General features: G+C 44.1%; 1 protein-coding gene across 1 annotated transcript; it reads right to left on the minus strand.

The window, feature by feature from the left end:
* Positions 1 to 5,217: 5,217 nt before the first annotated feature.
* Positions 5,218 to 113,369, minus strand: LOC114204005 (putative phospholipid-transporting ATPase IIB). The gene is made up of 10 exons (XM_088023221.1): positions 113,304 to 113,369; positions 109,106 to 109,279; positions 103,488 to 103,592; positions 95,862 to 96,012; positions 93,079 to 93,192; positions 84,987 to 85,095; positions 69,912 to 69,970; positions 60,591 to 60,642; positions 49,558 to 49,652; positions 5,218 to 6,926 (listed from the first exon to the last, which is right to left on the minus strand). The coding sequence occupies exons 1-9, from the start codon at positions 113,327 to 113,329 to the stop codon at positions 49,576 to 49,578; spliced, it is 867 nt and encodes a 288-aa protein (XP_087879347.1). The 5' UTR covers positions 113,330 to 113,369; the 3' UTR covers positions 5,218 to 6,926; positions 49,558 to 49,575.
* Between the last annotated feature and the right edge of the window lie 30,810 nt (positions 113,370 to 144,179).

The following is a 144,179-nucleotide window of genomic DNA, read 5'->3' on the forward strand; positions in this document are numbered from 1 at the left end:
GACCACACTGTCCCAGGAGGATTCCACCCCCTGCTTAGCCACTGCAGCGACATCCCTCAGCGGAGCCAACTTCTAAAAGGTCCGATGTTGTGCTCTGCGGCTCTATCACTTGCCAGAAGCGGCCAGCGGAGGCCCCCCCCGCCGTCTATCCTCCCGAATATCGCCTTGGATTCACTTCTCCGCACGTCCTACCTTCCAGTAAGTGGTCGCTTCTCTGTTCAGATAGTTGTTGCTACTCTCTTCTTCGATCTACTGTTGAGTTCGTAGGTGTTCAGAATGGTTTGATCCCTATTCAGCTGAATTCCTGAGACCAGATGAAATCTAGGTCTCCTACTCCTCCGCCATCTTGCTCCGACCAACCCGTTCATTCTTAATAGGATGCTCTTTAGCCTCCATGAATTTGAGTACTTTCCCACTTTCCTCTTGTTATTGAGTTCTAGTTTCAAATCACTGTGGCCTGAAAATATGCAGGGAATAATCGCAACATTTTGGTACCAGTTGAGACCTCATTTGTGACCTAAGATATGATCTATTCTGGAGAATCTTCCATGACACTAGAGAAGAATGTGTATTCCATTCCTTTGGGATGGAATGTTCTGAATATGTCTCTGAAGTCCATTTGGTCCAGTGTGTCATTTAAAGTCTTTATTTCCTTGTTGATCATTTGCTTAGATGATCTGTCCATTTCAGTAGGGGGGTGTTAAAGACCCCACTATTATTGTATTTTTGTCAATGTGTTTCTTTGCTTTTGTTATTAATTGCCTTATATAATTGGTTGCTCCCATGTTAGGGGCATAGATATTTACAACTGTTAGATCTTCTTTTTGGATAGACCCTTTAAGGAGCATATACTGTCCTTCCTCAACTCTTATTACAGTCTCTGGTTTAAAATCTAATTTGTCTGATATAAGGATTGTCAGCCAAGCTTTCTTTTGGTGTCCATTAGCATGGTAAATGGTTTTCCACCCACTCTTTCAATCTGGGGGTGTCTTTGGGTCTAAAATGAGTCTCTTGCAGACAGCATATCGATGGGTCTTGTATTTTAATCCAATCTCATAGCCTGTGTCTTTTGATTGGGTCATTTAGCCCATTTATATTCAGCGTTATCTATTGAGATCTTTCCTGAGATTCAGTCCCAGAGGGTCAGGAAGTTGGCGAAACAGGCAGCTTTGTGCATGGTCTGGAGGAAGACTGATGCCCAAAGCAGCATCCTTCACTTGGAAAGACTGAAGAATGATGTCCAATCTGCCCTGTGGGCGGGCAACCATTGTTTTCCCGATGAGCACTAAGTTCCACAAAGCCTCTTAAGGCACTGTGGGCACTGGGCAATGGGCACACTCCCCAAAACCTAACTGATCCAAAGCACTTCAAGACACACACGTGACCTCCTCCCTGCCATCACCCTTTCCTCTGTGGCCTAGGAAACCCTGGCCATGGTAGCCAAACCATGCAAGGAGGAGAGGTCAAAGAAAGACACCTCCACATGCCTTTTCCTCCTGCAGAGTCAGAAAGTCCCATCTCCAGGAGCTGAACGTGTAGACCAAGACAGGACACTACACATTTTGACCGTGGGAGCCCAGGGTCTCGAATCCATCCTGGATGGGTAGGCTGGGAACCAGCAAAACAGGAAACAACTGCAGGGTCCCATTTCTCAGGGATCCTGTCCCAGCCAAAATCTGGAATGCCCTGGGGCCTTTGCCTGGCATCTTTGCCCCATGGAAGCCTTTCCAAAGAACACAAAATGGCAGTACAAAGGGCCACAGCCACTCTCAGCAGCCATTCCAGAAAGGGTACCACTGGGGCTCATTCCTCAAATTAGCATTTGTTTTCTCTTTAGTTGGTATGTATAGGCATGCATCTCTACCCAAAGTGTGCCTTCACTTCTCAGGAAGAAGGAAGATGTTCCCAGTCAGCCTCTCGGTGGCCTTCTGACGGCAGGGTCACCTCTCTCCCTTGCAAGGCCTAACTTGAGGAAATCCATGCTGAAATCGCAAGCTTGAGGGGACAATCCATGGGTCCAATAAACCCATTTTTGCCTCCCCAATGTGATCTCTTGGTTGTGATTTGTTCCATTTCCCTCCTGTCCTCTCATGCCTGCCAATCTTCAGAGATGTGAGATGCTTCCTGGCCCTGGGACCAGTTGTGGAAGCCATTGGTATGCCCAAGTGCAGTTCACAGCTTTGGGCACAGACAACCTCATGGGGCAGCACTAACACTGCCTGGCGGTCATCAAGCTTCGCCTGGATTGACGGTGCCTGATGGGCAAGCATTCCTCCATGGGATGTAAGTTGAACCCAAGTGGCAGACAGTCCATGCACATTGTGTCTGTCCCCACTGTTCTCAGCAGTGGCCAAATTCATACCTAAGGCTCATGCTACTATGCTGGCAATGAATCTCCCTCCCTCCCTTGCTCTTTGCCTCCCCCACCTCTCCTTGTCTCTATTTCTTCAGATCTCTGTCTCTCCATGTCTATATCTCCCACTTTATCACACTTTCTCTCACAAGTGGACACACACAGGTGTCCACACTGTCAGAGCATCATGCAACACAGAGTATGGGCACTGAACCTCCAGAAAGGATTGTGGGTCAAAACATTTGGTAGAATAAGGTGGGCACTGGCGGGTGTTTTACCTTGGGGTTTTAATCTGCCCCTACCTTTTTGCCACATGCCCTGGGAGAGAAGAGACTGTAGATTTGGTCATTTGAGCCCCACCCCCCCTGCCATGTACAAAACACATCTGTGTTCCAAGCGAGAAGGAACCAAAGAATTCCTATCTTGTTCGCTTCTATCCAAATAGATCTCTATCTCTATCCAAATTCACATATGCACAAATATATCTGTATCTCCATATCTCCATGCGTCCAGACCCATGGGTGGATCGTGTTTATCTCTCCACAGATATAGATGTGCTAGAAACCCTCCACGTTTCTCTTGCCCTAGCGTGTGATTCTTCCAGTTTGTTCTATGGACACATCTTCCTGTAGCTTCGGTAGACAGAGTGGAATGTCTGTCTCTCTCCCTGAACAGAGTGGGTTAGAATGTCTGAATGGTGGCCTTGGGACAGACGGGGCTTTTGTTCTGTCTAGAGAACCACGTGAAAGGATGGCTCACTTGCATTGGTGGCAATACTGCAGTCTGATCTGAGAGTGTCTGGGAGGTCTCTGGAGCCGTGTGGTTGGCACTGCTGCACATAGTACCAGGAGGGAAGAACAGAGCTGCAGCCACATTGGGGTCCACAGCCAGCCAGCATAAAGGAGTCTAAAGTTTGGACTTGAGCCCCGGATACTGTGCTGTCAACAGGTGGCCTGTTCCAACCATATCGGTGAGCTTTCAGGGCCCTGGCATGTTGCAACACGGAGCCACCCCTCTGGGAAATCGCCTGCCAGAGAAGGTGTCCACGTGGAAGCTGGCAGGAATGAACCAGCTAGCAGGCTGTTGTTCATGGCCTTGGAGGACAAGGCAGCAGGGGCTATGATCAGCAAGGACATCCTCACACAACTGTGCCTCCCCTGGGATACCTCAAAGTGATCCTCTCGTCCTCAGATCACCTTGGCGTGGGAATGAGGGATCACGAACAGGACACACATGTCTGCAAGATATCCTTTTGGGCCTTGCAGCCTGCTCCCAGTCTTGGTGAGTGTCAAGCGCAGGCATAGCCTGGCGACCACCTGCACTGTAGGGACAGCGAAGTCCATAAAAGCAACACAGAGCCACACAAATTATCAATTACCCTAGCAGCTCCAAACAAGATTTGGCACTTGGAGCACCTTGGGGGATTTACGCTTTCCTGAGAGGCACTGTGTTGAGGATGCTGGCCCCAGAAAAGGTGTAGGGCACCCTCTGTGGAGGTCCTCTGCCCACACCTCTCCTCATGCTACAAGCCACCACTTGCACAAGGCCAGCCAGAAACGGATATTGGAGAGACACCAACCACCTGGTCAAGGCTGCAACCCTGGGGCTTCCAGTAGATGCGTTCCCTCTCTTTCCGTAGATGCTCTTTCCTTGACCTAAAGCCCCTGGTTTCACTGTCAGAGAAACACAAGTGCACACAAGCAAACCCTCAGAACCACACACTTACCCCTACAATAAACGATTGCTATTGGACTGCCTTCACAACGTGGGACAATGAGACCATTCACCACCTATTTCTACTGGGTTCCCCTTGTCTTCCTTGTAGTACACTTGATGGAATTTCAGAGCCCTGTGGCCAAAAGGATACAGGAAGGGAATTTGGGTTTGTGTGTGCCATTTTGTTGCATTTGCTGGTGGTTGTTTGCTTCATTAGTGGTTTGGTTGGCCAGTTTCCTACCTGGCTGGCACTGGGAGTCCATTGAAACACTTGACTCGTCGCCCTTTCCCCTGGATCTTCCTTTCAAACACCCAAGGGACTTTTACCATGAAGGGGGGTTGCTTACTTTGGAAGCAAACACACAGCACCACCACCACCCTCCCAACACAACAGAAGAACCCCAGCTTTGAAGGAGATGCAAATTGGCCCTCTAGTTTCTAATTTGTTTTTAATTTCTATGATTTTCTTCATCTTCTTCTCATGTTACTGGAACTGTCATCTCCTTCTCCCAGGTCATTAAATAGGGCTCTCCTTAGAGAACTTAAGTTTCTCTTGACACACCCGGCCCAGAGCAGTAAAGAGCATGGAACTCCAGATGGAGCCAGTGGAAACCAAAAATGATGGACTCCAACAGATCACAGACTATTTTTGGGAAACCTAGGGAGGCCGGAATCTGTAACAGACTGTGCAAGCATTGCTTCCTTTGCACCAGGATCGGGTAGCCTCTCCGCTTGCCTGGAACACTGCACGTTCATGGGTCCCATGCTCTTCCCTCAAGTTTCTTCTCCCCATGTGCCCACAAGCAACTAAGATTGTTGACCAACCCTCCCCACATACATGGCAATGGCCAACGCACAATTTGCCTTTCACATGCCTCCTACCTAAGCTGTCTGATTTCAGTCTCCTGCTTGGCTCCACAAGTGTTGCTTCACAAGCTGCCTTGGTGTGCCCGGGTGTCAACGGAAAAATGGTTCCCCCCACATGCGGAGGGCATTTAGACAACAAATTAAGTGGCTATCCTTTCCCGTTTGGTGAGGGGAAGTTTGAAAACACCAAGACTCTTACAAAATCAAAATTAAAAAAAAAAACTAAAAAATAAATATAAAAATGAAGGGGAAAAATGAAAACACTCAAATGAAAAATGAAAAAAGTTCCAATAATTTAATAATAAATATATCCAAAGAAAAGAAAGAGAAAACAATGTATTGCAATACAAGAGAACTTCATTACGAGGCCCTTCTTGGGTCACCAAAGGTGACTCGAGTTCCACAACCACATTCCGGGTTTTGAAGCGATTGTGGAGGAGCCTTCACTGGGTCCGGTGTTACACAGAATCCCCAGAGTCTCAACAGCACAATTAGATGTCAGGGTTGTAATCCTGGAGAAAAGCTAGTGGGGGAGGTAAAGGCACATTGCATCAAGAGGAGAGGGTGTAGGGCACGTCCACCAGCCCAGGGCAAGCACTTAGCTCAACTGGTCCTGATGTCCTCCTGAAGACCTCTTCCACCAAAGGTCTGAACCACTGAAGACATGGCTACCACAGGAAGCTGATGGAATGATTGAGATTTGGCCATCCAGGGTGGACCATCCCAGGCATTGATAAGTCCCGTGCTGCCAGGTCCTGCCCAGTCGACCAGCCAGCATTCTGGGACCCAAAGGACACCATCGGCATGGCTCCCACCAGCACATCAAGGAATAAGTTTCTTCAGATGCCCTGCTCCCTGCTTGCATTCCCCAAAGCCCCTGATAACGTCCCAGGTTTTGGGAAAGTAAAAGGCACTATACCAATTTCACGCATAAGTGCTAGAGAGCTGTGATCTATGGAGGATTGTGGAAAGGGGATTGAGAGAGGCTTACATATGGATTCTGTCAGAATGAAAACTGAAGTGGGTGGCCAGGATTCCCACCAAGAGACCCTCTTTTGAAATTAGGCAAGCTAGATCTCAGGTGGCAGAGAACAGTTCAAGATTCAGCACCTATGTCAGTTGTCATTTATAAAATGATAACTTTCACCTCATGGACCAATACTTACTATGTGTTGTTGGAGTTTACTTTGATGTTTCTTTGGAGCAGTTGAGATCTCTTTCTTTCTCCTAAGGTGCTTTTGCCCACTAAGCCACACCACTTGTCTCCACAATTCGTTGGCATGGCATCACATGTCTTGATAGCCATTGGTATTCCCTTGATCCTTCCTAACATCCATTCCCATAGGCAGATCATGGGCTGCCTATGTCCTATTGAGCACCCACTTACTTGGATCCATGAGTGGCCAAGTCACAGGAATCCCTGGACTGAGAAGATGTCGACATGGCATAAAGTGAAGATTTGAGACCACACCACAGGTTTGCATTCATATGACAGACTTCCTAATAAGGATGCCATTTTCCCTGCAACAGGCCCACTCCCATGCAGATCCCGATGGAGGCAGCTTGTTCTGAAGCCGATGCAGCAAGTGGCTCTCCAAATATTGTTCCAGTAGAACCTGTACCCTGGCATCGCCACCAGAGAACGACTGGACCAAGTGTTACACATTCCAGAGTCCAGGAACCAGGTACGCTTGAGCTTCTTTTTCATTCTCCCTGGGGGGTCAAGGTTTGCATACGATCCTGCTCAAGCCACTGTATGCCAATGTCCATGCTCAGCTGGGGAGCTCAGAAGCTTTGGCCCCTGTTTGTGCATTCCTTGGGAGCCCATGACATTTGACGTCATTCCAAGTTATTTACTCGTCGAAAACAGGTACCATTGGAGGGTAAGGCCTCGGACATTCCAATAGGTCAACATATTTGGCTGACTTTCCCTAGAGATCATTTGTCTAGATTTATGGCATGGCCCACTCAAAACACTCTGAGACCTTACCTGTGAGGAGAAAAGAAAATATGGATTATGTACACCAGTATTTCCTGACCATAGAATCTTCTTTTGCCAATTATGTGTGGTTCCAGAACCAGCAGAGGAGACAGATAAAGCAGAGCTGATTTGGGTCTGCAAACTCCCAAGGAGAAGGGCAATCTCATGGACAAGAACAGTCTACACCTTGGACTCAAGGCGAGTCCCCAACATATCAAACATGGCTCTTCCTGATCTCCTTGACACAGGAACGGGTCTTCATGGGCTTACCAAGTGTATGGCAAGAAGTTTTAGGATAAGAACCCATGCTATCTGGTTCCAGCTCCATTTCTGTTACCCCAGATTCAGAGAGCACCTCCCTGCCTATTACTCTTCTTTCCCCTCAGATCCAGACCCTGTGCATCTGTTTGCTGACCAGACAGCTCCATCTGAGCTCACATTTTCAACTAGTAATTAATGGGAGCTTACTGTGTGCCAGTGGGGAACAAACATGGGAGCTTCCAGAACACATTTCTTTTTTATTTTATAGTTTCAGAGGTAAAATTTACTGATGCATCAGATTCATGTAACACCCTAAGCTCATTCCCAGTGCCCTTCCTAATGCCCATCACCTAATTACAACATCTCCACACCTACCTCCACACAAGCAACCGTGTTTCATCCCTATAGTTAAGAGTTCTTTATGGTTTAGCTCCCTCTCTGTTTTCATCTTATTTTGTCTTCCCTTTCCCTATGTTCATCGGTTTTGTTTCTTAATTTCCAAGTATGAGTGAAATCATATGATATTTGTCTATCTGTGACTAATTTCAAGTAGCATACTACCCTCTAGTTCTATCTACATCTTTGCAAATCACAGGGTATTGTTTTTCTTGGTAGCTGAGTATCATTCCATTTTGTATATGTAACAAATTTTCTTTCTCCAGATATGAAAAAGATCTGTATTTGCACCCTGCTGCTGATAATACTTTACGGTCACTTCCTCAAGCAGACTCCCTCATCTCCACTGTATCCTCAGCTATATCAGAGCAGATTCAAGTCTCCACATTTCCTCCCCTCCTAACAGTGGTCCCTTTTCTACTTGCAGGCTTGCAGCATTTATATTCTCAGATCTGTGATTGATTTCTCTGGTGTTCAGAATGATTTGATAAGTATGTAGTTGTATTTGAGTGATGAGACAAACTTAACACTTCCCGTCAGTACTTTCTGATTGGATGCTGGATATGAAGACTGTGAACCTGGTGACAGGCTGGATTTTCTTGCCCCACTTCTATGAGAGCTGAATGTCGTTGTGTCAAGTAGGTAAAGATTTGTGACACAGCTTCATCCTTTCCAGGTTTATGTTTATTGTGGGAAGATGTACCGAACATATATCTACCATTTTCAACAATTACATACAAGTTTGATGGGTGACTTGAGAATAGCATTTGCTCTAGTGCCATGTTGTCCAACTTACCCTCAAGTGTGACCTTCCATGGGGCCTAATGGCCCATGTCTTAATATCAGTGTCAGTGTTTGAGTGAATGTGGCTCTTTGTGACACATTTAACTTAGTACTGGTTGAGATTTTCAGCCTCACCATGAACTTCACTATAATATATCCTAAATATGATTTGTTCTTCTTGAAGGAAAGTTAACCTGTCTTCTTTAAAAGACGGTATCCAGGCAATGATGTCAGAAGGGTTACTGATAAGGCCATTGGTCATTGGCCAGTCAAGCTACAAGGTGATTGGCCCACCAAACAGTGTCAAGTGAATAACGCCATGGTGATTGGCCAGGGCATGGTTGTGACATCACAAAAAGGCACTGTGATATCCCAGGGCTGTTATAAAAGCACAGCAACAGCAGAGGCTAAACTGATGAGAGAGACGGCACTTTGGCCACAGCTCTTCCTGCTATTCCTTGAGTTCTCTACTCTGTTCTCTGCTCCTACCCGGGGCAAGCCCCCTGCCCACTCCTCCCGCCCTGGACCTCTCACCAACCCCTCTGCACACTACCATCATGTTTGCCCTTCTCTTTTTGTCCCTCTGTGGTCCTGAGAGGCCCTGAACCTGCACCCGGAGAATCCTGGATCCATTTCCCACTCTGAGGAAGGCCTGGCTGCTCAGGTACACACTTTGATTTGGCATGTGGGAGTACGATACTGGGAATCAGCGTACAGTGGATTCTCAGCAAGCTGGGCTCTACACTTCTGGGTCACAACCGGGTTTAGGATAGGAAACCTGAGTCCACAACCTGACGGAATCACATTATTAGACACAGTGGGAGTCCTTGTATCACAGGTCCTCAATGAGTTGTCTGACCCACATCAGTGGAGACAAACCAATCCCCCAGAATCCTGGCTGATCAGGATCCCATAGACCACAAACCCCCGAAAACAGCATAACATAAAGAAACTCTGCCCCCAACAGAATACCAGGAACCTGAACCCTGGGACACCTCTGAAACTATTTGTCACTGGGCAGGTGACTCACATGGATATGGGGTGGAATAGGAGCCCTCACACCACAAGCTGGCCAGGCCAGTGTGACACAACACAAGTGAGTCCAGAGAACATGAGGATTGCCATGTGCCAAGAAACCACGAGTCTTGCATCCCAGCTCAGCATTGGGAAAATGACTCAACTGGACAGCAGGCTCATCATGAGCCTTTTGACTTGGAGACCAAGAAAGGAGCTCAGGGATAGGCTAAGCAGACACCTGGACAGAGGGCTCACTACGTGTCGTTGGACGTGAAGGCTAACAACCCAGCTTAGCACGTTGCTAACAATTCACCTAGACAATGTGATCACCATGTGCAGTTGGACCTGAGCCCTGTTCCACTGCTCTGCATTCAGCCAAGAAATTAACTGGACAGTGGCCTCACCTCGTGTCCTTGGACCTGGAGAGAAACATATCACTATGCTGGCCCAAGCAGATACCTGCACAGAAAACTCACCATGTGCCATTGGACCTGGAGAACAACAGTGCAGTATATGCTATGCAAAGCAGACACCAGGTTAGCAGGCCCACCATGTGCTCTTGGACCTGGAGACAAACAACTCAGCTCTGGTCTAATCCATGTAGGCAACTTGACAGCAGGCTCACACTCTTCCCATGGACCTGGAGACCAACAGTGCAACATTGCTCTAGTCCAAGCAGTCACTTGGTCAGTGGGCTCACTCTGTCCTTGGCCAAAATGGAGAGGGGGCTCACCATGTGCTCTTAGACCTGGCAATCAACAACACATCTCTGTGCTATGGCAAGCAGGAATCTGAACAGAAGTCAGCTTCTCTGCTAGGCCATACAAGCACCTGGACTGAGGTCTCACAATGTGCCTTTGGACCTGGAGACCAAGACATCATATGTGTGCTGGGCCAAGCAACCAGGACAGAGGGATCACGATGTGTTCATGGACCTGCAGACCAAAAATGGAGCTCTGTGCTAGGTGAAGCAGGCACCTTGACAGTGATATCACTATTTGCCCTTGTACCTGGAGACCAAAACTGAAGCTCTGTGCTAGGCCAAGCACACACCTGGACAGAGGGATCAACGTGTGCTCTTGGAACAGGAGACCACCAACTCACCTCTGTGCTAGGCCAAGCAGGCACGTGGACAGCGGGCTCACCATGTACCCTAGGATGTGGATCCTTCCCCTCAGAGCACAGGGCACTCAAACACTGGGATTGCCAGGTCGTCTCAGGCTATCAGACCTCCAAAGCTGCTCAGTACTACACCTATGTCTCTACTGGTCCTTTGGCCCCATGGGTGCTTTCAAACCAAGAGCCCTCCAGTCATGCTTATTACTGCACTAAAAAGACATTGGGACAGCAGCCTGATCCAAAACCCTCTGATTGGGTGCCTTCCAACTCAACTCTGCTGGCAAGTGAGCATTCAAGTCACTTCTCACCTGGGATTTGCTCCAGGGATGTGGGTTTCAAGCTCAGGTGATGTGCAGATCCCAGTGAGCTGGTGCCCACAGGTGACTACCCCTGTGCTGGAATGGGAAGGGCCTAGATCTGTGGCTCCTGGGCTGAGCTCAGTCAAGGCAGTGTGCTCATAACACCTGGGAATAAATGGATGGAATCAGGAGGTAGCTGCCTTTGGGGGTGAGAAGTGAACTTCAGGGGCTTGAGAAGTGGGCGGCTTGCACCCTTAAGATAGATGGTGCCTAAGGTGATTTGAGGGTACTGTTTTCAGGAGCCAGTGTGGAGGCTGGTAGTGTGCAGTTCACTTAGATGTAAGGGGGAAGTGGGTCGCTTATGTGATCCCAACACTTAGAATCTCCTGTGCTTAGCTGCTCAGACCGTGCTCACAATACCTTGGCCTCCACAAACACGAGGCTCCTGGAAGGGCTGGCACCCAGAGCTGCTCACCCCTTGAATCCCTATTCCTTCATTTGTAAAATGGGGGCAACTTTTTGGGAGGTGGTTGTGTGAGCAGGAGGCAAGAGATGGCAGGTTTGGGGAGGGGATCTACAAGGGCAGGTGACAAATGCCGCCCAGAGGAGGGAGGGAAGAAGGGGGGGTGAGACTGTGAGCGTGGTCCTTGTTCTGGCCTTTCCTGCCCAAAGGCAAAACATCAGCTTTGGGAGGACCACAGTGTGGGAGTTGCCTCTGTCCCATACCTGGCCTTCTCTGCACCTAAGGATCACAGGGCATCATAGCCCAGCACCTGCCGAGTCACAGACCAGCACCAGATCCTTCCTGCCTCCTTCACTGCTGCTTGACACCCACAGGCAGGGTTCTGGGGTCTTTAGGGAAACTTGGAACTCCAGCGACCAGGGTGGGACTGCTAGTTTGAGTGACTAGTCCGAGGTGTGCTGACAGGCAGAGAACAACTACAGGTAGGTATGGAGGTAAAGCGTTAGACTTACTCAGATTCACAGGAAGCCATAAGGTAGTTCAGAAAGGTCCCTTCACAGAGGCACCATTCACTTTTTTATTGTTTCCAGTCTTTCAGCAATTACAAATAAACCCGCAGTGAAAATCGTGCTCTCATTACCTGGGACCCCAATAATACAGATCTCATTTCTCTTTATGGCATCATTGACTATCCAAGTATCCCTTTATGACCTAACAGATTTCTTTCTCTCCTCTTCTCAGCCGTCTATTTTCCATCATTTTATCTTCTATAGCACTGATTTGTACTTCTGCATCATTCATCCACTTTGTGTAGCTTCCACTTGGAGTGTACCTGAGTAATAGCATTTTCAATGTTGGCCTGAGTAGATTTTAGTTCTTTTACGTCTACAGTAAGGGATTCTCTAGTGTCTTCTATGCTAGTTTCAAGCCCAGATTCTGTCTAATCATTGTTTTCAATTCTAGTTCAGACATCGTACTTATGTCCATATTGATTAAATCCCTGGCAGTGAGTACTACATCCTGTTCTTTGTTTTGGAGTGAATTTCTCCATCTCGTCATTTTCTCCAGGAAGAAAAGAAGTAAAAAAGACAGAAAAAAACCAATAACCATGATAACAGAGAAAAACAACAACAAAAAACAAAAGAGAAAAAATTAAACCAAAAAAAAAGTATGCCCTTGTAGTGTTTTGATCTGCTTTCCAAAGAATTTAGATGTCAAAATAAGAAAATGTATAAAAGTTTGAAAGGAAATATATATGATTTACATAAAAATGGACATCAATATGAGTTAAAAAGAATTGAAAAATAAGAAAATAACTGAAAAATAATAAAATGTAAGAATAAAAATGCAACGAATGCCATATACTGTTTTCCCCAAGAGCTGACGCTTTGCAGCCCTCTATTGATCAGTTAACTTGGTGTGAGCGAGTTGTTTGTGGGAAACTTCTGGGCGAGGAGCCCGTTGAGTTGATTCTCAAGTGGACTTGTCCTAGGGGAATGGCTCTCCTCCAGTGCACACGGAGGCATGGCTGGGTGTATGCTCCCCCAGCCTCCAGTAGGTGGCACTGTTTTGCTCCCTGCAGGGTTTCAGAGCTGATGGGTAGGATGAATGTGGCAGTGACCCCCTTTCTAGCCCTGGAGCTGAAATTTCCGTCCCCCCACTCTTCAGTGAACCCTCTCATGACAGCAATCAATCAGTCTTCCCTTCCTGGTTTCCATCAGAACTCTGTGTTCACCTGCCTGTGCCTGAGCATTTTAACTCAGTCATGTGACAGAGTTTCAAAACTCCAAATGTTCAACATGGACCCCAACAATTCTCCCTGTTCAGGATCTCCTGTGCTGCTGCTATTTGCCACCCTATCCCAGGAAAGTGACCGCGTTACCATGCAGGGTTCGCAGTTTATGGCAACACAAAGCAGAAAACCGGCACCTAGTCTGACTGTTCTCAGCCTGCTTTCTCGTTCCTACAGCTGGGTCATTAGGTAGCTCTATTATTAAGTTTTTGATGTCTGGGAACTCTGCCACAATCAGGCACCGCCCATTCTTCTCGGAACCGTGGGGATGCTGGGACCACTCTGTCACAGCTGGGATCCTTCCTGTCTTCTTTTGTGCCCTTAAACAACATGGAAATAACACAACACTGAAGACATCAATCATCTCTAAAAGGGGTTGATTAAAACCTGGCATTTCTTTTCTCTGTAACACCAGGTGTCTGGAAGGAGTTATATATAATGTAGCTGACAATGACTAGAACTGGGTGAGGGCAAGTCAGCAGTAAGGCAGTCCTGAACTGTGTGTCCCTCCACACTTGGCATCTCAGTACTATCCATGGAGCAGAACAATAATGCTTCTCAGTTATGGGCTTACTAAAATATTTTCACTCCCACAATCATTAGAAGCGTGGTCACTCCCTTGTCCACATAGGCACTGATTTTATTCAACCGTCTGTTGCAGCACCTGAGGGCCCACTCAACAGCACACACTGTCCCCTCCCAGAATCATTCTAGGCATTTTCCCAGACTAAAAGGACAGAGAACCCAGTGCCAACACCTGGCATGCCACAGGTACTCAAAAATATTGTGACATGAAGCATACATGATAAATCAATGCATCATCTCTACTTTGATATACACGGACCTCAGATTTGAATCTTTGTCGCTGGGTGTGAAGTTCCTGTGAGCGGAGCCAGCATATCATCATCTGGAGCCTTGCCCTATCCCTTACCGTCAAAGCCACTACATCCTTGGCCAAAGTAGACACGATTAAATAAATGCATATGGAATGATTGAGCATAGCCTTACATTGCTGGCTTCATAATTCCCAACTGTGCAAGCATACCAAGGATTGACTATCAGTCAAACTTTGTCAGAGAGACCAGGCTCCTTCTGCTTCTGTGCTCAGATTTACAGCTTCTCCAGCAGTGGCTCTCAGGTCTCCCTCTTTTTCACAGTAATAACTGTAGGGCTTTCCACCTGCAAATCTTCCTTCACAATCAAGAGTGATCTTCCTGCCTGGGTTTTCATCACCCCATGCCTCTCTGCTCAGCAGCTGCCTGCTCCCACAGGGACTCAGCCCTGCCAGTTTCTTCTGACCATTCACTTAACCAACTGTCAAGGACCATGCCAGGCACCAGAGGTTTATTGTCATTGGGGGTGAAAAGCTACAACCACAGGGCAAAACTATTCTGAATGAAAAGGGAACCCAGGACCTGCTTCTGCCCTTAACATATGTGATTTAAAGACAGAAGCTAAGGTGTGAAAAAATGTGTAAAACTGGTTTCATGAGGACTGCAGTGAATGGTCACTATGCTCAATTATATTTTATTGTATATTTGAAGGTTGCTAGGACAAAATTCTCAAACATTCTTTTCACAAGGAAACGTGAAACTGTGGGGGAGAGATGCTAACCGGAATGAAGTGGTGATTATTTCACAATATATACAGATATCACTCTGTCATACACCCAAAAGGAATATAATGTTACCTGTTAATTATACCTCAATTAGTAAAAATAAATGAATAAAACAGGAATTGGCAAAATGTAAGTCAGGGCAACCAAAAATAACTGCTTTTACTCATGCAATTGTAGGTGAACCAGGAAAAGTGGAAGTCAATGAAAAGAATTCTGGATGTGAAAATCCGGGAAGACTTCACAGAGGAGGAATTCCACCAGATTAAGAACAGAAGCTATCCAGTTTGAGAAGGTAGGACCTGGTGGGAGAGTATGGACACCTACACGTCTCAATCTGGACACTGCAAATAATCTTCCTTCACTTTAAATGAATCATATTCATTCCTTGAGAGGGATGAAAGCCCCTTCTCCCTCCTAGGCTCCCAGTCTCTTTTTTCTTCCAGTCAATTTCTGCAAAATCCACTCCTCAATACAGCCCAGGACCCATCTCTCTCTGTGTTCTCTTCTGGTCAATCCACACCCCCGACCACTGACTGCTTCACACGGCTGGCATTTTAGTGTAGACTATTGTAGTCTCCAACCCCATTTATTATTTCCTTGTCATATCATGTTCTTCGGATTGCTTTGCTCCCTTTATCTCCCTAATGAACGGAAACCTCAAGTTTTTAGTGGTATGTCTAGGAAGGTAGGAATATACACAGTATATTTTTATTAAACAAATGACAAATTTTTTAAAAAGTAAAGATGAATTACAAGTGTAATTTAATCTACAAATCACACAGGTCTTACAATGAAATGCTTAGGGGGAAGGGCTCAACTAGGATTCTTATCATGAAGTACAAAATACACTTATTTCCCCTTAAAGTGAAAATTAAGGCATTCCTCAACTTTCCTTCATTGTGTCTTCACCAGATAATCTTCCCACCGATAACCTTTCTAAGAAAACTGATTGAGAGCTCATTGCCAAGTTAGAGCAATATTGTCAAGCAACATGCTCGCATCTCCACCTTCAAGGGCTGCATGCATTACAAGCTCTCCAATGTACCTCAAATCTGATAGAAAAGTCAATAGCAGCAGGGTTTTGTTAATTTTTTAATTAAATTCAATTTAGTTAACACATACAGCATTTTTAGTTTCAGAAGAATACAGTGATTCATCAGTGGCAAATAACACCTAGTGCTCATCCCATCAAGTGCCCTCCTTAATGCGAATCATGCATTTACCCCATCTCCCCACCAGCCCTCCAGCAACCTTCAATCTGTTCCCTACAGTGAAGAATCTTTTGTGATTTCCCTCCCTCTCTAATTTCCTCTTATTTTATTTTTCCTTCCCTTTCCATATGTACATCTGTTTTGTTTCTTAAATTCCACATATGAGTGAGATCATATGGTATTTTTCTTCCTCTGACTGACTTATTTCACTTAGCATAATACCCTCTAGTTCCATGCATGGCATTGCAAATGGCAAAATTCATTCTTTTTGATGGTGGAGTAATATTCCTTTGAGTATACACAAATGGCCAAAGACACATGAGAAGATGCTCTACATCACTCAGCATCAAAGAAATACAAATAAAAACCACAATGAGAGACCACCTCACACTGGTCAGAAAGGCTAAAATTAACAAGAAAGGAAACAACAAATGTTGGTGAGAATTGCAGAGAAAGGAGAATCCCTAACAGTGTTGGTGGGAATACAAGCTGGTACAGCCACAATGGAAAGAGTTTTGGACGTTCCTCAAAAAGTTAAAAATAGAACTACCTGGGGCATCTGGGTGGCTCAGTCGATTAAGCATCTGCCTTTAGCTCAGGTCATGGTCCCAGGGTTAGGATCGAGCCCCACAATAGGAGCCCTGCTCAGCGGGGAATCTGCTTTCCCTCTGCCCCCACCTTATGCTTGCTCTCTCAAATAAATCTTACCAATCTCAAAAATATATATATAGAACTACCTTATGACCCAGCCACTACAATACTCAGTATTTATCCAAAGGATAGAAACATTATGATTCAAAGAGGCACCTGTATCCCCAAAGATTATAGCAGAAATGTCCACAATAGCCAATAATTTGAAAGAGCCCAGGTGTCCGTGGGCACAGGAATGGAGAGAGAAGATGTGGTATATATATTTAGTAGCAATTTTAAGCTCATCTCTTTTATTTAACAGTTAACTCCACCCAAGTACAACAGAATCTCTACTCTTTCAACCCTTTCTTCTGATTCTGGGGTACCAGGAGAAACAACTGAGGTTGGCATTTTTAGCCTCTGGTGAGGGGACTAAATGCATTCATAGTCTGTATTACCAAGACCCAAGGAAAAAAACCACCCACCACCTGTTTGCCACCTTAACTTTTTTTAAGTTAAGGGAGAACTAGAAAACACTATCAGAGCCCCCTCCCCCCCCCCCACCACCACACCACTTATCTCAGCTAAAGACTAAAACTGGAAGCCGGCCTCCAGTGCTTTCTTCCACAGCTCCAACCAGAAGACAGTGGCAAACCTAGTGGAGAACAAACAACCCTGAAGTGTGAGTCCTGGGCATGGAAGTGGTCCTGTCTCCTGCACTGACCGGGTGACTGCATCTGGTTATGATAGCCAGTAGTCTCAGCAGATCTACCTTTTCTCCAGTTTCCACTTGAGGTCATAAACAGTAAGAATGTCTGCAGTGGTTAAAGGCATAGATAGGAGAAAGCAGATTCCATGAACTTTAATCAATGACTAAGGCTCTAAAAGGCAGAGGACGACTCCAGGAGAGTTTTCCCACCTCTAGCAAAGGCTTTCACCAATCAGGCAGTTAACTGTGGTGCTAGCCTCGTTGTACCCAGGTCGTCTGGCCTCTGGTTTTGCCCATCTCTCCAGAGGACAGGAAGGGAGGCTTAAGTTAGTGCATCTCAAGTGCAGTTCCTGGTGGGGATGAGCTGGTGAACCCCCCACAGATACTGGGAGGACCGCCAACCCTTGAGCACTTCCTCTGCTCAGGTCTGGGTACTGGTCAGAACTTGGGGAGCTGGATCAGGGAGGAAGAGGGGGTGAGGTGAGGACGTGCTCCTGAGGTTATTGGCAGGAGCCCTGTGCTGGCGCAAAGGACAACTGTCCCCATGGGGAGAGGCAGGAAGACAGGAGACACCTGCCCCGACAGGAAAAAAAAAACCAAATGCCCACCATCAGCGCTGGTGGCCTGAGGGCCATTCCGGACCCCCAGGAATCCAGTGCCCACTGCTCTCCCACTGCCCAAGAGCTCATGCTCATCGGTGCCCTCTGTGCTGCTTGCCAGCAGGGCTGATGGACTTGAATTTGGGAAGGACGTGGCTGCAGCTCTCCTAATATTTTCATGGTCAAACGTATATTTATTTAGGCAGGTATTGCTTTTATAGTCTAAAAGATACAGAAAAAGACTCTTTTCTTTTTTATTGTTATGTTAATCACCATATATTACATCATTAGTTTTTGATGTACTGTTCCATGATTCATTGTTTGTTCATAACACCCAGTGCTCCATGCAGAATGTGCCCTCTTTAATACCCATCACCAGGCTAACCCAACCCCCTACCCTCCTCCCCTCCAGAACCCTGTTTGTTTTTCAAAGTCCATCTCTCATGGTTCATCTCCCCCTCTGACTTACTCCCCTTCATTCTTCCTCTCCTGCTATCTTATTTTTTTTTCTTAAAATATGTTGCGTTACTTGTTTCAGAAGTACAAATCTGTGATTCAACAGTCTTACACAATTCACAGCGCTCACCGTAGCACATACCCTCCCCTATGTCTATCACCCAGCCACCCCATCCCTCCCACCCCCAACCACTCAAGAAACACTCAGTTTGTTTCCTGAGATTAAGAATTCCTCATATCAGTGAGGTCATATGATACATGTCTTTCTCTGATTGACTTATTTAACTAAGCGTAACACCCTCCAGTTCCATCCATGTCGTTGCAAATGGCAAGATCTCATTTCTTTTGATGGCTGCATAATATTCCATTGTGTATATATACCACTTCTTTATCCATTCATCCGTGGATGGACATCTTGGCTCTTTCCCCAGTTTGGTTATTGTGGACATTGCTGCTATAAACATTGGGGTGCACGTACCCCTTCGGGTCCCTACATTTGTATCTTTGTGGTAAATACCCAGTACTGCAATTGCTGGATCGAATGGTAGCTCTAATTTCAACTGTTTGAGGAACCTCCATACTGTTTTCCAGAGTAGTTGCACCAGCTTGCATTCCCACCAACAGTGTAGGAGGGTTCCCCTTTCTCCACATCCCCGCCAACATCTGTCGTTCCCTGACTTGTTAATTTTAGCCATTCTGATGGGTGTGAGGTGGTATCTCATTGAGGTTTTGATTTGGATTTCCCTGATGCCGAGCGATGTTGAGCACTTTTTCATGTGCCTGTTGGCCATTTGTATGTCTTCTTTGGAAAAATGTCTGTTCATGTCTTCTGCCCATTTCTTCATTGGATTATTTGTTCTTTGGGTGTTGAGTTTGATAAGTTCTTTATAGATTTTGGATACTAGCCCTTTATCTGATATGTCATTTGCAAATATTTTCTCCCATTCTGTCGGCTGTCTTTTGGTTTTGTGGACTGTTTTTTTGCTGTGCAAAAGCTTTTTATCTTGATGAAATCCCAATAGTTCATTTTTGCCCTGGCTTCCCATGCCTTTGGCAATGTTTCTAGGAAGAAGTTGCTGCGGCTGAGGTCGAAGAGGTTGCTGCCTGTGTTCTCCTTTAGGATTTTGATGGACTCCTGTCTCACGTTTAGGTCTTTCAACCATTTGGAGTCTATTTTTGTGTGTGGTGTAAGAAAATGGTCGTTTCATTCTTCTGCATGTGGCTGTCCAATTTTCCCAACACCATTTGTTGAAGAGACTGTCTTTTTTCCATTGGACATTCTTTCCTGCTTTGTCAAAGATAAGTTGACCATAGAGTTGAGGGTCCATTTCTGGGCTCTCGATTCTGTTCCATTGATCTATGTGTCTGTTTTTGTGCCAGTACCATACTGTCTTGATGATGACAACTTTGTAATAGTGCTGGAAGTCCGGAATTGTGATGCCGCCAGCTTTGCTTTTCTTTTTCAAGATTCCTCTGGCTATTCGGGGTCTCTTCTGGTTCCATACAAATTTTAGGATTATTTGTTCCATTTCTTTGAAAAAAGTGGATGGTGTTTTGATGGGGATTGCATTCCCGCAATAGAAAGCAGTCAGGTGCTGAGACACGCGACAGTGCGGGTGAACCTGGAAAGTGTCTGCTGAGCAAACGAAGCCAGACACAGAAGGCCACACGGTGTGAGCTTCCACTCCTGGGAGAAGTCCAGCACAGGCAGACCGGCTGAGGCATACAGTCGACCAGGGGTCACCGAGGGCTGAGCGAGGGCAGGGAAGCAAGGGGGCTGCTGCTGTGCACCAGGTGGCCTTGTGAGGGAGCTCGGACCGCACTGACAGCACACGGTGGTTGTGCCCAACGCTGGCGCGACCTGCCCCAGTGGCCTGCCGTCCGAGTCAAACGCTGCATCTGGTACCATCATCCTAGTTGCTGATAAATCACGTTTTATGGAGGTTATAACACACATATTCAAACAAATGACTATCATTTCATCAAATAAACGATGAAATTTTTGGCTGTTATTTTGCCATTTGGATGAATGCATCTGCATCTCGCTGGGTGAGAGACTGCGTTATGGATGCAGACGCTCCTTTATATAGGGGCGCATATCTTCTAACATACTACGGTGAATCCTGGAAGGATCTTTTTAACTTTCAATGATGTTTCTATTTCACAGCGGACCCTGTAAAACGCTGAGCAGGAAAGTCAGGGCGAGTTTGAGACTTTCTACACCCTCTTGTACAGCAGGGGCGTCTAAGGTTAAACCAGTTACTAAAAGAGTCAGTAATGCAAAACTGCTTTTCAAATCTTAAACAATTTTCATGATTTCAATCAATGGATAGGTCATACAATTTTTGTCATCTGAATTCAACTGTTAGTATGTCCCAAGTCTGAAGCTTCATGATAGGGATGGGCAGACGCCACCAGAAGGCTTCCCCGCGACCTGGCCGTTAGGAGAGCGCCAGGGACGGAGAATGTCTTTGGACAAAAGGCGTGTTTTGGGATTCCTGAAGAAGGAAAATGCTGTAGCTCCTTAATAAGGCAGAGTGCTCTGGAGGACGAGCAGCAAAGCAGGTAGAGGGGAACTCAATTTCTAAGGACAAAGTCCTGCAGGCACACGTCTCAGGGCGGCGACGGAGAAGATTCACAGGCAGGCAGAGGACACGTTGCTGGAGACGCAGCTGCAAAGTGTTCTGACCCAGTGTTTGGCGGGTGGCGCGGCCACACCGCAGCTCGTGCGTGGGACAGCCAGGGCGTGGCAACCACACAGAAACAAAGGGAAGTCCGCCCGCGGCACACTGGGGACAGGTCACCCACCCAACCCCATGGACTTCCAGCGCAGGATCCAGGCCGTGAGCAATGATCACGTGAGATCAACACAAAGCTACTCAGACTTTATGACGAAGCAATGAGGGATGGAAACACAACTTCTAATACCCTGCAGACTGTGGCCATATTCTTTGTTAATCTGTATTTGCTGTAAATGAGGCTTTCTCAGAAGACCGCGGTTCCCAGTACAATAGGCCTCTGTTCAACCACTGCCTGCATCAAGTACCTCACCTGGGGTGAACAGCCCAGCACATACACAAGTGCGCGCTCCGGTCATGCACAGTGCCAGACCCTGCAGGTGTGTTGGCGCCAGAGGCCCCAGCTGTCGTCTGCAGGCCAGAGAGCCTGTGCCTGGCCCCAGCTTACAGGGCCCCTGGCTTACGGGACATAACCCCCAGCTCCATGTCTCCCCGGCGAGGCACGCACGCCATGGTCCGCTGCCCCTGCCACTGTGGACACGGCGCTTCCCGCTGCACAGGATGCGGCCTTGGGAGCTGACACGAGCCGGGTGCAAACCGCACGGCCAAGCCAGGTAACGGGTGCTATCGACACGGTGCGCATCCTAAACGACCTGTCTCAGGGCGTGGTTTGGGAATGCTCTGTCATACAGGAGCATAAAGATTCCCAACAAAGTAATTCGCGGCTTGCTCTAACAGGCTGCAGCCGGAGCGAAGTTTTATGATTTCCGAGCCCTCCGCAGCACCGCTCTCAGGGGCAGCCGGCGCAGAGGTGGGGGCTCCCCAGCGGACTCGGTGCAGACGACCTGCCCTAGCATGCCAGCGCCGTCTGCTCATTTATCACGGCACGTCCACCATTTCTGGTCAGTGTCAACATGCTCTGCACCCTGGCAGCTAACAGATGTCTGCTCTTGTCGAATGAACTGCTTCATGTTTCACGCACTGCTGGCCACACGCGTCACTATGGCAACATCATTCATTTCAGATCTTACCGGAAACGTGCACCCCAATCAAACCTAATTACACCACACTGCTTTCTTGTCCACAAGAAGGAAACTGTAATGCAATTGCGGGACACTTCGTTCTCTGTTCTGCTGGGGCAAACGAGAGGCCGCGTGACGGACGCTTCTTGTCAGAAAGCGTATTGATGAGGCACAAGCCCGATCATGATCACGCCGAGGACCGCCTTATGGGCAGGTCAGCAGCGAAAGGCTCCTCACACAGCAGCTCATTCGATTAAGCAGATGATGTCTGCAAACGGTCTTACACCCCAAGTTCTCTACCCTCTGCCAAAACACCACCCCCGTCAGACCCTCTGCGATGGTGGAGCCCACCATAGTGACCACTGGGCCCCGGCCAACTGCAGAGGACCTGAATCAGTCACACGACGAGAATGCTACAACACAGAGCACAGTTACTTCAGTCCCTGCCAGATGACGCTTCCCAGTAACAACAGATACGCAGCTGCGCAGGACCCCCCGGCAGGGCAGGTGAGCGCAAGTTCGAGCCATGCAGCCCTCCCGGCAGACAACACATGGCTCTGCTCGGAGGCTTGGGGGTCCCCAGAGGCTGCACGCTGCCCAGAGGTGAGGGCCCAACCCCCGTGTGCCGGCGGCCTCCATCTGTGTGAGAAGCTGGTTTCTAGACTAGTCCTACTATGTGCTGGCAGTGTTGTGACAATTACACAACTCGTCCTCGATGTCCCTCTCCTGAGATTTGGTCCGTGTGGCCTTTAGAAGCAGCCAAGGCAAGACTCCCTCCTGAGTGCCCTCAGGGAGGAGGACCCGTGAAGGGCAAGTGCCCGCGGCCCCATGGCCCCAGGGCGAGGACAGGCACAGGGCTGGCACAGCGTGTGGCTCGCCTGATGTGCCGTGGGTGGTGTTCACCTCCCGATTACGGAGAAAGGGTCTGAAAAAGCTCAAGACCAAAAATTTCTAAAAACACTAAAAATGTTTAAAACTCCATGTGGCTCCAACACTAGGAAGTGGTGACAGGGGGTCCCTTCAGTGACTTCTGGAACAAAAAGTCCTTTTGGAAAATGAAATGTGTAAGATTCTCTCACTCACATATTTTATATAATGTTCTGTAATTCTTTTTAAATCTCAGAAGCCCAGATTATTTATTTTTGCTTTGTCAAAGCAGCAGAGTGAGACATGAGGAAAATGGGGTTTTACTTTATGACTCTGGGCAAAACCACTCATCCTTATCCTGGATGGAACTCAGAATTCAAAGACAAATGGAGGACCTATGATGAAACAAAGGAGAATGATGACCCCATCACCATTTAAAATGCATACTAAAAAGTTAGCATTTTAAGAAGAAATGATGTCACAAAATCCTTCTTCCCTTGCTGATATCACACATCCAGAGACACGGGAAGAGGAGAGAGAACCAGTCACTCCTCAAGCATACTGTGTGCACACAATATCTATGCAGTTTCTTTTCAATTCTGTAATAACAATGATGGACTTTAAACATTAAACTTTTTCTAATATTAAGAAAATTATTGTAAAAGATAGCTCTTTACCAATCTCATAGAGTACAGAATAAAGATTGGGAAGATGGGAAAGAAATTATCTCTAAGTCACTTTGTCTCTCGGTTTCCTTCTCCTTAATGTTACACAGTTTGCAAAGATGAAATTTGCTCTGGGGAGGGAGAAAGCAAAATGTCACCACGTGAAGCTGTTTTCACAATAGTGCACCCCTCTTAACAAACAACAGAGATCTGCTTTTTAGAAAGGATAGAGTATTTTGATTGGAAAAGACCTGAACAATGATGAGTGTGCTATGGTTTGCAGAAGAAATGACAGCAGAAAGTACATATAAAGAACATTAAATGGGAAGGCGATGTTAAAGGCCTAGGAACACTGATAGTATTTCAAACTGGCTACAGTTTTAAACTCTAAACTTCAGGGAGAGTTGCTAGGTCCTGAACAATAAGCAAATCAATTCTATCAATAATAACATGGATCATTTCTATCACTCGGGATGTCACGCAGTGAGCAGCTGGGGTTACCCTGACATTATAGGGTAAGCAGCGGACAGTATTCACAATGTGCATAATTAGATGCTGCTCAGGCAACAGAATACATAATACGTGAATTGCCACAGGACACCTGAATTAATTTGCTCTGATTCTTATTTAATTACTTAGGCTGATATACACTATGTTTTCTCTCCCTTGTAGTTCATACTCTAGAAAAGGAATATATGCAGATGTCACTTCTTTAAACGCTCACTTAATACTGGTGATTTCCACTTTCCAGTTAGAAAACCAGTTATTTAGCATGGTTTTTCCTTTCCTCCTTTTTGAAAGATGTACACAAAAAATAAAGCTCTTTCTCCTAAAATAATCCGGAACTCACTATGAATGTATTTAAAAGGAGTGAAATAAAATCTTGTCAGAAACACTAAATGGAGGCCACGAAAGGCCAGGACTCTTCCCATCAAGAACATGCGGTAACTCACATGAGCTAAACAGAAGTTCAGAGAACTACAAAGCCGCCATCAGATCCAAATCCTGAGAGAAAATCCTTGTGCCCTCTCCTGGCTCTGGAGGTGACTGTGCCATGTGGGGTACTTTTCCTCACCACAGAAACTGGAGCTCACAGAGTTTTCTTTCTCCCCTGTGTGCTGCGTGCACGAGCTACAGGCAGCCCGAGCTACCTGCACCTGACCCGTACGGTTTGGGGACGCAGTGCGACGGGAGCAAATTCAGGTGACTGCCTTCATCCCAAGCAAACCGGAAGTCTAGAGGACTCTTTTACGTACACCAATATTACAATCTCTCTTCTAAGCTGAAAATCCTTAAATGGCTTCTTCCTTCTTCTGACAAGACCTTCAGGAAGGAGCCTGGCTACCCTTCCCCCACATCTGCACGCTCACTCACATACAGTCTCACACGCTCGGCCATGCACACAGGTCACGCACTGTCCCATGCTCAGTCACGCACTGTGTGAACTGCGCTTTGCAGCCTGGCTGTGTTCAGCCAAACTCTTGCTCCCTCGCACGGATTTCAGGAGGATTCCACACATTGTCTAGCAGACATTTCCAACTCTTAGCAACTGATAAGCAATATAAATCTGTGAAACAGAAAGGAAGTAAGCAAATATTATTCCAAAATATTAATAGTGGCTAAGTTAATAACTTTTTTTTTTTAATTTTATCCATTTTTTTTTGACAGAAGAAAGATTTGAGAGCGCACAAGCAGGGGGAGTGGGAGAGGCAGAAGGAGAACCTGAGCAGGGAGCCTGATGTGAGGCTCAATCCCAGGACCCTGGGATCATGGCCTGAGCCAAAAGCAGACACTCAACTGACTGAGCCACCCAGGCGCCCCCTAAGTTAATAACTCTTATCGTACTAAGGAAGCCCTTTGGAAAGGCTTTTTCTCAAATAATGCTACATTGTCTTTAATTAGAAGATGCTTTCTTCATAAATATCTTTACAAAAACACATAAAGATCTCGGTATTCTCTCCAGACCTCATTATGCACTGCCTCGTCTCCCTCATCTGTTTCCATGAACACGTTGAACATACTGTTACTGAAGCACTCGTAAAAATAAAGTTACAAAGCAATGGCCAATGACTATCTCCTCCACAGGCATCCTCATTTTTACATCCCCATAATTTCCTCATTATCTGGCATTAGCAAGTGCTTTCTCAAATGATGACAACTGCTCACTAATCCTGGTACGTGAACAAGAGGGAAATGAAGCAGACTATACCAACAGAAATCTGCAGCAATTAAAAGTAAACTATAGACATATACTAAAACCCCTTAAGGATTATATATATATTTTTAAAAGATTTTATTTATTTCTTTGACAGAGAGAGACACAGCGAGAGAGAGAACATAAGCAGGGGGAGTGGGAGAGGGAGAAGCAGGCCTCCTGCTGAGCAGGGAACCCGATGTGGGGCTCGATCCCAGGACCCTGGGACCGTGACCTGAGCCTAAGGCAGACGCTTAACGACTGAGCCATCCAGGTGCCCCCACAAACCCCTTAAGTATTATGAAGCATTTATAATATCAGCTGTTAAAATCAAAAGTTACTGAGTCCTCCAAATCTGATTGGGGAGTCACTGGGGAGAAGGGACTTCAAGCTATAGCAAAACACCATGATCGTGCAAAGAATCCAATGAAGCACACACGTGTACATGAGCAGATGCACAGCCATCCAGTCAATACAAACCAGGAAACAATGTGGGTATCACAGTCTATTAAATCCTATCCAAACTCACACTGAACTAGTGAAAGTACTTCATCTTACTGGCTCGTAATATTTTCAGGGAGAAGGACTTTCTCCAGAGTAAATATGCTAAACAAAAACACTGTACTGAGTATATCCCACAGAGACTGGATGTGGGAAAATTTAAGAACTTGAAACATTCTCTACGCTTTCCCTTTTCAGTTCAAAGCTTCTGTTCTCATTTATTCAAATTTAAGGTTTGCTGTTTTTAACTTATATACACAATGAATATATTTGTATTTAACACAAGATTTAACTTACCCTGGTAAATGTGCCTTCAAAACTATGAATATCCAGTTGTGGCTTCTGGGCATACACATAAGCACTGACTGAAAAAAAATCCTGGAATACAGAATATCTGAATTCATTACATTATAATTAGACAAAATTACTTGGAAATTTTTCAATCACCAACTAATATTTTTCATATGTTATGTACCAAAAGTGATGGTTGGTTTTCCTATACTTTGTGTGCCAACACTATGTTAGGATGGAGGATAACTAAGGGAAATAATTTTTAAGCTCAACAGAGGTGTGGCAATTTCTCTTGGTTCTAAAAGACTACTACTTAATGATAGGTGTATGTCGAGCACTTGGGAGTTGCTCAAAAGCTCCATGTCGCCTGGGGCTGTCGCAGATTCCAAGTTTAAAGGTGGAAATATACTTCGTGGAGTTCTGTCATACTGTGTATGAGTACTCAGGAGTTACATGGGTACCCAAGAATTTAGTGGGATTTAAATAATCCTCACAATTTCGCATGAGTTCTATAAAACAATTTAGCAAATTCCTAAATTTACTTGCATGTTTTTCTTCTAACAGCTACTGCATTTGCCATAAACAGCTGACTTCCTTGAAGCTATGAACATATTGCATTTCTCCCATGTGCCTGAAGCACATCCCCATGATCTGTATTTATAAAATTGTATGGGAAGGCTTTAACTATTCACACATCACAGCAACTTTCCCAGAACTAGCTCTGAAGTAGAAAAAAGTCGTTTAGATTACCCGACTCACAGGCAACAGGTAAATGCTTAAACAGTAAGTCTCTGGACATGACACTGAAGCACCTTATTTTAAGACAATTTATAAAAGTACATCTGTTGATTTATAAATTTTAGTTTTTAAAACTCTATATAATTTTATTAAAATAATGTTATAATAGGTGAAAATGTATTGATAACAAATTTTACTTTTTTAATGGTGCATGATTATGTTTACCAGGAGATCACAAAGAATTTATAGTACCAAAAAGTTCCTTGCCTGTATGGACTTTAACCACCAACACCCACACAGGATTCTGACTGTACTGCCTACTAGACAGCCCAAGGGCGAGTGACTTCCCATTTCTTCTGTGTGGTGATCCCACACATCCTAACGTGACCGGCGTGTAACTGACATTAGGAGACAAAACTCCAAAGCACACAGGTAGGAAGCATACCTGAGTTCACACAGGGAGGATGCAAATGATCATGTGGATGTAGAGTGACCTACTAAATTTGTTATAATCTAAATATGCTCCTGTATTTTTCAAACTGATTCATGTGGACACAAGTAATATTCTTAGTGGGTGAGTTACATCCACAAATGGAGATGATACTGGAGCCTTTCAGAGTAAACTCTCAGAAGTCTTTTAGTTCTTGGTATTTCAGTTGTTTTAAAATATATATATCTATTCTTAATTGGCTATCAGAAAGCTGGACAAGTACAATGCTATACGGAAGTTTCAGAAATCTGTCCTTATTACAGGCCTGAAATTTAAACAAGACCCACATCAGCTAGGAGGGAAAGAACCCCAGCCCGCTGTGTCCCCATGCTCCTCGCCAGGGCTGCTGCCTGCCTGCCCTCAGGACCCTGAAGCCACAGTGCCCTGGCCCATGCGCTGCCCGCATTTCCAGTCTCTCTGCTGCCCTCTGAAGGAAGACTAGGATTCCTTTTCCGTTTCATTAATAATCTACGCGTGCATTAACAATGGGCACCACGTACACCTGAAGATACCTGAAGGTGCTCAACTGGAAAGTGAAAAGAGACTTCTAAGTTTAAGGTAAATTCTGTAATACAAATGCAGGTTTGATACAACAATCTAGTGACTATTGAAAAAACGAATGGAAAAAGAGAAAACTAGCCGCTCACACAAGAACTCGTCAGACTCAAGCTCACTGCACAGCAAGGTAAAAGCTGTGGATGGAGGGCCAAGCTGGTGTCTGAACAGGGTGGGCTTCCCAATGTGTCCTGAGAACGAGGCACCCCCCACCCCCATCTCCACCGTCCCCTCAAGCCCTCCTTGGAGCAGGGCTGATGCTGCGTCTTAGCACAGCTCTCCCAGCATGGCCTGGAAGTCCCATCATCTGGAACCCTGGACTCAACAGACCCCAAATGCCTGCACTTGACTCTAAGCTGGACCCTACGTGGTCTGCCAGGGCTGTTTCAAGCATGGCACGATCAGCGCCAAGCTGAATCGAGGAACAGGCTCGCAAACAGAGCTGGGACCTGCAACAGGTGCAAGAATTCACAAGCCCTGAAGGGAAATGAACCATTAAAACAACCCAGATGCTGGCTGGGCCCTCTGGTTTCCCTGAGCTGCCCACGCTCAAGGGCCCATGCTCTGATGGGCCATATAAAATCAAGATGCTAGGGGCACCAACTTGTGACCCCTGCCCAAAGCTGCAAGAGGGAGGTCCATCCCATGCTGGTGACCCTCCACAGCCCCATCTGTCTCGGGAGTGTCTGGCTGCTGTTAACTTGTGCTTGGCATTCCAGATCAGCTGCAGTTTGCAACAGTGGACCACGAGCCTGAATCCACTTCCCTCACCTCCCCCTGTATGCACCTGAGAGTAAGGTAGTTTGATTAGTAAGTGCCGCTGCCCCAGAAAGTACATGATCTCTGTGGGCCATTCCCCAGATAAATGACGGGGACAAAAGCGATGGTGGGGTATGTAAAGCCATTTTGAAATGGTTTGAAGATTCAGATTTCCTCTTGACCAATTCCTAAACATGTGTCTTCAGGATTAAGTTGTATAAAAGTATTTTCCTGTATGGGGAACCTGGGTGGCTCAGGCTCTTAAGAGTCTGACTCTTGATTTTGGCTCAGGTCATGATCTCAGGGTCATGAGCCTGCTTAAGATTCTCTCTCCTTCTCCCTCTGCCCCTCTGCCTCCACCCCCCCCCCACTATCTGTCTTTCTCTAAAGAAAAAAATAATTTCATATAAAAAATGCTTTGTGCTTCTTCTTCTTCTTCTTTTTTTTTTAAGATTTATTTGAGAGAGAGCAGGAGAAAGAGCGAGCGGGGGTGGGGGGGAGAGGCAGAGAAAGAATCTCAAGTGGACTCACCGCCAAGCACGGAGCCTGACGTAGGGCTCAATCTCATGACCCTGAGGTCCCTCGATCCCTCAATCTCATGACCTGAGCCAAAACCAAGAGTCAGACACTCAACCAAATGAGCCACCCAGGCTCCCCAAATGTTTTGTGTTTCTTGCATAAAACCCTTTCAGCTGAAAGTCTGGGAAGACAACATGAAGACTCCTGGTGGCACAACACTGGGGAGGAGCAGAGGAAAGAGGGCACTTTTGCTTCTCACAACTGTCGGCAGGCTCTCCAGTCCAGCAGGAAACCCTCCTGCTGCCAGTGATTGGCATCTGAGATTCAAAGGGGCTGCCAGGCCTACAGCACGTCTGGCAGCTGGGATTTCTCACTTGCACATGGTGGTAAAAGGTGAATGGTACTGTTTTAACGGGCTCTGGCCAGGGCCTATACGAGGCAGACCTGGCAGCAGGCATGCAGACTGGTCTCACCCGGCTGCGTGAGGTCCCAGAACAATACTGCTAGCACTTCTCCTGTGAAGACACCTTGGCTGAGGCAGTAGGCTGTGCAGAAAAAGGAACGCAGACTTGAGAAAGGCCTGCTCACAAGCAAGGCTGGCCCTTGGGTGAGGTCTAGAGATGTGGATTTCAGGAGCATTCCCACCATTCCCAGATAAGAAAGACTCCCTGTGCCTGAATGATTTATTCAAGCAGCGTGGTTTATACCGAACATAGGCTTCCTTCTGGGAGTCTGGCACCTTGACATGTGCCAGACAGAGGAATGCCTCCATGAGTCTCTCCTGTGTTTCCTTGGTAGGCACCATCTCACTTGTGTTCCCGTAACGTGCTGCTGGGGGTGTGCAGCACGTCCTGTGAGGGTCCACTGGGAGGCGCTCCGGAACCGTGCGCCATGCTTCCTCCAGATTCACCCCAGGGCCTTCCACTCGGCTGTCTGTGCCCTGTGTCCCGTTGCTAAAATAAATCATGGTCATGAGGAGGACTATGTGCTGAGTCCTGGGGGATTCTCCCAGGTAATCATTAAAACTGGGGGTGGTCTTGAAGGTCCCCCAAAACAGAGAGTTTACCATTTTTATAGTTCTCATTTTCATTTTTTGTTATTTGTTATATTTTGGGTTTGCCTCAGAATAAATGTTTTAGCGTGGCTTCCGCACTTAGAAAAATCACAGACTTGAAGGCATGAAGACTCAGAGGCCAAAGATGGGGGTAACCACAGCGGCTGAGGAGCGACGGGGGACGTGGAGACCTGAGGTGGGAGAGTACCTCGGAGGGGCCCTAACTCTGGCATCCTCTCACCCCGACCCCACATGACCCACATGCGGGGCGGCTTTCCAGCAGTCCAGCTGAAAGAAGTGAACAAAGACCCCCAATTGCAGGGCAGCTAGAGCTCAGAGTTCGACTTCAGCCCAGTGAAGTACCAAGTAGAACAAAACCAAATTCAAAAAACAGTACCCCTTAGAAGACCATAAGGCAATCCAGAGTGTCTATAATGTATCATTAGAAATGCTGAAGACACCATCCAAACAAACGTCTAGACGTATGAAGACAGAAGAACACAAGATCCATATTCAGGAAAGAATTCAATCAATAAAGACGAATTCTGAGATGACCAGATATCAGAATTGAGAGATGAGAATTTCAAAGCAATTTCAACATCTGAAAGAATTAAAGGAAAATCTTCTCCTAAAGCAATGGGAAACCACAGTACACAAAAAAATGTATGTTTAAGGAAAAAGAACCAAATGGAAATTCTAGCGTTAAAAAAATACAATATCTGAAGTAAACTTATTAGACGAACTTAACAGGAGATTGGAGATGAAAGAACAGAGTCAGCGAACTTGAAGAAAGATCAAGAGATAATGAATCTGAAGACACAAAGAAAAAAGATTTAGGAAAGGATATGGTTGCCAGTACCACTGACAGGGTATCAGGAGATCTAACATGCTTACAACTGGGTTCCTGGAAGGAGTGGAAAAAGAATGCGGAAGGAAAACTATTTGAAGAAATAATGACTAAAAATATGCAAAATATGTTGACAGCCCAGACAGACGTATGAAGCCTAGAAAACCCCTAGGCAGATAAATAAAATTAAAAAAAAGAGAAAGAAAGAAAGAAAAGAAAACCCAAGGTAACACCGCTAAAAAACCAAAGAGCAATCTCAAAAATACCCACAGAAAACGACATATTACACACAGGGAACAACTATCAAAATAATACTGATTTCTCATTAGAAATAATGGAAGCAGGAGACAGTGGAACAAAACAGAGTGCTACGGGGGGGGGGGGGAATATCTGTCATCCAAGAATTCAATATTCAGCAAAAATATCCTACACAAAAACAAGTGAAATAAAGGTATTTTCAGATAAATAAGAATGAGAATTCACTATAAGCAGATATACACTACAAGAAATGTTAACAGAAATTCTTTAGGCTGAAGGGAAATAGTATCCAGTACAAATTCAGTCTTTTGGAAGGAATGGTGAGGAACAAAAATAATAAATCCTGTTTGTCCACTTAATGTTTCCTTAAAATACAGATAAAACATCAGAACAGTTCATATGCAGACATAGTGCATAGAAACGTACATGCGTACAGAAAGGGCACAATACGCTTTCAGCATAAAGGACAGGCAGGGGAAATGGACCCATCCAATGACAAGGTTCTTACATTTTATGTCAAGTGACACAATTTTAACTTTCCACAGCACACTTTTAGTTAAATGCATAGTATGATCTCTAGCAACTGCGAAGAGGTATAGCTAAAAAGCTAACAGATTAAGTAAAACAGAATTCGAAATATATTCAACTAACCTAAAACTGCGAAAGGAATGTCTGAGACACTGGAGCTGTGGGCAGCAGTGGAGGAGACAGCCTGTGAGGGAGGGTCAGGAAGAGAGAGGGCAGGGGGTGGTCTTGCTGCCAAGGTCTCTAAACAGCAGTGTTAGGCCAAAGCGGTGGAAGAATTATCCTTCAACAGGAGAAGGAGCCATTCTTCATCATAACAGGTCAAAGGGAGAAAAAATAAATACCAGTACGCATAGTACTGTTCACGTACTGGCGGGAAAGAGAAGGAATTTCCACTTGCTATAATCCCTTTCCTCTGTAAGACAAGCTCCTGCGAGAAGGATCACACACCTGCCCTTCTCTCCTCACGTGACCTTACCTTGCAGGGGGAAGGGGTGATTAAGGGCAGGTATAGGAGGAGCCGCGGGAGAGCTGAGAAGACTGAAAACACTGGCCACTGGTGATAGGACCACAGGTGGTCACAGACACAAAACAAGGGCTATGGACTATCTTATCTGTGGTGATGGTGTCAGAGGTATACTGAAGTGTACAGCTTAATGATGCGCAATTCATTGACTCCAAAACTTACCTCAATGCAAGTGAAAACACACACATAAAATGATTACAGGCAGTATTAAGGACCGAGCTAGAAATGGTAGTCACACATGCATGTTTCCCACCTCTGGCCTACGTTCTCAGAGATGCAGAACAATCCATCTTCCAGTCCTATTTACGTTTTTATTTCAGCAATCATGTCTTTCTAAGAGGTCTACTTTCCATGTGATCTTTTTTTCATAGCTTCTGTTTGGGCTGTAATATCCCCTCCAATTTCTTAAAATGTATTAGAGATTTGTATTTCTTGTCTTCTATTCCTGGAAACCCCAATTTATCTAGCCTTGTCTGATCGCCTCTGTTCGTGGGAGCCTCGAATGGTGGGCTGTACATCAGGCTCTATCGCTTAAAGAAAATGTTCTTTCACAGAAAACAAGCAACAGCCTAAAAATGATAGAGCTTCCTTCATTTCTAGAAAACATGGATTTCGCGGTTTACGTTTCATTTCCTACTTTAATCTAGGTGGGTGGGGAGCACACAAATCTTCAAGCGGCTTAGACTTACTGGAAGAACAAGTGTGAAAGACCCGATTCTAATAAAAGTGGTGACCATAACAACCCCAGAGGGAGCATTCTGCTCTGAGGGCAGCCAAATCCTCCAGGAGAACTAACTGAAAAGTTTTAGTGTGCACCACCCAGGAGGAAGTACGAGAGGAAATCAAAGAAACTCACCAGAAAACAAACTGCAGAAATGGTGCCGCAGAGACACCGCACATCCCACCGTCCTCCCCAACTCTCGTTCAAAGACAGGACTCCCAGGCCTTCGACGGGCATATGGCCCCCGCTGCAAAACGCAGCCCTCGCCCCGCATTCTCTCCAGCTGGCTCGCGCTGCGTGGGGCGGAACACGACGAGACGCGCTATGGCAGGGGGGGAGCAGTCACGTGGGACACAGGGGAGAGTCACCTATCGATGATGACACAGCTGCCTTCTCAGCCTGGGACCACCCACCTCTGGGCTGTCAAGTGAGGGGAAAAAACTTCTCTCCTAATTTGTGGTGCAGCAGTTCAGGAAACAGAAACCACTCCCGATCTCAGAAGCAGAAAGGGATTTAGTATGTGGAGTGAGGTCCTTCCAAAATCACAGGAAGGAATGAGACTCATGACCGAACCTCCAAAAATTACTCTCAGAATATGACCAAAATGGCCCTCTCCATGGGAAATACCCTTGAACTACTGAGTTCAAGACACACTCATTGAGTCTGACTCCAGGGCGCAGAGGCCACTGACCACACAGCACCTGCCACTTCTGCCCGTGACACTGAGGGTGGCCCCTGCCAGCAGAGAACGCCGACAGGGCAGAAGAAGACCTCATCCCCATTCCTGCCCTAGAAATTCTTTGAGAATCTGACTTGGGAAAGCTCATTCACACACCTTCATCAGGGCCTGGAAAACACACACTGATGAATTTTCAATTTTCTAGAGAACACAGATGCTACACTGGATAAAGCATGGAGAGAGCAGCTCACCACAGCGGGTCTGCTATTGCAGTTTACAGAGTATACATTAACTAATTAAAAGTTATTTTCAAGTTAAGTCAAGCTGGTTTACACAAGAAAAAACCCACACCGTGTGGTAACTGTGGACTTAGGGAAATACAATGAGAATGTTTAATAAGCAGGCAAACGACTCCTGGGATAAGGCAGGTCTAAGAACCCTTCATCATTTAAGTATTACCCTGTCGAAGTATTTTTGAAAAAATGAACCTCTCGCATAACAGACTACCTTTTGATACATGGAAATAAAGAACAATTCTAGCAACAATCCTCATTTCTACATGCATATGAACATTCAGAGGAATGCGTTTCATTTAGTATATTAGACATCAAATGACTGAATAATGGCACAATAATGAGAATGTCATTCGAGGCTTTTCACGATAATTTAAAAATCATTCTGAAGTTTTCAAAAATGTAGGAAAGCCTCTGCTATTAGGTCAAGGGCAACATTTCTTCGCATGACTTAAAGGTCATTAAAATACATCCTTAATCATAACATGGGGTTCATTACAAATAAAATTGCCTTTCGTTCAAGAAACTAATTAAATGTAAATGGTATTGTTTACTGCTATATGGATCTTTTGAAATAAATCAGCAAGTCATGATTTATTGTGACCTCATTGTTGTTAATAAATGTGCCTGATCACAAAAGCCAGAGACACGTTTCCCAAATATCTACGGGTGCTGGAGAAGCATGCCTTCCAGCCACCTGTGTGGCAACGAGAAGCTGAGCCTGCCGTCACAGGGTCTGCAGCACAGTTATTATCAAATGGCTTGTTCCGATTTTAACGGATCGCATCGTGAGATCAGGGAATACAACAAAATCGGAGAGGGTATTCTTGGTGGTATCCTCAGTTCTTTAAAGCTCTGAGGTTTGCAGGTTTACTGCTTGGTGTCACAATGCTAAACTGATGATGCGACAAACAGGGAAGGACACCAAATATCCCCAAATCCATTACATCAGAGACAGAGAAGTCAAAGTGAGTGACAGGGGAAGAGTAAGCTATTAAATGAAAAACCAAATTGCCGTGCCTGAATCCATAATGAAATTGGAGCTTTTTTCCCTATGAAATCTATCCATATGTGCCAAATTATATGAAGCTACAAAAAAATTGATTAATGAACCAGAAATTCAGTGAAACTTCCTTTTTTCTAGAATATACTGCTTTTTGATTTTATGGTCATATCAAAACTTAAAATGTTTTCATTTACTAGTTACTTTACCTAAATGCTTATTCAAACTCTCTATCAAAGTACATCAACCATAAAATTTTTTAAAAATTAGCATTATATGAACTGTATACTATAACTCTCTGTTTTTGAAATTTATACACATCTGTCACTAATAAAAATGAAGAAAAGATCCTCATAATATTGAGCATAATAAAATGTCACTTCCTGTGGATCATGGCCAATAGGACACTCAAAGGTACAGATGATAACAGAGTGGGGTTTTAACGACTCTTCTAAGACATAACTTACATGCAGTAAAAGTGTACAACTGTGTACACCCGCACACCCACACCTGTCTATGACACCTGCACAGCCAAACTGCGGGACACTGCTGCCCCCCTCTGCAGGATGTGCCACCCGCTCTCCCAGAGTTCTGCGTTACCATCGTCACCTCAAGTACACTTACTGGTTTGTTAGCTCGGGATTTTCTTTCAGACACATTCTTTCCAATACAGTGTTTTAACTTTGCACTTTCCTTTCTACCACTCCTAGCAAACTAAAGCTACTACAAATGGTTATCCAGTGCACTCACTTCCAACTGTCCACGCCAGTGACTGGAATTCCTGCAAAGGAGACTCAGGGTGGGGCCCCCATCTGTGCATACGGCAAACAGAAATCTTTCCCAGTCCGTTATGATTAATCATCCTTATCTCCCCCACCGGTCTAAATCCTGGAGGGTTTACTGAGAATGGACGCCAGAAAAAGAGAAACAGGGCACAAAGGAGAAACACACAACTGAGAAATAGCAGCACCAACCCCCGAGTCGGCTCAAATCACATCAGGAAGCCAAGAGGCTGCAAGAGCGTCTCGTGATAAACACAAATCCATTTTCACAAATAGTATGAGAACTGTAAGCTAGATGTCCTAAGTAATACAACGACATCACAGCTTGATTTTGCCACATGAAGAAAAGCAGACAACAAACACAGGCAGTCTGAGTGAGTCTCGGGAAGAGCTGAGAAAGGGGGGGACCAGAGGGCGGATTCGCGGGCTCCAGCACCATTGGGCCTGTGTCACACGATGTGATACAAAAGAACCCACTTGACACTCACTCTTACGACAGGCTTGTAGCCACACAGATGTGGTGACGTCATGAACCTTCCTTCTCTGGGAGTCCATGTGCAAGCGACGCTTTAATAACTATAATACCAGAAATACTAATGACCAGTCTCTTATTTCCTACTGACAAACCACTTAGAGTGGTTAAAATTTTAATATTGGTAGAACAGCCTTCTGATCACAACGGAAAACCCATAAGCATAAAGGAAAACAAATAATTACCTAAATAAAATTTAAAATATTTACATGGCAAAAGATATTCTAAGGCAAGAAGTTCAGAAGCAACACACACTTGGCAAAGGCAGGGAGAGACAGGCACACTCATGCACTGATGTTGACGGTTTAAAACGGTGAGACCAATTGAGAGCAATTTTAAAGTTTTGCTAAAATAGTGAGCTATTCAGTGCGTGGTACTGCGACTGGCTAACAAGTTGTTTTCTTAAGTTTGATTTCCCACTCACAGCTTGACTCAAAATAAATGCTACATGGATAGGAGATCTTACTGTAAAGCAGGGGTTGTTTTCAAAGTAATCATTTAAAATATAATCATGGAGTGGAAACATTCTAAACATGAGACCAAAAGCAGTAACCATTTGATTTTTACAAGTTGTTTTTACTGAAACACATCTAACCTCTAACACATGCAAGTTCACGGTGCACACCAGGACGCAGCTGTGCCGAAGCATGGCCGTCACTGCAGCCAGGGGCCTGGGCACAGCCACCAGCAGGCAGACTTCCACGGGGACAAAAGAAACCATCAACGAAAACACTCAGACAAGACTTAAAGAAACGGGAGACTGATCCATGATGAACAAAGTGCACATAAAGACCTCTGAACACACACAACAGGAAAACAGGCAGACACCACAAACAGAAACTTATGAAACTAAAATACAAGAAACAGATTTTCTTAGGTAAGAGGTATCTTCAACCTCACTAAAAAATTAAGTGCCAATATAAACACAAGTTATAGTTATCGCATGGGAAAGACGGGCAGGCCACCAAGAGATGCGCATGCTGCTGCAGTGTTGGGGCGGGGTGTTTTGGCAAAAGAATCGAAATCTTTCAACTATGTCTATCTTCTGATTTCTAACACCATCTATAAAACGTCAAAACTGTTAACGTTCATATTCACTAAGAAATACCAGGCTGGTTACTGAAGTTATAATTTGTCAAGTACTAGGCAGCATACTGTTGAACAGTTAAAAAGTACGTACAGTATCATCCAGCCATGCAGGTGCGTGGTGGAAGGAAGGGTGGAGAAGGGGCACTGCCAGGAATAACTGTTACCCAAATGTGAATGGCAGCCAACGCTAACAAGTAAAATTATGACTGTTTCCCATCTTTTTTATGATGTATATATTATTTTCAATGATATTACTATTATAAGCAGGAAAAAATTAATCTCCATTTCTTTTTTGCAAGAATGAGTCCAAAGACAAAGGACTGGTTAGCTTGAAACACAGCAGAAGTGAGGCAGGAGGATGGCCAGCACACAAGTGTGCTCCGGGTCCCATATCCTCCTGGCAGGGATGTCCCTACAACAACCAAGTCCACAAGAAACAAAGACCCAGTAATTTGGTGTTTGAAATTATTATGCTCGATGAGCCACCTTTTAATTATAATTTGAAATGTCACATAGATTGCTTAGTCCACAGACATTGGTATTTCTCATTAATCAAAAGCTTCTATAAGCTATGTTGTTGTACCTGGTATAAGACTTGCCCTTCCACCAAAAACACTGGGGAAATGGACACAACATGTGAAACAGCTGTTTTCAGACATGGACACAGTGCTTCTGAGAGCATCACAGGCCGGTGACGCCTGGGAGAAGACAACACAGATAGCAGCCTGTGGGAAGCCAGCTTCTTGCAGAAGTGGATTTCCCATACCACAGGATGAGGGGGAAGCCAAGCCACAAATGGCAGTCTTTCTACATTTAGGAACAGAGATCAGAGCTCTGGGGAGCAGGACTCTGAAAGGGAAACAAAGGGGAAGGGACTGCAGGCTACCGCACCGCGCTCACAAGTCTGTCTACTGATGCCGCCACACACCTGGGTGGGAAACATGAGGTCTGGCCAGGAAGAGTACTACCAGAGAGCCCTACCCTGAACCAACCTCAGAGATGACACAGAATGGGGGACAGGTCAGGCCCGACTGGCCAGTTACAGGCACCTTTGAACGACCAAGAATTTCCAAGGCTGTGCCACAAAGATCAAGCCCTTGTACTAGGATTAGACCAGCATCACTAATAAAGGGGACTCTAGGCCCACCCCAATCAAGTGTAAGCACAAGCCTTGAAAAGATCAAGTTTATTCACAAGCTGCTAAACTAAGAAAATAAAATCAATGGTTTTGAAAAAAGAAAAAATATGGAACACTTAGAATATCCAGCATCCAATAAAATAATTACCAGACATGCAAAGAAGCAGGAAATTGTGACCTGTAACAGGAGAATAACTAAAAACTTAAAAACTGGGAACCTAGGGGGCGCCGTCAGTTAAGCATCTGACTCTGGGTTTCAGCTCAGGTTGTGATCTCAGGGTCTTGAGATTGAGTTGCATGTTGGGCTCTGTGCGCGCAGCAGGGAGTCTGCTTGAGATTCTCTCTCTTCCTCTCCCTCTGCCCCTCCCCCTGCTCATGCATGCACACTCTCTCTCAAATAAATAAATCCTAAAAAAAAAAAAAAAAAACTAGAACCATACCAAGAAATAACAGAGACAATGGAATTAACAGATGAAGAATAAGTATTATAAAATGCTGAAAGATTTAAATGAAACGATGAACATATCAAGAAGGAAAGAAAGGGATCTAAACAGTAATGAAAATGAGAGAACCACATGGCACTTCCAGATATTAAAAATATAATATTTGGAATAAAAAATTTGCTGGATGATCTTAATAGAAGACTAGATACTTCAGAAGATAAAAATCAATGAATTAAAAAAGAGAGCAACAGAAACTACCAAATCGAGTCACAGAAAGTAAAGAGCAAGGGACCTCAATGACCTGTGGAAATGAGTGGTCTAACACACGTCGTTGATGTCTCAGATGGAGGGGGTTGGGCAGAAAGGCATGAAAAATAAAGGCTAAAAGTTTTTGAAATGAGGGGGTGGAAACAAGAATCTCCAGATCCGAGAAGCCCAACAAACCCTAAGCAAGATAAATGAAGACACATACACCAATTCCTGAAAGAAGACAACACAAAGAAAATCTTCAAAATGCCCACAGAAAGACAGAGACAATAAAGAGGAGACAGCATATGCTGTAAGGCAAAGCAGAGACAAGAGAAACTGTCAAACAAAAACTTGAAAAATCTCTTCCAAAAATAAAGGTGAAATAAAGACCTTTTTCAAGCAAAAACTTTCACAGTTAATCTAGCAGACTTCTCTCCTACAAGACATACTGAAAGAAGTTCTTTGATTTGAAGGAAAACTACATTGAAAGTTAGATCCACATTCAGGAAAGAGCACTCTGGAACTGTGTAAATGTACAGGAAAAGTGGAAAAGAGGGGTTTTTTTTTTGTTCCCTTAACATGCTCGACAAGTTTATTTTTTATTGTTATGTTAATCACCATATATTACATAATTTGTTTTGGTGTACTGTTCCATGATTCATTGTTTGTTCATAACACCCAGTGCTCCATGCAGAATGTGCCCTCCTCAATACCCATCACCAGACTAACCCATCCCCCCACCCTCCTCCCCTCCAGAAACCTCAGTTTGTTTTTCAGAGTCCATCATCTCTCCTGGTTCGTCTCCCCCTCTGACTTACTCCCCTTCATTCTTCCTCTCCTGCTATCTTCTTCTTTTTCTTTTTTCTTAAAATATGTTGCGTTATTTCTTTCAGAAGTACAGATCTGTGATTCAACAGTCTTACACAATTCACAGCGCTCACCGTAGCACATATCTTCCCCAATGTCCATCACCCAGCCACCCCATCCCTCCCACCCCCGACCACTCCAGCAACCCTCAGTTTGTTCCTGAGATTAAGAATAGGTTTTTCGTAGATGGCTTTTATGATATTGAGGTATGTACCCTCTATCCCTATACTCTGAAGAGTTTTGATCAAGAAAGGATGCTGTACTTTGTCAAACGCTTTTTCTGCATCTATTGAGAGGATCATATGATTCTTGTTCTTTCTTTTGTTTATGTATTGTATCAGGTTGATTGATTTGCGGATGTTGAACCAGCCTTGCAGCCCAGGGATAAATCCCACTTGGTCGTGGTGAATAATCCTTTTAATGTACTGTTGGATCCTATTGGCTAGTATTTTGGTGAGAATTTTTGCATCCATGTTCATCAAGGATATTGGTCTGTAATTCTCCTTTTTGATGGGATCTTTGTCTGGTTTTGGGATCAAGGTAATGGTGGCCTCATAAAATGAATTTGGAAGTTTTCCTTCCATTTCTATTTTTTGGAACAGTTTCAGGAGAATAGGTATTAATTCTTCTTTAAATGTCTGATAGAATTCCCCTGGGAAGCCATCTGGCCCTGGGCTTTTGTTTCTTGGGAGATTTTTGATGACTGCTTCAATTTCCTTAGTGGTTATAGGTCTGTTCAGGTTTTCTATTTCCTCCTGGTTCAGTTTTGGTAGTTGATACATCTCTAGGAATGCACCCATTTCTTCCAGGTTATCTAATTTGCTGGCATAGAGTTGCTCATAATATGTTCTTATAATTGTTTGTATTTCTTTGGTGTTGGTTGTGATCTCTCCTCTTTCATTCATGATTTTGTTGATTTGGGTCATTTCTCTTTTCTTTTTGATCAGTCTGGCCAGGGGTTTATCAGTCTTGTTAATTCTTTCAAAGAACCAGCTCCAAGTTTCGTTGATCTGTTCTACTGTTCTTTTGGTTTCTAGTTCACTGATTTCTCCTCTGATCTTTATTATTTCTCCTCTCCTGCTGGGTTTAGGCTTTATTTGCTATTCTTTCTCCAGCTCCTTTAGGTGTAGGGTTAGATTGTGTATTTGAGACCTTTCTTGTTTCTTGAGAAAGGCTTGTATTGCTATATACTTTCCTCTCAGGACTGCCTTTGCTGTATCCCAAAGATTTTGGACAGTTGTGTTTTCATTTTTATTGGTTTCCATGAATTTTTTAAATTCTTCTTTAATTTCCTGGTTGACCCATTCATTCTTTAGTAGGATGCTCTTTAGCCTCCATGTATTTGAGTTCTTTCCGACTTTCCTCTTGTGATTGAGTTCTAGTTTCAAAGCATTGTGGTCTGAAAATATGCAGGGAATGATCCCAATCTTTTGGTACTGGTTGAGACCTGATTTGTGACCTAGGATGTGATCAATTCTGGAGAATGTTCCACGGGCACTAGAGAAGAATGTGTATTCCGTTGCTTTGGGATGGAATGTTCTGAATATGTCTGTGAAGTCCATTTGGTCCAGTGTGTCATTTAAAGTCGTTATTTCCTTGTTGATCTTTTGCTTAGAGGATCTGTCCATTTCAGTCAGGGGGGGGTGTTAAAGTCCCCCACTATTATTGTATTGTTGTCAATGTGTTTCTTTGCTTTTGTTATTAATTGCCTTATATAATTGACTGCTCCCATGTTCGGGGCATAGATATTTACAATTGTTAGATCTTCTTGTTGGATAGATCCTTTAAGTAGGATATAGTGTCCTTCCTCATCTCTTATTACAGTCTTTGTTTTAAAATCTAGTTTGTGTGATATGAGGATTGCCACCCCAGCTTTCTTTTGGTGTCCATTAGCATGGTAAATGGTTTTCCACCCCCTCACTTTCAACCTGGGGGTGTCTTTGGGTCTAAAATGAGTCTCTTGCAGACAGCATATGGATGGGTCTTGTTTTTTAATCCAATCTGATACCCTGTGTCTTTTGATTGGGGCATTGAGCCCATTTACATTCAGGGTAACTATTGAAAGGTATGAATTTAGTGCCATTGCATTGCCTGTAAGGTGACTGTTACTGTATGTTGTCTGTGTTCCTTTCTGATCTTTGCTGCTTTTAGGCTCTCTCTTTGCTTAGAGGACCCCTTTCAATATTACCTGGAGGGCTGGTTTCATGTTTGCAAATTCTTTTAGTTTTTGTTTGTACTGGAAGCTTTTTATCTCTCCTTCTATTTTCAATGACAGCCTAGCTGGATATAGTATTCTTGGCTGCATATTTTTCTCGTTTAGTGCTCTGAAGATATCTTGCCAGTCCTTTCTGGCCTGCCAGGTCTCTGTGGATAGGTCTGTTGCCAATCTAATATTTTTACCATCGTAGGTTACAGATCTCTTCTCCCGAGCTGCTTTCAGGATTTTCTCTTTGTCTCTGAGACTCGTAAGTTTTACTATTAGATGTCAGGATGTTGACCTATTTTTATTGATTTTGAGAGGGGTTCTCTGTGCCTCCTCGATTTTGATGCCTGTTTCCTTCCTCACATTAGGGAAGTTCTCTGCTATTATTTGCTCCAATATACCTTCTGCTCTTCTCTCTCTGTCTTCTTCTTCTGGGATCCCAATTATTCTAATGTTGTTTCGTCTTATCGAATCACTTATCTCTCGAATTCTGCCCTCGTGATCCTGTAGTTGTTTCTCCCTCTTTTTCTCAGCCTCTTTACTTTCCATCATTTGGTCTTCTATATCACTGATTCTCTCTTCTGCCTCATTTATCCTAGAAGTTAGTGCCCCCATTTTTGATTGCACCTCATCAATAACCTTTTTGATTTCGACTTGGTTAGATTTTAGTTCTTTTATTTCTCCAGAAAGGGTTTCTCTAATAACTTCTACGCTTTTTTCAAGCCCAGCTAGTATCTTTAAAGTCATGATTCTGAACTCTAGGTCCGACATCGTACTAATGTCCGTACTGAGTAGGTCCCTGGCTGACGGTACTACCTCTTGTTCTTTTTGCTGAGGTGATTTTTTTCGTCTTGTCATTTTGTCCAGAGGAGAATAGATGAATGAGAGAACAAAATGGTAACAGGTTTACAACGTCCCCAGCAAATATACTGTATACAAATCAGAAAAGACCTGAAACCAGGGGAAAAGGAAGGGAAAGAAAGAGAAAAGAAAAAAAAAAGAAAAAAAAAGATAAAAACAAAAAAAAACAATACAAAAAAAGCAGAATGTGATCAAATATGATCAGGCTAGTGCATAGATCAGTGCCACACACTAGATTTTGGGCGTATTTTGGTCTGTTAGAAAAAAGTGCCTCCTAAAATTTTAAAGGAAGAAAGACATATATGTACAAAATAACGGTTGATACAATGAAGGGATAGAAGATGACTGTAAAGATGAAAATTATAAAAGATTTTATAAAAGGACTTGATAAGATAAGAAGTTGTTTGAAAAAAGAAAGAAGATTTAAAAAAAAAAAAGAAAAAAGGGACAGAATGTGATCAGGCAGGAGACTAGAACAGAACCATACACTAGTGATTTAGGGTATATTTTTATCTGTTAGAAGAAACTGTATCTCAAAATTTTAAAGAGAGAACTTCTATATATATGCCAAAAATAAGGGTAACTATTATGAAGGGATAAAATATGACTCTTCCAGTAAGTGGTCGCTTCTCTGTTCAGAGAGTTGTGTTGCTACTCTCCTCTTTGATCTCCTGTTGAGTTCGTAGGTGTTCAGAATGGTTTGACCCCTATTCAGCTGAATTCCTGAGACCAGACGAAATCTAGGTCTCCTACTCCTCCGCGATCTTGCTCCGCCCCCGACAACTTTTTTTTTTAAGATTTACTGATTTATTTTTCGTGGGGGAGGGGCAGAGGGAGAGGAAGAGAGAATCTCAAGCAGACTCCACGATGAGCACAGAGCCCGACATGGGGCTTCATCTCACGACCCTGAGATCATGACCTGAGCTGAAATCAAGAGTCCGATGTTTAACTGACTGAGCCACCCAGCTGCTCCACATGTTTGACTGCTTTAAAGAAAAACGATATATATTCTATTGTGTGCCTTATAACATGTAGAAGTAAAACATACGACAAAATAACACCAAAGATGAGAAGAAGGATGTGGAAGTCTAGCTGTGCGAGTTTCTTAAATCATATACAAAATGGTGTAACACCCTTTGGAGAAAGATAATACTGAGTTAGGAACACATATTAGAAACCACAGAACAACAACTGCAAAACACAACTAATGGTTACAGTCAGTAATAGTAGTTAAACAGAAATCTAAAATAATACCTAAAGATGGAAAAAAGGAACGAAGAGATGAGGATAAGCAGAAAATAAACGGCAAGTAACCTCCTTTAACTCAGCCGTTACTGATACTCATGGTAAATGTACTCATGAAAATGCAACAGAGTAAGTGAGTCAGAGTAAGGAAGAAAGCGGTATCTACTTGTGTTACGCTAACAAGAAACCCACTTCATATATAGAAACAGACATGGTAAACATAGAAGCACGGAAAAAGATGCAAACACCAATCAAAAGAAAGCTGGAGTCACTATATGAACATCCAAGCAGATGTCACAACCAAGACCGCCACCACAAGGACTGAGCAGACTTCAGTTCACCAACAGGCTATGAGAATTCTGAATGTGCACGGACCCTAACGAGGTACACAGGACAACAACTGATAGAACCCAAAGGAGAAAGAGCGTATCTTAAAAATCTTCTTTCATTAAGAGAATAAATGGTAGAAAGCAGGTAAAAATACACATTTAAACAACAGTTGCCATCGACTTGACCTAATGAGCATGTACAGGCTACCCATAGAACAACAGAACACACTCTGTAAACAGGCTTGAGCACTGACCCACAGAAAGAATGTGCCGAGTCAAAAGTCCCAACCTGTGACATAAGACATGACGTGGTCCACGAACAGAACAGAATTAAGTAACAGCGAAGTTACAGAGGGCATCAGGAAAATCCCCCGCCACATGGTAAGGAAGCAGTGTTTCTAAGTAGGGGAAGGTGAGAAGAAATCACAAAGGAACTAGAAAATATTTAACAAAAACATAATGAAAATACAGTGTATAAAATTTATGTGATACAGGTTAAGTAATGCTCACGTGGGTTAGAGCTCTAAGGGCTTATAACAGAAAAGAACAAGGTAAAAAAATCAAGAGTCGGGGCGCCTGGGTGGCTCAGTCGGTTAAGCGTCTGCCTTTGGCTCAGGTCACGATCCCAGGGTCCTGGGATCAAGCCCTACACTGGGCTCCCTGCTCTACGGGAAGCCTGCTTCTCCCTCTCCCACTCCCCCTGCTTGTGTTCCCTCTCTCGCTGTGTCTCTGTCAAATAAATAAATAAAATCTTAAAAAAAAAAAATCAAGAGTCTCACTTCTGCTTTAAGAAGTTAACAAAGAAAAGAAAAATAAAACACAAACTAAGTTAGAATGAAGGAAAGGAAATAAAAGTCAGAGGACAGAAAATGAACAAACAATAAAGATTATCAAAGACACCAAAAACAGGGTCTTTGAAATGACTAAGTCAATTAACCGATGGTGAGACTGTCCAAGAAAAAAAAAAAGAGCGATATAAATTACCAATATTGAAGACGCAAGAGGATATCCTACAAAAACTAAAAAACAAGAACATAACAAATTTTATACCATAAAATTTGGCAACTTACATGAAATAAACTCTTTGAAAAACACAAATTTCCAATGAACAAAAAATCCGATTAACTCTACTATCTACTTCAGAAATTCAATTCTCAATTAAACACCTTCCCACAAAGTTAACTTGTAACTCAGATAGTTTCAAGGGGAGTAAGTTCAATAGAAAAAAAAATTAATAAAGAAGACCAATCTTACCCCAACTACTTCAACAAATACAGGAGGCAAAAAGACTTCCCAACTCATTTTATGAGGCCAGCACACCCCTAGGTAATAAACCAAATGCATTACAATAAAAACAAAACAGACAAATACAAACAAAAGCAACAAAATCAATATTCCTCGTGAATATAGGCACAAAAGTCCTTCCCAAAATCTTAGCAAATCAAATACTGCAATATATGAAGGGGACACTTTGCATGAACAAATGTGATTTGGTTTACCCCAGGAATATGAAGTTGATACAATCAGTCAGTCCATACAGATCATCCTACTAACAGATGACAAAGAAAAATCATACAATCATGTCAATAAACAGAAAAACTTCTGAAAAATCCAATCCCCATTTATGATAAAGCCTGTCAGCAAACTAGGAATAGAAAGAATTTCCTCAATCCGATATGGGTAATGTAAAAAGAACCTACAGCTACCATCACACATGATGTTAAAAGGTTACGAGTTCCCCGAGATTGAAAGAAGACCAGGATGAATGGTTTCACCCCTTCTGTTCAACAGTGCATTAGAGATCATAGCCGGTGTGATATTGCAAGCAGAAGAAAGAGAAGGCTGTCTACTACGCACACTTGCATGAAAGAGCAATACTGTCTTCTTTGCACATGATATAGTCGTGTAGAGAGAGCATTCTAGGGAATTACACAAAAGGCACTAAAAAGACATGAATAGACATTTCACCAAGGAGGATACACAGATGGTCAACAAGCACAAGAAACAATGTTCAGGGGATGCCTGGGCAGCTCAGTCAGTGAAGCATGCGACTCTTGGTTTCGGCTCAGGTCATGATCTCAGGTTGTGGGACTGAGCCCCGTGTCGGGCTCTGCACTCAGCATGTAGTCTGCTTCGGATTCTCTCTCCCTCTCCCTCCTGCTTGCTCTCTCTCAAATAAATAAAAATCTTAAAAAAAAACAAAACAGAACAAAAAAACTGTTCAGCCTTGCTAGCCATTACAGAAACACAAACTCAAATGAGGTATCACCATGCACTTACCGAGATAACTAAAATTAAAAAATGACACCACCAAATATTAGCAAGGCTGTGGAGAAAATCGGGCACTCATGCATTGTTGGTGGGACTGTTTCACGGTATAGCGACTCTGAAAAGCACTGTGGCAGTTTCTGCTTCTGCATGCACACTCTCCCACACATCCCTGACTTGGGACTTAATGACTTACTAGCTTCCCACTTGTTCCTGTCCACTGTGAAGTGGACAAAGGTCAGCTGCTTAGTGAGAAAGAGTCAATGTCAACCTCAACTATTACCTTCATCAGCTGGTCCAATAGAATCTGCTTTCCCTCATTCACAATCAATCAATAAGTTGTACTAACCCACATCATATAAATTATACATAATATCCTACAGAATTTAAACAAACCGTCCCAGAACACTGGGAAGTAAGACTGAAAACAAATCATCTGAGTGTGTTCCTTCACACACTCCCTGTTCTACTTTTCAGAATTTACCTGAAAAAGGAAGACTTGCTATTTACATGCCTCCTCTTAATGTTTATATATTTAAAAAAGCCAAAAACTAGGAGTTGCCTACTTGCTCCCACCCATGACAGAGGTGCCCAAGGTTAGCTGATGAGCCGAGAGGGGTCATTCTCCAGCTCAGGGGTTAGGAAACCAATACCTGGGTTTCAAATCTGACAACCTGCACTCTCTTCTGCATCACCCTTGGGGTAAGAATGGTTGTTGTTGTTGTTGTTTTTTTTTAATCTTTAAAGGGTCGGGGGAAAAAGGGAGCAGGAAAGGCAGGAGGTTAGGCTGTGACAAACATATTACATGACCCACATTGTTATGTGACGATGAATAAATGGACAAAAGAATCAGCCACCGCTCACTAGTGACCAGAAAATCTTTCAAGATATACACAAAACATATAAAGGAATAAATTTCAACCTAGCGACCACATAAAGCACAGACAACCAAAAACACCTAAAGAATCAAATATTTCCCAGTCTTATACATGTCAAACGTATATAATTTCCAAAAGATCCAGTGTGCACAAGAATGAGGAAGGCCCCTGCTGTTCATGGTAAATTAACGGTACACCATATGTAGTGCAAGTAGCTACTCCTATCCAAACCCAACCAATCCAAGGAAAGTGACCAAGTCTATAATACTACCCAAGTTCCCTTGCCTTTACCAACAAGTGCTCGAGGCAAAGGTCACTCGTAGACCATCTCAAGTTTTCTTTACTCTCCACTGCATATCAGCAGATCATGTAGGAAGAATGAAGCTCTTCTCATTCAAATACATACTAACGTCTAACACAAGCACCAAATGGCCTCAACCGTGGCTTTGTTAAAAAAAACGATGTGTGCCAGCTCAGCAGATTCTCAGCATTTGTGAGAGACTGTTGAAAATGCTGGAATCCATAAGTACTATTCTCTCTGATCCTACCTCTTGCCTATTGCCCAGGAACAAAGGGGCACTGGGCAAAGACCAGGCAAGGTGCCTGACGGTGTCCTCTCCCTTCTCTCTCGGTCACAAGACGCAGTAACATTCCCCTCCTCCTAACAGAAGAGGGTTCTCTACTGTCCCAACTAAAGCAGAGTACACATGCCTGTCTCCAAAAGGAGGCTTAACTTCGTCTGAGTCCCACAGTCTGCCAAAGGTAATGGACACCAGCCTACCACAGAGTTAAGTCAGTCAGCAAAAAGGGACTCACTTATGGACTCATTTAACCCTGCCAAAAGTTCTCAATCTTAAAGATTACTCAACTGCGAGGTTTAAAAACAAAAACCAGAAGGGAAAGGAAAGCGAGAGAAAACAAAAGAGGACGAAAGTGTCAGGCCGACAGAACGCCACACACCCACACCTAGAGCAGGTCATGTGCCCAGACACCAGAGAAATGATTCTGGCGTACTTTTCAAGGGCCCTCTGTTAGTAATAAGAGGACCGTTTCTAGGAACCTGTGCATTCAAGAAGTCAGCTGGTATGTGCAGACGTGGATTTGCTGCCTGGGAATGAGCACCAAGTGAGATGGCGCTGTAATTACAAGAATGCTCACCCCCAGGGCTGGCAGCCTCTATATGCAGCTCACCGCCACCTTCAGCTTCCAGTCAGTTTCACCATCAAGCCGGTCAGTTCGAATAAAACACGAACCTTGGAATGAGACAAGAAGATCCCAGAGTTACAGGTGCGTGAAGACCACAAGTGTGCGGCACAGTGGGACACAGCAATGACACAAAAATCTTCAAAAGCCTTTATACATTTGATTCACAAACAAGTGTGCTGAGAAGATACAGGTCACTAACTAATAACTTACCTGCTATGTCGTGTCCTTGCCTACAGAGGCTTATTATTAATTAGGGCTTTATTTAAAAAAAATGGCTTGGATCATTTCTACCTTTAATTCATGTTTTAATAATAAAATAATAAGTAAATACACAAAAATATCCAAGAGTGTGCCATAAGTTTGCTAATAAACTATCTGACGTACCACCATAAAACATATGTTCAATAATAAAAGCACAGCTAAAATGCCAAAACCCAGGTAAGATCTATTGTCATACAACCCAATCAAATTTTAAACATGAAAAAATATTAAAGTAAACCTCCATTCACCCTCTGACCATACTATCACACCAGTTCATAGAACAGAAAACGCAAAGTGACATACATACAAAATGATCCTGTAACATTATTTATTGTAACAAAAGGCTGGCAACAGATAATGTGAAAATCAATGAATAAAAGGGAGTACAAGCAGCCACATAAGAACGATAGGCTCGAAGACTGGGCTCAGATCGGAGACAGGGAGCAAGCCAGGAGGGGAGGGAGGGGGCGAGGGAGGGAACAAGGGGAAGGGAGGGAGAAAGACCTCAATGTTTACTGTTCACGATCTGCAGGGTGTACATCCCTCCGTGAGGAAAGCAGGGTGTAAATGCTGCTCACGGACTAGTACCTGCCACCGAAGAGCCAGGCGGGAGAGGGAGGGGATGTGCAGGTATGGACATGGGGACGACCTCTGCAGAGGGAGGACGGCAGGAAGGGGCTGTTTTATACTGCGCCCTCGGAAATCACACGTTTTACAGAACTAAAAAAGCAAATCACATCAAACTTTTAAAGAAGCAATCCCTAAAAACAAGCATATGAAACAAAATAACATCAGTTTCATCACCAAATGAATTCAAGTGACTTGATAAAATAAACGAGGTACAAAAAGTCCAAGAGCATCTGCACATCCTAGTGACTTAGGACAAGTAACTTGTAAACAACCGCGAGACCCTGAGAAGATCCTGCGTGTGCCCTGTCCGCCCTCCTCCTAACACTATTGTCATTTGCACTTCCTTACTCTGATCTGGAGTTCATCCCCCAAATGTACATCCTCAGGACACTACAGTTGAGCCTTGTCCATTCTGGGTATGTCTTCAACGTCCCTTTTTATCTACAGGCCCTCCCTGCCCTCCCTGGTTTGCATGTCACTGACTGAATACACAGGATGCAGGCAACCATCTCCCCTTCCCCTATGGGTCCTGTAACCCTGGTTCCTGCACCCAGAGCCCAGCTCACACTCCAAGGACCCTCAGCAATGCTGCCCAGCTGCCCTCCAGAGGCACCACGTCCAGGCTCTGCTTTGATACCAACAGCCCTTTGTGCTCAGAGCCCACATCCATGACCACAGCACAGGCTGAAGAAAGTGGAAGGAAGTGTATCCTTCCTTTCCACCATTTAGCTAGAATACAATGTCAAAGGAGAGGCATCTGCTCTTTGGATTCAGTCTGGTCACCTGGTGAAACAGTTCCTGTAAGAAAGCACTGATTCCTTGTAATTTATCCACATTTTAAGACAATGAGTTGGCCCCCTGCCATCCTCAAGAGAAGACCAATCAGGCGTGTATATGCACGTGTGCATACACTTGTGTGTGCTGCATGAGCTGCGGTAATTGAGAAGTTTCAGTGCAATGCCATTACTGTTATTACCGAGTCTCAAGTTGACCTACTGTTGGGGGGTGAGGATTTCCAGAGTTACCACATTATAAAGGTTAAAATGTCCAGTGTTCAACAAAAATCAACAGGCGCACAAAGAAACAGGAGAGTATAGCCAATTTAAAGGGGAAAAAAAGGGGCGCCTGGGTGTTTCGGTCGGTTAAGCATCTGCTTTCACTAAGGTCATGATCCCAGGGTCCTCAGATCAAGTCCCACATCGGGCTCCCTGCTCAGCGGGGAGTCTGCTTCTCCCTCTACCCCTCACCCCTGGTTATGATCTCTCTCAAGCTCTTTCTCTCTCTCAAATAAATAAAATCTTAAAAAAATAATAAAACAAAGGAACAAAAAAGATAAACAGATACTGTCCTTGAAGAAGACCTGATGTCAGATTCAATAGACAAAGACTAGTCTAAAAGATGCTCAAAGAACTGAAGAAAGATGTAAGTCAAGAAAACAAATTATGAACAAAATGGAATCAATAAAGAGAAAGAACACATAAAAAGAAAAAGAAATTCAAGAACTGACAAGTACAGTAATAGCAATGAAAAATTCCCGGGAGGGAGCTGAAGGCAGAAGGAAGAATCGGCAAACTTGAAAACAGGACAGAAATGGTCCAGGCTGAGGGACAGAGAGAAAAAGAACTAACAAACCGTGAGCAGAGACAGAGGGGTCCATGGGCTCCAGCGCCTGAATCAGCATACGTACTGTGGGAGTCCCAGCAGGACTGCGGGTACGGGGGCAAGGGAATATCTGGGGAAATAATTACTGAAAACATCCCAGATGTGATGAGAGACACGCAGCTAAGCATCGAAGAAGCCCAAAGAGGGTCAAGTCAGAGGAAGTCAGAGAGACCCACTCGGAGACACATTATAATCAGACTTTCAAAAGACAAAGAACCCTGAAAACAGCAGGAGAGAAGAGACTCATCACATCCAAGGGATCCTCACTAAGATTACCTGCAGATTTTTCATCAGAAACTTTGGATTTCAGAGAAAGTGCACCAATATGGTCAGAGCTCTAAGAAGAAAACCCAAGAATCCTATATCCAGCAAAACTGTGCTGCAAAGTGAGAGAGAAATCAAGTCATTGCCAGACAAACAAAAGCTGTGGCAGTCGGTGACCACCTGGACCTTTCCTGCAAAAGCCGCTCCCAGGAGTCCGACAGGCGCAAGGGAAGGACCGGAGACAGCAGCGGGAAGCCGTGCACGCAGTAAGGTCTCACGGAGGGCCTACATATGGCCAGTCCCACCAGCCAGCACCACTGCGGCAACAGTCTGTCCCTGCACTTTGTTTCCCTCATGATTTAAGAGACTAAGAAATTGAAAGAAAAAAGCAATCATTGCTCTAAAAGTTGGAATTACTGTAACTTTGGCTTTTAACTCCACACCTTGTTTTCTATGTAATTTAAAAGGCTAATGCACTTAAAATAATTATTAGTTTATGTTTTTTGGATATCAGATCAGATAACATCTAAAGGTGTAATTCTGTGACATCTACAACCAAAGGGGTGGGGATGGAGCTGTAAAGGAGCAGAGTTTTGTATGTTACTAAACTTCAGCTGGTACCAATTCCAATGAGAGAGAGCTACAACTTAGGCTGTTACATGGAGACGCCACGGTAACCACATGGAAATGAGAAAGGAATTTAAACATTTCACTACAAAATATTACCTGAAACAGAAAATAATGCAGAAAATGAGGATGAAAAAGAGCTCTGAGGCACATGGAAAACAAACTGCACAACGAGACAAGTCTTTTCTTATCATTACTTGACCCCGTAAATGCATTAAACTCTCCAATCGGAAACAGAGATTGCCAGAATAAGCGACAACACATAATCCAGCCATATATGCTGTCCAAAAGAGACTCACTTTACATCCAAAACACAAAGAGGTTGAAAGTGGAATGATGGCAAGAGATACTCCATGGGAAACAGTATGGAAATTCATCAAAAAATTGAACACAGAATTACCAAATGAGGCAGGCAATTCCACCTCTGGGTATAAACCGCTAAGAGCTGAAAGCAGGGTCTCAAAAAGATATGTGTATTCATATGTTCACAGCAGCATTATTCACAAGACCCAAAACATGACAAAACCCAGTGCCCATTGATGGATAAATGGATTAAAGAAAAAAAAAAAAAACCAACTGTGGTCTGTATGTAGAACGTGATATTATGGAGCCTTAAAAAGGAAGGAACTGTGCAATATACCACAGCACGGATGAACCTTGAGGACATTATGCTAAGGGAAAGGAGCCAGTCACAAAAAGACAAATACTGTAGGATTCCACTTATGTGAGGTTCCTGGAGGAGTCACAGTCATAAAGACAGAAAGTAGATGGTGGGTGCCATGTGTGTTCTGATACAAAAGTAACCGCACAGGGATCGGATTCTAGATTCTGTCTGACACATACTTTGAGATGTCAGTGCCAACAGCTCTGCTCTAGGTTTGCTTTCTAACATAGAAAATAAGAAGAAGGGAGAATCTCTAGAGTCTCTTATATTTCAAACATTCTGTTTCTAAAAGTGAAAGTAATACCTAGGTTCTGTAAACTTATTAAACACTGGAAGCAATACAGATGTCTTTCTTTAAAGAAAAAAGGACATCTTCATGTTAAATAATTATATGCTGCTTTAAAAATTTAGGGGCAATAGACATATTACTTATTTTCGAGTACAGTTCACATTACTAACTTCGCAGTAACTGACAGAATTTAAAAAAAGAGAATGAACTGTAGCAAAATCAGAAGTATGGCCAACTTGCCATGACTTACACACACCATATCTAATCATGTTTTTGTTTTTTTTTTTAAAAACTTTTTATTTATTTATTCATGAGAGACAGAGAGAGAGAGAGAGAGGCAGAGGGGGAAGCAGGCTCCCAAGGAGCAGGGAGCCTGATGCGGGACTCGATCCCAGGACCCTGGGATCATGACCTGAGCCGAAGGCAGACGCTTACCCATCTGAGCCACCCAGGCGCCCTCTAATCATGTTTAACAGCAAGCACTAGCTACAATTGAGGCCAGTGAAGGCTCAGCAAAAATGAATTATTAAATTGGTCTGCTTATATCCCGTTACAGACTTCTTATGAATACTTGATTTTATTTTGTATAACTGACAAGAGCTGACAGGAAAGGACAGGTTTAATGACAATCAAATGAAGATCAACTAGACTATGTGTCCCACAGGAGAGCTGCCTCAAGTGGTGATAAAGTAACTGATGGGACACGACGAGACTGAGCACCGTAGTCTGTCATATACGGTGATAAGTTATCCTGTAATATTAGTAGATTGTCTGCAACAGCTCATGAATCCAATAGCTCTGAAAGAGATGGGTACAGTATATGCCCAACAAAAGAAAAATAGACATTGACTTCGCATATGTAATACCAGATCGTTTGCCATTAAACTTAATTTCTAAATCATTTATATGACTCAATGACTGCATGAAATTTTTAAGCTGGTGGGAAGATGAATAGCACCAGAGAGAGAATGTGGATGAGTACAGTGTCATTTACCTACCCCTGCCCCACTAACAGGTGAGGCCGAGCTATTGTAGTAGGTCCCAAACACTTAAACTATAAGGTCATCACTGAGGAGACAAGTGAAAAAGATATTGGCATTTATAAGAGATTGATGAAAATTAGTTCTAAAGCATTAATTTCTCTTAATAGACTAAAAGAACTGTGTGCGTTCAGGAGATATTTGATCTGAATTAAGAAACTGATGAAGCAACTGATTAATTGGAATTTAAGCCATCAGTCCCCAGATCCATCAACAGATTCATCTGCATTCTAAACAATTAGATGCCGGCCCCACAGAAAGCCCTGTGTTAATACACAGTCAATAGGACACCACAAAGAGACTCCCTGAGCTGCAACTGTCCAAGCTCCGACACACCACACAGATTTAAGACTTTTATACTGGCTAGGGTTTGAAGATTTTTATTTTAGTAGACAATGCACTATCAGATTATTCTGAACTGAAACTGAAAAGTAATAATATCAACAGTATTGATACGCAAAAAGTTCTGAGTATGTGTACTTTTGAAAATGAGACAATTAAAAAACGTAATCACTTAAAGTCACAGAAACAGAATTTCCAAAGCTAAGAATTACTGACTTAAAGCAGGATCATGACACACATTTTATCCAGCTGTGAAGCTATTTGGTCCATTTCAGAAGAAAAACAGCATGAAATAGCAATCTGACATTTTAATACCTGTACATCTACAGTCAGTGAATTTTAACAATTTAAATTTAATAGAAAAAAATAATGAAACCGAGAACTGTAAGCTTAGGGGGCGCCTGGGCGGCTCAGTCAGTTAAGCGTCTGCCTTCGGCTCAGGTCATGATCCCACCATCCTGGGATCGAGCCCTGAGTCAGGCTCCCTGCTCGGCGGGGAAGCCTGCTTCTCCCTCTCCCTAAGATGCTCCCAACTGCTTGTGCTCTGTCAAATAAATAAAAATCTTTCAAAAAAATTTTTAAAAAAAGATTCTCAAAGAGATCCAGGACCTACAAAATATTAAGTATCATTATCCTACAACATGTCCCTATAACATGAAACCCAAGGGAAAACTAGAGGGAAAGAAAATGTTTTTAAAACGTCATCAGTTTAGGGCACCTGGGTGGCTCAGTTAGTTAAGCGTCTGCCTTCAGCTCAGGTCGTGATCCCGGGGTTCCGGGATCGAGCTCCACATCAGGCTCCCCCTGCACGGTGGGGAGCCTGCTTCTCCCTCTCCCTCTGCCCGCCACTCCCCCTGCTTATGCTTGCTCTCTCTCTCTCCATCAAATAAATACATAAAATCTCTTAAAAAAAAAAGCCATCAGTTTAGATATGTTATTTATCCAAAGCTAACATAATATAGAGTATCTCATTTGCCTAATGCTCTAATATTCTATCTATGTTTTGCTGGCTATAAGTCATTCAGAGGCTGAAGAACTAAAACTGCTGTTAGTCACACGATCTTCAACAAGGCATTCATATTGTTCAGCCCTCAGACTCCTCCTCTAGAAAATGGACAGTTCTCATCATCTTCCAGTTTTAAAGTGCTGGATTTCCTTCATCTTTTATACCCTCACGAAACCTGTATTTCCTTTAAGTTAATTATCTAAAAAACATTTCCATATTTAGGATAATGTTCTTAATCTCATATATATTTCGACCACAATCATTAGAAGGGCCATTAATATGAAAGCATTTCTCAAATGCAAAGATTTTTCTATTCATGATATTGAATACATTTAGAAACAAAGACAAACATCATAAACAATAGGTGATGTAAACAGGGATGGCAATGTGAAAATCTCTGAAAATCCATTTCTCCAGAAGTATAATGAAAACATCAGTAAAAATCATCCAAAGCAACTTTTTCAGAACTCTGGAGAATAATCCAAGCCTTGCAACAACCCCAGGTGCATTGACTCGAGACACATGGCTACATGGAGCTACAGAAGAGGTGAAGACCAGGCCTGGAAGCGGCCAGCTAGCCTCCTTTGGCCAGCCCTCAGAGCAAAGCCCCATCTCACTGGACAGGAAAGGGAGTCCAGCTGTATTTCTGAGAAGAAAGGGAATGGACTGGAAGAGAGGAGCTCTCTAGTCTGCTCCACAGGAAGAACAAAACCTCCCGATGAGTAACTCACAATAAAGTAAATGTATCAAGTGTACCTGATTATTAGGTGTAGCTGAACTCTTCTGTTAATGGCAGCCTTGTCTTACAATGCAAATAACCATAACTACAGTTCAAAAAACATTCCCCCCCCCTCAGAATACCCCTTTAAAAAATGCTGTTTACATAAGGAGAATAAACTAAATTAACAACTCTAGCGCCTGGCTGACTCAGCTGGAAGACCATGCGACTCTTGATTTCAGGGTCATGAGTTTGAGCCCCATATTAGGTGTAGAGAATATTTAAAAATTTTTTTAAAAAAATTAATTAATTAACAACTCTAAAATTTAACTTTGTCCTTTCTAGAGTTTTCACCACACTACCAATAATACATACGCTGAGCTTCCAAAAAAATAAATAAATAATATGCTGAGCTTCCTATAAAAATACTGTCCATTCGGCAGGGATGTCCACTGTCACCACTGCTATTCAACACAGTATTAGAAGTCCTAGCCACAGCAATCAGACAACAAAAAGAAATCAAAGGCATCCAAACTGGCCAAGAAGAAGTCAAACTCTCACTGTTTGTAGACGACAAGATACTTTATGTAGAAAACCCAAAAGACTCCACCCCAAAACTGCTAGAACTCATACAGGAATTCAGTAAAGTGGCAGGATATAAAATCAATACACAGAGATCAGTGGCATTCCTATACACCAACAACAAGGCAGAAGAGAGAGAAATTAAGGAGTCGATCCCATTTACATTGCACCCAAAACCATAAGATGCCTAGGAATAAATCTAACCAAAGAGGCAAAGGATCGGTATTCAGAAAACTATAAAATACTCAGGAAAGAAATTGAGGAAGACACAAAGAAATGGAAAAACGTTCCATGCTCATGGATTGGAAAAACAAATATTGTGAAGATGTCAATGCTACCTAGAGCAATCTACACATTCAATGCAATCCCCATCAAAATACCATCCACTTTTTTCAAAGAAATGGAACAAAAAATCCTAAAATTTGTATAGAACCAGAAAAGACCCCGAATAGCCAGAGGAATGTTGAAAAAGAAAAGCAAAGCTGGCGGCATCACCATTCCGGACTTCCAGCTCTATTACAAAGCTGTCATCATCAAGACAGTATGGTACTGGCACAAAAACAGACACATCGATCAATGGAACAGAATCGAGAGCCCAGAAATGGACCCTCAACTCTATGGTCAGCTAATCTTTGACAACGCAGGAAAGAATGTCCAATGGCAAAAAGACAGTCTCTTCAACAAATGGTGTTGGGAAAATTGGACAGCCACATGCAGAAGAATGAAACTGGACCATTTCCTTACACCACACACAAAAACAGACTCCAAATGGCTGAAAGACCTAAATGGGAGACAGGAGTCTATCAAAATCCTAAAGGAGAACACAGACAGCAATCTCTTCGACCTCAGCCGCAGCAACTTCTTCCTAGAAACATCGCCAAAGGCAAGGGAAGCAAGGGCAAAAATGAACTATTGGGATTTCATCAAGATAAAAAGCTTTCGCACAGCAAAAGAAACAGTCCATAAAACCAAAAGACAACCGACAGAATGGGAGAAGATATTTGCAAATGACATATCAGATAAAGGGCTAGTATCCAAAATCTATAAAGAACAGATCAAACTCAATACCCAAAGAACAAATAATCCAATCAAGAAATGGGCAGAAGACATGAACAGACATTTTTCCAAAGAAGACATTCAAATGGCCAACAGACACATGAAAAAGTGCTCAACGTCACTCGGCATCAGGGAAATCCAAATCAAAACCTCAATGAGATACCACCTCACACCAGTCAGAATAGCTAAAATTAACAAGTCAGGAAACGACAGATGTTGGCGGGGATGCGGAGAAAGGGGAACCCTCCTACACCGTTGGTGGGAATGCAAGCTGGTGCAACCACTCTAGAAAACAGTATGGAGGTTCCTCAAACAGTTGAAAATAGAGCTACCATACGATCCAGCAATTGCACTAGTGGGTACTTATCACAAAGATACAAATGTAGGTATCCGAAGGGGTACGTGCACCTCAACGTTTATAGCAGCAATGTCCACAATAGCCAAACTGTGGAAAGAGCCAAGATGTCCATCGACAGATGAATGGATAAAGAAGATGTGGTTCATATATACAATGGAATATTATGCAGCCATCAAAAGGAATGAGATCTTGCCATCTGCAATGACGTGGATGGAACTGGAGGGTGTTATGCTGAGCGAAATAAGTCAATCAGAGAAAGACATGTATCATATGACCTCACTGATATGAGGAATTCTGAATCTCAGGAAACAAACTGAGGGTTGCTGGAGGGGGGTTGGGGTGGGAGGGATGGGGTGGCTGGGTGATGGACATTGGGGAGGGTATGTGCTATGGTGAGCGCTGTGAATTGTGCAAGACTGTTGAATCACAGACCTGTACTTCTGAAACAAATAATGCAATATATGTTAAGAAAAAAAAAAAAAGAAGGAGATAGCAGGAGGGAAAGAATGAAGGGGGCGAACTGGAGGGGGAGACGAACCATGAGAGACGATGGACTCTGAAAAACAAACTGAGGGTTCTAGAAGGGAGGGCGGTGGGGGGATGGGTCAACCTGGTGATGGGTATTAAAGAGGGCACATTCTGCGTGGAGCACTGGGTGTTATGCACAAACAATGAATCATGGAACACTACATCAAAAACTAATGATGTAATGTATGGTGATTAACAGAACAATAAAAAAATTTAAAGAGAAAAAAATACTATTTATTTCACAGTCAGTAATGCAAGGCAGAAGGAATTTGGGTATTACCTGATAAACCTCTCATCATTTTAGACATTAAGAAAATGGGTGACCATGTGTCTAGGTCATATAATTAAAAATTGGCCAAAGCAGACTAGATTTTGGGTTTCCTGACTTCCAACACACAGTTCTTCTCCTTGACCACATGAGGCTTCCGTCTCATTTCCCCTTTTCCACCTTCTCCTCACTGGTGAGAGCTCAGGTCATATAAATATCATTTATCCTGCGAAGCCCACTTCAACTCACCTACACAAACTGTCTGCTTCCTCTTCTGTTCCCCCACCCACCTTAGCCCCCTTTGTATCCCAAGAGACAAGTAGTGCCTGGCACATAGTAGGTGGTAAATAAACGTTTGCTGAACTGATAAAACTGCAAATACAGAATAGCAATCAAATTTCAAGCAACATCATTTAATTACTTTGCTATCAATATAGCTTTGAACAAAAGCACTCATTTGATATAAAGGTTGTGATAGGATTATTGATAGGATTATATTTTTTAAAACAAACATATAAAGATTTTCATTTTAAATATCAACAGTTAAATGTGATTTAGAATTAATGAATTCAATGTATTATCATTCGAAGAAAACTTTTTATAAGAATAAATTTAACTTTTACCTTTCAAAATGAAAATTAAACTGCTAAAATACTAAATGATCAGCCATTTAAATACAAATATAAATACCTGCTTTTTCTGAAGTCCTAAGAAATACCATGTCCGATGGAGTTCTTTGATTCTGCAGAGAGTAATATAAAACACTAATTATCTATATGCAAGTTTAGAAAGTAATACCATTCTATTACAAAGTAGAAATAGCTAGTAAAAACAACTAAAAAGAGTTATAATTAAAATTTATACTGAAGCAATTAACATTAATAATTTGTTTTAACAATTTGTATAATTTATATTTAAATTCATTTTTTAGTTGGACTTTTTTTTTAAAGATTTTATTTATTTATTTGAGAGAGAGAGCATGAGAGAGAGCATGAGAGGGAAGAGGGTCAGAGGGAGAAGCAGACTCCCTGCCGAGCAGGGAGCCCGATGCGGGACTCGATCCCGGGACTCCAGGATCATGACCTGAGCCGAAGGCAGTTGCTTAACCAACTGAGCCACCCAGGCGCCCTTTAGTTGGACTTTTTAACGATTCTTTCCCGTTAACAAACCATGAAAACAGCATTTATGATGACTTGAAAACATCTCCAGTTCTGAAAAATGTTAAATATTGCCTTTTCTGTGGCCTCTTTAACTGAACTCATACATACAATATAGCAGTTTTTGCCCTATACTAAATTTTGTCCTCCCTAGTAGACTAAGCCTGGAGAGTGAGAATAGGATTCTTCCAAAGCCTAACACAAAACAAAACACATCATAAATAAAACACTTACTGAATGTTGAATAAATGAATAAATGTACAACTGAGCACACAAAAAAGTCAACCCTATAAATTTGAGAGATATTCTTTTATAAAGCAGAAAAGGACAAAAACTCAAAGGGACTTACGGCATATAAACTTAGACAAGTATTTGCTATTCGTGCATTTATTTAATCATTACTAATAATCTTGTCAATTGGAAAAGCTGTATCAAACTAAAGGAAAAATATATAATAAAAACACAATTTCATGAAGTACTTATATTTTTTGAGACCTAAGTAAAGATTTACCCACACATGAAAAAGAAATGGATTACCTGTCAGTAAGCAAGCAATAAAAACAAATATAAGTCGTTAAAGGTGAAAACGATATGTTGTGGGATAAAGCTACCTTTTTCTAACATGATTAAAGAAAGGTCAATTATTAAGATCTAAAGAACTCTTAGGTCAAAAAAGAAATCACAACGGAAATCAGAAAATATTTTTAACTGAATGATAATAAAAACTCAACGCAGCAACGTGTGTGAAACCATTCTGCCAGAGCCAAAAGAAAATGTTAAGAGGAAAACATTCAAAATTAAATGCATACAATATATAAAGGAAGCTGAAAATACAAGCTAAATATCCACTTGAAAGCAGGGGCAGGGGTAGCCAATGAACCCCAAAGTACAAGGATGTAAGCAAATATAAACACAGAAATTAATGACCTAGAAAACAAGTATATAAATAGAAGTAATGACAAGCAAGAAAGTATTTTTTAAATACGCCCATTTCAGCAATAAGAAAAACTAAGGTGAGACTATAACAAAAGGCAAGTTCTCTAAACGAAAACTATCAAACATTATTGAAAGAAGTTAAATAAAACCTAAACACACAGAATACATCATTCTCCAAAATCAGAATCTAAAGAGGTCATGTGCCCATCAACTGGTAATATGTATTTAACACAAACCCAATCAAAATCGTAACATGCTTTTTGAGAGAAATTGACAAGGTATTCCTAATATTTAGAGGGAAATGCCAAGGCCAAGAATGAACAAGACAAATGTGAGAAACGTGGAAGGCGGATTCTACAATATAACAAAACTAAAATATTAAAGTAGAGCAATGAAGACAAGATGGTATTCCTCTAAGATAGATAATTATACCAATGGGAACACAGAGACTCCAGAAGGGAGGCCCACATAAGAATGGACACTAGATTAATGAGAAAGGCGCTCCTGCAGACCAACGAGGACACTGTGGTCTTCTCAATAAACAGTACTGAGAAACTAATTTATTAGGTATCTATAGGAGATGACAGGAGCTAATAAATACTAAAGCTCTGTATCACTCAAAACATAAGAATATATTCCAAATGATTTCTGCTTCTAAATGTCAAAGTCAAAACTATAAAGCCCTAAAAGATATTACAGATATTTTCACAACTTTTTGGCAGAGAGTAATTTCTTCCCCACCAACCCTAGCAAGATTCCTCCTTCTCCACAAACATTTAGAAAACAAAACCAAAATCCCCAACTAACTCCAAATGAAAAGATTAATAAAGTGGACTTAATCAAAATTAGGAACATCTCTTCAACAAAGCACACCAGGGAGGAAAAAATAATTGCAACATATAACTAATAAGAAACTCCCAGCCAGAATACACAATGGCCCATAAACAGTTAAGAAAAGAAGGGATAACTTAGAAGAAAAATGGCAAGGGATTTTAACAGGCTCTTCCCAAATAAGAAAGATTCCTCAAATCCTATGAAAAGGTGTCCAACTTATTTTTCCAGAAAATGCATGTGAAAACCACAACTACTACATAAATATTGGAAATGCTAAGTTAAAAAGGCTGACAATGCCAAGTGTCAGCAAACATGTGAAGCAACAGGAACTCTTACACACGCTCATTACAGTATAATTGGATACATTACCTTGCAAAATCATTTGCAGTATCTACTGAAGTGGAACATCGCACAATCCAAAACCCAACAATTCCACTCTTTAGGTATATAAACACTAGCAACGTGAGCCAACTGAGTCAAGTATGACATGGAATTATCATTTCTAATAGGCAAGACTAATAAGCTACCCAAATATCCAGCAACAGTAGAATGGATAAAAGACATACTATGTAACGACAAAACGAATGAATTACGGCTACCCACAACAAAATGGGAGAATCTCACCAACAGTACCGGGTCCAAAAAAAAAAAAAAGAGCACTCACCTAAATATACCCCTCTACCCCATGGAGTTTTCTAGGCACCCATGTTGAAAAGCAATTAACCACAAATTTAAGGCTTTGTTTCTGAACTTTCAATTCTGAATTTTTGCGAGTTCTATGCTGTCTAGATTATTCTAACATTGAATAAAGTTTTGAAATGGAAAAGTGTGAATACTAAAATTTTATTCATCTTTTTCAAAACTGTTTTTCACTATTCTGGGTCCCTTGTGTTTCCATATAATTTTAAAATCAGCTTGTCAATTTCTGCAAAAAAGTCAGCTGGGATGTTGAGAGGGATAGCACAGAATATGTAGATCAATTTGGGGAGTACTGCCATTTTAACAGTATTAATACTTCTAATCTATGATATATAGGATGTCTTTCCATTTACTTAGGTCTCCTTTAGTATATTTTGACACTGCTTTGTAGTTTTCAAAGTACAAGTGTTGCACTTTTGTTGCTTATTCTTAAGAATTATTTTATTTATAAGTATTTTATTCTTTTTAATGTTATCATAATGGAATTTTTTTCTTAAAAAAAATCACTTGAGCCTTTGGGTGTGTCTATTTCTGGGTTCGCCACACCATTCCACTGATCTTTATTTCTTCTTACACACTGTGTTGGTAAATAAAGCTAGGTAGTATGCCTTAACATCAGGAAGTGACCCTTCTCACTCTATTCTCCTTATGAAGGCCGTTTTTGCCACTTTAGCCTTGACAAATTAGTTGTAGAATAAGCTTATTGTGTCTAAAAAAGTAAAAACAAAAACAAAACTTCGGGGCACCTGGGTGGCTCAGTTGTTAAGCATCTGCCTTCGGCTCAGGTCATGCTCTCAGCGTCCTGGGATCGAGCCCCGCGTCAGGCTCCCTGCTCCATGGGGAGCCTGCTTCTCCCTCTCCCACTCCCCCTGCTTGTGTTCCCTCTCTCGCTGTCTCTCTCTGTCAAATAAATAAATAAAATCTCTTAAAAAAAAAAAAAAACCTCGCTGAGATTTTAATGGGAACTGTATTAAACCTATATTCAATTTTAGGAAAACTGGAATTTTATAGTGTCTTTGATTACTTTCATGAACACAGTTATTTTCAGCATACCTAAGATTTTGTTTTCATTAGTACTGCCTATAAGAGTACTTCATTTTTAATTTCAGTTTCCACATGTTGGAAATGGGATTGGTATTTGAGTGGTCATCTTATAATTGGCCACATCGCTGAACCTATTCATTATCATTAGTTCCAGGTTTTTCATCAGTTCCTTGGGATTGTCTATATACACAATCATGTCGTCTGCAAATGGGGACATTTTTATTTCTTCCTTTCCAATCTGAATTCCTTTAATTTCCTTTACTTGCCTTATTCTATGTAGCTAGAAATGTCAGTTAAATAACAGTGGTTAAGAACAAACATCCCTGACTTACTCCCAGTCTGAAAGGAGAGGCATTCAGAATTTCACTGTTAAGTATGATGTTGGCTCTATGTTTTTACAGATGCCCTTTAAATATAATTAAGGTAATTACCATCTAATCCAAACTGTGGATAGTTTTTATCATGAATGGGTGTTGGATGTAGTCACATGTTGATATGATCCTATAATTTTCTTTTAACCTGTTCATAGAGTGGATTACACTGGGTGATTTTAGAATGTCGGAATGGGCCTTAAGTACCTGGAATAACCTCCACATCATCATGATGTCGAATTTTCTATATATATTGTGGATATCAACAGGCAATTATTTTCTTAAAGAATTTTTTTTGTGTCTCTATTCACAAGGGATATTTGTTTTCTCTTGTTGTGCTGTCTTTCTCTTGTGCTGATAGGAGGATAGTAACTGGACTCCTAACACGAGCCTGGGCAGTGTTCCATCCTCAACTATATTCTGGAAACTACTGTGTAAAAATGACACTAGTCTTCTTTAAAAGTCTCAAGGAATTCTTCATTGAAAACATCTGGACCTAGATATTTCCTTCCTGGAGATTTTAAATTGCTAACTCCATTTCCTTACTGTTTGTAGAACCATTCATACGATCTGTTTAATTCTGACCGAGTTTGGATAGTCTGTGGTTTGGGAAGAATCGGTCCATCTCATTTAAGCTGGGGTACAGCTGTCGGTGGCGTATTCCGCAATGACCCTTTCAATGGCTCGGGACCAGCGGTAATGTCCCCTCTGTCATCCCTGAGATTGGTGAATACTTTTGCTTTCACTGATTTACTATCTTGTCTTCCTATTCTCTGTTTCACTGATTTGCTCTGATATTTATTTCCTTTCTTCTGCATGCATTGGTTTAATTCTGCTCTTCTTCTTCTAGTTTCCTGAGCGAGGAACTTGGATTATTAATTTGAGATCTTAAGTCGGCACTGACTGCTATGAAATTCCCTCTCAGCACTGCTGTACATGCATTCCGTGTACTTTGTTGTCTTTTCATTTTCATGCACTTATATATATTTTGTTTCCTAGATACTTATCTCATAACTAGAGCACAGTTTACTTTTCACATATTTTAAAGTTCTCCTGTTGCGCTGTTTCTAGTTTCTACTTTGATTCTACTGTGATGAAACAACCGCTGTTTGATTTCAAATTCTTTTCCAATTTTTTGAAGTTTTATGGAAATGCTTTATCTTGGTACATGTTCTATGGACACCTGAAATAAATATGTGCTCTCCTCCTGTTTGGTAGAGTGATCTGTATACGTCAGTTAGATCTGGCTGGCGGATTCAGTGAGGATCTTCTATGTCACTGCTGATTTCCTGCCCAGCACTTCTATCCAAGGCTCAGAGGGTGGCGCTGAAGTTCTCACTCATAACTGTGGATTTGTCGATTTCTTTTGTTCAGCTCCAACAGTTTTTGATTCATGACTTTTGTGATTCCGTTATCTGGTGAGTGCAAATTGAGGATTATTTTGTCTTCCTGATGGGTAACCCTGATATCATTATGTGATGTCCTTCTTTATCTCCAGTCATTTTCTTTACTCTGAGCTCTATTTCACTGGATATTAATATAGGCCCTCCTACTTCTGATCAATTTTTTGTGGTTTCTCTTTCCCATCCTGTTACTTTCTTTCATCCTACCTGTGTCATTGGATTTAAATTCCTCGTGAATGGCACACGGCTGGGTCTCACGTCTTTATCCACTCTATCTCAGGATTGGTATATTCAGACTGTTCATAATAAAAGTAATTACTGACACATTAGAGTATAAGTCTGCATTTTATTATTTGTTTTCTATTGGTTTCCTCTGGTATTCATTCTTCGGTTTCAAATTTCCTGCTTTCTTGTGTGTTACCTGAACCCTTTTCAGGAGTCCATCTTAGTATCTCAGACTGTATCTCTATGCATATTTTTTGTAGTGTTTGTTCTGGGTACTAAAATATACATGCTAATACTTATTAAATTGTTTAAAATATTTATTAAATTGCATTCCCTCAAAAAAACAGGATAAAGAAACTGTCTTTCAAATTTAGCTGTTAAAAAAGATGTTTAGGCTGAGTAACGAAGGAGGACCCCTCAAGTGTCACCTTCAGTCCTGCTCTGCTTGTGTCCCTCTGGATCCTTCTCAAACACCTGGACTTCAGAGCCGATGTTAGGACCTGGACAACCTTCAACTTCTAAGTCTCCTGTTCCAAACAGTTACCCTCCTTGACACATTCCTCAAGTAGTAATATTTAAGTCGACAGATTCGTCTACAATTTTAGGTACTTCTTAGGAGGGTGCCTTCTTAAGCCAGGAAACAATCTTCTTCGGGTTTTCCTTCTTCACCCTGCAAGCATGATCTAACCTTCACTGTGCAGAGTTCTAGCCTACCACTTTCTAAGTGCATGTCAATGAGCTGCTTCTCCTATGGAGAGTTGGAGGCTGGAAAACGAGGAGTTCATACCCGGACTCATCTAACATGAAAGCCCACATTCTACTCTATGCCACTGTCCAGGCTGCTGCTCTCCTGTGAGCTGTACAACACTCCCTATACCCGCAACAGTGGTCCAGGTTTGGTGAACACACTTCAAACACCCACACGATGACTATCAATACACTAAGTTTAATTTCACATTCAGATACAGAATTAGAAGGGCTACCCTCAAACATAAAATCCACCATGGAAATATCCAAGCATTAATTCCTGAGTAGCAGTAGGGTCAAATAACAGAGAAATTACTTTTCTGGTTAGTGATAAGTACTGCTAGGATCCTTAAATAAAAAATAAAAGGACAAAGCCATTTGCAACCATATTGTTACTATTTCTTTATGATGGTTAAGTCAACCAGTAACTTTTATCACTACAAAAATCACAAAATTGGTTTAACAAATATAAATCCACTAAAAATTTATCATTTCATAGTAATTACTAGAAATTATATCTCAAATTTTTCAATATGAGTGTAAAACTGGAAATATAAAAAAACTAAGTCAGGTACAGAGGCCACCCCTATTTTTTAGTGTACAACAACATTTCCTAAAGGTTAGTGAAAATATTTTAGAAGTCCTGCTGCTACCAAATCTGTAAACATCAGGGTCAGGTAGGGACCGTACACATGCTCGTATACAATATGGATCTAGTGCGGGAGGACTACCCACACCGTGCTGCCCAGGGAGCACTGAAGTGACAAACAGAAAGAAAGACATACAGCTACCACCACATTCAAGTAAAACGTTTCCCTGCATGTCTACAAAGGCCCCCATCACTCATCCATCTCTCACAGGTGGAAAGCACACCTGGGAGGCCAGAGAGAAGCTCAAGGGGAAGGCCCAGACACAGATCTAGATGTCTGTCTTTCACATCCGTCTATAGGACTGAAGAGATGAGCTCTTACAACGTGGCCAAGATGGGCTCACGTGTGACTCAGTAAAAATGGAAGCACCAAAGGGTGCACCACTCCACCAACCTAGGCTGCAAAGGGAAGGAGAACGTGCATAAACAGGAGAGCAAAGGAAATGAGAAGGCCAAACAGCATTCCCTGAATCACAACGAGAGACTATCTGCTCTTCAAACCCCACCATCAACACTATACCGTCTCTTACAAGGGAAACAAGAGGTGATGGAAGTCACTGCTGACAGCAGGTCCCAGCCCCGAGTCCACACTGCTGGCACTCCCACCTTCTCCAGGCAGGCCACTGTGAGCTGCCCTGTGGAGGGCGCCCCCCCCACCCCCCACTGTGGACAGGAATGAGGGAGGCCTCCAGCCAAAATCTCATTGAACTGAGGCGCTGAACCTGCCAACAAGCCTTGAGTGAGCTGCAGGTGACGGCCACTTGGCTGACTACAGCCCTGAGAAGGACCCACACCAATCTATACCCCAATTCCTGACCACAGAAACTGTGAGGTAATCAACACTGGTGTTTGACTCACATATGGCTCAATCATCTCTCATGTCAGCATTTATCCTACAGAAACAGGCAGAGATGGATGTAGAAGGGTGCTCACACAGCACTTTATAATAACAGCAGAACACAGACACCACCTGAAACTCTAAGCATGGATCAAAAGCTAGTAACTTACAGTGTCCAGACAACTGAATGCTATAGAAATGAGCTCCAAAATCAGTTTGTTCAATTTAGTCCCATTTTGTAAAATCAAACATACCCAAAAACATTCTCTGTATACAGATTACTGTAGCAAGATAAAGCCCACTTTAGTCTTGAGGAAAAAGACCTTCTTGTACCAAACATCTCCACGATGTGGCTCAGGCTGGGTACATGGCACCAGATGGCAGCATGGGCTCCAACTATTCTTGGAAGAGGCCCTAATACAACTTCTCAAACAAGAATGTTTTTTAAAAGCTGTTCTAGAGCCTTAAAAACAGAAAGAAAAAAAAAGAAAGAAAGAAAAAGAAAAACCAGAGGCTGTGCATTTATGCACCGTTCCTCAGAGAAGTCAGGACATGCAGAAGTACTGCATCCACAGCAGGTGGCCCACCCAGTCACCCAGCAGGGCACCTGAAAACTTCCCAGTCTGACACTGAGGGGTTTCTTAATGGCCTTTTCCTACAAGGGCCTAATAAGCCTTTTCTTTCTAATATTCTCTTACTTCCACTGACCTTTCCTTCTTGAAGTTTCTCAATCCCAAGAATAATATCCAATTCCCATGTGTAATATATCTGTCTATAAAAGGAGGTTTTAGAAAATGAAACATATTCTAAATAGGTTCTAACTAATGTAATTCTTTGGTCAAATGAAATAATCCTAACAATGCAATATTAAGCAGTTCACACATGTCTTCTTTTAGACAAAATACACTTTCACCCGCACACACTGAGTGCACTGAAGCCAGCTCCGGAGAGTCTGGGTTTCCTTTATGTCCATCGTATCTTACACAAGGAGTCACGAGTTAGAATCAGTGTCTCAGACCATTTCTCTTCAGATTCAAAGTTACTGCAATCAGGCTAAACGTTAATCACTGGCATAGACAGGTCTAAAATATATTAAAAATGCATCAACCTTTTCCACTATGATGAGGTCTCCAACTTGTATGTCTGAACTCTTAACTTGCACTTTACCTTAAAAAAAAAAAGAAGTATAATCAACTCAAGGAAACAACAGCACACCAGAGTTAAAGTTTCAATTGACAAATAATACTTTAGAAATAACTTTTGGGGAGGGGGGGAAACACTAGGAATTTATCTGTACTTATACTTTCAAAATAAATTTATTTCACACAGACACAGTCACTAAAAATTAACTTCTCTCAGTCAGCTCCAAAGTGCAAACAGTTAACTGCCCCCCAATCAAAGACGCGGGGTGTGGGACATGGCTCCAGCCGGAAGGTTCTTCCCAAATCTGCCATTATTTCAGGTCTGGGTCCAGCAATGACGACGAGAAGCAGCACTAAAGATGATTTAATGAGTGAATAAAATGAAGATATAAGATCCTCATATTAATATTGTGAATGGCACTGATGGACACGGAACTGACAGAACAAAAGTAAAGAAAATGATACATAAAATCACCGTGCACTGGTAGCTTTACAGATGGTTCCGTACTGGTAACTGATACCGATAAGGCTGAAAGCCTTATCGAGAAGTGATTCTTCTACATGATACAGTGTGTAAATTCTTAGATTATCTGTATAATATCTAGTATCATAATGATCTATAAAATTTAACAGACAGCACTATATAATGTTAAGATCATACAGAGTAGATGAAATGTTATATACATAACTTGAGATGCCATCCTACATAAGTAACAAAACTTACTCAAGTTCTCTCTCTCCCTGGGACTCTGGACCCTCCCTCCCTCCGTCAATCTCCCTTTTAGAACTGGCAACAGCCTTGTGGATCTGTTTTTACCTTTTAGTGGCTCTTTTAACATGGGAAAAGACCTATGTCTTTACATTCAATTTATTCTGAAAGCTCACAGAACAAGAGGTAAGTTCATATCACATTATCAAAAACTAACATTACCAGCCATACCACTTTTAGACCACATTCAACTTATTACAAACTTATTTCCTAAACACTTCTTGAAGCAGCCGAGTTTCATCAGTGTCACACCTGTTCCTAAAGATGTTTTGAGGACATCAAAAAAAAAGTTCTGTAACTATTATATTTTTTCATGTTCCTCAAATATACAATGAACACATAAAGACTGTAACTATTATATTTTTTCATGTTCCTCAAATATACAATAAACACATAGCTGGGAAATGGAATTAATACATTTATTTACATATAGAAGTAAACTATATTTTAAAGGACACCTAGACTCTGAAAAGAAATATTGCTGAGAGAAATTTTAAAACTTAAATAAAGGGAAAGATCTATCTCATTCATGGGTCAGAAGACGTAGTATTAATAAGATGTTGATTCTCCCTCAAATTTATCTATAGATTCAATGCAATCCCAGTCAAAATCCTAGCAGGCATTTTTTACAGAAATCGACAAGCTGATTCTAAAAGTCATATTGAAATACACAGGACCTAGACGAGACTCTGAAAATGAGAAACAAAGTTGAAGGGAAAACAGTACCTGATTTCAAGAATTATTATACAGCAATGGTAATCAAAAAAGAATGGTATTAGCATAAAGAGAGACAAACAGATAAATGGAGAAGAGAGTCCAGAAATAAACCCACAGATAAAAGACAAGTGATTTTTTTTTAAAGATTTTATGTATTTATTTGAGAGAGAAAGAGAGAGAGCACAAGCAGGGGAAGCAGCAGAGGGAGAGGTAGAAGCAGGCTGAGCAGGGAGCCAGATGCGGGACTCGATCCCAGGGCTCTGGGATCATGACCTGAGCCGAAAGCAGGCGCTTAACCGACTGAGCCACGCTTAACCAACTGAGCCACCCAGGCGCCCCAAAAGACAACTGATTTTTGACAAAAGTGTAAGGCAATGCCATGTGAAAAACATCACTCTTCCAAAACATGGTGCTAGAAGCATTTGGATATCCACATGCGAAAAAAGTACTTACACAAACACCAGGTACTGGTACAAAACTTTACTCAAAATGGATATACCTAAGGCAAACCCTAAAACCAAAGACCTTCTAGAAGAAGAAACATAAGAGAAATATAGCAGAAAATCTTTGTGAACTTTAGTTACGCCAAACAAAAGCACAATCCTAAAGGAAAAAACTGCCAAATCAGACTTCATCAGCTAGAACATGACAGGGGCTGGAAGCAGCGTGAAGGCATTAAGACCAAGGAATCGGCAGCTGAAAGCCACTGGATCGGGTGTATGAGGGAGTAAGAGGGAGAGACAGGAGGAGTGCCTTGCGCCAGGTGAAGCAGCCCTAGGCCCTGCTTGAAAAACCACCAGCACGTGACAGGGCTGCAGAGGAAGAGCGCACTCAATGAAGTCCAGAAGGTACACCAGGTACATCGGAGAGGTCTGCGGTGGGAGCCAGAGGCAGGGAAGGAACCTGAGGGCTAGAAACACAGCGGAAAAGGCAAGGGTACGAATAGAGATGGACAAAGTCTCGTGACAATGAAGGGCGCTTTACAGTCTGAGGCTGTCCCCGGTAAGCGATGGAAACAAAGACGGGCCCCGTGAAACCCGTCTGGGAGCACACAGGCCAGGACTCTGCTCCGGCTGGGTGGCCCATTCTGCCTTCAGCTGAAGGCGGGCAGGGGCAGGGAGGCATGTGGTATCCCTCCCCCAACACAGGCTGGGGGCAAAAGTGGGAACAAAATGGGCAAGGCCCTGCCCACAGGAAACCTACACTCCAGAGAGCTGACAGAAAGCAGAGCGAGATCAAATACAGTGATGTCTGAATGGTAGTAATTACAGCCTAGGAAATTAAAAAAAAAAAAAGGAAATACTGCTGTTTTGGGGTGAGGGTTATAAAGCATCTTGCTGGAAGTAACCAACTTTTACTCTTAAACATTCACTAGCAATAATTAGAGTAGTTTTAAAAAGCATTCTTTAGCAATAACAAAAAAATTAAGATGCTCAAGTTAAACACAATCAAATCTTTTTCTTGTTCCATCAGTAAAAAAAAATTAGATAGCTTTAGAAAGAATATGGAAATAATAAAATATTCTATCGTGGTAAGAAACATTTAAAGCACATAATGTTCTTTACTGGATCAATTATATTAGGCAACCACTTCCCCTCTAAAATGATGTCCCTAGCTAAAACAGTCTATACCATCCATGTAATTACCAACAGAGTTCAGAAGCTGCCAGAAGAGCGTATCCATACAGAATACTTTATAGCCCACCACTGCACACATCTTTTGCCTGAAGCAATATGCAGAACTAAATAATGAAATTAAGTATCAATTGCAATTCACTGCGTTAACTGAAGATTTTGTAGAAAAGTACAAGGGTTTGAAAAATTAGTATCTCAATACTAAATATTTTCTCAACTAACAGGTACAAATGAAAATTTTTAGGGTCTTACTACTGACAGGACATTTCAAAGTCTTGGTGAAGCCTGCTGGTGTTTGCATAAGAGAAATGTCTAATCTTTGTTTTCTGTGCTTAGAAAGAATTGTTATACATCTACCAAATGTTAAAATACAAAATATTGTTAATATGAACAGTCCATAATTAACAAGTTCTAAGACTCTCAAACACGAAAACCAGAAGCTTTAGGAAAAAGCCTTCCTCTCTCCTGGGCCTACAAAGGTACAAAAACTCCAAGGCCCTACATGAATCAGCATGGTGACATTACTACTGAGAGGTATATGAACTAAAGATGGTTGAAAATTGTCCCTAGTCTCTCATTTCCTTAGATTTTCAATAATCCCACGGCAGTTTCTTACTGCTCAAAGAAGTGTGGAGGCTGACATCGATCCTTGGTAGAAGAATGAAGAAATCACGGATGAAGACGGCAAGCCACCATGAGCCTATTTATGAGGTTTCGACGCCACTGGTCTAACTCACAAGCAGAAGGAAAAACTCCCAATAATCTTATATTTAGAGTGTTTCGTGTTTCTCAGGGAAAACAAGAAAAACATGAAAAAGAAAAATAACTGATGGAGGAAGGGAGGGGAGGGAGCGAGGGAAAGATTTTCCAAGACACTAGAACATGCTAAAAAGGAACATTATTTAAAACTGGAATGGAACTGGCACGGAAATCTGGATGAGTCCGTGCAGCAGACAAGAAAGCGAAGAAAAGGGCCCAAACAAATCTGATCCATTTCTCCAAGGTCTGAGAAAAGAGCTTTAGTAACGTTAATAACTGCTTTTAAAGGAACTAACAAACCATTTGGGGAGAAAAAAGAAGACAGATCCCTTTCTCCATACAACGCACACCTGATACGTAAAATTACAAGCGGCTACGGAAAATGAACACACAGAAACACCGTAGGGAGATTAAAACACTCATTTACCTCGGGGTTGAATGGACCTTCTAAGATTGAAGTAAAAACCACAGAGGAAAAGATCAGATCTACATACATAAAAAGTACAAATTTATCTACATTTAAAAGAAAAAGATACAAAAATGAGTCAAACAAGACAAAAATATTTGTCACCAGATAAATTTCTTAGAGAAATTATGAAAAGGTAAAGATGTATGAAAAAAGACGAATAAACTTTTATCAAAGATCAAAATGAACAATGAAATGTTAAAAGGTAAGCAGCAAGCAAAACACAAGGAGAGCATTTTTCACCACGGAAGTTGGCAAGTTAAAGAAAGTAAAGTGGGCAAGGACGTCAGGAAAAGGGAACCCTCACTGGGCGGCTGGCTGACAAGATCAGGCTTCAAACTTTTCCTATTTGATCCGGAAAGTCCTCGTGTGTCATCCCATTTCCTGAGTCGCTACATATGCCAGCCGCCCTACGTAACTCGGGAGAAAATAGCGGTATGAACACAGCTGAGAAGCCGATAATTAAGGGTGACCACCAGAGTGACACCAGGTAGCAGAGAGAGGTCCCAGATGCTAGCACATATAGGTACCTACACACAAAACAACAATTAATTCTCACCTGTGGGAAGGTACTTTGTGTTAGCCAGTTTTTTCCATTACTTTCTTGTGGCCCCTAATCTCCAAACAATGCAATAAAAAACACGGTGTAAAGGGGGATGCCTGGGTGGCTCAGTCGGTTAAGCGGCTGCCTTGGGTCCGGGTCATGATCCCAGGGTTCTGGGATCGAGTCCCACATCGGGCTCCTTGCTCAGCAGGGAGCCTGCTTCTCCCTCTCTCTCCCTCTGCTTGTGCTCTGTCAAATAAATAAAAAATCTTAAAAAACAAAACAAAACATGGTGTATGAATATCATGAAGTTAAGCTCATACAGATCCTCTTAGGGTGACATGAGGAAGAAAGACTGGTGAGGGTAATGAGTACATACCTAGTTCCGGGTATCTATGTCCACCTTGGTACAGCCACAGAGAACTGAACCGATGAGATAACAAATCTCAACTGTGTGTGTGTGCCTGACACATACTAGGATCAAGAACTACTGGGCGCCTGAGTGGCTCAGTTGGTTAAGCGACTGCCTTCGGCTCAGGTCATGATCCTGGAGTCCCGGGATCGAGTCCCGCATCGGGATCCCTGCTCAGCAGGGAGTCTGCTTCTCCCTCTGACCCTCCCCCCTCTCATGTTCTCTCTATCTCATTCTCTCTCTCAAATAAATAAATAAATAAATCTTAAAAAAAAAACTACTATTATATGGTACAAATGTAGTAATGTATACTGTACATTCTTCCATGGACGCTTTCCAAACGCTGCTCAGACCACAGACAGGAAAGAAGACCGCATGATGTAAACACGTGAGAAGGTGAGCACATTTATCAAAGGACTGCTCTGACTACATACAGAAAACACACAGAAAGGACTTCCAAGTACCCACTGTTCTTCATCTGCACTGTCACAAAAGTGGACCACTGAGAGATGAAACCACTCGAATAAGAGAAGGAAAGTCACTGACGCCTCTCTGCGGACTGCATGGCGACAATCCATTCTGATTACTTCTGAGTTTAGGAGCTCTCAAGCAATTTCTGATGGGAAAATTCTGCTAACATTTGAGAATACTATTTTTTAAAAAACCCAACTATCTGAAGACATGACTGTCACAAAAGGAAATCCTTCTTACCAAGTGGAACATGCAGTAACTCATGAAACCAGTTACATATTAGGATTTCCCTGTGAAAGTGCACATCACCCACAATGTGTAAAAGGCAGTAAAGAGGGATTTTAAGATCCCTTGATTTTTCAAGAATAACTATGACACACAATTTCATTAAAAGATGAATTTCATTAAGATAATTCATGATATTTTATGTAAAAAAAAGCTACTAAGAATTTTAACAAGTATGTAGCAACAGTGTTGACAGTAAGGATCAAAGATGCTAAAACACACAGGAATAAAGGACATGGCCACTTTCTGTGGATAAAGTTCCTTTTTGGCAAGGAAACTGGAACACCAGAAGCATGTAAATATGTAAATGTTCTTCCTCGCATACACACACGTGCACACACGCACAATGCACACAATGTTCAAAGACAACAGACTTCCCTCTCTCTCCTATGTCTGAATATTAGAAAGCACGTTAAATAACAAAATGCCGTAACCATGACAAGAAACAGCTAAGACTGACTGCAGTCACCACCTCCAGTCACCTGCATCATTCTGCAATCACAGAATTCCAGATCCATTTCTGAATCTAAAGTCCCACATTAGCTTTAGGTGTAAATTTGGAATTTCCACCAACAGTGGGTGACACGATGTTGTCCTGCTGAGATCTGGTGGCTGATGAAGACAAAAACAAAACTCTGAATTTATCGTCCCTGCTAGAATAGTGCATGAACTCTTTAAAAAGTGTCGTCCAGGACTTACTCATGTTTGAATCCCGTGAGGTCATCGCAGTGTCTCACACACACTGGGTCCTTAGGGACTATCGGGAACCGAACTGAGAGCCAGCCAGTGGAATGACTGCAGCCAAGTGTGCAGTTCAGACACCTCTCCTGAGCAAGAGGTAAAAAGAATCCAAGTACAGAACGGCCCCACAATTCAAAGTCCTCGTCAGGGATTTTTGTAAGAGCTGCCAACAATTTCACATTCTCCTGCTAGGCTCTGACCCAGATGCTGTCCATTGGGCTAAACATGAAGAATAAAGTAGTCACAAACAGGGAGAAAGCAGTGACAGGGGCAGCAGCAGACACAGAGAATTCCCACACGGCAAGAGAAGCAGCTTCTCAAGTAACGACACATGCAGCTAACTAAACAGCGTCCGTGTCAGGGCACCCGGCTGGCTCCACAGGAAGCACATGAAACCCCTGATCTCACGGTCGAGAGTCTGAGCCCCACACTGGGTGCAAAGATAACTAAAACAATAAATCAATAAACTTAAGAAAATAAATAAAGAATCTCAGTGTTGACTGACATTGCATACCAGTTAAAATACTCTCTGCTTCTAACAAAGCACCCCAAAGATAGGAGCATACTTAAAAGTGGACATGGCTTTCCTTTTCCACAGAAAACATATAGCAGAGAACACTTTTCCCAGAGTATTTCTACAAGAATGTGCTTAAGAACTCCAAATACAAAAAGATCAAATACTGTAAATATAACAAACCACAGTTAAGTCACATAAGGAAGTAGCCATCAATGCCATTCAAAGAACAGATCACTACGAAATACTAGAAATTAAGGAGATGAACGTATTCTTGACAAGAAAACAAATTTCAAACTAAAGTCAATGAGCATATACGTGCATTTTTTTTACATCCCAGATTTTACCTATCAGTCATTTGCATCAGAATAACCAGCCACAGAGCAAACCACTACAGTTGAAAGAACACTGGGTTTGACATCAGAATGGTCTGGGTTCAAATATGAACTCTACCAAAACTGCAGTGGCTCAGGGCAAATCACATGGCCTGAGCTTCAGGTCCCTCACCTGTAACATGGAGATAAGCCAACCTACCTTGAATGGCAGTTATGCAAATGAGCAAGTTACTGACACTCATGAGGAAGTCAAAAAAAAAAGCAGTATCATCATCATCTACACGTAAAAATGTCCTTCCAAAGATCACCAATGATGATCTATCTTGTTTAAAAAGGTAAATTTGCACTTGTCTTTGAAATAAACCCACTGACAATTATTTTTAAAATATTCTGAGTCGGAGTGTCACAGAAGTGTAAAAGATATGATTAGTATGCCTTCTTCAACATTTTTTACTATTTTTAGGTGACAATGACATAACAAAATCAGCCATTTTAAAGTGAATACGGCACTGAGTCCATTCACGATGTTGTGCAACCCCCTCTATCAAGCTCAAAAACATTTTCCTCACCACAGAGGACGTGTCATGCCCACTAAGCAGCTGCCCCCCGCCCGCCACTGCCGCCACTTCCCAGGGCCGTGGCGACCACAACCTGCTTTCTAGCTCCATTCATCTACCTGTTCTGATACTTCGTGTAAATGACATGGAGTCCAGGACCCTTTGTGTCTGATTTCTCTCACAGAGTGTAATGTTTTCAAGGGGCATCCGGGTTTATCAGTATTCATTAATTTTTATGGTTGGATAATATTCCAATGTGAAAAAACACCATAATTTGTCCATTCACCCACCGGTGGACATGTGGGCAATTATAAATAGTGCTGCATGAACATGGGTGTATGCCTATCTGCCTGAGTCCCTGTTTTCGATTCTAAAGGCATCTGGAAATGTCTCAATCCGCCTTCATTTGTGAATGAGAGGTTTACGGACATCCAATGCTTGGTGGACCATTTTTTTCTTTTCCCATCTTAACAATGTCACCCCACGTCCTTCTGACCTCCAGCGTTTCTGACTCAAGAGCCCTTCCTTGTGTGTTTCTCTCTTGCTGCTTTCAGAATATCCTCTTGGTCCTCGGGTTTCAACAGTTTGATTGTCATGTGTCTCAGTGCGGATTTCCTTGCATTGATCTTTCTAGGGATTCACTGATTTTCCCGAGTATGCAGAGTCATGTCTTTCATCAAATTTGGGAAGTTAATGGCTACTACTCCCTACAACATTCTCTCCACCCTTTCTCCCTTCCAAGATGCCCAGTGTGTGCACATGTAGTACACTTGGCACTACCCACAAGTCCCTTAGGACCTGCTTATTTTCCTTCACTCTTCCTTCTGCTTCTGAGAATGGGTAATTCCACTTGAAATTATCTAGTTATTGAAATGACTTAGGTTCAAGGTCACTGATTCCTTCTTCTGCCAGCTCAACTCTGCTACTGAAACTCTCCAGTGAGTTTTTCCTTTAATTTATTGTACTTTCAGCACCAGAATTTTTGCTTTTTGCTTCTTTTATAATTTCTATACCTTTATTGGTATTCTGTATGTTAATACATCATTGTTCAGGGTGCCTGGGTGGCTCAGTCGTTAAGTGTGTCTGCCTTCGTTTCAGGTCATGATCCCAGGGGTCCTGGGATCGAACCCCACACCTCGGGCTCCCTGCTCAGCGGGAAGCCTGCTGCTCCCTCTCCCTTTGACCCTCCCCCTGCTTATGTGCCCTCTCTCGCTGTATCTCTGTCAAAGAAAGAAATATAATCTTAAAAAAACAAAACAAAACAAAAAAACCCATCATTTTTCCTAATCCTGTCAGTGTTTTTCAGTTGTTTCCTTTAGCTCCTTGGACAGACTTAAGGCAGCTGATCTAGACTTTGTCTCCTAAGTCCAGAATCTGGGCTTCTGCAGGGACGGTTTCTGTTCATTTCCTCTGTGACTAGGCCACATGGTTTCTCTGCATGTTCTGTGATTTTTTTGTGGAAACCTGTACACTTTGACTATTATAATCTGGTAACTCAGGAAATCAGGCACTTCCCCCTCTTCTGGGTTTGTTCTGTTGTTCGGTATATGCTGCAGCCATGCACGTAGAGTGACTTTTGTAGACTCATTTTGTAAAGTGTGTATTCTTTGTCATGTATGGAGAGAAGTCTTTCAGCCAGTGTTTTGGAAAGGATTTCCTTACATGGGGAGGGGGCGAGACTAAGAAAGGGAAGGATGGTGGGAGGGAAGAAGGAAAGCGTTGCGAGGGGGGAGGAACGAAGCAAGGGAGGGAGAAAGGGAGACTAACCTCTCCCGATCGTCGCAGACTGCCTCTGTGCTGGGGACTCCAACACAGAGCCAGGCTGCCTAGAACTCAGCCTGAGCTTTCGCCTCTGCTTGCACTGAGCCTAGAGACTGGCCAGAGGCAAAACGCTTTCTCGGGTCCTTTTCTGAGTGTGATCTAGGGCTGGCCTTGGATGTGACTTTCAAAACTCCCCAGTAAACACGGGCACTTTTACATGCCCCAATTTTCCAAAGAAGTCCCCTCTCCAGCTTCCTCGGCTTGGCATGTGACCCTCTATTCTGTGTGTCGACTGTCAATGCTGGCCCCAAGCTACTGCTGCCTCTCCTCAGCCTGACATGGGCTTGAGAAATGCCCACCGGCTTTTGGCTCCTCTGTCCTGAGTGACATCCATGTTAGATGAAAGAAAGACATCCTGAGTCCGTCCTTCATGTGTCCTGACAGGTTGGACAGACAGACACAATTCTCTGCAAGTAAGTTCTGCTCTACTCCCTTCAGAGCAGGGTCCAGAGACCCCAGTCAAGAATGTGGGCTGCATTCCTCATGGCAGGAGCTTGACTTTTCCGTGCTTCTGTGGAAGAAAGGAAGGGCATGCAGGACTGCCTCCTCTGCCAGTTTCTCAGATGCCAGCATACCATTTAGTTCTGAATGATACAATTAATACACAGAAACAAATCTCTACACAGTCCAAATACCACAGTTAAAAACAATTTAAAAAATAAGCCAGGATCTGTATTATAGTCTAAAAAAGACATACCAAGGTTACACCTAATTTGCCTGGCCATTCTGGGGACTCTCTTTTCCAAAACGCAAGCATACCTCTTTTCCACAACACACCTAACCTCTATCATGCCACAGCTTTAAGCATCAAAGCTTCTTAATAGTTAATCATTCAACTTAACCTCAAAAGAATAGTCTTTTCAATAAATGGTACTGGGACAACTGGATACTCACATGCAAAGGAATGTGAACCCATATCACACACCATACACAAAATATGAAATGAAAGTGGATCACACATCTGAATGTCAGAGCTAAAACTATAAAATCCCTGGAAGAAAATATAGAAGTAAATCCTTGTGACCTCGGGTTGGTAAACTGTTTCTTAGCTCCAATGCCAAAGGCAAAAGCAACAGAAGAAAACACAGATGAGTTAGACATCCTAACATGAAAACTCTGTGCGTCAGAGGATACCGAGAAGAAGAAAACACACGCCACAGAACGAGACAAAATATTTCCAAACCATATATTGACAAGAGACTTAAATCCAGATTGTATAAAGAATGCTTACAAGTCAATAATTAAAAAACAATTAATCCAGTTAAAACAGTAAGCCCGGGGAGGGGTGAGCCTGGGGATGGGTATTAACGAGGGCACATTCTGCATGGAGCACTGGGTGTTGTACGCAAACAGTGAATCGTGGAACCTACATCAAAAACCAATGATGTAATGGATGGTGACTAACATAACACAGTAAAATAAAATTAAAAAAAAAAGGTGGTATCTTTTTTTTTTTTTTCTCATTAAACTTTTGTTTTAATGGGTCTCAAAATTCTGTGACAGATTTTTGGTCAAGTTGTTTCCATTAAAAAGTACTGATTTTAAAAACTAATAACTTAAAACTGCCACACACACACAAAAAAAACATGGTCCACAAAACATTCTCCTTTCCTTCTGAAGGTTTTACGATGCATTGTTATCATTAACCAGTCTTTTACTATTAAACTTAAATGGCCAATTGACACAAACAGTTCTGAGACCGTTCTTCCACCACTGATTAAGACTGGGGTGGCAGGTATTGGGGATAATGTTCATTTAGCCTTCTGAGCTTTCTGGGCAGACTTGGTGACCTTGCCAGCTCCAGCTGCCTTCTTGTCCACTGCTTTGATGACGCCCACAGCAACCGTCTGTCTCATGTCACGGACAGCAGAACGGCCCAGAGGAGGAGAGTCAGAGAAGCTCTCAACACACATAGGCTTGCCAGGAACCATATCAACAATGGCAGCATCACCAGATTTCAAGAACTTGGGACCATCTTCCAGCTTTTTTCCAGATCGACGATCTATTTTCTCCTTCAGCTCAGCAAACTTGCAAGCAATGTGAGCCGTGTGACAATCCAGCACAGGTGCATATCCAGCACTGATTTGGCCTGGATGGTTCAGGATAATCACCTGAGCCGTGAAGCCAGCTGCTTCCATGGGTGGGTCATTTTTGCTGTCACCAGCCACATTGCCACGACGAACAATTTGACAGATACGTTCTTGACATTGAAGCCCACATTGTCCCCAGGAAGAGCCTCACTCAAAGCTTCATGGTGCATTTCAACAGACTTTACTTCAGTTGTAACATTGACTGGAGCAAAGGTGACCACCATCCCAGGTTTAAGAACACCAGTCTCGACTCGGTCCACAGGGACAGTACCAATACCACCAATTTTGTAGACGTCCTGGAGAGGCAGACGCAAGGGCTTGTCAGCTGGACGAGTTGGTGGCAGGATGCAATCCAGAGCTTCAAGCAGTGTGGTGCCACTGGCATTCCCACCTTTACGGGTGACTTTCCATCCCTTGAACCAAGGCATGTTAGCACTTGGCTCCAGCATGTTGTCACCGTTCCAACCAGAAATTGGCACAAATGCTACTGTGTCGGGGTTGTAGCCAATTTTCTTAATGTAGGTGCTGACTTCCTTAACGATTTCCTCGTATCTCTTCTGGCTGTAGGGTGGCTCAGTGGAATCCATCTGGTTAACACCAACAATTAGTTGTTTTACACCCAGTGTGTAAGCCAGAAGGGCATGCTCACGGGTCTGCCCATTCTTGGAGATACCGGCTTCAAATTCACCAACACCAGCAGCAACAATCAGGACAGCACAGTCAGCCTGAGATGTGCCTGTAATCATGTTTTTGATAAAGTCTCTGTGTCCTGGGGCATCAATGATGGTCACGTAATACTTGCTGGTCTCGAATTTCCACAGGGAGATATCAATGGTGATACCACGTTCACGTTCAGCTTTCAGTTTATCCAAGACCCAGGCATACTTGAAGGAGCCCTTTCCCATCTCAGCAGCCTCCTTCTCAAATTTTTCAATAGTTCTTTTGTCGATCCCACCACATTTGTCGATCAGATGACCAGTAGTGGTAGACTTGCCCGAATCTACGTGTCCAATGACAACGATGTTGATGTGAGTCTTTTCCTTTCCCATTTTGGTTTAGGTTGAGCGGTGGTTTTCACGACACCTGTGTTCTGGCGGCAAACCCGTTGCAAAAAGCAAAAAAGGTGGTATCTTAAAAGAGGTACACACAATGAGAAAAAAAAAAAAAAACAGTAAGCAAAAAATCTGAATAAACATCTCTCCAAAGACATACAACCACCTAATAAGCAGATGGAAAGATGCTCAATAGCACTAGTCGTCGGGGAAAGACAAATCAAGCCACAGTGAGATACCACTTCACACCCGACAGGACGGCCACAATAAAGAAGACAGACAGTAACAGTGCCCGTGAGGATGTGGAGAAACCGGAACCTTCACACACTGCCGGTGAGAATGCAAAATGGGTAGCCAATTAGGAAAACAGCTTGGCAGTTTATCAAAAACATAGTTACCATATAATCCAGCAATTTCACTTCTAGGTATATTTACAAAAGAAATAAAACAATGTTCACACAAAAACACTCACATACGGACATTCGCAGCAGCACTATTTACAACAGCCTAGAGTGGAAACAAACCAAACGTCCGTCTACAGATGAATCGGTGAACACAACGCGGAATACCCCAGAGTGGAATATTATTTGGCAACAAACAGAAATAAAGCCTGACAGGTGCCACAACACTGATGAACCTTGAACACAGAATGCCAAGTGAAAGAAGCCTGTGACAAAAGCCCACATACTGCACGATTCCACTTCTGTGACCTGTCCTAAGACGCAAATCCACGGAGACAGAAAGCAGACTGGGGGCTGCCTGGGCCTGGAAGAGGGTCAGAAGAGGCAAGAATGGGATGATGGCTAATATATTCAGTTTCTTTCTAGAATGTTAAAAATGTTCCAAAATTAGGGGCGCCTGGGTGGCTCAGTTGGTTGGGCGGCTGCCTTCAGCTCAGGTCACGATCCTGGGGTCCTGGGATCAAGCCCCACGTCCAGCTCCCTGCTCAGCAGACAGCCTGCTTCTCCCTCTCCCTCTGCCTGCCACTCTGCCTACTTGTGCTCTCTGTCGAATAAATAAAATCTTTAAAAAAAAAAAAAAAAAGGTTCCAAAATTAGATGGTGCTAATAGTTTCATAACTCTGTGTACATACAAAAAACCACTGAACTGTATACTTTAAATGGATAAACTTTATGTTATATGAATTATATCCCAATAAGCTACAGAAATATTTTTTGGAGAATTATTTCAAATAAATAAATTCAGTGTACAAATGTCCACATGTAAACAGAAGATACAAACTCCATTTTAAACCTCATTTTATAAACAGGCTTCCAAGTTATTATGCATACTTGTCTAGCTCTTCACTGCCCTCCTTCACTGTCCCTCCCTGAGGTAATGACTGTCATGGTGTCACTTTCCGACAGGCATAATGCCCGCCTATAATGGCTTCTCCCACACTCCTCTACACATCGCTTCTTCTCCACTGGGACTGAGAGACCAAATAAACAAGCTCCTTAAAAACATAAAATTAGGGAAGGGTTAAAGCCCTGAATGAAGTGAAGGAGAAATGGGCATAAAGCAGTTATCATTTTGGATCATGACATTTATTGTAGGGGCTCCGAGTCCCTTCACTTAAGGCCATGGTACCAGATGTCTGTCCGACCCTTACGACTGTGTTTAAATAGAACACAAACAGAGATTTTAGGTAAGGTGATATTCACAGAAAATGTGCATACACCAGTTGGGTTTCACATGTGTTCTCTTGAAATTGTAGTCATGAGATTACTAAAAAAAATTAATTAGATACCATATGTAATCGAAAAATACTATTTTCTAATAGAATTAAGACACGTTTTCTTTCACTTATGTTAACTCTAAAATGATGATTACAGTTAGCAAATGATAAGCTAGAGCAAAAGGGTCTTGCTAACCTCTTACTGTAAGCTTGCTGTATAGCTGTGAATTCACTTCCTTGTCTCGCTGAAAACGCCGGAATTCATCAATTGCTTCCCTCATGATAGTAACAGCCAAAACAAATCCCTATAAAACAAAATAAAATATGGTATTTGAGAAAACTAGCTTTAACAAAAAAGTTAAGGGAATATTCTTTTACCAAGCAGTTTTACTTCCCCCCCATTTATATTACTTCTAAAACATAAACGAAAACAAAGAAAAAAGACAAAAAAGTAATAATGAAACACTACAAGAGGAATATAATACATACTAAAAGATTTACAATTCTCCCTATTCCCAAATAATTTTTTTAAATTCATATCATAACATGTACAAGCTAAACATCAGAAAATATTTAGTAACCCAAAGAAAAAAGAAATCAACAATCTGAAAAAACAAAAAAACCAAAAAAACCCCAGGAATTATATTTAGAACGCTCGTGCCTTTAAATATCAAATTACCAAAGGCTGACATAAAATCTTATGCTTTCTGCGCTTGAATTCTGTTGGTGGAAGAAAGCAGGAAGGAACGTGGCGCAATCCCACCACGACAGCCTCCTCCTGTGCAGGCTTGTCCGCTTTGTAAGCAAAGCCTCAACAGGTCAACTTGAGGCTACATAAATAAACTCTGATGTGCTTGTGATCTCTTGTGAAATCTGTTATGCCCCCGACATGTGGCTGACAGCTCAGAGGCTACACTTGTGTTTTCCGAGTGTGAACACTCTTCAAGTCTACCTCTCTATGACCACAGACTCTTCAGAAGGCCGCATGTTACACGGACGCGCAATCCCCAGGCTACTCTGTGAATGACCCAACGCTGGACAACTGCCCTCAAAGGACAACAGTCTGTCACTCCAGGGCTGTGTCTGTGTCACCAACAGGCCACATGAGGTGAGCCCTTGTGTTTACTCAAAGTTGATCCTCCCTGCTACGCTGAGAGTTGTACCATCACCGCCATCTGACTGTAGACTATTCTCATCACCCCAAAGAGAGAGAAATCCCACACTGGACAGTGGTCACCCTCATCTCCTCCAGCCCCCAACCCCTGGGAACCACGAGTCCAACTTTCTGTCTCTATGAATTCGCCTCTTCTGGGTGATGTGGCCTGTTTAGCATTTTGATGAACAGCCAAGCTTCCTCCCAAAGTGGTTATAACCCTTAACGGGAGCTTCTTGGCCATTCGTATCTTCTTGGGATAAATGTGTGTTCAGATCCTACACCCACTTGTTAACGCTGTCATTTGTCTTTTCACTGTGAAGCTGTAAGAGCTCTTTGTATTATTCTGGAAACAAATACCTCGTTAGACATGTGATTAGCATATGTGAGAGTACAAATATTTTCCCCCACTCTAGGTTATCATTTTATTTTCCTGATGGTATCCTCTGATGTCCAGAAGTTTTTAATTTGGATAAATACAATTTAAGTTTTTCTTTAGTCACTTGGGCTTTTACCGTCCAAGATCACAAAAATTTGCCTCTCTGTTTTCCGCCAGGAGTCTTACAGTTTTAGCTCTTCCACTGAGGTCTATGATCCATTACGAGGGGTTCTCTGGGTATGACCTGAGGGAGGGGCCCAACTTCCTTCTTTCGCATCCAGCTGTCCAGGTGCCCCAGCACCATTCGTGAAGTGCACTGAACAATCCACCGGACAGTGTGAGCATCCTTGCCGAAAACCAATCTGTCATGAATGTAAAGGTTTATTCCTGGACTCTACGTTGTATTCGTTGGTCTATTCATTTCTCCTTCTGCCAGTCCCACACCTTCTTGATTACTGTGGCTTTGAAATGAGCTCTGAAATGGGGAAGCAGGAGTCCTCCAATGCTGATCTTCTTTTCTGGGTTACACTGGCTACTCTGGGTCTCCTGCATTTCCATATGAATTTTAGAGTCAGCTCGTGAGTTTCTGCCAAAAAGCCAAGTGGGATTTTTGACAGATTGTGCTGAATCTGCAGATCAATTTGGAGAGTGCTGCCACTGTAACAATACCGTCTTTCAATTCCTGAACATGGGATGACTTTTATTTATTTAGATCTTTGATTTTTTTTAAAAAAATGTTTTATTAGTTTCCAGCAGGCAACCCTGTATTTTAGCTAAATCTATTCCTATTTTTTTCTTCCTGATGCCACAACAACGGAACTGTTATTGTAATTTCATTTTCAGATGATCACTGCTGGTATACAGAAATACAAGTGGTTTTGTGTATCTATGTTGTACCCGACAACCTTCCTACCTCATTTCTTAGTTCTAACATTTCTCTGTGTGTGGACACCTCAGACTTCCCAGTGTACAAGATCACGCCACTGTGAAAAGAGCCCAGGCCTCCTTCTTCCCTTTCTATCTAGATGTGTTTTAGTACAGGTAAAGACAGAGAAAAAACTATGAAAATCCAAAGCAGGAGACACCAAAATATTCTCTTAACAAACTTAGTGTTATCAAAAGCCTTAAAATTTGCACACACTTTAACCAAACAGTTTCACTTCTGGAAATTTATCCTAAAAAACAAAACAAAACAAAAAAACAAGGATCCCAGCAGCATCCAATATAAAAAACTGGAAATAACCTGAATGTCTATAAATAGGAAATTCATGGTACACCCATATGTTGAAATACTGTATTTCCTGAATTCAAAGATGCGGTTAGTCTCAGGTGCGAAGACAATACCACTTTAAAAACAAAAACTCTAAGTCTCAACTGAGTTTTAGTAACATGAAACATAACGCATCCACCGAAGCAGGAAATACAGTTCTATGCAGCTGTTCTCATGCAGGAGAATATTTACTGTTTCAGACCATGTTCACAGTGTATACGTAATTTCCTACAATTCTACTTGTGACCCCCTTGCCTTGAGAGAGAGAGGGGACAATGGCTGTCAAGCCTATGTTCCTTAGAGACTGAAGACAGTATTGTCAGAGGAGTGGCTCTGAATCAGGCAAACGTGGCACCATCACCGGGAAGGTTTTCTGCACTACAGATCTGCTCGAGCCCTCTGCCTGGGACGTGTACTTTCACCTCCCCTCTCCAAGGAACAGGCCCACACATACATATGTCACCTAGACTCTCCAGGTCAGTCTGACTTCCACCCTGGACACCTATGGCTTAAAGACAGCAAAAGTTACTTCTCCATTCATCAAGTAATTATAAACCACAAAACATAATAGTTCCTAGTGCTTCCAAGAACTCAGGAAGTGAAAATAAGCTCTCATTTCTAAAGCAGTAATATTAGAGAAGATCACCAAATAGGGGCAGGTCCCAACTTCTGAAACTGGAGGTAAGCACTCTTCAAGGAGACAGAGCCCAGGTCACAGGCAAAGACTGCTAGGACCTGCAAGCCACTCTGGGCCACACCTCAAATCTAGGGTTGACCTGAATACAGGACAGATGTGCAGGACCAGCAACAACCAAGAGGTGTCACGCCCATACTACCATGGCAGTCGCCGGCATATCTACCCTGAGAAAAGCCCTAAGAGCCAGCCTTGCAACATAAAGCAGGTGACGAGAAAGGCACAGCCGATGCCATGCCACCATTTCCTTCTTAACAACTGGAGTCTACCACACATGGGCCTCCACCTTTAGGGTTTAGATCTACTGGGTCGTAACTGGATCAGAACAGACCGGTGGCCTATGGAAGATGTGGACAAGTGGCCCCACAGGAGTACCTGGACCCTCCCGTGACCTCAGCACCAAGCAGGTCAAAGATGGAAGCTACAGTAATGCCACCTAGAAGAGCCAAAAGCAAATCCAAGAGGGTGACAGTATTCCACAGCAAAACCAGTATTTGTGTCATCAGTCTGTCAGTCACAATGCCTGACAGGAATGTGTCACACAGCCGGTTCATGGGCCGGGACTAAATCTTGTACCACAAAGTAGAATTCCTTCTTCCTACTTCTCCGGATGGCCCAGGGGCCATGTGGAGTAAGTGCCAAAACAAGAGGTATTTTTATAAAAAGAGAAAAAATTCTACTGATATATCATGTATTAAATATTAAATTATATAATTATATAATTCTATTGATAGAATATCAGTTTAACCACACCAGAAACTTTTCTATGTATTTTAAATAAGCTCCCTTTCAAATGCCACAGAAACCCTTAGCTCTACTTAAGACAGGGAAACTCAGACACAAGCAGAACACGTACCTTTGCAAAGGTCACACTAAATGTGCAGCTTATGTTAAGCATGTTTGTCTCCGGACAGCAGGAGGTATAAGTCCAGGTATGATTTGGTTTCTCCTTTCCATACTCCATCCACACCTCCAACATGCAGAGACACTCAGAAGAAAGAGTGGACAGAAGGAAGGACCGAAAATCAGAGTCCTCGCAGACTGACTGATCACCTATGCAGTCTATCTGGCTTTCCATTAACAAAATACCACGAACACAGCTTATGTGGAAGATGCCGTGTTAACGATCCAGACCTCCTTTATCTAAGAACCGCTTGCATGGCTAGATCTATTCTACCCGATTCACTCTGATAGAAGCATTACCATCCGTTTTGTTACTATGATTACACTAGCTTTTCCTCAAAGAGCTGCTGTGGAAACTGAATGATGCGAAACGTAATCTTCATTCTGACACAAGAATGCAGTAAAATCACTTATTTTCAGTTTACTCTCCTGTTCTATGTCAAATATAACAGAAATTAGATCAGAGCTGAAGCTAGTAAATAACATTGCCCAGATTGCTTGATATAGAAAGATTATTAAACCATCACTGTCTTCAGAAATACCCTTGAGGTGGAGAGCAGAACAAATGTGAAGTGCCCTGTTTAAAATTAGTGGACGTCAGACGTAAGATTTTATAACTGCTGGCTGTATGATGGTTTTATGCTTCCCTGGCAGGCTTCTGGCAAGGAGGAATCTGGAAATGGTAACTAATTCCTTTCTCTGAGCAACCTTACAGGTACTTACAGAACCTGAGAAAGCAGGCAGAGAAAAGACGTCAAACACTGAGTGTGTGTGTAAGGACCACATGCTAGTGCAGGCCCTCGACACAGGACAGGGCCAAACACAGTGGTCAAGAAAGAGCAAGGAATCGGGAGCTAGGAAGGAATCCCGCTGAAGCACACCTCCTTTATTTAAAATAATATATATACAGGGCACCTGGGTGGCTCAGTTGGTTAAGCGACTGCCTTCGGCTCAGGTCATGCTCCTGGACTACCGGGATCGAGTCCTGCATCAGGCTCCCTGCTCAGCAGGGAGTCTGCTTCTCCCTCTGACCCTCCCTCCTCTCATGTGCTCTCTCTCTCGCTCTCATTCTCTCTCTCAAATAAATAAAATCTTTAAAAAAAATTTTAAGAAAATAAATAAAAAATATATATATTATATGTGTGTGTGTGTGTGCGTATATACATTTCCACATTTTAGATGTAGATTTAGTTTAAAGGTTCTTTAAGTTTGCCTAGATTAATAAAAAAGATCTTCTGTATATAATATCTGAATTTTCAGTTTAAAAAATTTTTTTTCTGAGGTGACTTTGGATCAAGGAACCAATATACCTCAGCCTGCCTCTTGGATTCAAAGGTGAATCTAATGGACACATCACCCTTTTAAGAGTTTTGCTAAATCAGAGGTTAAGATGTATATAGCAGTGCAAGCATAGATACTAACAAATCTTCAGTATCAATTATCTGATGAAAGGCATCGATCGTGGCTGCTACCCAACCAAAGAACAACAGGACATGGTTTCGTAAAGCAGACCACTTCTGAGGTCTAATGGTGCGGTATGAGAGCAGGGACATGAGAACCTGGCCAGGCATGTCACCAGGCAACATTAAGCGTTACTCAAATGGGAAAAATGGGCTTTTCTCCTTTCTTTGGGGTCCCTGACACACAAGTGCAGCAGAGTAACAATGTCCCTTCCCTGAACACCGCAGCAGGGGCTGACCTAGGCACTTCTGTAAATGCAGTCGTTAATTCTCCCACGCCAACAAGAGAAGGACTAAGTACTTCCAACGCCTCTAGCTGACAATCGAGTCAGAGGACGTAAACATCACACGGAAGCACAGGAAGGACAGGCACCGACGCTCACACGCACGCTCTCACTCCAGCTCTGGCCGACACAGTCAATTCTGTGCATGAATTCCTCATCAGGAATCCATCTAAAACTAACATTTTCTTTGGTTAAAAGCTACTGAAATCACAGTTAATAGGAAAGATGCAAAAGGAAAACAGAAATGAACACATTTTACTTTAGATTTTTAAGAAGATCTTAAATTCTGAGACTATCACTGCTAAAGTGAATTTCAACCCAAGATGGGAGTGAAACTGAAGAGGTTCAGGGCAACCTCGTGAAGCCGGGGGTAGAAAAAGTGGCCAGAATAAACACACTGAAATCGTAAGTATAGTTGTGTTTTTAGGATGAGCAAGTATTTTCTCTATGCTCTAAAATTTCTGTAATGCTCTACTGCTTTTATTGGAAACTGGGAAAAGTAAGGAGCAGTCTGTCACTCAGACTTCCAGGATGCACACAGCCTAAGGGGTCTCCGGCTCACGTGCACAGGGAACAACATACAATCACAGTGACCATTATAGCAAAGTCTGTAACTGTGAAAAATGAGAAGAAACCTCAAAGTCTCTTTTTCTGGAAAGATGGACATGTTCATTCAATGGAGTACTTCAGAGAAGTGAAAAGTGAATGTGTCACCATGGATCCATTTTAGAAATCAATGTTAAGCCAAAACAGCGTGATACAACAGGAAACGGACAGTAAGATAATCTTTATATAGATTTTTTAAAGCATGCAAACAATACTATTATTTTAGTGACACAAACATAAGTAGTAAAATTATTAGGAGATGTAACAACTGAATTTCAGACGCAGAACAGAAGTTGCCTGCGGGGGAAGAAAGGTGCGAGGAACAAAGCCAACAGTCTCTGTCCTCTCTCCAGAGCTGTCTGGCCTGAACCAGCTGTGCTGTCCTGTGACAAGTGGGGTCCGAGCCTCAGTGTCCTTTGTGTGCTGTGTGACACCCACAGACACAGACAGCTCCCTCTCCCGCTCAGGAGGAGATGGGAGCCCTCACTGACCTGCCTTCCAGCACAGCCCCCGCGTCCCTGTGCTCCAGCAGCACCCCAGCACCCGGCCCCTTAGCCTGCACATCTCTTTTCCCTGTTCTGCACACAGCCAAGCCACTGCCATCTGGAGAGCATTTGAGTGCCGCCCCTCAGAGGGGCCTTCCTTGACCACCCTATTTAAACAACCCCGCTGTCTTCCAACCTTGCTAATTTAAAGAGTGGACATGTATTCATTCATTCGGTGATTTTGTATTTGTAGGACAATGCAGTTACTTTCACCGCTCAAATCCATGCGACTCGAAAGTCTGTGTGGATGGGAGCAGGAGGGGCTAGTTGAAGGGACCCCGTCAGGGAGATTTCGGCCCCCTCTGCCAGTCCTCCCCGGTGCATCTGAGAAGACCCTCTCTGGGGGGCAAAAGGAAGCAGTATGTTTTTCCAGATGAGAGGAAGAAAGAAGGCACACATTTTGTCTGTATAAACTGAAAATTAATGAAAATTATTGGCAAACAGCATCAAACCATTAAAACAGCATTATGTCTGAAGTTGAAATATTTGATGTTAAGTGTCATCTGCCTTCCGAAAACTTCCCCACACTGAGCTGCCAACCAGAACCTGTCTGGACTACTGACTGAGCTACTTCAGCCAAAAGGGAAGAAGTGCCCATCTATCAGGATGCCAAGAGAGTCACTGAGGAGACCCCACCCCATCGTTCCCAACAGCGCCATCGGCATGGGGGAGCCGGGCTGGAGAGACAGACCTGGTATCACAGGGCACGTACAGGATGCCCCAAGGAGACCACCCCCCATGCCCGCCAGCAAAGGCGCCCAGTGGCCTCTGAGCCAAGACACACAGGCAGCCCACGGGCCCAACACCCCTGGCGAGGCTGCGAAGTCGGTCAGTGCAAGAGCTCTGGAAAACCCTGTAAGCGAAGTCCAATGGTACACAGCACAGTATCATGCTTCTGAAAACCTGATCGATTTATCTCTCAACCATCTCCACTCTGAAAACCAAATACTAAATATTAATAATTTAACTTAATTTCAAAAATCTTTTCTTTTACCAGAGGAGCCCAGTAGGTGTAGAGACAGCCTATTTTCAATGCTGGCACAAATTGTGAGCAGGATACTACCAGAAAATAGAGATGCAAGAAAAACTTGAATTGTTCATATAAAACCTAAAAAGGAAAAGAAAAAATTAACACAATCTCTCCAAGGACAACCTTTAAAACTTCAATTAAATAATTAAATCAGCACAATATCTAACTATATTTCCATCAAACAGTGACAATATGCCCTCAGTTACAGTAAATTAAGTAATTTTGACACTGGCTTTCCAATAACTAAATTACATATATATTTATTTAAAATTATATTTAAAATAAACTGAAAAAACAATTAGAACTTCCAATTATGTTAAAAGCATCCTCTAAAAGTTTTTAGTTTCTTGTATACAATTTCCAGTTTTGCACACTCCTCTGTAAATCTCTGTATGTATATCAAAGCAAATGAGATAGCGAAATCTTCCCAATGTAGGTCAATAAACATATTATTTATATACACACAAATGTGTATCTTGATAACTCAGAAACTCTTACAATGGGAACGTTCTATTAACCTTATATTTATGAATCGGTAAAAAATAAAATATAATAGCCACGTTTCTGAACATGAACATCTGGGTAGCTTTAAAATAACTGAGCGAACAAGCAAAACATACACAATTTCACTTCACAAAAACTGTCTTAATCTCCTCTATTTACTTCTCTCAAAGTATATGAAATAATGACATAAAAAAGTATGTGAATTGCACACCAATTCAGGAAGACAGCGACCTATATATTCTTTATAATCTCTTGGCAGTTGATCTGCAATAATATTTTCAAATACAAAAGAAGTATCCTTCAACAAAATTTTAGGAATGCAAATCCTGCAACTTTGTTTTTGTTTTTTAATTCAAATAGAGTTATTTTTAAGGAAGAAAACCCAAGATCCAGTATGTTAATAGACTTATATTTACAAATTCTCAAATTATTAAATTTAAATTGAAAATCAAAATGGAACAAATTTCATGTTTATAGATGAGAATAATTCAAATGGCACACTATCATTGCGATTAAACTTACAACCTTGCAACTTCCAGATCAAAATCTCTTTGGAGGCCATTTTATATGCAACTTGGAGGGTATGGAAATTTTAACAAGAGCAGAGCAATGGGTTAAGTACTTATTGTTGACTTTCAAAGAGTCTGGAACCACAGTTTTTATATAATGACGTTTTCTACATTACCATACAGCTGTTTGTGCAACTCAAAAATCAGCTACAATGATAACACGTTTCTATTCATAATCATATTCAATTGCTGTCTAAAGATGTTTTGAGTCATTTCATAAATTAATCTCAGCAGGAGAGAAAGCTCTTTCTCCTCAGTGATTTCTTTAAAATCTCAGGTAGCATAAATTATATCTATTAGCAATTCAAAAATTGCCATTTGTGCTAAAAATGGCATAGAATTCCTACTGTGCAATTACCAAATGTTTCTAAAATACTACGTTTTAGATGAAAAGCCTAATTTAAGAGACAATCTAAGAACGAGAATTCACACGGTAACAGTTGTGCAGCCACACCAACAGGTGCTCTCAGGACACAGCCCATCCTGGTGGGCTGCAGGGATTTGCTCTGGTCAGAGTGAGGCTGCACTGTGGGCTTTAAGCCACTGTAATCAATACTCTGTTGTCTACCGAATGAACTTTGTGACCTTTAGGAAAATGTACAATGCTTCGCCAATCTGCGAGTATTTAAAATTTAAAGAAAACAGTAACTTCATTCAAGAAAGATGAGAATATTTATCTACCTGAAAGACAGCTTACATTTTATTGTCCTGACAAAAGAGCTGTCTTTTAATGACGGAGACAGTAGTTTTGTGTGTTTTACTAAAGAGTTAATTAGATATGAAGCATTCACCAACTGTTACATGGATGGGGGAGGGTGGTGAGGGGCAATCAATGCCCAGTATAAAATCAGCATGATTATTTAAATTAAAACATGAAAAATAAAACAGCCCTTATTTCACTTTACCAAGACATTTTCTTGTAGAGAGCATAAGAGCAAATAACTAGAATGTGTCAGAAACTTTGATATAGAAATATAACCAGTACCAGCTTCCTTTTGCCTTTAGAAAGACGAATAAATTGGTCTATAAAAATAGGAAATGTACAAAAACCAAAAATTAGTCAATCATCCTAAATACATACTCAGGTTTGTAACTTAAGCCAAAAATACCACTAGCAACAAAAAAAGTAATGAAATATTTAAACTTCATTATTTACACCTAGCATAATACCTAATTAAAGATAACTAATGATATAACAACGTAACATGGCTTGAAATTTATAATGTGAAGTAGAAAATATTATCTATAAATGCTTATAGATATTTTGTTACTGAGTCACGTTTGTATAAAAAATTATTTTACTTTCATCATGAAGTTCCTTGGCAGGCTTTAAACTTAACATTCCACTTCACCTGCAAACAAAACTTATGACTTATTTTCTGTTAATTTAATTTAGGCTTGATTATTTCTACAATAATATAAATATATTTATCTAGGACTGACGTCAAACTATAAATTTTCTCACATTGAACTTCATGATGTACCCATTAAAAGTGCGCATGAATTATTTAACAACTACTTGAAACATGAATGGTTCAAAAGCAAAAGGTCACTGATTTGGACAGGACACAATTAACGGGAAAAAAATTAAAAAATAAAAAAAAAAACAGTGCAAACAAAAGGAGCCAGCAATCTCTGATATGAAACCCATTCTTAAGAATGTAATAGTCTTACCCCAGGTATAAAGGTAAATACATTGTATTTTTGATTTTTTATCGAATTTCTGGGATGCTTTCCTTCACACTTTTCAGGATATCCAAGCCACACCGTGCGAGCTTTCAGTTCTCTCTTTCTTTGACAAATATTTATCAGCCAATCACAGCAACTGCATGAAACAAAAGACACTCGTTATATATGCTTTTTAAAAAATGTTTAAATTAATGCTACATATTTAGAGCCAATACTGATTGTTTCTGTATTTACCAGACACCGAAAGCATATCTAATGTTAATCTGTAAAGGTTATCTTCAAATAGGTTATACTGAAATAACTTTGATATAAAACACTGAAAGAGACTTGTATGAGTGCATAATGACTTCTAGAACCTCAGGGAAATGATCTTCCCTGTTTAGACCCTCTTAGTGACAAAACCATTAAGTTTCTGAAGCAATCAATGCTCTTCTATGAGGAGAAAAGGAGAGCCGTGTCGTTTGCAATTCTCAATACACCGCTCAGTGATCCGATGACAAAGGTCCTCGGACATCAACTCTCTCAGGTAATCACTCTTTTCCTCTCTTAAAGAGGACTATTTTAGTAGCATTCATATAAAATGAAGACTTACGGCTCCATTCAATATTGGGAAAGAACACTGATGTTTAAGGGGATAGGGCTAAAGCTATCTTCCAGTCCGTCCATGTGCCATAGTGTCAGGACTCCAGCAGCACAAACACTTCCACTTCCTGGACATCCAAACCATTATGTTTGGATAGAGAGAATAAACTTTTCTCAAAATACTTAAGAAAATGGTGAAAAGGTATCAAAATCACCTAAACTAAGCATAAAATAATAATCGTGAATTTAAACTTCAGCATTAACAATTTGGCTTTGCTCAAATCTCCAAACTGCAGAAGGAGACCTAGAATGGCTTATGAAGGCAGGTTGTTGAACTGTATCTTCTAGGTGTAGTCTGGGCTACAACAGCAAGCCAGCAGCAAAAGGCAGAAGCTCTGAACTTCACTCTGTGACAGACTCAGCTGAAAAATTAACATGAAATTTTGTGTGACAATGTCAGTCTCAGGAGGTGTGATTATAAAATGAAGTTGGCATATCAGGACTTCCATCTTGAAATCACTGCATGTCTTCCATGGCAGGTGGGGAGGGCGCACTAGCCCTTTACTCCAATCACACTGACACAATCTTCAGAAATCGCCTTACTTTGGATAGCACCCACGGTGGCATCCTATAAACTGAAATCAGTGTATCTCTACTGAATCTCTGCCTATTTCGTAGCTGTGCACAGAAAATCTTCAGTCCGGAAGGACAGGAGTCTGCCCTCCAGGTGTGGGCATCCACCTCTCGCCCGCCTGCAGGACTGGGAGCACTGCTACCTTGAGGAGCTCCCTTGGGATGGCAATCCTGAGTGCCAGGGGCACAGCCAAGCAGGTCGGTTCTAAACCACCCCCCTAGGACCCATCCCACTTCAACTTTTAAGAACAGATAGCATCCTCCACACATAAAGGATACTTTTAAATCCCAGCAGTTACAAACCAGGATATTATTACAGCGATTTAAGATTGCCACAGTACGTATTCCCGCCTTTACTGCCTTTTGTTGGCGGCCGGGGGGGAGGGGAGGGTTAAGTAGATTCCAGTAAAATATCAGGGATATGTGATCTTGCTCATGCTTGAATGAAACAAAAACTTAAGTAAGGCTTCAAATACAATATAATCTGCTTCAAATCACTCTTTCTCACCTCCTGTCGCTTTCACCACGCGGCCTGCACCAAGGTAAGGCTTCTAGCGAGGCTTCTTCCCTCCAGCACGACTCCCCTGGCCACCGGCAGACCTCGCGGCCCCACACCCACCCCCTCCCCGCAGCACCAGCCCGCACAGCCCAGCGCTCCAGGGGCGCCTTCCCCAGTCCTTCCCGGCGGCAGCTCTGAATCGCCAACCTCTTACCTAGTTGCACACAACATGTTCTCCTGAGGCGCGAACACCTCCGGTCCCGCTGCACCAGACAGACACGCCGTGCGAGCTCGGAGGGGCTCTGCCCTCCTCGGGATTTAATCAGTCCGACACCTGCGGCGACACCACAGCGACGGGAGACTCACACATTTTACACAGGCGGGAACGGGAGGCCGGAAAGGTACATGATTTCTCTGAGACGAGACAACCAGGCGGGGGCAGAGCGGAGAGCAGAGCCCGACTGTGCGCAGCCCGTCAGCGCAGTGCTCACGCCGCCCCACGGCAGGCCGGGCCCGTCAGAACGCGGCAAACGCACGGAACAGACGCCACAGGAGCGCCCAGCAGCTCGAGGGGCTGCCTGCGCGTGCGCGAGAGCGCTGGTGACGGGACAGAGCGCTCTGGGGGGCGGGGCGCACCGCGGGGCGCGGCCGGCACCGTGCAGCCGCCCTGAGCCACACTCCGACGGCGCCAACCCTCCTTCTGGCACAACAAGGGTCCGTGCCTGCGCTGCCCAGCGAAGGGTCCACCGACCGCACGTGACTATTTTCATACGAATTCACATGAAGTGCAATAAAAAGCCCAGTTCCTCGGTCACATTAGCCACATTTCAAGGGCTCGAGAGCCGTCCTGGCCACTGGCTCCCACAGTGGACACCACAGATCTAGACCATTCCCACGTCACGGGAGTGCCAGGGGCAGGGCTGCCCGTGGGAAGCACAGCGCAGCAGGTCCAGCAGATGAGACACAACCCTTCAGCACTGCGATGACGGCGAAAATCCTCCAGCGATGTATTCAAATACGAATTCTTGTTCTGAAACACCTCACTGCCTAATATGACAGTTTAATGTACACAAGTCAGACAAATCTAAGATGAAATAGAAGACAGGCAAAATTAAGTGTGTGAAAAATAAATACAAAATTTAGGAAACGTAATTTTACCGAGTTTACGGCAAAAGGCTCTATAAATGCAAAACCACTCTGTGCGGCACACGAACGCTGCAAACCACAGCCAGAAGAAAAACCTCAACACAACACACTGTGTGCTGTACCTGCAACCGACGACCCACGAAGTTCCAAAGCCTTCCACGCTATAAACTCTAAATTAAATACCAGGGGCTAAAAACACATATAACTCAACAGTTTACTAATTTTTTTCTCTACAACCTGGTAGAGGGGAAAAAAAAAACCCAAGATCCCCAGACTTCCGAGATGTAACTCAACTATTTGTAACACTTTGCTACTAAGAACTATCAAGAAACAAAAGTGTTATTACTAATTATTTCCTTATGCAAGCAAGTTGTCATTAGCCATAATCAAATCACACGCTATTTCACAAAATTAAATGAATACAACGCTTGAGGTTTTACAAGCCTGGAGCACCACCAGAATTGCCACTGGATGATGCAGACAGAAAGCAGGACCAGAAAGGAAGACAGGTGACTTGAATGCAAAGAGTAAAGGGCATAAACACCAAACATTTAAAACAAAACAAACCAAAATCTGTAACCCAAAAAGTAAATGTAAGCCTTACTAAGTTGTAGAGCTAAGCAGGAAAATAAAATTATGGACAATTTTTTAGTAAAATATACTGGTAAATACTGATACGGAAAGGGAGAACCTCAGAGACGGTGGGAGAAAATAACCAGGAGCCACGGCTGATAATACTTCCATGCAGACGGAGCATTTTCTAAATGTGTGATCACTCAGGGGACACTCCCCATTTATATATAAGTCACCTGCCATCATCAAGGCAAAGTGACACTAAATCCAATATTGCACAAAGTGTATTCTTCCTTACAACATTGTAGGAGTAGCAGCTTTTCACAAAGGCCTCTATAATCAAAGTAATACTCTCATATTAAATAAAGTATCTTTAATATACCAAGATCCTGTCTCCTAAAGCTTGAACTAGCCATAGTTATATAACTCCCAAACTTCAGAAAGCCTTCTTCCAAACACAACCAAATTTAGACACTTAGGATATCCAACAGGTACCCATGGTTACCAAGAGCGGCACAGCCTACTATCTTCTTCAAAGATTAGCATCTCCCCATGCTTCTGCACTGCAAATGTGCTGCAGATTCCCTGAAAGTGTAGAGACCCACTAAGAACAGGAACAGTTCCGGTATTTGACATCCCGCCCCCGCCCCCGCCCCACCTATCCACCCCACTGTTCCTCCTATGAAAATGCCCTCAGTGGCTCCACTTTCCTAAGGGACAAAGTGACTTTTGGTAAGAAGTGAAATCTAAGTCTCCTGAGAAAGACACCACCACCAGCCCCAGAGAACTAGCGTATCGACGTGCATCACAGGAACTCACAGGAAGGACAGTCCAAGTTTTAGAGGGCAGATTACAGTACAATTTCAATGTGTCAGAGCTGGAATTTTTACCAAATAATAAAAATGAGAAAGCAGTTTTTAAGCCATGAAGAAATTAAAGCCCACTCAGTTGCTAAAACTAGGAAGAATAATTTTAAAATAAGCCTCACTAGTCAGAGTCTACAAACAGAAATACACTGAAATACTTACAACTCATTATTGTTATTTGCTACCTACCTTTATTGCAATATTCACCACCATTTCCTCCTGCAATTAAATAATTTTTAATTTATTGTATTTTTATACAATAAAGTAATTTTATGTATCTCCTACTCATTGATCCAACACCTAATAATGTTAATAAACATTGTATTTTATAATGCCTAACATTTAGGGGGAAAAAAGTAACAAATACTCAAAAATAAAAATCTGTAAGAAATTAAGAAAATAAAACGAATCTAAGTTGTTAGATGTACAATTTTGTTGTGTAAGGTGCAGTTTTTATTATTTTTAAAGATTTTATTTATTTATTTGAGAGAGAAAGAATGAGAGAGAGCATGAGAGGGGGGAGGGTCAGAGGGAGAAGCAGACTCCCCGCCGAGCAGGGAGCCCGATGCAGGACTCGATCCCAGGACCCTGGGACCATGACCTGAGCCGAAGGCAGACGCTTAACCGACTGAGCCACCCAGGCACCCAAGGTGCAGTTTTTAATTTAAACAGTAACTTCTCAGTATGGCAGATAGCACTGAACAAGAAGCGCGCCGACAATATCCTGGATCACTGCTTATTCCGTACAGCAAAAAAGACACACGTCAGTGCCATACAGACTGATTAGAACCCACCAACATGGTTCAGTTAGTTTTTTCTACACGATCACCACTTACAGAGATAAAGAGTTTATATACACATCTATTATGTTTTATTGTTTTAATGTCCCCCAAACATGGGTGTTTTGCTAACATGTACATCTGGAATACTAACATTTTCCTTTAAAAAAAAGTAACATATTACAAATAAAATCCAAAATTTGTCTATGTTCCATTTGGTAAAAACAAAGTGCCATAAAAGACCAAAAATAATTAATTCCACAATGGGGGCATCTGGCTGGCTCAGTCAGAAAAGCGTGTGATTCTTGGGCGCCTGGGTGGCTCAGTTGGTTGGGCGACGGCCTTCGGCTCAGGTTGTGATCATGGAGTCCCGGGATCGAGTCCCACATCGGGCTCCCTGCTCAGCAGGGAGTCTGCTTCTCCCTCTGACCCTCTCCCCTCTCATGCTCTCTATCTCATTCTCTCTCTCAAATGAATAAATAAATAAATAAATAAATCTTAAAAAAAAAAAAAAGCGTGTGATTTTTGATCTCGGGATCGTGAGTTCAAGATCCATGTTGAGTGTGGGGATTACTTAAATAAATAAAACTTTCAACACTATGAAAAGACTCCTAACATTAAAAGTCCATAACTGTTGGCAACTCTTTGGGAGCACGGATTAAGTACCACTTCCACAGCACACAAGCCCCCTAATTTTAGAGTCCACACCATTAACATTAAACGGTCCGTGTCCTCAGAGTCTGTGCCTGTCAGTACCCACGCCCACTTCCTCTGTGTTTTCAGCCATCTCTGACGGCTCCTGTAGCATTCATTCAGTGATTCTCCATGCACACAGATACAGCTTCTCAGCCTCCTCGGCTCCAGCGATCCTCATGCCGGGTTCCCCTTAGGATGGCGAGACCGGCCTTTATCCACTTACAGACACCAGTCAGGATTAGTCTTCTTGGGAGCACAACTCCTCACCCTAGCACTTTTCCCAGGCCACAGAGCAAAGAGCAAGGGCTTTGGTTTGTCAAAGGAGACCTTGGTGCAGTTTCTGGCTTGGCCCCAGACCATCACAAGAGGGACTTTTCCAGTTCTTGGCTGTAGACAGTGCTGAGAATGGACGCCCAGCTCCCGAAGAAGGTGCGTACCACAGAGAAGAGCACCAGCAGGACCGCTCCCACTCGTCCCTGCACCCTGCGCGCGTGGAGGACACACAGCTGTGAGCTGCACACCACAGCCATGAAAAGATGACTTCTAATGGTGGCTCCACCCAGATTCCTCTGCTGCAAGCTCTTTCCTTAGTTCACAGCCCTGGGCACCCCCCACCCCCAGCTCCCACAGCCACACTTCCACTGCCAAGTCTGCGACAGGTCAGGCTCTCTCACGGACAGACAGTCCTAACATTACACTGGATTCAATACAAATGCACGACTACTGATCTTCCGTTGTTGGTTACTGATCTCTCCACCAAAGCACGACCAATTCTCCCACATTCCCAACTAAGGGTAAAAGTCATCTTCTCCACCACCGCTTCACTCTTCCACTCCTACCCCTCCCCCTGCCTAAAAGGATGGATAGTAGTCTTCCTTCCCAAAACTGTCTTTCTCCGCCAAGGTGTCCCTTTCCTTTATTTTTCAAAGACCTACACCACATGTCCCTTGACGTTTTCAGAAACGTCATCCTTCTGTGTGGCTTCCCTTAATCCCAATGGTGACAGGACACTGAAACCCACATCTCCAGATCCTGCTTCTGAATCTGACAGGATTGTCTGTATGAACACTAACCCAATACAAGATAGATTTTAATTAAGAAAACTGTCAATAGTTTTAGATGAGCAATCTAGGAAAAAAAAAACAAAAACAAAATCCATCGCTCACATCATACTTAATGGTGAAATACTGAAAGCTTTCTAGGACTATGAACAAGGAGCAAGAAGGTACACTCACCACTGCTATTCCATATAATAGTGCATGTTCCAGACAGACCCATAAGGCAAAAAAAGAAAAGAAAAGGCATACAGCTATAAAACAAAGAAATAAAACTGTTTGCAGATGACAGGATTGTCCAAGTAGAAAATTACACGGAATCTACACAAACACTCTTGGCACTAACAGTAAGTTTAGCAAGGCTATAGGATACAAGACAAACACAAAATCCAACTCTAGTTCTATACACCAGCAACGAACATGTGGAAACCAAAATTTAAAATACCAGTTACAAACATGAAGGAAAAAGGAAAAAAAAAAAAAAAATACTTAGGAATAAATCTAACACGTATAAGACCTGTGTACTGAAAACTACAAAATGCTGATAAAAAAGTCAAAGTTCTCAATAAATGGAGAGAGGTAAACTGTGATCTAGACGATTCAACACAGTAAACATGTCATTTCCCCCAAGTTAATATACAGGTAAAACATAATTCCTATCAAAATCCCTGAAAAGATTTTACCGACTGGGCTAGATTATTCTAAAATGTCTATGGAAAGGCCTAATACCTAGAGGGCTAAGAAAATCTTGAAAAAGAATAAAATACAAGGAATCAACCTACCCCATTTGAAGACTTAGATAACGAGACAGTTCTCCAGACTGGGTAGCACTAGCAGGGCAGACGAAGGGACAATACAGGCAACAAGCCCCACTCGTGTGCAGCCAACTGACCAGAGACACAGGCATAAAAGCAGTTCAACAATGGTGCTGGAGCATTTGGATATACATAGGCAAAAAATAAATCTAAACCAAAACTTCCCACCTTGTACAAAACTAACTCAAAAAGGATCTAAATAATGTTAAACTATAAAACTTACAGAAGAAAATCTTTGAGACACAGGGCTGGGTGAAAAGTTCTTAGACGTGACAATCAAAGTGCAGTGCTCAAAAGAAAAAAAACAAACAGTTGGACTTCATCAAAATGAAAGACTTTGGATCTGTGGAAAAACTCTTAGAGGATGAAAAGACAAGCTACAGAATGGAAGAAAATATTTGCAAACTACCCACCTAACGGAAGACTCACAAGTGAAATATATAAAGAACTCTTAAAACTTCACCAGAAAAAAAACCAAACCAAGAAGAAAATAGAATGGACGTAGACACATTTACTGAAGAAGACATGCCTATGGCAAATAAGACAGTCAACCTCACTAGGCCTTTAGAAAATGCAAACAACCTGAGGCCACAATGAGCTGTCAGTACACACATATTCTAACAGCTAAAATAAAAAACAGTGACAACAAGGTTGACAAGGAGATACTGAATCTCTCCTTCACTGCTGGTGGGAATGTGAAATGGTACAACCACTCCGGGAAACAGTTCAGCACTTTCATAAAAAACTAAACATATGCTTATTATGTAACCCAGCAACCGCACTCCTGAGCATTTAGCCCAGAGAGAGGAAAACTTATGTCCATACAAAAAAAAAAAAAACCTGTACATGATGATTCATAGCAGCTTTATTTGGAACATCCAAAAACTTGGAACAACCTAAATGTCCTATCGTAGGTGAATGCTTAAACAAACATTCATCCATCCCCTGGAATGCCAGTCAGCAGTTAAAAGGAAAAACTATCGATACAACTACGTGAGTGGTTATCAAGGGCCCTGTGTTGACTGGAGTAGGCCAATCTCCAAAAATCACAAATGGAATGGTTTCACTTATTTGACATTCCCAAAATTAAAATTATAGAAATAGAGACGGATTAGTGGTTGCCAGAGGCTAGGGCCTGGGGTAGGAGAGAGAACATGACTATAGAAGGCAGCAGACAGGAGACACCTGCGGTAATGGGACAGTTCTGTATCTTTACTGCAGTGGTGGTTACACAGACCTACACATGTAGTAAAACGTAGTGAACTATACACAGTTTACACCAGCATCAACTTTCTGGTTCGATGCAACCACTGGGGGGCGCCTGGGTGGCTCAGTCAGTTAAGCGGCTGCCTTTGGCTCAGGGTCCCGTGATCCAGTTGCACCTGGGGCTCCCTGCTCAGCAGGGAGCCTGCTTCTCCCTCTCCCTCGGCCCCTCCGCACCTCAGGCTCACTCTTTTGCTCTCAAATAAATGGATAAAATCTTTAAAAGAAAAAAAGAAAGATGCAACCACTGGGGGGAACTGGGTGAAGGATAAGCAGGACCCCTCTATACTAAGTTGGCAATTTCCTGTAAAGCTATAATTATTTCAAAAGAAAAGGTTTTTTTTTAAGATTTTATTTATTGAGAGAGAGGGGGGAGTGAGAGAGCATGAGCAGGGGAGAGGGGCACGGGGAGAGGGAGAAGCAGGCTCCTGATGTGGGACTTGATCCCAGAACCCTGGGATCATGACATGAGCTGAAAGCAGATGCTTAACCAACCGAGCCACCCAGGCGCCCCCAGAAAAGTTTTTTTTTTTTTTAAATAAAACAAAGTAAAAGGATGAAAATTGTATACCATGCAAATACTAATCAAAGACAGCTGGGAGAGAGAGAGAGAGCAAAAGAGAGAGACAAACCAAGAAACAAGTGTTAATAACAGAGAACAGACTGTCGCTCACCAGAGGGAGGTGGGTGGGGGAGGGAAACAGGTGAAGGGGATGAAGAAGGGCACTTGTGTTAAGCACAGGGTGATGTATGGAAACCTGAAGCTAATATAACGCCGCATGTCAACAAACTGGAATTAAAATAAAGAAATAAAAATAAAGAAAGCTGGTATCATTTCATTGAAGATAGACATTATGAGCCCACAGAGAAGAAATATTATCAGATAAAGATCAATCCAACAGTAAGTTAGTAACCCTACACTCGCATCATCTAATAACATACTCTAAAATATATAAAGCAAAACTGACATAATTTAAAGCAGTAGACACATCCTCAAAGATGTTGAGACTCACACAAGTTTCTCAGTAACTGATAAGTAAACTTCGAATATGAATACAGAAGATTCAAACAAGACTATTAACAAATTAATCAAATAAATGGATAAAATCTTTTTAAAAAAAAAGCAACACAGAGCAACAGTCAACAAAAAAGTACAAATTCTTTTCAAATACACACAGAAAATTGACTAACACTGCCCATATACGATGAATCATAAAGTAAGTCTCAACACATTACAGAGACTGAAAGAAAAAAATCCCAAGTATGTTCTCGGGCCACAGTGGAATTAAGAGAAAGTCGATCACATGGCACCGGGGTGGCTCAGTCCATGAAGCGTCTGACTTCAACTCAGATCATGATCTCAGGACCCTGGGATCCAGCCCCAGTGTCTCCAGTCTCCCAGCTCAGCAGGGAGTCTGCTTCTCCCTCTCCCTCTGCCCCTCTCCCACCGCTTGTGCTCTCTCTCTCTTGCTCTCACTTTCTCTCTCTCAAATAAAAAATAAAATCTTTAAAAAAAAAAAAGATAAGTCAATTACAAAAAGATAATCAGGAAAATTCCTGACTAGAAATTAATCAGCATGGTTCTAAACTGAACATCAACTAAAGCAGAAATGGCATGTAAATCAAAATATTTTGAACTAAATAGTAATAATAATACCATGTGTCAAAACTGAAACGCATCTATTTTTAAAAAAGAAAAAAGTACAATGCTGGTGACCTGAGAATCCATCTAACGAAGCCAGAAAAAGAAAGGCAAGTTAAACTCAGTATGAAAAAAATTAAGGGCAGACCAGACTTCAATGACACAGGAAGCAGACATCCTAAGAGGGACACAGTGTCACTCATACAGTGTCCCAGAGAATGTTTAACCTGAATCTAATGGCGAGGAGACCTCAGACACACCAAAATCTGAAATGTTCTATAAAATACCTGTTGTGTAGTTCCCATAAACATCAATGGAATGCAAGACAAAGTTAGGGCAAGAGTGGCTCCAGATTCATGGAGATGGCTCATGGAGATGGCCACCTAAATGCCAGGCCAGCCTAGAGAGGAAGGGTGCTCTGTGGGCAGGAGACAGAGCTGTGTCAGAGCAAAATCTCCTGAACGTGGCAACGGCCTGGTGGCCATGTACGAAAATAGCCTCTTCCTAAGAAACATGCACGGAACACTAAGATCAAAGAGGAGTGAAGTAACAAGCAACCTCGTCTGAAATCACTCTGAAAATAACAGTGAGATATAAAGAGAATGGTCAATAAATGTGGCAAAAGATTAAACATTACTGATCTTAGGCAAAGGGCATAGGAGGAATTCTTGCAACTTTTCTATAAGTTTGGATTTATTTCAAGATAAAAGTGAATTTATTTCAAGTCTGGATTTATTTCATGATAAAAGCTTAAAATTTCAAAAGCAAAGACAACACCAGAAGTTTGGCTCTTTGAAAAGAACTGATAACCTCCTATCAAGATTAACAGGGAAAAGGGAGAGATAAATTAACAATATCAGGAATAATAAAATGTGACATCCCTCCAGAACCTCATACGTTTTCTATTACATGAATTTATATATTTGAAAGTAGATAAACCCCTTGAAAAGCACAAAGCATCACAAGGGACACAAGAAAAAACAATTCTGCATAGCCCTGCAACTGTTAAAAGGAATTAAGTCTAGACAAGGTTAAGTACCCCCAAAGAATACTCCAGGAATATTGGCTATTTAACCTAGAAAATGTTTTGTGAAAAAACTGTCTCACTCATTAAAAATTAGTAACACAGGGCGCCTGGGTGGCTCAGTTGGTTAAGCGACTGCCTTCGGCTCAGGTCATGATCCTGGAGTCCCGGGATCGAGTCCCGCATCGGGCTCCCCGCTCAGCGGGGAGTCTGCTTCTGCCTCTGACCCTCCCCCGTCTCATGCTCTCTCTCTCTCTCTCTCATTCTCTCTCTCAAATAAATAAATAAACAAAATCTTTAAAAAAAAAAAAAAATTAGTAACACAAGTCAGTGATTTCTAAAACCTTGTTTAGCCATGAAATTCCTTCTTCATATGAAAAGCTTACAATACACAGGAAAGATAAAGACAGACACTAATTGGAAGCTGAGAGGGGGAGATAAGCCTAAATCCTGCTCAGGCTCACTTCCCGATTCTGCATGGTCGATCTCTTTGAGGGATTCCTCAGAGTCCCTGGGAGTCCACACACCACTGTTTGAATACCACTATGTGAGCCGACCCCAAAATCAAATTGGTCGTAAAAACATCTTTTTACAAACTTCTAAAGAGATAATGAGGATGATACATAAGATATCTTTCTACAATCACTTGTATCTCTTTTATGGTCAAAGGGATCTAAGTTCATGATGGTTAAGAAAGGCACTGACCACAAACTTTAAAGAGCAGAAAGACTATCAAAGCAGTAATTTATTCGACATACCCCACTCAAGTTATGTTGGCATCAGTCAGCTGAAATCTTGCTCTACCCGTCCCTAGGGCTGGAGGACAGTCAATGGCCAAGTGTCCTAGACACAGAGTGTGGTTTCACAGACCAGCCTCTAAAGTCAAGGGTGAGCAAAGCTGATGAAGTTTATCTCAACCACCAGTGAACTTGTTTAAATATGAGCAGGTCTTACCTTTGTTTCTTTCTGGTTAAATTTACTGAAGAATCTTCTTCCAACTCAAAGCATTTGAGTCAAATAATACACAGAGTTCCAGTATTATTATACTGCATTTTACAGGCCCATAATACACAGAGTTCCAGTATTATTAAACTGCATTTTACAGGCCCCTACCTGCCTTTCTGGATGAGAGCAGGACCGAAGATGGAAGAGAGCACGGTTTACAAATGCTGACACAGTGACCAGAATTGACTCTACCATGCAATCAATACAAAACCACTAATCTTTCTCCACTTTCTAAACATTTAAATGTCGCATAAAAAAAGTGAACTTGAGGACGCCTGGGTGGTTCCGTCGATTAAGCGTCTGCCTTCAGCTCAAGGTCATGATCCCAGGGTCCTGGGATCGAGCCCCACATCAGGCTCCTTGCTCAGTGGGGAGTCTGCTTGTCCCTCTGCCGCTCCCCCTGCTTGTGCTCTCTGTTTCCCTCTGACCAATAAATACAATCTTTAAAAAAAGAAAGTGAACTTGGCATTCTGTCCTTTTCTAATTAGCAATGTTTGGTTTTGACTAATGTTTAACACTTTCCGTTATGTCATTTCATTGAGAGTGTCTTCTTTATTTGATATAAAAATAAGTATGTTAGAAGCCGAGCTTCTAAATACCTTAACTGTATACCTGAGGGCATAGGAAATTAGGCAGCAAGAGATCACAAACCTGGTGCAGAGGAACTTCCATCCTCCACAGACAAACCACTCTAGTCCTCTTCTTCTCTGTGTGATCCTAGCTCGTGGTAACGTGTGGTAATCACTTTCATCATTCTCGAAGCCTTCTTCAGACATCATTAATGGCATTTCATCCAAATGGGCAGACTCATCTTCCAGCTGGTACCTGGTCAGAGGTAAGGAGAGAATGCTGAGGCAGGCCAAGCAGCCTTCTGTCACCAGTAAGGGTATTATTTAAGACAAGAGCTGGTCCCATTCTACTAACCACATTTTTCTTTTTTCTTCAAACTAAGCTGTCTACAGCGGAGGCAAACCATTATAAATGAGGGATGCTACTTTCCTTTACAAAAAATGTATTTAGCCAGGGTCAGAAGGAAAGGAACAGGCTGCCCAAGGAAGCGAACATGACCACGCTAGAAGGGGAGCCCTCCACAAAGCCACTGGTGTGAACAGTCGGCTCAACAGTACCACCCACTCGTGGTGTTCAATTCAGGAATATAAAAACAATCACCCGAAATATTAGCAAAAAATGTATACTTCCAGGTCATATCTAAATACTCTGCTACAGATCGATTGGATATAAAATGTGCCCAACTTTACATTCATCAATCAAAGTCGTGGAAGTGACTTTTGAACTATGGAAGTATCTTCTTTTGAAAGGTGGGAACACGGTCCCTTGGTTTGTTGTCAGATTTGATATACGCAGCAAGGATGCTATGTCCCACTTACACTTACTCTGTCTCTGTTATTCCCTTTTCTGAATTTTCTATTCAAGGAAATAATTTCCTCCACAACCAGCATCCCTTTCAGAGTTCAATAATCCTCTTCTGATTCCAAAAACAGGCAGCCTACTGTATCAAGTTCCCATTTTATCTCTCCTCAATCACAGACATATGTACATTTTAAAACTAAAAGCTTACTTTGAGAACCAAGAATTCATGAGAAAGTATAATGCAGAGCCCACGAATGCTATCTTATTTGATTTTACATCAAACCTCTGTGGTAGGTATTCACCTCAATTGTAAAAATCAGAGCACAGGCCTGTGTGTCCCCGGGACATGATGGTAGTCACTGAAACTGAAATTTCCCCTCGCACCCTCTGAAGTCCACAGACTTTATACAAGACAAATAAAACCAACCAAGCCCACAACTACAGCATAAATGAGTGCCAGACAATACTACAATCTAGTTAAAGACAACAGCAAGCTGAAACAGGATAAAGTCAAAGGAAATCACAAAAAGCACACTAATCAAACTACTCGAAGCAAAGATGAAGGAAAAATTCTTGGAAGGAGCCAGAAGAAAACAACTCATTACATGGAGAAGCCCATCAATTCAAATGCCCATGGACTTCTCATGGAGAGAGATGAGGCCAGAGGACAGGAACTCCATGTCTAAGTGCTGAAAGGGAAAAAGGCTCAACCCAGAATTCTATATCCAGCAAAAAGATCCTCCAGGAATGAAGGCAGAACAAAAACATTCTCAGATGAAAGATAAAACTTGGAGGGTATGTTACCATCTGACCTCATACAAAAGAAAGCTAAAGAAAGTTTCAAGACGAAGAAAAATGATACCATCAGGAAACTTGGATTTTTGGAAAGAAAGAACACAAAATTCTTTAAAACGTGTATGACTATTGAAAGCAAAAGCTGTCACATCATCTGGTGAAGTTTTCAGTGTAGAAAGATGTGAACGGATATGGTGGCTATCCTGTAAGAAGCAGGCAATTCCATAGCTTACATTAAGTGTAAAATATGAACAGTGAAAAGTTAGCTATGTATATTGCAATCCTTAGCGTGGAGCTTCTCAACAGCGGTACCATTAACATTCTGGGTCTGAGAATTCTGTTGACGGAGCTGTCCTGTGCATTGTGGAGCGTTCAACAACAAACCAGGCCACTACGCATTTGATGCCAGTAGCAGTATTCCCCCAGTCGTGACAATAAAAATGTGTCCAGATGTCACCAAATGTCACCTGGAGGACAAAAATCACTACCTACAAAAAAATAAAAATACTTGAAATATAATGGCATATAATGTTAAAAGATTAAAAGTAAAAAGATGGAAAAAGATATGATACAAACACTCGTTCAAAGGAAAAAAAGTAGCTACTATAAGACAAAGACATCAAAAAAATAACATGAAAGAACTGCCCAGGATAAAGAAGAACATTATATAATGATAAAAGATCAAATCACCCATAAGCTCTAACAATCATAAATGTGCATGCACCTACCACCAGTTTCAAAGTACACAAAGTATGAAATATGTAAGTAAAAGGAGAAACAAATCCATTATACTGCCGGAAGACTTCGTAACTCCTCTCTCAGTAATTAATGGAAGAAACAGTATCAGAAAGGACAGAAAGACATGGTCAGCACTGTCAGCCAACCGACCCCGGCACTCTACCCTGTACGGCAGAATGTTCTCATCAAGTGCACCATGAACACTCATCCCCACGGACCACAACCTGGGCCATAACACAAACTAACAAATTCAAAAGAACTGAAATTAGACAAAGTATGTTCTCTTACCATAAAGGAATTTCTTTTTTTTATAAAGATTTTATTTATTTATTTCACAGAGAGAGACACAGCGAGAGAGGGAACACAAGCAGGGGAAGTGGGAGAGGGAGGAGCAGACTCCCCGCTGAGCAGGGAGCCCGATGTGGGGCTCGAAGCCAGGACCCTGAGATCATGACCTGAGCTGAAGGCAGATGCTTAACGACTGAGCCACCCAGGCGCCCTATAAAGGAATTTCTTTTAAAAATCAGTAACAGAAAGGGATGCCTGGATGGCTCAGGTGCTTAAGGGTCTGCCTCAGCTCAGGTCATGATCTTAGGGTCCTGGGATCGAGTCCTGCTTCTGGCTCCATGCTCAGTGGGGAGTCTGCTTCTCCCTCTTCCCTTCCCCCCACTCATGCTTGCACTCTCTCTCTCTCTGAAACAAATAAATAAATCTTAAAAAAAAAAAAAATCAGGGGCACCTAGCTGACTCAGCCAGTTAAGCGTCTGCCTACAGCTCAGGTCGTGATCCCAGGGTCCTGGGATCAAGGTCTCTGCTCAGCGGGGAGTCTGCTTCTCCCTCTGCCACTCTCTCCCTGCTCATGCTCTCTTTCTCTCACTCTCTCTCAAATAAAATCTTTAAAAATAACTTTAGAAATAAATCATTAACAGAAAGATATTTGGAAAATCCACTAATACCTGGGGGGGGGGGGATTTGGGACCAAATTTGGGAAGCACCATTTGGGAACAAAACTGTCACGATGCTGGAGAATCATCCAATTCTTCACAACTGCAAATGGAAACTTACGAACAGCAGAAATTCTACAGAGATCAGCACCTTAAGCTAGAACTCACACTCAGAACCAGTCACCACAGGACAACCTGATGTCTGCCTGCTGGTGTGATACAAGAAGAAGCAGATCCAGCATTCCTGCCAACACATGTACACATTTACCGTATTTACTCAATCCCAGAGCAGTGGTTCTCAAAGTGCAGTCCCCAGAAATTCTTGGAGCCACCCCCAGAAACAAGAAACTTCTGGAAGTAGCCTACAGTTGGGATCAAGAGCCCTCGCACTCTGCTGCTTCAGAAGCACTGCTCTGGGGCTAATTTTCACGTGACGGGAAGTGCACAAAATAAGAGCACTGCACCCAACTCCAGGAGGTACTAATCCAGACACTACAAACCACCAGCCTGGACTCTTCAAAAATGCCACATGAGAAGAAAGAAAACCACCACAAAGATTTCTCCAAATTAAAAGAAATTAAAAAGATATAACCAAATGAGGGGCGCCTGGGTGGCTCAGTTGTTAAGCGTCTGCCTTGGGCTCAGGTCATGACCCCAGGATTCTGGGATCGGGGGACTCCCTGCTCTGTGGGAATCCTGCTTCTCCCTCACCCACTCCCCCTGTTTGTGTTCCCTCTCTCACGGTGTCTCTCCCTATCAAATAAATAAAATCTTTAAAAAAAGAATGACAATGGTGAGTGCTACTCCAGATGGTCAGGAATATCCAAGAACAGAATTATTTCCATTCTGCTCTAAGACGTTATTGAAATACATCTTCTACAGTACATAACAAGCTTTAAATGTATATGAAGTATACACACAGTGCAGAGTACATAAACGAGCTTTATATGTGCCAACTTAGCAGTCCCTCAGGGAATCTGTGGATGTGGGTGTTCACACACCTGCATGTGTGTGGGGGCGTGTGCATGTGCGGGTATATGCAGTGACGGTGCCAGGCAGTCCTTTGCTTACTAGGATTCTGTGAAAAGGTCAGAAGGCAAGATTCCAGAAGACTCCACCTTCTTGAAACTTTATTTTTTTGAAACAGGTGCCTACCTGTCAAGAATCCAAACACAAGTGGGGCGCCTGGGTGGCTCAGTTGGTTAAGCGACTGCCTTCGGCTCGGGTCATGGTCCTGGAGTCCCGGGATCGAGTCCCGCATCGGGCTCCCTGCTCAGCAGGGAGTCTGCTTCTCCCTCTGACCCTCTTCCATCTCGTCCTCTCCATCTCTCATTCTCTCTCAAGTAAATAAATACAATCTTTAAAAAAGAAAAAAAAGAATCCAAACACAAGTGGAATTCAATGACTATAAAGATGTCCTTGGACAATAAGGTCAATGCTGACCTGCTACCTAAGCTCCTTTTACCATCTTTTTAACATGTGGTAACTAAAAAAATAAGCCAGCAAGTGGATTACTGAGTTAAAGGTTACTGAGGTATCCCCCACTGTTGGACAGAGAAAACATTTATAAATTCCCACTAAATAACGTTTCCGTGCAAATATCTGTACACAGAACTTTCTCCATATTTTTACATGAATTCTTTCAAAGAATCCCAGAACTGCAATAGTTTGTACAAAGTCATAAGCTCTAAAACACTTGAAATATTATTGCCAACTGCAAATTTAAACTCCCACCACTGAGTGCTATGAATAATGCCAAAAGCAATTTTACCTCACCCTCATCAGATGAGAGCTAAATACATGTACCCTTCACTTAAATAAAGGGAGGAAAATGGCATCTTGTCATCACCGGCACCGATTCACGTTTGCTAGCACACGGGGTCCTGCACTACTACTTACAAACTGTGGCTAAGGCTGCTCCCCATGCTGTTCAGTGGAGCTGGGCGTATTTGGGGCGTGTGCACTGGGGGCACCCCCGGAACTAGGACCCTCTCCCGTGGCACCAGCCTCCTCACAGGTAAATCTTCACTGGCCAGGAACTCAATGTGCCCCTTCAGCAAATGTCACCAGGACTAGGACGGTTTTTGTTAGTGATGTGGTCCCCAGTGGTCTGCCCTAACTTACTTTTGCCCATAAACCCTGTTACTTCCAGGGAGCATTTCTACCAAATACGAAGTTTTGCAGGGATATATATACTATACAACAACAGAAATGGGGATGTTATTTATGCAAGAGTCCATCTCTTCCACACTGATTGGTAGTATCTCTTAAATGTATTGTATTAGAGTAATTTGGGCGCAAGAAAACAGGACTTTAACCTACAACCACATGGAACTGGACTCTCTGCAAGGACCTACAGGAGGAGATGCTGCATATTGACACCCTGACTGTAGCCCTGTGAGTCCATACGGTTCTGACCTTCAGAACTGGAAAATAATACATTTGTTTTAAGCCACTACATTTATGATAATTTTACAACAGCAACAGGACACTAATACAACTGCATAGCAATTAATGACGATTTTTTTCTTTGTATTCTGAGTCAATTTGACAATCCTGCTTCCCGTGACCTCGCTCTCATCTTTCCTCCCTCATGTGAAACGGCCCTCGGATAAGAGAGGGTGGTGAGGTGAAGACAGAGGTGTTCTCCTCGTGGAGGATGTAAGTGTGCCGACGGCCTGTGCTGAGGCTCCCCCGGGCACTCTGGTGCTTCAGTGCAGTGCCGATTAGGCATCGAGGGGACCCGACACACAGCACACGACAAACACAGGCACCACCTGCCCTGAGACCGTAAAGCAGAGAATAAGCCTGAGGAGACGGTGGGCAGATCTTTAGCAAACACTAACCACGCAAACACTTCTCCTCCTCCCAATATAATTTCATATAAAAAATAAAAACCACGAGACCTCTGAAAATACTGGAGTACAAAGAGTACGTTAGGCTGAGGACCCCAAGGAAGATCACCTCTCAAAATCCTTACAGGAAGGTGAGAAAACGCTCTGCAAGCCGTTTGGCTGTGCTGGGTACATACCCTCAGTCACCTGCTGAGCACCACTACATGCGCGCCCACACTGAAGACACGGCAGTCAGTAACGGACACAGCTTGTAACTCACAAGCTCAGACTCACTCACCAGGAAATCTTAAATGACAGCAGTGGCTACTGGCGAGACAGTCCCCTAGCCCTTGGAAGGTGCCGACTGAGCTCAGGCTGCAGGGGCTGCATCCAGGTAGAGGGGCAGGGTGCGTGTGGAATGACCACTGCGGACGGGAAGGTAGGGAAGGTAGGTGGGGCAGCGCACGGCTCAGGAAGGACTGCCAGTCCCCCAAGCTCAGCCACAGCTATCCGTGGGAATTCTGGAACTGGAGCTGGGACACAGAAGGCAGCCTGCTTCGAGATAACTACAACTGTCAACTCCTGTAAGGAGAGCGACGAGAGGTCTACACTGCTCTGCAGATTAGGATGCCCAGAACAGCTGTCTTCTGAAAGAGAAAACACAGACAGACAGACACACATGGAGAAAGGATTAGAAAGTGTTTCCCATAAAAATGGAAGATTAAATACACGACTGCCTTCAACACCAAAAACACTGCTTTTTCTTAAAGCTGAAACCTACAGAACAGAAAACAAGAGATGATAACAAAATGCAAAAAGCTAGAGAGCAGATAGATGGATGGTAAATAAGCAGATCCAAGAAAAACAGGGGTCTCAGCACAGCCGCGAGGAGGCAGGAGAACCCTGGGACCCTGGAGGGGCGGGCCTGGCGTCAGGGGGACCTCTGAAGCGGGCGGGGAGGGAGGAAAGAGTAGGAACTGACTGAAAGCTACTGAAGACCATCTGGATCCTCAGGTGACCCCTCCCAGCTACAAAGCAAGGGACAGCTACCCCCTGGGGGAGGGAAAGCAGAGGGCGAGGCTGAAGGAAGGACAGTGAACGTGGGTGCAAGCCAGCGTGGCCTCCCTTCCCTGCTGCCCAGGTAGAAATTCAGCGTTGAGAGGAGGAGGAGGGACAGGAGAAGCCGGCGGCCAGTGTTTGCTGAAACTGTCAGGCATGAATTTAAGCACCTCGCCTACGTTCATTTAATTCCTAGTTTTAGACAATTAACATAGGAAATTCTTACTATAAAAAAGAAAAATAACTGAAATGTCCAATAACTGAAATGTCCAAGACCAAAGGTGGTCTATCCATACCACGTGACATCACCCGGTTTAAAAGAAGTAGGCAATGTGACGTGTGCTATGGCACGAAGCTTGAAAACATTTCGCTCAGTGCAATAAGCCAGACGCAATACGACAGACCCTGAAGGGCTCCACCTCCACGAGGTGACAGCAATCAACTCCACAGACACGGAGGTACAGAAAGGCTACGGGGGCCGGGGAGGGGGGACAGCGAGGCGTCTCCCGGGTGCAGAGCTTGGGTTTGGGAGGAGGAAGGAGGCCTGGGGGCGGGAGGTGAGGACAGTGGTACAACAGCGTGAATGTGCTCACGGCCACTGCACTGCACGCTTGGGTAGACGTGCTTAAGATGGTAAGTTTTATGTTAGGTCTGATAAATTTTTTAAAAAGGAACAAATTCTATATATATCGCTGAAATCCAGCTCCCTAGCAGCCGCGTAACCCCTGGAAGATGGGTATTTCCTCATCACTACCCACATCTCCAACATACGAAGCTGGTTTCTACCCTGGGGTCTGCCTGAACGCACCACCAGGCCCCTTCCCCTCACCCTCCTGCCGGCTGCCGCAGTTAAGGAACTAGAATCGGTATGGCTATCCTGGAAAAGCCAACTCCTCACACACCAGGCACATTCAGGCAAGAGTTTGACCACTTGGGGAGCTGGCCTGTCAATGAGACCAAACACCAGAAGGAGAGAGAACACTCCTGAAGGCCTCCTGGACTGTGAGGCCCTGGAGAAGGGGGCTGGGGTCTACGGAGCCCTTCCCACAACCGGGCACCCAGGGTACCTGTATTCTGCATGGTCCAAGAAGAAAAGTTTAGCGCAAATGAGAAACTTTTACAGCACATGACAGTAAAACCATTCCTCAGAAACAGTTCTCACAAATAAAATTTTAAAAAAGCAAACACTTCGGTGCCTGGGTGGCTCAGTTGGTTAAGCGACTGCCTTCGGCTCAGGTCATGATCCTGGAGTCCCAGGATCGAGTCCCGCATCGGGCTCCCTGCTCGGTGGAGAGCCTGCTTCTCCCTCTCCCTCTGCCTACCTCGCTGCCTACTTGTGCTCTCTCTCTATCTCTGTCAAATAAATAAATAAAATCTTAAAAAAAAAAAAGTAAACACTTTGAATGACAGATGAGCAAAGACAATTCATAAAAAAAGAAATACAGCTGTACTTAGAGAACTATGTGCAGCCACATTAGGAACTCTAACCCTTCCCACACACACCTGAGGGACCGCCCTGGGCGAGCGCTGTCCCGACGAGGACAAACACAAGAAGCGGGCTGCCTACTTGCAAAGGGAGACGTGCTGGGAAGACTCTAATACAGAAGGCGCGAGGGCCAGAAGGAAGCCGAGTCTCAAGAGGAGACACCTGCATGAAAGGAACCAACCACAGAAGGTCTTGGGAGACCTGGAAGGGGCTGCGGAGCCTTGAGGGCTCAGGACTGGAGAGAAAGCCGGGGCAGCTGGAGTGGGCAAGGCACGGGAGGGCCACCGGATGCGGCTGAAGGGGTGGGCAGGGGTGAGTCCCGTGGGCACGGCCTGCCAGCATAAGGAGTCTCACTTTAACTCTCAGGGGAAGGGAAGTCAGTGGAAGGTTTTAAGACTAGGAGTCATTTTTGTTTCCAAGAGAACTTCTAAAACACGCAAATTAAAACAACTGAAAAAAATTCTTCACCCTTAGCATTCTTAACAGTCTTGGATAACGAAGCACTCTTAATGGCTAGCAAGAGTGTGAACAACTTTTATGGAGGACAGTTTGTGAAAATGCCCTGACAGCCCTTTTTTGTAATGGGAGTAACTTTAACCATAGGTTCTAATGATCCATGAAAACAAATATTTGAAAACATGAAAAACGTACACAAGATTGATCTACCAAGATGACCATTACTGTGCTGTGCTGCTTAAAAGTCTACCCAAAAAGCACGGAAGACTTTAGTTCCAGTGATGAGAACTTGTCCCGGGTGTCGGACACCCACACACTGTCGCTGACAGCAGTAAGGCGGAGGGAGGGCCTTCCGAGAGTCACAGTGAGGAGCGGCAGCACCTGTCCCCGCCCTGACCAGCACCCAGGGTCCCCTCGCTCCAGTCACCATCCACACACCACACAACATCCCCACAACAGGAGACTCGTCATTTGAGGGGCTCACACAAAAGCTCCTCTCAGCTGTGTGGTAGCGGGCCTAAAACAGAGCTAATAGGTTTCCTCAGAAAAATTCCTTTTTTCTCATTCTCTGCATAAGATTACTTCTTTTAAAACAGTCAACTAGAAAATGAATACTTATACAAAATGCAATTAAAATTCAAAATGCCACTTAAATATATTATAATATAGTATACAAAATGAGATTTTTAGTCTTTTTCATTAAGTTCTTTCAGCGATTGTGCTGCATTTTAGCAAAAGTCACAATCTTATCAAGTTTAATGCTAGAAAAGTAGTACAAAGAGTCTGAAAGATAATGAACATAAGCAACATCACGTTTAGTAACCTCCACTTCAGAGATGGAGCCTTTGAACTGGCAAGCAATTTATTCCATTTCCAAAGCAATTTTCCTATCGTATTGAAAATTTTACCTCAGTATTTAAAAACAATAAGATGATGAATGGATTTTTTCAGAGACAGGATAAGCAGAAAATCCTAAGTGTCTGTGTTGCCTAGTGTCATACACACTTAATTGGTTTGTCACTCAAGAAAAATCAACGTTTCCAGCAATTAAGTATAATTCTGGAAACATATTTTTAAAAAGAGTAAAAACAATGTGAACAAAGACGACAAAACAGATGATACCAAACCCAAGAGTACTGCCACACTTAGAAACGGAGACAACTCTCTTAGCTGCTGCCAAAGGTTTAAAAAAATTGGGAACCTTCAACAAAAAACACTCAAGTCCTAGAAGGTGCGTAATTTACATGTATCTAAGTAAAAGTAGGTCAATACAATAACTAGCTTAAACTCACATTAAGTATCTAACAGCCTTATTGTTTCCATTTTGATGAGAAGCATTGCTGAGAAGCCAACTGATAGTAAAGGGAGAAACCATTTAAAATATGCCTAATGCTTCAACCTTCTTTAAGAAAAATAAACACTGCCTCTTTGCCTACATGTTAATAGAGTAGAAAAACAAAGCAACAAAGTACTATAAAGAAATGGGTATGTTTCCTTCATCAAACACAGCTTCCAAGTTCAAGCGTGTCACTGATGAGTCACTAATAAGCAGCAAAACTGTATACTGGGAAACTGGGACTCTTCCCTTCCTACAGTAGCAGAGGAGTTAAACAGCAGAATAATTGTGTAAAAAAAAAAAAAAAAGGAAAGGAACATTGCCTGAAAGGCACGCCTTGACCTCAGCAATAAAAACAAGCAAGACGCGCAAGGGCCAGTCAGTGCCCACGCCCGGAGATGCCCCCCATGTGGACTATGGACACAGTAACCTCGGAGCCACGGACTCCTCTTCCACGGCGTTCTGTAAAAAAACCTCAATACCAATTTCTTAACATAAGAAATTACACCAACGCTATACATGAATCGAAACAAGCCTCTAAATTAGAGTAATGGGACAATATCTAATATTATGTAAACGCCAATCCAGAAATTAAAAACATAAGTGGGCCGATTAGCTCAGGACACATGACCCAGTTATACCCAAAACTGTCATGTTCACAATCACCAAATCTATCTTCATGCTAATACTGTCAGCTGTAGAAACTACAGTGAAACAGACCTGTTCTGGCAGGTTTAAAGAATTTCATGAACTCGAGTGAACTACAGATCCTTAAAAATATGTCTCTGATTCCAAGGAGTCCTGGGCCTGAGCACTTTGATAAACACTATCTTAAGAATCATTTGGTAGCGGCACCTGGGCGGCTCAGTCACTAGCGTCTGCCTTCGGCTCAGGTCGTGATCCCAGGGTCCTGGGATCGAGTCCCACACTGGACTCCCAGGGAGTCCGCTTCTCCCTCTGCCCCTCCCCCTGCTTGTGCTCTCTCTTTCTCTCACTCTCTGTCAAATAAATAAATAAATCTTAAAAAAAAAAAAGGAAGAATCATTTGGTACTTGAAAAAACCTTTTCAGCTGTGAAAACACAAAAAAGAAGTTTCATCTTTATAACTAGAGTAAAGGCATTTTTTTAGATCATCATAACTGTAAAATTTTTAAAGATTCAGAGGAAATCGTGTAAAGACACTCATTCTGAGTGTCTATAAAAAAAACTGTGTTGCCTCTATTAAGAAACACACTAATATTTTAGAGATAATCAGACAAGAGCCATCTGTTCTCAGCATGACTCTCTTCTCAAACACTAAAGTTTAACCATTATAATATTGCAAATGACTCTAGACAGGGCCAAAAGCCACACTGCAACATGAAGCAAAGAATAGGTACTAATAGACATGGATAAACACAATGATGTCCAGTGTCAGTCATTCTTTTCTCAAATGTGAAGATAATTTGAATGACACGGGTACCATTTAAAAGACAGAAATGAAAAAATATCAAATTAACAAATACCTTACTTTTACCCACCTATACATACTACAAGAAGAAAATCAATGCCTCACATTAGCTCACAGAAAATGACCTTAACAAGTAATTGCACTCTTACTGAACTATTAAATACTATGCGTGGGACACAGCATCTCATTCACCTAGTAACTTCCAAAAAAAAAAAAAAACCCACCCCCCCAAAAAAAAACCAAGAACATCCTCCTGTATTAACCATACTCAAATCATATCTAATTTGTCCCCTTGAAATTTTCATAAAGTACAAACCCAATGATGAAAAATTTTATACCAGTTGTAACAATTTATGATCACTACATGTTAAATATATTGTGTCCTAAACTAGCATGATTATAATGAAATAAAAGTAGTTTCACTCCAAGGAAAACCTGAAAACCTTTAAAATACATTACTACAATTCCTTATACCTTATGAACACAAAATGACATTTTTATATGGTCAAAGAAAAAGCCTTTTAAAGCTCACAAAGCAAGAAAAGCCCGTATCAAAGCTGTTTTTCTAACAACTAATTAGCTTTCAATTGCCAATGTGGAAGAAAAAGACCCCATAGTATAAACTTTTGTTATTGGAAATAGAAGACTGAATTTGCACTTTTTATTTTTTTATCTATTTTTTTAGCTGTATTCTAATTTACAGCACACATTTCCCAAAACAGAAATACTAGAAAAGCCATAATTTGGATATAAAACTTTACTCACCTTACAGTTCTGAAATATGAAATTAGAGATTTGTTATATATTAAGTCAAAAGTACCCTAAACACAGTTAGCTTTGTTAAGTATATCTCACTGCAGTAAGAAAACCTCCAGAGATGAGGTGCGGGAGGTGCTGAGAGGCGGGGCACTAGGTCTCTCTCAGAGGTGAAGAAAATCTTCCAACCCTGCCCGTGGTGATGGCTGCATTTACCTTGTGAATACATAAAACCCTGAATTTTACACTCCAAACGGGAGGCCTGTAGCCAAAACTTGTTAGTGAATGGAAAAATAAATAATAAGACGGACTTTCAAATACAAAGAGTAAAGACAAAAACAGAACAAAGGTAAATGACTCCTTCCTGCCAGTTCCAGAACAAGACTTGAGCAGACAGGGCGCCCTCCCCCTCTCCCCCATAAGCTATAACCCTGGAGACGACAGAGGGAAAGGTGAAGAGAAGGAGGCTGACCAGGAGGGACCCAGACCCCAGAGGTCACACAACAGGGAGTTCCCATGCGCTCCTTCAGCCTCATTTATCCCAAATTGTGTACCAGAGTCAGCAGCCAGAAAAACCAAAGAGAGCCCCAAGAACAGCCCAGGCCCTCCTGCCCATCCCTACCACTGGGTTCACAGGAACCCAGACATAAAGGCCTCCCAGGCCATACTGTAGGAGGCCAGAGGCTGCAATAAACAGGCATTCCTCCCCTCCCCAGACAAGGGGACATCAGCAGAGCCCCACGCGGCACCGCAGACCCCATGTCTGCCCAGCGGTGAAGGGGGCACCCTCTTCTCCCAGGTGTCAAAGGGAACCCAGCTTTCACCCCATCTGCCAGCAACAAGGCAGCACCACCTCATCCCACCTCCCTATCCCCCAGTCCCATGGGGTGTCAGAGGAGGCCTGATAAAACAGAAGATTATTTGAATAAAGTCCAGAACCTCCCAGCGTAATACCCAAAATGTCCAGGATACAATTTAAAAAAAAAAAAAGGACTCATCATACCAAAAGCCAGGAAAATCTCTACTCCTGAAGGAAAAATAATCAACAAATGCTAACACCAAAGGGATGCATATGGTGAAATTATCTGACAAGGATTCTAATATCCATCATAAAAATGTGTCTATGGGCAATTACAAACATACTTGAAGCAAATGAAAACAAACAAACAGCTATTTCAGCAAAGAAAGCTAATATGAAAAAGAACCAAATGGAAATTCTAAAACTAAAAAATACAATAATGGAGACTTGAAAACAATGCATAGGGTTCAGGGGCAGAAAAGAAGAGACAAAGGAAAAGTCAATGAACTTGAAGAGTGAACAACAGAAACCAATCTGGACAGAAAATGGACTTAAAACAAATGAGGAGAAACTCAGGACATTTGAGACACAAGAAAGATCTCACAAGGTGTCTCCAGAGAGAGTGTTAGAAGAGATGAAAGAGGGTGGGGCTCAAAAAGTTTTAGACAAATAATGGCTGAAAACTCCTAACCTGACAAAAGATAAAACTTGCAGATTCAATATGCTACGTGAACCCCAAGCAGTATAAACCCAAAGAAATCTATGTCAAGACCCATAATAATCAAACTACTGAACTAAACACAAGAAAAAAAGCTTGTAAGTAGTGAGAAATGACATCTTACCCACAGGAAAAGAAAACATTCCAATGACATCAGATTTCTCATCAGAAATCATGGAGGCCAGAAAGAAGGAGCATAACATTTTCCAAGTGCTTAAAAGAGAAAAAGGACTGTCAACCCCAAATTGTGTATCTGGTGAAATTACCCTTCAGGAATGAAGGAGAAATAAGACCTTCTAAGACGAAAGAAAACTAAGAGAATTTGTTTTCAGCAGACCTACACTAAAAGAATAGCAAGGAATTCTTAGAACAGAAATAAGGAATTCAGGAACTTCAAGAAATAAGAGAACAGAAATAGTGAAAACATGGGTCAACAGAATAGGCATTTCTTCTCCTTTTGAGTTTTCTAGATTATGTTTGAGAGAGAGAAAAATTAACACTGATGTGTAACTCTAGTCATATGTAAGGGAAATATTTATGTACTTTTGCAAAATTAAAGTATTTATGTAATTGTACAAGATAATTACTTTACCAGTAAGGATGAGTAAAGGGATGTAAAGAGGTACTGATTCTTCACTTTACTAACACTGATAAAATATCAACACCAGAATACTGTGATGAATCACATATGTATAATGTCATATCTAGAACTACCACTCAATAACATCTATACAAAGACATACAGTGGAAAAACACGATAGGTAAATCAAAATGGAATTCCAAAAATTGTTCAAGTAACCCACAGAAAAACAGGAAAAAGAAAACAAAGAAACGCAGCAATCAAAAAGGAAAATGGCAGATATAAGCCCTAACTTGTCAATCATTACACTGAACATAAATGCTCTAAATATATCAATCATAAGACAGAGATTGGCACAGTGGATAAAAAACATAAGCCAACCATATGCTGACTACAAGAAACTTACCTCAAATATAAGCAGGTTGAAAGTAAAAGGATGGAAAATTATATGCCAGGTAAACAGTCAAAATAAAGCATGAGTGGCTATATAAATGTCAGAAAAAGGAAAGCCCAGAGCAAAATATTACTAGAGACAGATGGAAATTATAAAATAATAAAAGCATCAGTCCATCAAAACAGAGCAATCCCAAACATGTCTGCACCAAACGACAGACTGGCAAAACAGTAAAGTAAAAATTGATAAAACCAAAAGGAAAAATAGACAAATGCACAATTACAGTTAGAGACTTCAACGACCCACCCTCAACAACCAAGAAAACAACTAGAACATAAACTAGCAAAGATAACAGGATCTTATCAACATTTCAGAACATTTCACCCAACGACAGCACAATACACCTTCTTTTGGGCCCTGAAATTCTTACCAATACAGACCTTATTCTTGGTCACAAGACAAACCACCAAAATTAAATGAAGTAACACGAAGCATGTTCTTTAACCACAAAGAAATCATCCTAGAAATTAGTAACAGAAAAATAACAGCAAATTTTCCATACACATTCCTAAGTAATCCATGAGACAGAGGGGAAGTCTCAAAGTAAAACAAAATGCCAAAATTTGTGGGACACCGATAAATCAGTGCTGAGAGGGAAATTTACAGCACAAAATCCTTATGTTAAAAAAAGAGGAAAAGTCTCCAAACAATAATCTAAACTCCCACCATAAGAAACAAGAATGAGAAGATAAAAAATAAAACCTAAAGAAGCAAGCAAAAAGAAGGAAAAGTAAAGCACAGAAATTAATAAAAGTGAAAACAGACAACTACAGAAAAAATAAGAAAAATAAAGGATGGCTCTTTGAAAAAACTCAAACCTCTAGTAAGACTAACCAACAAAAGAGTGAAGGCACAAACCACCAATATCTGAATGAAACAATATCAAAAAGATAGTAAGAGAATAGATGACGAACAACACTACACACATAAATATGGCAACTTTCCTGAAAAGGACCGATTCCTCAAAGGGCACAATCACAACTCACCCCAAACAAAATAGCTCATTTGAATAGCCTACTTAACTAATAAAGAAACTGAGTTTGTAAAGTGAAACACCCAAAAAAGAAATCTCTTAGGTCCAGACGGTTTCACTGGGAATTCTACCAAACATTTAAAGGAGAGCAACTCTATTCGAAGTCTTCCAGAAAGCAGGAGAGAAGGGAACACTTTCCAAGTCATTTCATGAGGCCAGGCATCAGGGCTAAAATCTGACAGTCACTGCCGTTCCATTCATGGAAAAGAGACATCTACAGTCAAGTGCAATCTGTGCTCTGAGGGGGAACAGGGGCCTGTAGGAGCCAGCAGGGGCATCTAACTCTATCCTGGCTGGGGTTGAGATAATGGAAGGCTTCCAAAGAAAAGTAATTTTCGATGCTGACAGAGTCAGAAATATAGCCACTGAAATATGGAGATTTTAAATGCCAGAAGAAACAGCTAGAAGAATCCAAAATAAGTGCCTTGGGGGTGAGAGGCTGGGGTAAGGAGGAAGCAATAAGCGGAATACAGAGCCACAGTATATTCTCATTAGCCTTTTACCATATGTTATTATGATAAAATACAACCAACCTTCACAAAATAATGTAAAAGCACACCTTCCAGTTTAAGATCCATCTCTCCCTGCTCCTCTTACCTAAGCCCAACTATAAGCTTGGAAATAAAGCAAGAGCCAAACAAAGGAGAGCTCTGGAAGGGGGCGAGAAGGCAGCAGTGAAGAGGAAGAGGGTTAGGGGGGCTTGGGACCAAGGACTGAGAAACGACACAGCGGCAGGACGTCCTACAGGCCCTCACCCAACAGCAGGAAGGAGACAGGCCTGGCATTCCCTAACTCCCAACCCAGCAAGGAAAGGCACCCCGGAAAGATCATTCCTCCCCTGGAGGGAGCAAGAGTACACCACCACCAGCAAGACAGATCAAAAAGTGCCGTGGGAAACGGCATCCTTCCCCATGGACCTAAGACTCCCCTGTCCCATCGAGGGACAGTGGTGCATCTGGGCGGCAGCAGTTAGAGGAACCCTGCCACAAAAACAGGTTAGAAGCCTCAGAAAGCCCCTGTGTCCCCGTGGGCCGAGACGCCCCTCTCTCACCAGGAGGGAAACCAGGCAGCATCACCAAGCAGAGCCCCACGTCAGAAGCAGCCAGTCCAGGAAACCGCTTCTATTCAGGGCCTGAACTCCCCTCCTCTGCCACCAGAGACCAGAGCAGCAGGAAGCACCAGCAAGAGGGATTCCAAGGGCCACAGCGGTGCTGAGACTCCTCCCCTAACCAGACACACCAGAACAGCCAGCAGGCTCGTGCAGAGCAGGTACAATCACAACCACTGCCCATCCAACAAGGCCTTTTCATCACATGGACTGACCATTCCTTCTCTTACCAAGAGACACTGGGCCTGGGGAGATCGCCTCTTCCTTTCAGCACGATAAGCAGGGACAAGGAGTCCCAGCACACCACATAAACCAAGCACACCAAAAACTGTAACACAAAATTAAACTGTCACTGGGATCACAACCCACAAATGTAGGCCAGGACCTACAAGGTAAACCTAAACAGGGCGATCACCTGCTAAAGTAAAAGATATAAACAGAACCCACATTCTCCAGACATAATAGACAGAATGTCCAGGATAAAATAAAAAATCATCCATCACATCAAGAACCAGAAGATTCACAGTGTGAGTTAGAAAGGATGATCAACAGACACCAAAACTCAAATTAACTCAGATACTGGAATTATGTGACAATCATTTTAAGCAGCAAACATAAACATGCTTCAACAAGCAATAACAATTCTCTTGAAACAAACAGAAATTATAAAACTGACAAACACACTAGTTCAAATGAAACACTGCTGCATGGAATCAACAGAAGAGTGAAGACGACAAAGGACAGAATTAAGGAATTTGCGAACAAAAATCAATACAATTCACACAATCTTAACACAGAAAAAAGAAACTGGGGGGGGGGGAACCTAAGGGAATTATGTAACACTAACAAAAATCCAACATTTGTATCACCCCAGTACCAGCAGGAGAGAGAAGACAGTGGAAACCAGAGTCCTTGAAGAAACTCCCTATCTTTGGTGAAACAAAACCCAACAGATTAAAATCTCTTACTAAATACCAACCAAGATAAACCAAAAGAAATCCACACCAAGATACATCACAGTTAAACTTGTAAAAATGAAAAACAAATAAGACCTTGAAAGCAGAGAGAAATGACACGTTACCCGCAGGGAAACGCCAACTCGCGCAGCAGTGAACTTCTCATCAGGAATCATGAAGGCAAGGTGGGCAGTAGCCAGTTTTCAAGGCTAACGAAAGAACTGTCAACCAGGAATTCTATACCCAATACATCCAACCTTCAGGAATGAAGGGGAAATAAGAACATTCTAAGGTGGAAGAAATTTCAAAAATTGGCTATAGGAAGCACTTCAAATAGAAAGGAATGGGGAAAAAAGAATCCTGGAATCCAAGGAAGGAGTAACAGAAAGAGCAGAAACATGGGTACATACATTAGACTATCCTTATAATCATGAGTTTTATAAATATTTGATGATTTAAACAAAAAGTGTAACACCATCTGATACTCAAGATAGGATATTTGAAGTGTAGGGGGAGAAGATGGGTAAAGGGACCAAAATGCAAGGAAGGTTTACACACTCTACTCCACAGACTAAAATACGAATCCCAACGCCCCATGGTGAGAAGTCACATACGTATACTGCAATAATACCCAACAGAGCACACACTACAAAAACTACAAGAAGACCTACACTCAAAAACCCCGCAGAGATCTCCAAAAAAAGTTCAAATAACCTAAAGGAAGTCAAAAAGAGAAACAGAAGAGGAATGAGAATCAGAAGAAACAAAATAAACAAATAATAAAATAGCACCTACACTCTAATGTAGCAATAATTAACTTAAACGTAAAGGGTCTAAATACACCAATCCAGAGAATGACAGAGTGCATAACGGAAAACCAGGATCCAACAAAGAGACTCCAAATTCAACTTAGGCTGAAAGCAAACACCATGCAAACATTAATCCACAATAAAGCAGGAGGAGATTTCAGAGCAAAGAAAATTGCCAGAGACAAAGAAGAACATCACGCAATAAAAGAAACACTCTACCAGAAGACGTAAGAATCCTAAATATGTACACACCAAATGACAGAGCCTCAAAATACCTGCAGCAAAAACTGAGATGCAAGCCGCGATGGAAACCTATTGTGAAATAAATAGCATATTTCCAAATAATGATCTCCCAAAATCAAGCACTCAGAGAATTTCTGACACAATCACTGTTACAGGTACTGTCAAGGAGGAAAAGAGAAATGGTACTTCTGGCCAAACGCTAAACACAGGCACCTCAGTAGGTTCTCCTGTAACCCTTCACCATCCTGTAGGAAAAAAACAGTATTCCCACCCATTTTACATCCCAGGAAATGGGCGTTCAGGTTAATGAGATCAAGCAGCTAGTCAGTAAATGAGCCGCGATTCAATTCAGCTCTACAACATTACAACACATACTTTCTGACTCTATGTTACAGCTTCTCAAAGAGCCCAGAACAAAAGTTACTCTAAAACTCGAATCCTGAAGCAACTGGATATTGAAATTTTTTTTTCCTCTTCTGTACTAAAAGTTAGCAGCTTCTGCGGCACCTGTCCAACTCTCGATTTCAGCTCAGGTCGTGATCTCAGGTGGTGGGATCGAGGCCCGCCTAGGGCTCCACGCTCAGTGGGGAGTCCGCTTGAGGTTCTCTCTCTCTCTCCGACCCTCCCCCCGCACGCACGCGCACTCTCTCTCAAATAAATTTTTTAAAAAGTTAATTGCTTCTACAGTTCCTTAGGAATAAAATTTCGATTAACTGCAGAAAACAGTACTTCCTCTTTTTATAAGTTCCTTTTTTATAAAATGCAGTATTCCTCTCTTCGGGCGAGAAACAAGTTAAGTGCAAGCTGAAACCAACTAGGGGAGGAGGCTTCCATTTTCAACGAAAGGTCTCTATGTTTTAAATGGACGACTGAAGTGGGGTCCCATTAAACAATCTAACCTTGTGAAGTTCCGTTTCTCATTGCTAAAAGCAAAACTTCTGGCCAACGAACATGATTAAGTGCACCTGGGTTTGGCACATAACCTGAACCCTTTGCATCTGTGACAGGCCGTGCTTCTCCACTCAGGTGTGTGCTTCGTGTCTGCACGTTCACGGTCCCTGCCGGAACCACGCCGAGGCTCGGACAGCAGCAGTGTCTGCGGGATGAGGGCCCCGCCCGCCCGGCTCCCGTGAGAGCGCCGCAGCCGCACGCCGGCCCCCACCTCCGAGGGCGTCGATGGCCAAGGCAGCCCAGGACTGGGGCGGAGCTGGGGGTGACCCCGCCCGGCCCCGACGCTGGGTCCCGGGGCCTCTCCCAAGGGTGGACGCCCCCCCAGAGTGCAGGCGCGCGGGAGTCGAAGCACTGTGCGCGGCCTGCGAGCTGGGACAGACCCGCCGCCGGGGGCCGCGGGGCGGGGGCCGGGGGGCGCGGGGGGAGGGCCGCCGCGCGGGGGAGGGAGGTCGGCGCCGTCCTTACCTGCTGGGCCGTTCGGCGCCCGGTCGCGCTGTAGTAGACCGCGCGTTTGCGGTTGGCCACGGCGGCCGCGCTGCGCACCGGGTACAGAGGGATCCGCTCCGCCAAGTTCCGGCCGCCACCTTCCCGCCCCTTCTCGATTCGCTGCCTTTCCCCGCCCTCTCCGCTCAGCTCCAACCCGGCTGAGGCGCCGCCCGCGCGGCCGTGCCCGCCCCGCGAGCGCCGGAGCCCGAGAACTTCACAGAGCGCCGGAGCCTGATGACGACAGCTTGCGGCGAAGGCAGGGCACAAAACGCGGCGGCGTTAAGAGGCTCCGTCCCGCGTCCGGGCCCGATGACGTCAACGCCGCGGCGCGGGCGCAAGCGGAGGCGGTGACGCGCTGAGGCTCCGCCTCCCGCGCGCCCGGGCCGGATGGCGTCACCGCGGCGCGCGGAGGGGGTGTGTCCCGGCGGCCCCGCCCCCGGGCTCTGGGCACTGGGGGCTGGGCGCGTGCGCGTCCGCGTGGGCGCGCGCCGGAGGCCGGCCCGGGGCTGTGCCCCAGGTGCGCGTGTCCGGGAACGGCGGCGGCCGCGGCCCCCGGAGTCCTGCCTTTCCCGGTCGCCGGGGACTTCCCGGTCCTTTAACTCGCCGCCTTGTCGGGCTTCCCCTGCGCGCAGGTGTGTGCGGCGTTGTCCCGCACCTACGGAATACAATTCCCGTAAGTGGCCTCCAAAGAGCCGGCCAACAGTCGAGTCCAGAGAGTGCTCAACTTCGCGCTCGTGTTATTAAAGTTTGTTACTGATTCATAGCTTGGAAGTGTGGTCTGAACTCTTTCCCTGCTTTAAAATTGAGGTTTTCTTCTGATCAAAAATAAAGCAAGCTGTCCGCGATGTAATTGACCCAGGACCCACAGAGTTAGCTGTGCCTGCTCCCCTCAGTCGTAATTTTTGACCGAAAAAACTTGACTTCCAATGCCTGCTGTTGGCCGGAAGCCTTACCGGTAAAGTAAACGGTGATGAACGCGTTTTGTATGTTGTATGTATAACATACTGTGTTCTTACAATAAAAAGCTAAAGAAAAGAAAATGTTATAGAGGAGCTCATGAGTTAGAGAAAATGCATTTACAGCACTGTTATGTATATTTATTGGGAAAAACCCCCGTAGAAACCCATATTATTCAGGGGCGCCTGGGTGGCTCAGTTGGTTAAGCCACTGCCTTAGGCTCAGGTCATGATCCCGGAGTCCCGGGATCGAGCCCCGCATCGAGCCCCGCATCGAGCCCCGCATCGAGCCCCGCATCGAGCCCCGCATCGAGCCCCGCATCGAGCCCCGCATCGAGCCCCGCATCAGGCTCCCTGCTCGGCAGGGGGTCGACCTCTCTCTTTGACCCTCCCCCCTCTCATGCTCTCTCTCATTCTCTCTCTCCCTCTCTCAAAAAAAAAAAATTATTCAAGGGTCATGTGTCTTGGCAAATAGATTTTCTGTTCCAAGATGGAAATGCTAACGGAGTAGTGGTGTTCTTGGAGACCTCCTTCTAATCCACCCCAGTAGGTGGTCATTTCCTTAATGCTCCTTGAGAGTTGGTTTGGAGGCACCCTTTATCATGGGGTCACTTCTCAAGAGGATACTCACTCTAAAGAGTCCCAGCGGCCCCACTTGTTCCAAGGTGCAGCCCCCTGCAGAACACCTGTCTCTCCTAGCATCCCACAGTACGTCTTCTTGGAAGTTGCCCAAACTGCTTCCTGGCCCCCTTCAGACAACCAAGGACGGTCAGAAGTACCTGCAGACAAACTGAAGTCTCTTCTACTCCAAAATCCCACCTTAATAGGATGCTTCCCAGTCCAAGGCTTTTCCCCTTCTATGTGATAAAACTTAATTTCCTTTCTAAAACCCTTGAAAGTGACATCAGAAGGGCTCCCTTGCTGCAAGTTGATGGGTAAACAGCCTTTATTAATTTTGTCTTGAGGTCGTTTTGTTTGTGATAGTTTGAGGTATTTATTTCAATGACTTTTATTTTTTACTTTGAAGATTTTAATTGGTCCTTTTTCCTATCCATCTATTCTTATTTCATTTCTGTCTTTTGTTTCTTACTTTCAATTATCTAAGGAGAAGAAAATGTTTTGACTGTTGATTTGTTAACTTTCTTAGCATTGGGTTTCTTCACATGTCCTGGAATTTAGGTTTGCGGGCAGCGGGCAGGAGATAGCGGCTCTTCCCCCTTCCCCTCCTGCTCCTCACCCTTCCCTAGTCAGTGGCCTTGCCATCGCTTCCACCTTCAGCCCAGAACGGGGTCCCACGTGGCATGTCAAGGCTTTCAATAACAGGGAGAGCATGTCAGATGCAGGGTCTGCAGGCAGTGGTATTCATTCTTGGTCTTCAGTTTGGGTCTCTGTCTTTGTACTCCTAAGCCCCCACTGTGTTCAAAAGCCCTAGGCAGCTGTCAGCAACAGGGTTTTGTTGGTTGTTTGGTTTAGTTTCCTACACCACGTAGGACAGCCTCACCCACGCCTGTGGGGTGAGCCCCTTGCCCACTCCGGTGGCCAACTTCCAGCCCCAGAAACCAGCCGACAGGAGCCACTCTCACCTCTGTTTCTGGTCCAATAACTTTGGTGTTTTCGAGCCCTGCTGTGTCTTTTTGTTTTCTGTTTCCATAATTTATAAATCCATTATGACTATGTGTTTGAAGCAATGTGTTCAACATAAACTTCTAAATTCTAGTCTCATCTTGACTATTTTCATGTATTACCTTCTCCATTTGAAAACTTATTTTTAAAAAAGTTAATATTCTTGAGTAGTTGCTCCAACTTTCTGGTTCCAGTTTGCTATTTCGCTGCTTTTTATGTGGCTTGAATACAGGCCACTTTGTAGACACCCCTCTCAAATGACGCCGTGGCCTCCTATGTGCAAAATGAACTTGTGCTCATTCTTTTCCTTACTCCGACTCACTGCGGCAGCTGACATTCACCTCTTTCAACAGCTGACATTTGTTACACCAAGTGCTCGACCACACTCCACAGAGGACACTGTTAACACAACAGCTCAACCACACTGAAGACTTAACATTGTAACACCAGGTCCTTACATGTTTCCCTTCTGTGATAACTTTGAGACAAATCCTCTGGCTCTCCTCGATTAACTCACTCTCTCCTGGATAGTTCTCTTTCACAACCTACCCACTTTAAATAAGAACCCCTCCAGTCTTTTTTCTACATGCTGACCTCTCCTGGCTCCATTTCTGCATTGCTAATTTAGGTCAGTTTAGCCAAGATTCTTCATTCCCATTCTGTGCCCAGGTGAGGGATGGGTGTGGTGGGGATGCAAATATAACTAAGACATGGCGTCTGCCCTGCAGGAGGCTCTTCCTGGGCAGGGAGGCCAATCTGCAAACTGCTGGCTGCAACTTGGGCCAAAGTGGAATGAATACGTGCGTGTTGTAAGCCTAAAGTTCCGTTAGGGTCTTTGCGGGAGCTGGATGGCCTGCTGCAGCATTCAGTTGAAGAGTTTAGTGGAGGAACTGTTTACAGATGTGTGGGTGGGAATAAAAACCAAAGCAGTTGGAGGGACTTCCGGGGACAGGTAGATGGGAAACCGTTCTCACCTCCAGGCTCAAAGAGACCGGAAGAGGAAGAGTAGTACTGGAGCCAAGGGGAGCCCAGGAGCCAGATGCCCCCCCCCAACCCCTACCCAGAGATGCTGAGGCTATAAAGCCGGGGTCACAGCACACTGCTCACAGGTAAAGTCTACCTGTCATCTGTTTGGTAAAGATAGTTTGTTTAGACATAACCATGCTATTTTATCAACATATCATCTATGGCCGCTTTCAAGCTATAATGGTGGAGTTGAGGAGGCCCTACAAAGCCTATGTGGCCCTTTACAGGCAAAGCTTGCAACCCCTGTTACAGAGGCCCAGGGCCTTGCTAATATCTGGGAACAGGAGGGGGGCATGCCCTGACAGCGCAGGGATGGACTGTTTCTATGGGGACAGCACTTCCCTTGAGCAGTCCCTGAAGGAATAATGAGAGAAGGCATAATAACACGTTAATGGAGGGGACTGGAGTGACAGAGAATACTTGCATAATCTTGAGGAAGGCATGGAACGAGTTTTCAAAAAAAGAACAGATGGAGGAAAGAGCAAACCAATAAGATGGTAGAGTTACACCTGAATGTCACTTCATGTACATTAAATGTAAGCCGACTAAGTACACCAATAAAAAGTCAAATTGTCAGATTGGACTACAAACCAAATCCAGATATATGCCTGAGGTCTAAGAGGCCTCATATGGAGAAGCAGAAAGTGAAAGGATAGAAGACCATGTGATCACTGGCCATAATGACGCGTCGTGAGTGTCCCTCACCTCCGCAGATGAGGACCCCGAGGCACACCATGGGTACGCAGCTGACCTGGCTCACAGCCAGAACTCGAACCCAGGCTCCAAAGGCCATGTTTAGCCTCTGAACCAGAGTTGCCAGCTGAGCGAGAATAAAGAGAATACTGACCGCCCGAGCTTGGACATAAGACGAAAGGAGGCTGGCATGTCATTTCTTCTCACGTAAGGGTACAGGCCACCCGAAGACTGGGAAAATGGACTTCGTTCAACTGACTGCTATTTAGTAGAGGTCCCCAACTTAGTGAAATTAGACATTTGCGTGAAGGTTTTTGCCGGTAGAGAAGCAAATAATTTCGGTCCGGGAAGAAAATAGAACATCAAAGGATATAGTTTATTGTCCTTTACGATATTAACCACTTTTGTGTCTAACTAAGTGACCTGATCCTAACAGCTGTGAATTCTAGGTCCTGAAAAACTCTCCGAGGCTGTCTTAAGGTCCTACTCACCCACAGTCAGCTAGCGGGCGATACAGAGCTAGAGCATCTCTAACACGAGACATTGCAGGAGGCATGGGGCAGAGTCAGCCCTGGCGGCAGCTAAGATCTAGAACCATCTGATGCACTAGAACGTACCCCCGCGTTGACTCGAGCCAGCCATGGAAGCAGCTCGAGAGCCTGAGCCAGTGCCCCCACAGACTAGAGCCCCTCTGCTCCGACCCGTGGACCCCGTCCACAGGCAAAACCCGCTCCGGCATGAGGTCCGGAGCAAAGCCAACTGCACACCAGTTCTCTCATCCGATCCAGCATCATTGCCAGAGTGAGAGCCAGCCCGAGATCGAGAGCCCCTTCTCAAGGCAGCTCAGTGCTGCTGTGGGAGGCTGTGCGGGGTTTCCTGTGAAAGTCACAGGGACAGGCGGTGGGGATCAGCACAGGGTGATCACCCTGGCAGGGTGGTGATCTTCTCTCCTCCTGCTGCTTCGGCACCATCTGCAGATGGAGGACTGGCCACTGCAGCGGGGCTGGTCACCACTGCAGGGTTGACGGGGCTCAGAAGCAGCTACAGACCCAAAGCCCGCTCCAGAGCTCGAGGCATTTCCATCTTCTGCTGCGGTGCCTTTGTCGGGAGCTCGGGAGCTGGAGCCAAGTGCGCCCCAGTGTGGGTAAGCCCCCTGCCCCTGCAGCCAGCTCCTGCCCCCGCTGCACAAACACAGGGGCGCTTGCCAACTAGCGAGCTAGAGCAGACGCTCAGACGTGCGCCACGCGAGCATTACCTCCACCCACAAAGCCAGAGCCACCGCACACAGCAGCCCCCGCATCGACTGCGGACGACGGCCCCCCCCCGGCGGCAGCTCCCGGGCTAGAGGCCCCTCTACCTGCTCGCCTGGACCAGCTCCAGTGCAGCAGTCCTCTCTGCTGCCGGTTCCTCCACCAAATTTGGCAACAATGCCAGCCTGAGAGTTCACTGAGCCCTGGAGTGCATTCCAGAACCAGCTTGAGCCCCACCACCGGGAACGGAGCCAGCTCCAGCTGCAGCTCCAGCTCAGGTCCCGGGCTGGTTCCACGGCAGGAGCCGGGGGCATCCCTGGCATCGGCCGTAGCTCCGGCCCATGGCTCGAGCCACTCTGCCGAGGTCCACCTGTCACCGAACCTTTTTATTTTTTTCAAGAGAAACTTTTTTTTAGCATTTTATTTCTTAGAGAGAGGGAGGGAGCGCAGAAGCAGGGGGTGCAGCAGAGGGAGAAAGAGAGAGAGACCCCCCCGCTGAGCAGGGAGCCCGCACCAGGACTCGATCCCACGACCCTGAGGTCCTGACCTGAGCCGAAGGCAGATGCTTTAACTGACTGAGACACCCAGGAGTCCCCACCCTTCACCCTTTTCTGTTACAGGTTTTATGATTTTTACATTTAACAGTTAATATTTAGATTCAGTAAAAGTTAAGCTTCCGTCACTTTCAGCTGTACCATTCAAGGCTACTTCCTCAGGCTCCTGCATGAGCTCAGGCTTGGGTCAGGTTGACCTGGGTTCAAAGCCACAGCGGAGCCATGTCACAGCCCTGGGACAGGCAAGCTCCTATGGGAACTCTTGGAATCATGCCCGCGGCCATGGCGTGGGGAGGGGTAACTTGCCAGTCTGAATACCAGGGGTCCCCGTGATGCACAAAGTGCTGCCATGGGAACCTACATTCCAGAAACAGCCCCCTGCCCAGCTCATTTCGTTGGAGATCCTCGAACCAAAAACATGTTTGCATGTTGCATCCCAAAGACCGGAGGCTACAGGCTGAGGAAAGCAAACTGTGCAAACACTCCCTCGCTGGGGATGTCGTGTCAGGGCTCCCCGACGTCTCTGTCCATTTGGCTGGAAAGACCGAAAGGAGACACCAGGAGGCCCAGGGCCAGCCATCCAGCCCCACAGGGTCTAATCGATGTATGCAGCCCCAGGTCCCCTCCCCGTGTGTGCGTGTGTGTGTGTGAACAGGGGTCATGTGGGGCGGGCCAAGCCGTTCAAGAGCAGGCTGATGAGGGGTCAGATACCCGGGGGACAGGTCATGTTCAAGGTCAAGGCTGGGTGGGTGGGACGGGGTGTGGGGGGCTGCGCGCTTCTGCCTCAGGGTTTATCCCGATGGCCCTGCGGGGATGGCTCAGTGTCCCGCGTGCAGGGCTGTGCACGCACAGGTGTGGGTCTGATCTGGGAGCAACAAGGGAATGGGGCAGGGGGACAGGGAGGTTGGCGGGGCAGGGCTGTGATGCCTCTGGGCCGGCTACCCGTCCCTGTCTTTGCAGGCCACAGATGAAATGGGGACGAGGCTGGCAGACACTTCCTCCTACTCCATGAGCTGGGGCGTGACCCCACAGGGGTCCCCAGGAGCAGGGGCTGGGGATTGTGGGGGAAGGCCTCTGAAACCACCCAGACCACTGTCCCTGGTGGTCATTGACTGGATTGGGCTCCAGGAGCCGGAGCCCATGGAGGTCAAGCCCGAGGCTGAGAAGCTTGGGGCTGGGTGCCTGTGGGTGTGTGGGGACGGGTCGGGGCTGGCCCCACAGGGAGGAGCCCCAGAGGCTGGTGAGGGTCCAGGAGAAAAGACTGGGCTCAGAGGGCCCAGCGGGTGGATGGCAGGCGGGGAGACGCCCCAGAGAGGGCTCCTTCCTGGCTGCGGCTTCTCTGGGAGGCCCTGGGCTGGGCTCTGTCTTGCAAAGGCCCATGGAGAGGAGCCATGGGCTGAGCTTTTCTTCTCCTCTCTCAGCTGCTCCACCATCTCAGGAGCTAGAGCCAGGCTCCACCTGTGTCCCTAACTCGTGTGAGGAGCCAGGTGCAGGGGCAGAATCCAAGCCAGTTTCCATGGGGCTCTGGAAACACAGGAACTGTCACTCAGCTCGGAGGCATCACAGCCCTACCCGATGTCCTCACTATCCCCCTGCCCAGCCCCCTGCTGCTCCCAGATCAGACACACACCTGTGCGTGCACAGCCCAGAGTCTCCCAGAGATGCCCCAGGTAGGAAGGAGACCTCCCTGGGACGTCTCCCGGACTGCAGTCCACCCACTGGACGCTCGGAGCCCAGTCTTTCCTCCAGGCCCCACACCAGCCTCCGGGGCTCCTCTCTGTCGGACCAGCCCTGACCCTTCCCCCCACACACTCAGGCACCCAGCCCCGGTGTTCTCACCCTCAGGCTCGGCCACTGTGGGCTCTGCGTGCTCCAGCTGGGTCAGCAGAAGGTGGGCTTGGTGCTCCAGGTCGGAACAGGGCATGTTGAGCTGCACATGGGCCACCAGCTGCTTGAGGCAGGGAACGTCTTTGGCTGACAGAAGTCCTCCGAGACTAGTCCAGCCATGTGCCCAGAACAGAGGAGATGGCCCTGGAGGTAGGTGGGCAAGAAGCAAAGTCAGTGGCCGGGCCTGCCCTTCCACACACCCCCTGGGCAGCCTTGGGGATGCTCCATGCAGAGGTCAGGCCCCCCCCAGCCCACCCACACTGGACATCCAGGCAGGGGCAGGTGTGGCCAGCAGGTGCGGGGGGCCGGCAATCTGCATGAGAGGGAGCCCTCCATCACGGGTGTGAGCACCCCTGCCTTCCTCAGGGGAGCGTGCCCCACGCCTCTATCTGTCTGTGGTCCCTCCTATTGAACTGGAAACCCAAGGAGGGGGTGGTGTGGGTGCAGTGTCTGCTCTGTCCCAGCGCTGGGGAATCACAGAGGAACTGTAGAAGTCTGTGAGGGAAGAGGGCACCCAGCGGGTCCTGGGTTGGGGCTTGCTGCGCGGAGCCCACTGGCTCTAGCTCTGCAGGGGGAGCGAGCGCCTGCTCCGTGTCCGGGGAACACCCGCAGCTGACTGTAGAGCTGGGCCAGCTCGGATTTTGCATTGGCTCTAGCTCTGGAGTTGGTGATGGAGCCGTAGTCCCAGCGGGCTTACTCACACTGGGGCGCACTTGGCTCCAGCTCCCGGGCTCCCAAGCTCCCAGCAGTGGCACTGCAACAGAAGATCAAATGCCTCGAGCTGCGGAGCGGGCTTTGGGCCTGTAGCTGCTCCTGCATCCACGTCGACGGTATAGTGGTGACCAACCCCGCTGCAGTGGCCAGTCCGCCATCTGGAGATGGTGCCCAAGCAGTGAGGACGCACGGTCCCTGCTCGCGTGGGGCTGGCCGGAGTAGAGGTCAAACGAGGACTTCACAACCCAGGGGAGTGTCTCTGATCAGGTGGGATCAGGTGCCGGGAGCAGCGGTTCAGGCCCTTGCCCCTGTCAGGCACCTCAGGACGGACCTGTATGGGGCACGAGGTGAAGGGCATGCAGGATCCTTGGGCTGAATCCCCCCATAGCCATTACCCCCATGTAGCCGGTCCCGTCACCGCCCCGAGTTTTGTCATCCATGAAATGGGCAGGGGAGGAAAGCCGTTCGTGGGTTCAAGAGCCTTATCCAAGTGCGGAACCGGATCTAGATCATCTCTGGAGGGGGATTCAGCTCTAGCACCTGCCCCAGAGCTCGAGGCAGGTCCAACAGCGATGCGAGCTGCAGCTCCCGAGACTGGGGCAGCTGCAGCTTCACCTCTCGCGCCAGCTCTGGGATCAGAGCCCGGTGTGCAGCCTGAGCAGCTCCGACACCAGCTACGGAACTCGCCAGCCAAGGGCCAGCACCTTCATCATCACACCCTCGCCATCGTGCACGAGGTCAGGAGAGGGGCTGGGGAACGAGAGGGTCCCTCCTGGGCAGGTCACCCCGTGTGCTTTGGTCACTCCATTCAGAGCTTACCCTCCCCACCCCTCCCACAGGTCACAGCCCCGGGCGTCCCCACCCCTGCTTCCCAAACAAGGCTCAAGGTGGACAAGCAGACCATGGATGTTGGAATTCGAGACTTGTACCTTAAACACTGTATACGTGTTGACCCACAAACTCCCCTTTATGGATTCTGTTGCAAATAGGGGATTATGGACACGGGTCTTCCCTTCAACAAGCTGGGATTGGGCTGCCCACAGTAGGTGATGGGTGCACCTGCAGGCTGGGATGGGTGCTGCGCACTGTCCTCCCAGACAGGGGTGCCGTCACCCTTTCCTCCAGGGGACCTCCGCTTCCTCACGTTCTCCCCAGGGCTGCTGGTCCCCAGACCAGACACCTGCCCGTCTGAGGGTGACCAGCGCTGCCTCCATAGAGTTTTTTGTTTTTGCCAGAGTCCTTACCTGCTAGCTCCGCTTCTTTGACTCCCCCCGTGCCTGTCCCCACTTGGACTTGCATGCGTGTGGTCTCTCCCTGTGGAACCCAGTGACTTGGAGCATGGTTTGGACCAGAGTCCGCTGAAACCTTTCTCTGGCCTTGGGTTGTGAGCAATGCATTGCCTTTTGGGGTGTGTCTTCCAGCTTTCTGCATTTCCCTGGTTTCTGTGTGGGCCACAGGAGGAACCAGCCCTGTCCTGTCTGGGGTCAGGCTGAGGTGTCCCAGCAGGAACAGGGGTCTCGGCCCCAAGATTGTGCCCATAATTCCTAAAGTGGCCTCTCTGATTACGTCTGATCTGTAAGCCCCAGGCATTTCAATATCGAATAAGGGAAATTCTGTGTCCAATAAACACAGAAGGAAACGAGTTCCCTTTGAAAATAGGGGGGCAGACACAAAGGCCCCTATTGTGTGATTCCACGTACAGGAAACACCCAGGAAAGGAACAGAGAGAGAAAGCAGCTTAGGGGTCGCCAGGGGCTGGGCTCGGGGAGAAATGGGCAGGGAGGCCTTCTGGTTCAGGGTGTCCTTTGCGGAAGCAGATATTGTGCAGCAATGTTCTGTGGTGCGGTGGCACAGCATTGAGAATATAATTAATGCTGCAGACTTGTCCAACAGAAAACAATTAATTTTATTTAAAATAAATAATAAACAGCGTAGAGGATAAGGAAAGATAATATAACAGTTAATATGTACCAGAGAGAAAGAACACAGGGGGAGGGGATGAAACAATCTGGCGGGGCATCAGGGTCGGGTGATGGAAATAAGGGGAATTGTACAAGGGGCTCTCCCCACGAGGATGTGGGCTCTGGCTGTGGTTCTGGGAGCCCTGCAGGAACAGGAGGAGGGGCAGGGCCAGATGGAAGAGCAGAGCCAGATACAAGAGCAGGGACGGGGTCTGGATGCACGGTAGGAGCTGGGTCATGGGCTAGTACAGGACCACAGGCAGGGCCAAGGGAAGGGCCTGCGGTGCTGGAAAGCAGGGGAAAGGGCATCGGCTCTGGCAGGGGCAGGGGCAGGAACAGGGACCCAGGCAGGGGAAGGGGCATAGGCTCTTGCAGGGGCAGGGACAGGGACAGGGACCCAGGTAGGGGAAAGGGCATTGGCTCTGGCAGGGGCAGGGGCAGGAATGGGGACACAGGCAGGGGAAGGGGCATAGGCTCTGGCAGGGGCACGGACAGGGACACAGGTAGAGGAACGGACAGGTGCAGGGGCAGGAGGTGGGTCATGGGCAGGAATGGGTGCACATGCAGGGGCAGGGAAACGGGTAGGGAAAGGGGAAGGACCTGGGTCAGAGGCAAGCACCGGAGCAGAGGGAGGGGCAGGGGAATGGACTGTTGCAGGGGCAGAAGCCGGGACAGGGGCAAGAACAGGAATACAGGCAGGGGCAGGGGAAGGGGTAGGATCCAGGGCAGGAGCTGGGTCAGGGGCAAGAACAGTTGCACACGTCGGGGAAGGGGCAGGTGCAGGGGCAGAAGCCGGGACAGGGGCAAGAACAGGAATAGAGCCAGGGGCAGGGGAAGGGGCAGGATCCAGCGCAGGAGCTGGGTCAGGGGCAAGAACAGGTGCACACGTCGGGGAAGGGGCAGGGGCAGGGGCAGAACCCGGGTCAGGGGCAAGAATCGGAGCACAGACCGGGGCAAGGGAAGGGGCAGGCTCCAGGCCAGGGGCTGGGTCAGGATCCGGAGCAGGGGCAAGAACAGGTGCACAGGCAGGTGCTGGGGAAGTGGCAGCTGCAGGGGCACGAGTAGGGGCAAGGGAAGGGCCATCGGCTCTAGCAGGGGCACGGGCAGGGGCAGGGACATGAGTGGGGGCAAGATTTGGGTCAGAGGCGAAAACAGGGACACAGGCATGGGCAGGGGAAGGGGCAGGACTTGGGTCAGGGGCCAGAACAGGAGCACAAGCAGGGGAAGGGGAAGGGGCAGGTGCAAGGGGAGGGACGGGGTCTGCAGCAGTGGCACATACAGGAACCCAGGTAGTATCTGGGTCAGGGGCAGGGACAGGGGCACTGGCAGGGGTAGGGACGGGTCAGGATCCAGGGCAGGAGCGGGGTCTGGGCAAGGAGCAGGGCCACAGTTCGGGGCAGGCACAAGGGCCCTGGCTCCGGCAGGAACAGTGGCAAGAACAGGGGCAGGCTCTCTGGGCACAGGTTCTCGAGCAGGCCCTTCCTGGTCGGCGTCAGGCTCTCCGTGGGCAGGTGCCGGGTCAACTGCCGGCTCCTGCACTCCTGCTGAAGTCTCTGCAGGCACCACCCCTCCCTGTAGAGCTGCTGAGGGAGTTGGAGCCGGCTCTAGCTCCTTAGGTCGTGGAACATCTGTGAGAGGAGAAAAGCTCACCCCCGTGCCTGCTCTCCGTGGGTATTTGCAAGACAGAGCCCAGCCCAGAGCCTCCCAGAGAAGCCGCAGCCAGGAAGGTGCCCTCCCCGGGACGTCTCCCCGACTGCAGTCCACCCGCTGGGTGCTCTGCACACAGTCTTTGCTCCTGGCCCCACACCAGCCTCTCGGGGCTCCTCCCTGTGGGGCCTGCCACGACCCGTCCCCACACACCCACAGGCACCCCGCCCCAGGCTTCTCAGCCTCGAGCTCGGTCTCTGTGGGCTCCATTCCTGGAGCACAATCCAGTCAATGACCACCAGGGACAGTGGTCTGGGTGGTGTCGGAGGCCTTCCCCCGCAATCCCCAGCACCTGCTCCTGGGGACCCCTGTGGTGTCACGCCCCAGGTCCCAGAAATATCATGGCTGTCCGCCAGCCTCCTCCCGATTTCATCCGTGGTCTGCAAAGACAGGGATGGGTAGCCGGCCCAGAGGCATCACAGCCCTGCCCAGCCAGCCTCCCTGTCCCCCTGCCCTGTCCCCCTCCTGCTCCCAGATCAGACACATCTCTGCGTGCCCAGCCCTGCACGCGGTACAGTGACCCCCGCTCCAGGGCAATTGGGATAAACCCAGGGCAGAAGCTCGCATCCGCGCACACCCCGTCCCACCCAGCCACCCTTGACCTTGAACAAGACCTGCCCACTGGGTATCTGACCCCTCATCAGCCTGCTCTTGAATGGGGTTGGCCCACCCTACATGACCCCTCTTCACACACACACACACACACACACACACACACACACACACACACACACACACACACACACGGGTGGGGACCTGGGGCTGCACAGGTGGATTAGACCCTGTGGGGCTGGGTGGCCGGCTCTGGGACTCCTGGTGTCACCTTGTGGTCTTTCCGACCAAACGGCCAGAGGCGGTGGGGAGCCCTGAAAGGACATCTTGAGACAGCATTTGCTGGGCGCGCTTTCTTCCGTCGGCAACCTCCGGATCTGGGAACGCAGCACGCGAACATCTTAGTTTCACTATCTGCAATGTAATGAGCTGGGCCGGGGGCTGTCTCTGGAATGTGGGTTCCTGGTTACCTGGGTTCCAAATTCTGATGGGCTCTGTTGTCAGGGAAGTGAGGTCACCATGGCCGGGGTCCCCTCACCCAACTTCCTCCTCAGACAAGAGCCCCAGCCGCGAGGGCCCCTCCCCCAGCTGTTCCATGCTGACCCCCCCCATGCCCCATCTATACAGTGACACCCTCACACCCCACCCCACCCACAGCCCACGCAAGGCCTGGGTGCAGCCCTTGTGTGAGGACACAGAGCTGGGTTCAGCCTGGGCTCCTGCGCGTGCCCAGGGCTGTGACCCTCGACAGACCCTGTGCAGGCCCTTCTGCACTTGGGGTTTGGCCCCTTGACATGCTTCACTTAGCCGCTGAGGCAGAAATGCAGTCCTGTGCTGAGCCCTTCCTCCCAGCCTGCTGTGGCCTCGCCTGCTGTGGCCTCGGCGTGGCCGTGAGACGAGCGGGACGTGGCCGCCCTCGGTGGGAGGGGGACAATGGCAGCAGAGCCGGCACGAACCAGTCACGGACAGTCACCCCCCAAGGCGGGCGCAAGCTGCGGAGACCCCCGCCGCCCAGCAGGGCCGGCCTGCACCACCTGACCCCACGCTGCCCAGACGGGAAAGCTAAGTACATTCGTGTCGGTTCATAGCACAGAGATCCTGTGGGTGGTCCTTACGTGGTAGTAGCTGACTGATGCCATTCTACTGTGTTCTCCTCGGGTGGCCCTAACCGCACCAGCGAATTGCATCGCCAACTACATACTGGTGACTCCACGTGTCCGGCTCCCACATCTCTCTGTCCTCTGAACTCCAGCCCCCCACGTGGCATCTCCGTTTGGGGGTCCTGGGCTCCAAGCTCAGCCCCCGAGCCTGCCCGGGGCTCCCTGTCCTCGGACTGAACCTCCCTCCACGGCCTGTGCTCTCCCCCCCTCACCCTTCCCTCCGCTTCCACCACTCTGGGGTTTTTCACAAGTGGTCTCCTCTTCCGTGGAAGCCCACCCA

Source organism: Eumetopias jubatus, unplaced genomic scaffold (assembly GCF_037043125.1).
Source record: "Eumetopias jubatus isolate StellerSeaLion01/CBP00866 unplaced genomic scaffold, mEumJub1_p1.0 scaffold_5, whole genome shotgun sequence".
NCBI classification, from domain to species: Eukaryota; Metazoa; Chordata; class Mammalia; order Carnivora; family Otariidae; genus Eumetopias; species Eumetopias jubatus.

Excerpts from the sequence above, each read along its gene's own strand:
- LOC114204005 (XM_088023221.1), bottom strand. The coding sequence starts at position 113,329 with ATGCACACGCCCCCACACACATGCAG. Across the intron at positions 109,280-113,303 it reads ACGCCCCCACACACATGCAG|GTACCAGCTGGAAGATGAGT; the intron begins GTGTGTGAACAC and ends ACCTCTGACCAG. Across the intron at positions 96,013-103,487 it reads TATCTAAGTCTTCAAATGGG|TTGCTGTGATTGGCTGATAA; the intron begins GTAGGTTGATTC and ends TGTTTCATGCAG.